This window comes from Pantherophis guttatus, chromosome 4 (assembly GCF_059756535.1).
Source record: "Pantherophis guttatus breed Tessera chromosome 4, ASM5975653v1, whole genome shotgun sequence".
Lineage (NCBI taxonomy): Eukaryota > Metazoa > Chordata > Lepidosauria > Squamata > Colubridae > Pantherophis > Pantherophis guttatus.
This window is the reverse complement of record NC_142066.1, coordinates 19,527,428-19,647,493: the sequence shown is the minus strand read 5'-3', so window position 1 is coordinate 19,647,493 and position 120,066 is coordinate 19,527,428. Positions and strand designations below refer to the sequence as shown.

Below are 120,066 nucleotides of genomic sequence, written 5' to 3'. Positions count from 1 at the left end.
GGCGTGGGACAACTCTGCTTCCTGCAGAGCAAGCCGGCAGCAGCAAACACGAAAATTGAATGAAACTAACTTTACCAACTAAAAGAAAACCTGAATCCTTAAACCAAGGAACTGCAAGTATTCTTTCTCTTTGTGATTTCCCGATTTTACTAAAAATAACACGTGCGGAAGCGGCTTGAAAAGATGGCGCCGCTCCAGCATTAACAAGTTAACAAGCTGAAAGGGAGAGTGATTTCCTAAAGCTATCCCAACAAGTTACATTGTTGCGCTGTTTGTAGCAAGCACAGGAGAAGAGGGGGGAAAAATCCCTTTTTAAACAAGTTGATCTTACAGTCTAATTCTACTTCTAATTTGCTTAAAAACTGGGGGATTTTTTTAGAGGACTTTGTGGAGTTGGAAAAGGAAAAAGGATTTCTCCTTTTAGAAAATCTAACCTATGTGGCAAAATGGCTTCTAAAAAACAGGAAAGCAAGGCAGCAGGGGGGGGGATCCCCCACACATAAGCCTGAAGAGCAGTTTGACTTTGAAAATTTTAAAAAAATTATTACTCAGGCTTTGGATGACAATTTCCAAAAATCTCAACAGGAAATGGATGATAAATTTCAAAAATCTCAACAGAAAATTGATGATAAATTTCAAAAATCTCAACAAGAAATTAAGCAGGAAATTAGTGAAGTGAAAAACTTGGTGAAAGAGAATTATGATAAGGTGACTGATAAATTATCAAATGTGGTTTCTGGCTTGTCAGAAATTATTATTAAAGTGGACTCTAAATTGGAAGATTTTAAATTAGAAGTTAATGTCAAAATAAAGGATACTGATTTTAAAATTGCTGATGTGGATAATAAAATGCAGAGAGTTGAAGACGATATTACGATGATGCAATTCCGATCTATGGAATTTGCTATAAGAATTAGAAGTATCAAGGAGAGTGACCGGCAAGATTTGAGACAGGTTTGTGCTGATGCCTTGGCTGTGCTGTTAAAAATTAATTCTGATGAGATTTTTTACAAAATAGACAAAATTTACAGAGTGAATTCATGGGTGGCCAGACAAAGACAATTACCAAGAGATGTGGTGATATATTTTACAGACAGAAGAATGAGAAATGATATTTTGCAAAAAATCTTTTCTTTCCTCTGTGCAAGTGGAGGGAACTCAAGTTGGAATTTATAAAGAATTACCCCCAAAGATGCTGAAAGATAGAAAAGACTTTGGTTTTTTAGTAAAGGAATTAAATAAATTAGAGATACCATTTCGGTGGGATGCCCCAATGGGTATAATTTTGAAGTATCATGGGGAAAGATATCGACTGAATACTGTTGAAAAGGCGGAACATTTTTACCATACTGTTTTTAAGGAGAGATCACCATCTCCACGTTCATCTACTGTATTGGAGATAAAGGAGAGTGATAAGGAGAAGCAACCCCAGCAAGAGTTGGAAGTGCAGCTTAAGCAGGCCGAATTAGATCCAATAGAAGTGCAGGGTGCTACAGGAGGTTTTCTGGAGGAGCCCCTGTTAGAATCATCTCCAATTTTGACTACAAGAGATGTGGCTTTGGATCTGGCTCGTATGGCTGAAGCTAAAGACCAGCGAATAACTCGTGCGGTTTCAAAACAACTCAAAGAAAAACAATTGCAAGAAAGAGCTAAGGCACAACAATATAAAAAAGGAGCTAAGAGTACTACAGAACACAGTGAAGCCATGGGAAGAGCAAAGTCGGTGGCCTCGGAAGACATCCGGCAATTCTGCTCGTCGCTTCAAAAAAGTATGCATGATGGTTAAGTTTTTGTCATGGAATGTGAATGGACTGAACTCACCACAGAAAAGGAAGAAAATATTTACATATTTGCAACAATTTAATAATGATATAATTTGTCTACAAGAAACTCATATTAGAACGCAAGATCAAAAATACTTGATAAACTCCAAATTAGGATCACACTTTATAGCTTCAAATTTGGAAAAAAAGAATGGTGTGGTTATTTATATAAACAAAAGATTATCAGCTAAAATTATAGAAGTGGATGAAGGTGGTAGGTTTGTAGCAATTGAACTGCATACTGCACATGGTCAAATTCTTGTGATTGGAATTTATGCTCCTAATCAACAACAGGATCACTTTTATAAAATTTTGCATACTAAAATATTGCAGTGGGATTATAGATCTATTTTGATCATGGGAGACTGGAATGGGATAATTGACTCTAAACTAGATAAAATAAGTCTGGCGAAGTCTAGGATTAGACTACCACAAACTTTTTTTGACATGAAAGAAGATCTGGAATTAAAAGATGTTTGGAGAATACACAATTCAAAAGACTTGGACTATACTTTTTTTTCTGATAGACACAGATCCTTTTCAAGGATTTATTTTATTTTATTATCAAATGATTTACTTGTTAAAACAAAAAGAACTAAAATCTTTCCAAGAACTTTATCTGACCATAGCTCAGTATGGATAGAAATTGAGATTGGGAAAATTGAGAGAAGATCATGGAGATTAAATGAAAATTTATTTAGATATGAAAAAAAATATAATAGAACTTAAGCAGATGAAAGAATTTTTTGAAATTAATATGAACAAGGGTACCCCTATTGAAATTGTCTGGGATGCAAGTAAAGCGTATATGAGAGGGGTACTCATTCATATGAATTCTAAACATAAACTGAATAGGCAAAAGAAAAGATTAGAAATTGAAGCAGAGATAAAGAAAAAAGAACAGTTACTTATTAAAAATCCAGCAGATGAAAGAATACGTGGAGCTATAAAACTTTTGAAAGATCAATTCCAAATGCTTATGGCGGACCAAGTTGCAACAAACTTACAATACGCAAAGCATAATACATTCTGTAATGCCAACAAGCCGGGCAGATGGCTGGCTTATACATTAAGGAAGAAACAGAGTATGCGGACTATCGACTGTATTGATACTGGAGGGAAAGAAATTCATCAACAAAAATTAATTAAAGAAGCTTTTGTAGATTATTATACTAAATTATATGCTAAAGATGATATACAGAATGGACTTATAGAAAAATATTTAGAAAACAAAAGAGTTACAAAAGTTACTAATCAACAAAAGGAAAGAATGAATCATCCTATAACAGTGGAGGAAATAATTGCAGCAATTAAACAACTGAAAACTGCCAAAGCTCCGGGAACAGATGGATTGACTGCAGTGTATTATAAAACTTTGCAAGCAGAAATGGTGGAACAACTTAGAGACTTATTTTGTAATATACAACAAGGGGGTAAAATACCCCCATCATGGAAAACAGCTTATATTTCTTTGATACCAAAAGAGCAAGCAGGTACTAAAAAACCGGAGAATTATAGACCAATATCTCTTCTGAATAATGATTATAAAATTTATGCAAAAGTACTAGCCAACAGGTTGATGCCAGTAATTCAAAAGGTGATTCATGATGATCAAGCGGGATTTATAGAGGGTAGATATATGAAGGACAATGTAAGGCAAGTTATAGATTTATTGGAATATCTTGAGAAGAATAAACAGATCCCTGCAGTGCTGGTTTTTTTGGATGCGGAGAAGGCCTTTGACAGAGTGGATTAGAATTTTCTATTAAAGACTTTGAAAAAGATGGACTTTGGGGATCAATTTATACAAGCGGTATCAGCAATCTACCAAGAGCAAAAGGCACAGATTATTATTAATGGAAATTTAACAACAGATTTTAATATTGAGAAAGGAACAAGACAAGGTTGTCCGTTATCCCCTTTGTTATTTATTTTAACACTAGAAGTCTTGTTGAATACAATACGGGATTCGAACAGCTTGAAAGGTATAGTGATAAGGCAAGAGGATTACAGACTAAGGGCATTTCCAGATGACCTGGTTGTTACCCTTTCACAGCCGATGGAATCAATAATCCAGATGAAAGACATTATAAAAGATTATGGTACAGTATCAGGATTTAGACTGAACCAGAAAAAAACTAAGATGATAGTTAAAAATATGACACAAGATCAAAAATATGAACTTGAAAGGATGGCAGGTTTTGAGATTGTACCAAAGGTTAAATATTTAGGAATTCAGGTGGCAGAATCAAATATGAAATTATTTCAAAACAATTATGAGGTGTTATGGCGAGATGTACGAAAAGATATGGAGACTTGGAAAAAGCTGCAGCTCTCGTTACTTGGAAGAATAGCAGCAGTTAAGATGAACATTTTGCCAAGATTTCTTTTTTTGTTTCAAATGATTCCGGTGCTTAAAAGTGATAAACAACTGAAAGAATGGCAAAGTGGAGTGAATAAGTTTGTTTGGAATGAGAAAAAACCGAGAGTGAAACTAAAAATTATGCAAGATGCTCCAGAGAGGGGAGGCCTTAAACTTCCAAACCTACAGATATATTATGAAGCAGCAGCTTTGACCCAAGCAAGCGATTGGTTTGGAAGGAAAAAGACTGGAATATTGAACATAGAAAGCTTTGACCTGGATTTTGGTTGGCATGCTTACTTATTTTATGAAAATAAAGTGGATAAAGTGCTCAAAAGTCATATACTTAGAGATTCGTTGATGAGAGTTTGGAAGAAGCACCGATTTAAATGGGATTACAAAATACCGTTATGGTTGGATCTTGGTCATATTATGTGGAATACAAATATAATGTCACTCGGGGGGTTTTTATATAAAGAAGTTCTTTTTACAGATGCGGGCAGATGGCAACTAAAGACATTAAAGACACTGTTGGATGAAGGGATTAATTTAACCTGGTTACAATATAATCAACTTCAACAGAGATGGAAAGAGGACCAAAAAACTGGTATTATGTTGCATGAGGAAGAATTGGTTAGACATATAAAAGAGAAAGGTCCAATGCATATTAAAAGGCTATACAATGTTTTGTTAGAAAGGGATTCAGAAACTGAATTGGTTAAAGATTGTATGATTAAATGGGCACAGAATTTTGCAGAACCAGTAATGTTGGAAACATGGGAGAAAATATGGGTTCAGAATGTTAAATTTACGCAATCGCAGAATTTGAGGGAAAACTTTTATAAAATGTTTTACAGATGGCATTTAGATCCCAAGAAATTATCCTGTATGTATCCTAATGTTCAGCCAAAATGTTGGAGATGTGATAGTCTAGATGCTACATATTATCATGTTTGGTGGAATTGCAAGAAAGTCAAGGCTTTTTGGATAAAAATATGGTGGGTTATGCAGAATGTTTTGAAGAAAAAAATTCAATTTTCTCCACAACTGTTTTTATTGGGTATAGTAAAGGGTTTTACATTGGATGAAACTAAGTTGATATTGTACATGATAACAGCAGCGAGATTACTGATAGGTAAATATTGGAAAAATGAAGCCTTACCCACTATTGAAGAATGGACTTTCAAGATGGCCAGTTTTGCGGAGATGGCGAAGATTTCAGCATATTTAAAAGATCGCTCACAAGAGACTTATGAATGGGAATGGAAAAAATGGATAGATTATGTGCAAAAAAAATACCAAGTTAGGAAGTATCAAATTGTTTTTCATTGAAAGTTATATAGAAATAGAAATGTATGAATTGTGAAGAGAGAAAAAATTATAGGGGGTTTGAGGGGTTCAAGTTTTTTATATAAAAAAGGGGGATTTAGATGGGATTATATTCTGTGGAAGTCAGAGGGGGTGGGTCAGGGGGGGTTTGGGGGGGTTAGGGTGGGGAGGGAGGGGTGGGTTGGGGGGGAAAAAGTGGGGTGAAAATGTAATTGTAAAACTTTTGCAATAAAAAAAAGAGAATGTGAGTAGGGAAATATTAAAATGTGCAGAAATGAATAGATTAATGCTTACTATAAAGGAGAATGAACAAACTGAAAATTATATGACATGGGAGTTATTTCATGAGTGGTTGGAAAACAAAAATAGAAGTTAGATATAAATGGAGATCAGTGAAATATTGAAAACATGTTAAGATAGAGAAGCAAACAATATGGTGATTCTTACTAATATGACAATTAAAATTTTATTATTATTATTATTATTATTATTATTATTATTATTATTATTATCTTATTAGAAGATATGTTAAGAGGGAGAAATGAATAGATCTACTATGCTCATTATTTTTATTGTAAATTTAGAGCAGTGGTCCCCAACCTTTTTATCGCCGCGGCCCGCTGAGCGCGCGCAGGGGTGGGGGCACAGCCCAGGAGCTTTTGCGCACGGCCCATTGCGCACGGCCCAGGAGCCTTTGCGCTGCAGCGTTCATGTCCCCCGGCCGCTGCGCGGCCCGGTGCCAGGTACTCCACGGCCCGGCACCAGTCCGCGGACCGGGGGTTGGGGACCACTGATTTAGACAATCAATATAAATGTAATGGATACCGTTGTAAATTTTGATTGTTATTGCACATGATATATTTATACCCAGATGACACACTGTTTAATGGAAGATGGAATGTTTAACAGAAGAATAGAATAGAATAGAATTTTTATTGGCCAAGTGTGATTGGACACACAAGGAATTTGTCTTGGTGCACATGCTCTCAGCTTATTTAAAAGAAAAGATACGATAGGAACAATGACATGATTAATAGTAGTGCAGACTTAGTAAATAGTTTGACAGTGTTGAGATAATTATTTGTTTAGCAGAGTGATGGCATTTGGGAAAAAAACTGCTTTTGTGTTTAGTTGTTCTGATGTGCAGTGCAGTTAAGTCAAGAAATTTTTTTAAAAAAAATAAACTAAAAAGTTTTGTTCTCCAGTATCTGCAGTTGGCTTCTAACTGAGAAAACAGCTGAATTCAAATGGTAATTTCAGTCATGATTAATTAAATTCCTCCTCCTCCACCACCTTTTCCTTGTCAACTATTAAAATAGGTTGTGTGAATATGAAAACAGTAACTGCAAGAATGACCTTAGAGTCCTAATGGATGATCTCTTAAATATGAGCTAGCAGTGTGCAGCAGCAGCCAAAGAAATTGCTTGTTGTTTAAAAAGCTAAATGTTTGTTGTATAAAGAAGCATAAAATTGGTTGCAGGACTTGGGTTTGGCTAATCTAGAGAAAAGGATTGGGGGGACATGGTAGCAGTATTCCAGTATTTGAGAGTTTGCTACAAAGGGTATGTGTGTGTGTGAACCTATTTTCCAATGCATTGGAAGGCAAGACAAGAAACAATGCATGGAAATTAATCAAGGAGAGAAGCAACCTGGAATTAAGGAGAAACTTCCTAACAGTGACAACAATTAACCAGTGGAATAGCTTGCCAACAGCAGTTGTGGATGTTTCATCACTGGAGTTTTTTAAGAAGACCCTGTATAGCTTCTTGTCTGGAATGGTGTAGGATCTCCTGTTTGAGCAGGGAGCTGTCTAGAAGGTCTCTTCCACCTCTGTTCTGATTGAGATTTAAATATTTATGCACACTTATGCTTATAAGTGTATACACACTTATGTATTTACTATTTATTATTCTTTAATAAGTTGCATCTGTTAAATGAAAATTATATTAGCAAGCAGGTGTTATTATGTAGATGTCAGTCTGCTACAATATTTAAATGCAATTCCTAACCCTACAAATACTTACATTTATTGAGCCACGCTGGTGCAGTGGTTAGAGTGCAGTACTGCAGGCTACTTATGGCGACTGCTGGCTGCCTGCAATTTGACAGTTCAAATCTCACTAGGCTCAAGGCTGACTCAGCCTTCCGTCCCTTCAAGATGGGTAAAATGAGGACCCAGATTGTTGTGCATTAGGCTGACTCTGTAAACCGCTTAGAGAGGGCTGGGAAGCACTGTGATATGAGTCTAAGTGCTATTACTATTGGTATTTATATCCTCTTTTCATTCCTCTGAGTTCACTTTTAGTTGTTAACCTATCACCAAAGTATTTCTGTGATCTACGTATTTCTCAAGCATTTCCTCTTTCATCCCCATTTTTGGGCTATCATTATTTTTTAAAGTAGAACAAAATGAGAAAAGAAGTTCAAACTTTATCACATTTCCTCCTCCTAACCTTCCCCCCTCCCTCCTTACCTTTATTTTTTTTTTCATTAGGATGTCACACCTCATGTTCCTATAGTCTCAGTTTTCTGTGACAGCCTTCAAAATCTCTTACTGCAGGTGTAATTCTCTATTTCTCACAAAAAGCCACATAGACTTACTTACTTGCTTACTTATTTACTTACTTATTTATTACATTTTTTTTGCCATCAATCTTTCTGTGGGCCTACTCTAGGTAGCATACAATCATGAAACAGAAGGAATATGAAAAAATTGTAAACAGAATAGAAATAAAATAATAAAACCATAAAATAATCAATGGCAAAGGAATACTGGGTAATAATTCATCGATATGAAAACCAAAAAGATGGATGGGTGGAGAGCAGAGACCAGCAGTGGGAAGGTGGAGTCTGCCATCAATCTATTTCCTGTGTGAAACTCTCCCATTTGTTCCCAAAGCCAATTGGCAGAGTCATGTCTTAAAACTTTTGTGAAAGGACAAGAGGGTGTGGGTGGATCTTACCTTACAGGGTAAGAAGTTCCAAAGGGTAGGTGCTGCAGCAGAGAAGGCTCTTCTTCTGGATCCTGATAATCAGAATTCTTTGAACAAGGGGATCCAAAGTAGGCCCTCTCTGCTGGCATTAGTAGGCCAGGCTTGTCCTAACAGGATGAGGCAGATCATCAGATAGCCTGGACCTATGCCATTATGGACTTTAATGGTCATAACCAACACCTTGAACTGCAACCAGAAGCACATTGGTAGCCAGTGAAATTTTTGGAACACAGATGGACCCAAAGGACCCTAGAGGACCCAAAGACTACTGCTGCTGCTCACTATGCACCAGCTAAAGCTTTTGAGCAGACCTCAAGGGTAGCTTCATGTGCATGCAGTAGTCCAGATGGGAGATAACCAGGGCTTGAGTAACTAAGCACAGGGAATCAAGATCTAGGAAAAGTCACAACTAGTGCACAAACTGGAGCTGTGCAAAAGCTCCCATGCTTACACATGCCATCTGCTCTTTGAACTGGAGTTGTGGTTTCAGGAGAACCCCCAGGTTGCAAACTGGGTTTGAACAGATAATTGAGAACTAAGGAAGACAAACTTTCAGATCCTGAAGCTCCCTATCCAAAGCCGCTCAGTTTTGCCAGGGTTATATAGGAAACATGCTATAAGAATTGCATTCAAAATATTATGTTTCACAACTGGATATTTTTGGTTTAAAAAAACAAAAGAACTAGTTTTCAATCTGTTCTTCAAGATGGTCAGTAGCTCTTTAATGAGTCAAATGAGGATTCTGTCACAATTTAGAGAACTTATATTGGACCAAATAAATCAGTTTCATTTCTTCATCAGCTGTTCCTTTCTGTTCAAATCAGGCCTCAGAATAATAATGTAACATTTGGGGAAAAATATGCAACCCAGTAATCCAGCTGCAGAAGCCAAAATGGAAAAGATCTCCACAGCTACCATGTATTTTCCCTTGGTGCTCAGATAGGTGGGAACAAAGGATATCCAGACACTACAAAAGACCAACATGCTGAAGGTGATAAATTTGGCTTCATTAAAGCTGTCAGGTAATTTCCTAGCTAGGAAGGCAACTGAAAAGCTGACAGCAGTCAAGAATCCCAAAAAACCAAGAACAGTATAAAACATAGTAGTTGAACCTTCTTTACATTCTAGGACAATTTCTTCAGCCATGGAGTGCATGTCAGAATCTGGGAATGGGGGCGTAATTGCCAACCACACTGCACAAATGGAGAATTGTGTCAAAGAGCATGAAAGAACTATAGCGTTGGCCAGCCTTTTCCCCACCCATTTCCTCATTTTGGATCCAGGCTTGGTGGCCATGAAAGCAAGGACCACTATGACTGTTTTCCCCAATATACAAGAAAGAGCTACAGAGAAGATGATGCCAAAAGAAGTTTGTTGCATGAGACATTTCACCTGATCTGGTTGCCCAATGAAGAGCAAAGTGCAGAGGAAGGAGAGGAGGAGAGCAATGAGAAGAATGTAGGTGAGGTTCCGGTTGTTGGCTTTGACAATGGGGGTGTCCTGATGCTTAATGAAGATTCCCAGGACCATAACTGAGACAAAAGAAAAGAAGGAAGCAATAGCTGTCAGGCTAATTCCCAGAGGCTCTTCATGAGACAAAAATGTGATGTGTTTTGGAATGCAAAGCTTGTGAGCTTTGCTTGGGTACTGATCTTCTGAACATGGGAAACAGTCATCTGCATCTGGAAAACAAATTATTGCAGTCATGTGTTTAATGTTATAGACAAAAACCCATTACCGAATTGGTCATCATTTCAGAGATATTTCCTTTCCTGACAGTGAGCATTTGAAAATTAACTTACTTCCTTCCTTCCTTCCTTCCTTCCTTCCTTCCTTCCTTCCTTCCTTCCTTCCTGCCTGCCTGCCTGCCTTCCTGCCTTCCTGCCTTCCTGCCTTCCTGCCTCCCTCCCTCCCTCCCTCCCTCCCTGATACATGAGGCCCTGGTGACCTTGAGATTTTTCTATGCTAACCCCTTTTGCAAGACATATTCAATTGATCCAGCTCCAGTGATTAATGGGCCCAGTGAGATTCCAAAGTGAGTTGGGGAGTTGTTGTATAGGATCTGCTGCATGGGCCTGCCAAATCCCTCACTGTTATTGGAATAGAGAGGTAGCAGAGGGCTTGGATAGAATTGAATAGGTCAGGCCCATCCAATTTTTTTCATATCATTGAACCAGGCATTCTCTGTGCTTTTTGGAGGATTTGAGAGAGTTGAAAAGAGTCAAGAGACATCTAGAGCATTGCTGGAGAAAGACGAGGAATGAATCTGAACAATGACAATGTAGAGTCACTATTAATAAGTGTGTATCATTTCTCAAAAAGTTATTACTGGACGCAAAGAGTTCAGAACTTTTGTTCAGTCTCCCACCTGCCCTTTTTATGGAAGGTGGTGGTTGAGAAAATGATTGTGCTGCAACCCCAGGAGATCCTTGATTAAATGAATTATCTGTACTGCTTTCAGTCAGGTTTCAGGCCTGGATAAGGGAAGGAAATTGTATTGGTCATTCTTTTGGATGATGTCTGGAGAGAATGGGATAAGGATAAGGATAGTACATCCATCATGGCTCTTCTTGATCATGGTATCCTTTTGAGATGGTTTTGGGAACCATCCCAGATGAAAGAACAGTTTTGGTCTGGTTCACCTCCTTCTTCTTTGACCAGTTCCAAACGGAGAAAGAGGTCCAGCCTGCAAGACCAACTATGGGGTGCCATATGAATCGGTGCTTTCTCTGTATCCTTTTATTATCTACAAAAGCCATTTTCAGAGTCAGCATATTTCCCCAACAATCTGAGTCCTCATTTTACCGACCTCAGAAGGATGGAGGGCTGAGTCAACCTTGAGCCAGTGAGAATTGAACTGCCAAACTGCTGGCAGTTGGCAGTCAGCAGAATTAGCCTGCAATACTACATTCTAACCACTGCACCATCATGGCTCTTATGTACTAGTTGTAGCCTTTTCAGCTCTACTCTGTATCATTCATATTTTGGTCATCTCCCATATGGATTATTGCAATGCAATCTATATGGGACTAATCTTGAAGAGGCTGTAGTTGATGTAGAATGCAGCATCACAAACAATATTGGGCACCTTTAGGGTTCCACATATAACACCTCTGCTATACAAACTTCATTTTTTCTCAGTTGCTTCTGGGAGTTCAATTCAAGGCATTTGCTATTACCTTGAAAGCCCTTTCTCAGATTATTTGGAGAACTGTCATCCCCATTACATGATCCTATCCCACCTAATTGGGCAGGGAGGGTATATTGCAGATTCTGTCATTTAAGGAATTTTGGCTGGCAGGTTGCAGGAAGACATACTTTTCTGCTGTTGCCCTTTCTCTGTGGAATACCTTACTCTCAGATGTGAGGCCGGTTCTTGGTCTTCATCATCATGGAAGTTGAAGACTGATATGCAACCCTGGGTGTCATAAGGGCATTCTTTTCACCTTAACATTTTAACTTTTAATGCTGCAACACTTCTTTTAAATTTTGTTTTTAACTTTATTCTTACTTATATCTCTATACTACGATTTGCTTTTATACATATAGTCTAGTGAAAAGAAGAACCACGGGTGTCATGATAACAGTGTTCCAATATTTGAGGGGATGCCACAAGGAAGAGGTGGTCAATCTATTCTCCAAAGCACCTGAAGTCAGGACAAGAAGCAATGGATGGAAACTAACACAGGAGAGAAGCAACCTAGAACTAAAGAGAAATTTTCTGACAGTGATAACAATTAATCCTGTAGGTGCTTCAACATTGGAGGTTTTTAAGAAGATATAAGATAACCACTTGTCTGAAAAGGTATAAAGTTTCCTGCTTGAGCAGGGAGTTGGACTGGAAGACCTCCAAGGTCCCTTTCAATCTCTGTTATTCTGGTATACTAAGATATTTATTTCTGTATATAATACATTAATATACATTAAAAATAATATAATAAAATAATCCCCACCACCTACCCCAGTGACAATATATCACACTAACAATTTAATGAGCTCCATCCCACTCTGGGTTCCCCAGACCTGCTGGCAGAACCAGATCTTCAGTGCCTTCCAGAAGAGTCTTAGAGTGGGGGCCATTCTAATCTCTGGGGGAATGATGTTCCAGAGAGAGAGGGAGCCACCATGGAGAAGGCCCTTCTTCTGGGTTCCACGAGGTGTATCTCCCTAGGGGATGGTACCCACAACATTCCTTGCCTCCCTACTCTGATGGGTTGGAAAGATGTGACCAGTAAGAGACGGTCGCTAAAATAACCTGGTCCCAAGCCATCAAGGGCTTTAAAGGTGACAACCAACACCTTGAAATTCACCCGGAAGCAAATTGGCAACCAATGCAGCTCCCGCAGGAGAGGTAATATATGTACACACTGAGGTCTGCACAAAAATATGCAGACCACTGCATTTAGCACCAACTGGAGCTTCCAGGTACTCTTCAAGGGCAGCCCCATTTAGAGCACATTGCAATAGTCAAAACAGGAAGTGACTAGGGCATGAGTGACAGTGAGTACAGATTGTTGGTCCAGGAAAGGGCATAACCGGTGCACAACCCGCAGTTGCGCAAAGGCCCTCCTGGCCACAACTGCCACCTGCTCTTCAAGCAAGAATTGCAAGTCCAAGAGAACCCTCAGATTATGCACAGGGTCTGTTTAGATTAGTGCCACCCCATCCAAGACCAAAGGTGGCAATTCTCCCTAGGCCAAAGAACCCCAAACCCAGAGCCACTCAGTCTTGCAAGGGTTTTGTTTCAACCCATTGCTTCCCATCCAGCCCCTAACAGCCTCCAGGCACTCTCAGAGGGAGGACACAGCATCAATTAACTCACCACGGGCTGAGTCATACAGCTAAGTATCATCAGCATATTGATGATACCTCAGTCCATGGTGATGGATGATCTTATTCAGTAGCTTCATATAAATGTTGAACAGGAGCGGAGAGAGTATATCTCTCCAGTGTAAGCGGTCCAGATTCACTTAATTCAGATGACGGTATAGAAATGTGATGAATACATAAAAACATAACCTAAATTTAAATTATTGTTTGTTTCCCAAAATGCACTGTCAAGAAATTGCTTAACTAACTGAGATCTCTCCTTTACCATTTATTTTAAATCTATCTGAACTGCAATTCCCAAAATTATAGTACGTTCATTCCAGTCAACCTTGAAATCTCTTTACTTTCATAGAAACCATAGATGAAAATATTTATTTTTATGGTCTCGTTTATCTTTCCCAAGTAAAAAAAGATGACATGATATTTGAATAGATGTCTAAGTAATCAACATCTCTCCAGATTTATGGACAAATGAATTAGGGACAAATTTGTACAGAGATGGTAAACTACTGTTTATAATTAAAGAGTAATATAAGGCACAAAATACATAGCAATGGAATCTCTGCTTTAGATCTCTTACCTGTCTTGTTTGAAATTTTTCCTTCTGGACATTTAAGGCAATCATAGCAGCAAAAGGGCTTTCCTTCTATTTTCATTTTGCTCCAACCTGATGAACATGGAGGATTGCACAAAGAAAAGGGCTGTACCTTTTGGACATTAAGAAAATTGAGAAATTATTACTTAATGTTTCAAGAATTCTTGCATCTGAAGAATTGGATTTGACTAGTATTTAAGGTATATACAGTGGTACCTTGGAATTCAGCTGCTTTGAAACTCACTGAATTCATCATTTGTTTGGTATTCAATGCACAAGCTAAAACTTGTTGATGTTGGCTACTTTGTGACTCACAACCTTATTCTTTATGAGAAAATTTTTTTGTTGTTTACTCATCATTTTTGGTACCTCCCGGTACCCTCCCTCCATAATAATGTCCTCTAATTTTCTCCCATACTAACAATAGTGCATTCCTTATGAAATGTCTTTGAAAGTAACCATGGGTCTTGCTTTTCTCATACCACAAGGCTTGCCAACCCAGTTTTAAATCATGGCCCTCCAGAGTCTGAGCACAAAACTTTTTACATTTCTCATTTAGTTCTTTCTGTCCCCTGTCACTATTATTTTGTCCTTAATTCCAAGTTACAATACCCTGTAACCCTTGTGATACCCTGTGATACTTTGTGTATCACGTTGGTTTGAGCATGTCTAAAAAAGATGTAACTCATAGAAATGATGGTAAATCTGTTGGCAGTAGGTAAACCTCTAAAACAGATTTGAGAAAATAAAAAAAGGATATATGTGTAAGTATTTCTAGGATTAGGGATTGAAATCTTTCAGCAGTTTTGACAATTCCATAATATTATCTACTTGTCAATGTAAATTTAATAAAACAAATAACTAACACAACATATAATACAAATGTTAAAAAATCATTAAAATACAATTAAATAATTTGGCCCAGAAAACAAAATTTAAAAACCCCAATTTTATAAGACAAATTTAAAATTTAAAAATTTAAAAACAATTTAAAAAGAGCTTAGGCCAGGCTGGCCTCCTGGAATAGGAATGTTTTAAGGGAGCAGCAGAAAGTGCACAGATCAGTGATCCTCCGTATCTCCCGGGGGAGCTCGTTCCAGATGGCAGGTGCTCCCACATAGAAGGCTCTCCCCCTGGGGGCCACCAGTCGACACTGTTTCACTGATGGCACCCTAAGAAGCCCCTCTCTATGGGAGCGTACTGGTCGGTGAGAGGCTACTGGTGGCAGAAGGCAGTCTCGTAGATACCCCGGTCTTAGGCCATGGAGCACTCTAAAGGTGATAACCAAAACCTTGAAGCACACCTGGAAGATCATTGGGATCCAGTGCAACTCGCGCAGGAGGGGGTCACATGGGAGCGCCACGTCGCTCCCATAACCACCCATGCAGCCACATTCTGGACCAGCTGGAACCTCCCGGTGCTCCTCAAGGGGAGCCTCATGTAGAGAGCATTGCAGTAGTCCAGGCGGGAAGTGAAGAGGGCATGAGTGACCATATTTAACGAGTCCCGATCCAGAAAGGGACGCAACTGGCGAATCAGGCGAACCTGATAAAATGCCCTCCCAGCCACAGCCGTCAGATGCCCTTATAAAGACAGCTGTGAGTCCAGGAGGATACCCAAGTTGCGAACCCGCTCTGTGGGGGCCAATGACTCACCCCCAATAGTCAGTGATGGCACCAACTGACTATATCGGGATGTCGGAAACCAAAGCCACTCAGTCTTGGATGGGTTGAGCCTGAGTCTGTTTCTCCCCATCCAGATCCATACAGCCTCCAGGCACTGGGACATCACTTCAAGGGCATCATTGGGGTGGTCTGGGGTGGAGATGTACAGCTGAGTGTCATCAGAGTACCGGTGGTACTTCACCCCTCAACCACGGGTGATCTCACCCAGCGGCTTCACATAAATGTTGAACAGAAGGGGCGAGAGGCCCGACCCTTGTGGCACCCCATATACAAGGGACCTCGGGATCAACCTCTGCCCCCCTGCCAACACAGACTGCGACCGGTCAGACAGAAAGGAGGAGAACGACCGCAACACGGTGCCCCCCACCCGTATTGGTCAATATTTTGTATTAACAAAATATTGTCCAACAGGCCAGAAACACACATTGGGAGAAGCAAGCAGCCTTAGTCATTTTACAAACAACACTTAAGATATGAGAAATGCAACTCTATTGCAAAAATATGATGTTGAGTAAATGTTAACCAATTAAATAAGTACACAGGCTGGATGCTGGGATGGCTATGTTGTACGAAGCATATATCCTTAAGTAACCAAGTGACAGAAAGTGGTATAATTTAGGAAATGCAGCCATATTGGTTATTTTTTAAGACTCTTTTGTTATTTGTATAATCAAGCAAGGTGTTGATTGTATCTTGCTTGATTAATAATCATCAAATAATAATCAATAGTCACCTGCAAAGTCATGGAATCAATCATCAATCAATCCATTACCCTCCACCTAGAAAAAAACAACCTACTCTCTAATAAACAATTTGGTTTCAGAAAAAAATATCCTGTAATCTACAACTTCTATACTGCAAAAACATATGGACTACAAATCTTGATCAGGGCAAAGCTATAGATGCAATTTACATAGGCTTCTGTAAAGCCTTTGATTCAGTGGTACATGACAAACTACTTCTAATACTAAAATCCTATGGCATCTCCGGACCCCTCCATAATTGGATAACTGTGTTTCTGTCAAATGGTCAAAATAGGGAGCGCCCTATCATATCCTGCTAATACCTGTTAATAGCAGAGTTCTAGGACCAAGATTCTTCATACTATACATAAATGACCTTTGTGATCTTATTATAAGTAACTGCATTCTCTTCGCCATTAATGTTAAACTATTTAACATTACCAACAATGCTGCTACCCTTCAAAAAGACCTTGACTTTGTGTCAGAATGGTCAAAAAATTGGCAACTCCAAATCTCAACCAACAAATGCTCTGTCTTTCACATTGGCAAAAAGAATCTGAACACTAAATACAAGCTAAGTGGACATGACCTTGTAGATGACCCTCATTCTGTCAAGGACCTTGGAGTACTCATATCAAATTATCTAAGTGCCAAAGCCCACTGTAACAACATCACCAAAAAGGCATTAAGGGTTGTAAAGCTAATCTTGCAAAGCTTCTACTCCGGTAATATTACACTACTAACCAGAGCATACAAAACATTTGCTAGACCAATTCCTGAATACAGCTCATCTGTCTGGAACCTACACTGCATATCAGACATTAATACAATTGAGCGCGTCCAGAAATATTTTACAAGAGGAGTCCTCCACTCTTCTGCTTGTAACAAAATATCCTACCAGACACCAGACTTGAAATTCTGGGTTTAGAAAATTTAGAACTACGCCACCTTTGGTATGACCTAAGCATAGCTTATAAAATCAACTGCTATAATGTCCTACCTGTCAATGACTACTTCAGCTTCAACCACAACAATACACGAGCACACAATAGATACAAACTTAAAGTAAACTGCTCCAGACTTGATTACAGAAAATATGACTTCAGTAACAGATTATTAATGCCTGGAATACACTACCAGACTCTGTGGTCTCATCCCCAAACCCCCAAAACCTTAATGTAAAACTGTCTACTGTTGACCTCACCCCATTCCTATCAGGTCTGTAAGCAGCGTGCATAAAAGCACCAGCGTGCCTATCGTCCTTGTCCTAATGTTCCCTTTAATTGTATTCATTTTATGTATTCAATTCATGATTATACTTATATATATTATCTAATATGTACTCGACAAAATTAAATAAATAAAAATAAATAAATGTCCTTTGCCACAATTGGTGAAATGACGAAGAGAATCCTCAGAAAGGATTCGTTTCTAAAATGAAATTATGTCTTAATGGCTCCAAGGATCATCTATATTGTCTACTTGAAAGGATGTTTAATTGCTTCTTTGGAAGAACTGTGGAAGACTTCCATAACCAGAAGAACCTTGTATTTAATAATTTGAAGTTCTAAGTGGAAATCATTCTTGCACTACAACATTATAAAAGAATGTATATCACAATGAAAAGTCCATTTTAAATTTGATGGAAAATTAGATTTCCAGTATTGGTTCCATGCACTGCATTTATAGCTTTACTTGGTGATTTATATTATGTTAACTAGTTTTTTCCAATGTAAAACTCCAAACAATTTTCAGACAGATATTTTACAATAACATGATTCATGGCATATTTATAAATAGTAGATATTTTACCCTTTGGCTACCAAGCAGTATCTTCTTACCTTTACTTTTTTATTTTACTTCTCTTACACTACTTTTGCTTATATATTTTTTTCTAAAAAGTGATATGGTATCTGGGTTAGTTATCCAATCATTACATCTTAATGAAATATTTTTAATGTGTTTGGAATGTTGTTTTCTCTGAGGCCCATGGTAATTTCTTTTAGTATCAAATCTGCATCTACTGACCAAGTCAAAGCAGAACCCTGAAAGATGTATCTAGTCTCCCCTTATGGAAATGCCTTAACCTTTGAGGCAGATTAAGTTGCAAACCATTCTATATTCAAATATGCTATGAAAATTCAACCATCGTGAGCCACCATTTCAGAATCATTTATTTCTTCAGTTTTAACATAAATGAACCACTCAGTGAATATTGTATGTTCAAAGACAAAACACTTGTAGAAATATGTGTAAATAATGAATTACCATTTGAATATTCGGGAGCCAAAGAGCCTTTTCTGCCATGACTCCCACCCTCTGGAACATTGTTTTCCTTGAGAGAAAATCCACTTGTACTCTTTTAGTCCTGTCAAGAGTATCAAAACCTCACTCTGTTGAGAGGCCTGGAGCCCCAATAGGGGTGTTCATATTGGAGGTGGTTAGTAGACTAGGGAGAAGATGCTGCCTCTGTCCCTTTGTATACTGATTATATAATTTTAGTTAATTTTTAATTTTTACTCATTTGTATATTTCTTTCTTTCTTTCTTTCTTTTATTAAATTTGTATACCGCCCTTCTTCCTGAGGACTCAGGGCGGTGAACAGCCAAGTAAAAACATAAACTACAAACATTAAAATACAATTAAAAAGATATATATAAATTTGGCCCCATGATTAAAAACAATAACAGACAATTAAAAACATTTCAAAAAGTGTTAGGCCAGCCCGGCTTGCTGGAAAAAGAAAGTTTTAAGGGCACGGCGGAAGGCACCGAGGTCTTGGATTCTCCATATCACTGGGGGCAGCTGATTCCAGAGGGTAGGTGCACCCACAGAGAAGGCCCTCCCCCTTGGGGTCACCAGCCTACATTGTTTGGTTGATGGCACCCCAAGGAGGCCCTCTCTGTGGGAGTCACAGGTCGATGGGAGGCCGTCGGTAGCAGCAGGCGGTCTCGAAGATAACTAGGTCCTATGCCATGGAGTGCTTTAAAGGTGATAATCAACACCTTGAAGCGCGCCCGGAAGACCACTGGGAGCCAGTGCAGCTCATGCAGGAGAGGTGTTGTATGGGAGCACTCCCATGCGCGGCTGCATTCTGGACCAGTTGGAGCCTCCGGGTGCTCTTCAAGGGGAGCCCCATGTAGAGAGCGTTGCAGTAGTCCAGGCGAGAGGTGACGAGGGCATGAGTGACTGTGCACAGGGAATCCCGATCAAGAAAGCAAAAGATATTTGCTTTTATGATGTTGTCAGTCACCCAGAGTAGTCTGACGATGAGATGAGTGGCATGTAAATTTAATTAATAAATAAATTTGATCAACACAGAAAAAAATAATAATGGAAATTACTGCAGGATATTGTTGAATATGGTGGGCCAGATAATATTCTCTGCAGAAATATATCAGTGCAATTTTAAAGGCTGATACAGATCCCCATATTTTGTAGAAGCTATGACCAATTAAGAGGTTAGATAACCATATTCTTTTCAGTATATGCTTTCTATATTGTAATAAAATACCTATAGTTTTTAATATAATATTAAACATTGAAGAATGTTTTTTTTTAAAAATGATATATTTTAATCTTTCCTGAAAATGTTTATATTTTTTCTTTTTTCTTAAGACTCAGAAAAATCTGGAGGATGAGGAAAAAGGCTGCATTCTCTTGTTATAGAATGACAATTATCTTATTCAAACAAACCCCAGGATGGAAACACAACTTTGGTTAATTTATGCTTTACTGCTACCTTTGTAGAGAAATACAGGCATTTCATCTATGTTCTGCATTTTTTTTAAATGATGCAAACATGTTCAGTAATTCTAGCTCTGGGGATAAATCATAACTTCCTCAATGGCTTTAGTGTCTCTTTTTCTCACATGGAGATTCAGTGAACACAAATCTTAGCATTGATGGAGTATTAGGGAGATGGTGGGGAAATGGAGAGCCTCTTCTTCCCAGCAGTCCTTATAACTGCATTTACTGCATCTTTGAACAACCCCTTAATCCCTTATGGGGTGGAGTCTGGGCAACTGAATGTTGTGTTAGCAGAGTATTTACTGGCCGGATGCCCTTCCTGATGCCAATGCGGAGAGTTCTTCAGCAGATATATTCTCATTGTGTCCAGAGAGAGAAATATCTGCCTCTACCTAGAATTGAACTCACAGCCTCCTGATTGTGAGGCGAGAGCTCCAACTCTAGGCCCACTGCACCACTCCTAACTGCATTTACTGCATGATGCTAATTAAATGAAGCTGACTTCATAATAGGGTGTTTGGTGTCTGGGTAGGAAAACTTATAATACTTGTATCTGTTACACAGGGAATGTCTCAGGTTGCAATTTTTAGGAAGCTGAGTGTTACTAAAATTTGCCACTTTACATAGTGTTGCTATTTGGGGTCCTGCTTCTAAAACTCCAATGTTCCCAGAAATAATATAAACTCTGGAATAGAGTTTTTCCTTATATTTTGTAAAACCCCCTTTATAGAAATCTCTCTTCTAATCAGTGCAAATGTTTTGCGTTGGTTTTTTATTTTAGGGTAATCATGTTCACAAGTCACTTTGAGAAAAGAGTCATTGTATGCCTGTAATTCCTGAAAGAACTTTCTGAAAAATTGAAGCAGTAGGTAAAAATAAAGTAAATTATTCACCATGGTTTGATATTGCTGCCAAAACTACCTGGTTAAACATGGGGGGCCAGATGATCTCCTCTGCAAAAATAGTAAGAAGATTTTCAGGGAGAGTCACTGGAGCTATGTTTCCAATTTTGATACGATGAAATGATTGGTTGGGGAAGGTGACCCAGTTGATAACATCAAATCCAGTAGGTAGCTCTCCTCTTTCATCAAAGTGAACCATTTCTCCAGCACTGTTGTTAAATGAAACAGCTTTCAGATGCCAATGGAACTAAATGAAAATCATTAAAAGAAATTTATAACAATTGGAAGAAATGAACAAGTATGAATGAAGGATCTTTCATAAATTAGATGTTATCCTTTTAAGGCAGACCAATCAGCAAATATAATAAGAGGAATTTTTATTGTTATAGGGTATGATAACAGAAACTTGAATACCTGTAGGAATTTGCTTCTAAGACAGAATTAGTCTCTAACTTCTTTCCTGGGACTAAATTGGCATTTACTTTCTCTTAACAGTCCTTCTAATGAATTTTGCATCCTTTCTAAAAAGCATTTAGGTATTTAGAATTCCTTTAGTATTCCCATGCATGTTGGAAGCAATATTATTATCTATGTCAGTTGGACCAATAATGTTCACCCTTAATGGCACCCTGGTTACTTGCTGTTGCTCACAAGCTCTGGTGTACTAAAATATTGTGAGCATTTGATCTATGAGGAGCCAACCAAAAAATTGTTATGGTATGTATATTGATCACTCTTCAATGCCATCCTTTCTTTTTTTCTTATGTATCTCATACTCTTCTCTTCACTGTAGAATCAAAATGTAGGACCCCAAGAAAATAATTAAGACTCACTGCAGCTCAATGCCCTTCCTTCCTTCCTTCCTTCCTTCCTTCCTTCCTTCCTTCATTCATTCATTCATTCATTCATTGAATGAAGGAAGATATCGTGCCTGATACGCACGATACCAGACCTCGTGACTTTTCGGTGGGCCCTGAAAACACACCTATTCCATCTAGCCGGGCTGGCTTGATCCCATCCTCAGTTTTAATTGAATTCGGTTTTAATTGGGTTGTTTTTAAATCTTGGGCTGAAATTATTTAATTGTTTTTTAAACTGTTTTTAAATTTTATATGCAATGTTTTATCTCGGCTGTGCACCACCCTGAGTCCCGCAGGAGAAGGGCGGTATAGAAATAAAAATAAATAAATAAATAAATAAATAAATAAATAAATAAATAAATAAATAAATTCACTCCTATCATAATCTTCTCCTCACTATGAAATCAAAACTCAGAACTCAAGCAAATAAGCAAAGATAATTACAGTATTTATTCTTAACATAGAACACTAAAAAAATTGCACCCAGAAACAAGTGGAGGGAACTTCTGCAGAGAGCTTATATTTCAAAAATGAAGGCAAAATGATGCATGCATACCTATTCATAAGTAACTACATAATAGATCTCAAGGTATTTCAAGCTCTCCTTTTATTTAGATTCAGAGCTTCCTAATGGAATATTTTGATAGAATTATCATAAACCACTGTGGAATACAAGGACACATTCCTTATATCCTATTAAACAGACACATTCATTTGGTAACTGATTTACCCCACACTCCTTCCAAAACTTCCTTGAATTAACATATGGCATTGCCTCCTTCTCACTGTGCATTGTTGCACCCCATGTTTAGTGTTATCTGGAATTATTATTTGAAGTTCTGACATATCACTTTTGAGTTAGTTTAGCTTCAGAATATTCTTATTAGCTGTACAATTCTAAAATACTAGCTGAATATTTATATGACTGGCCCTTATATAAATATATAATATATTTTCATTCATGTCATTTTCACCTGCCACGACTGTTGACTGAGTTCCCAACCATTTCCTCTTTTTCTGCTCTTAGATGAAAGCATGGCTTGCAGAGCATGGGCCACTGCATAGACAGCATTGTAAATGCTGTAACTTTGTCCAGTAATACTAGATTCAATCACAGATTCAGGAAGGGTCTCCAGTGACTCCTCACCAGTGCATTGATTGTCACTGTCCTCATCTAACCCAGCATTTGGGAAAGAACATTCAAATGCATTTTCCCAAAACACTCTTGTCAAACTGTCCTCTTCTTCTGAAGAAGGCTTTCTCGTCTGAATAAATTTCTTAAACCCTAATATTTCCTTTGAGGAAACTGCCAACGATAGTGCACCATGGATGAAATCCAGTCCCCTGTATCTTTGAAAGCGGAGTGATGTGAATTCCATCTGTGCTGGCATGACCCAAACTTTATCTTTTCTCTTTATTGGCATCTCTTCATATTCTGAACCAAATGGCAACATTCTAAGAAAGGTCATGTTGTCACTTTCACCATAAGTGATTACAACATTGGCAGTACTTCTCATAATAGCCTTATAGAGCAAAACATAAGAATTAAGTTGAATTTCAATATCGTTGATAACAGATTCCATTGGCATTTCTTCCATGAAATCAAAACAGATGCCTTTCTTAGAAAATTTCTCAAGCTTATTCTGGATGAAACTCTTCCCCTTTTCAGGGTTTTGGACAATGAGCCCAATCCATTTCCACTGGAAGTGAAACAACAATTGGACCAGCCCCATAATTTGAAGGTCTTCATTTGGAAATAATTGACGGAAGAAAGCAGCTTGTATGTTGTCATCTATCTCTGCAGTTGAACCATATATGAGCTAGGAAAAAAGAAGAAATTAGAGTATATATTTCCAAATCATTTATGTCTATTTTAAGGATCTTATTTAAATATTAATATTCTCCAGGCATGGGCAGAGTTTACTACCATTTGAATAATTTCTATGATAATTGTTTAGTTTTTTTAAAATAAACAGGAAACGGCAGAATTGATTACTATTTGCATATTCCCGTACAATTTCTATGATAATTGTTTCTTTTTGTTTTAATAAACAAAGCTCCAGAAATGTCAGAACTTCAAGAATGAATTGAAGTTGGATTATGCTATGTTTACACACGTTTCTATGACATGATTTACCCTGTAGATTATGTATACATAACATTCTAACATTTTGAATCATTCCTCTTTGTCCCACCCTGGATGAAATATATTTTGATGTTTAGGTTGATTGTGATTTTAACTATATGAGGTGATGTTATTCCTTTGTTTTGAATGTTTCTGACACTAATAGATTCATAAAGATAAAAGTTTGGAATAGAAATTAAACTAAATCAAGTTAGAAATACTGTATTTAGATTTGACTCCTTTCTTTATAGGATGGCTCTTACCTGTGGGATCTTATATATATTCAGAATGTTTGACATGAACTGACCAACGTAAGCATTATGTCCTGCAATCACAGATATTACATTGTCCTTGAGGTCACATTTGTAGTTTGGGATGAACCTTTCCTTCGTAGAGAGAAGCTCCATGGAAGCCAGATAGATCCATCTTCCTGTGAAATAGCTATTAGAGATATGGATACCGAGAGTGATGTTTGGCAAGATCCTGGAATTCTCATTGATTTCTTTGATTGCAAATTCCAAAGCCAAGATGTGCTGGTAGTTTTGCATATAATATCTGAAATGAATTTTACAACATCTGTTGCCAAATCTGGAATTGGCTGCATTCTAATTGTATCACACAAGTTTAGATTGTGCAGGCCATATGCACTGATACAGGTTGATGCACTAGCATCAAAGAAACCATTTGTTTAAAATATTCAGGAAAGAGGTCAAAGCAATATAACAATCCATATGCATTCAGGCAGCCCAATTGCAAAATGCAATAAACATCAATAATTAGTGGGGGGGTTCTTAATTGGGAAGACTATAATTAATTTTACTTTGTACCCTAATTTTCTACTTTACTTACTCAATACACTGGAAATTTCTGAGGAATATTTGATATAATATCTGCATGTAGGACTAACTGCAATCATGCACACCTTAACGTATTGCTGGTATGAAGCAATGCTCTGCAGGCATTTATTTCATGTGTACTTCATCAAGTCATAGAGATATGAAAAAAGTGTATTAAAATTTAACTGATACCTGCTAGAATGGTACCAAAGCCAAAAAAATAACAACACATTGGAAAATATCTTGTGTAACAGATGGAAACTGAAGCAATATTATTTAGAAATAATAGTGCAGGATAGGCAATATAACATTCATCCTCCATCCTAATTCAATCATGTCACAGGCTTTAACTATTTTCTGTATTTGCATTCCATACATTAAATCACCAAACAATTCAACTGATGGACTTCTTCTGAATGTTACTTCATCAGATATCATGCAAATTTGAGATGAAATGCCCGCAATGACTAAATCTTCTGAATGATATTGCTTGTGCTTAATAAAAGGCTGATCTCCTACAGAACATTTAGGAAGAATTGTATCAGCTTCTACAAAGAAGGACAATATTGCTACAGATGCAAAGAATAATATCATTTTGCAGACCAATTTATCTCTCTCCATGAATATTAAGCATTTGAAATAGGACAGCCTGAGATACAGTGTTCCACAAGGCTGCTATAAAGTAGAGGTTTCCTTTTTTAAAAAATCAGAATGACAGGACTTTGTCCTCTAGCTGTAGCTTTGGAGAAAAAAGAATATTGCATCTTTATTGTTGTGGAAATACATTACTTTTAGTATATTCTGTAACGCCTTAGAGATTGAAAATAAGAATGAATTATCATGATTGTAGAGAACTATACATGCTCAGGTGCACAAACCAACTTGTGATACACAGATTATTGTAACCTGCAATTAAGGACAAAATAATCACGAGGGGGTACAGAGAGAACTAAATGAGAAATGTAAAAAGTTTTGTTCTCCAGGATCTGCAGTTTGCTTCCAACTGAGAAAACAGCTGAATTCAAATGGAAATTTCAGTCATCAATTAAACAATAAAGTAAATCAAATCAAATTGCATTAAATGAAACTTGGATCTGACTGTTAAGAAGCATCTTTCTCTTCAGATATTCCTTCCTTCCTTCCTTCCTTCCTTCCTTCCTTCCTTCCTTCCTTCCTTCCTTCCTTCCTTCCTTCCTTCCTTCCTTCCTAGAGAGACCCATACTCTTTCTGTATATATATACATACACATAAATATAAATGTACTAAACATACATAGATCTTTTCCAGACTTTGTTGTTTCAGTAAAAGAGAATATATGTAGCTAAAGGTTGAACTGTCTGGACCTTAGTGCTCTCTGAGCTTGGTTGTTTTCTTGCAGATTTTTATTGGAATAGTAGATAACATCATCTGTACTCCAAAGGAGTAGGGTTTGCTCTCATTGTACATAGTGGCTTGCCCTGTCACTGAAACCTTTGTGGTTCCTTGATTAGGCTGTTGTTTACTGTTAGTTTGTTTGACTGCATTACTAGTTTCTTGATTGGACTTGATTACTTGGTTATTGGTCTAGCATTAATCTTTCTGTTGATTGCTGGTGAGGAGGCATATTGAACTTTTTGTTTTGTTTTTGGTTTTTGATTGTCTCTTTTGAATGATATATAGTTGTTATTGTTGTAACCTCTATATGCATTTTTGGACTTGCTTGGTCTCTGATTATCAGTTTAAACTAGGCATTTCCATCATGACATCTAATGACATTTACTGGTTGGTCTTCATGGATCTGCTCTCCTAACTTTCTGACTTTTGTCCTACACAGGGCCTGTTACAGTCCTTACACTATATGTTGTATACACTATATGGTGTATTTCTACTCTGGGACAGCTGTGTCTTTTGATTTACTTTGGATAAATTCATGTGGTTTGCACTTTGCTGTATATTATTTACTATAGTAAGTAATTGTAAGTTGTATTAGTTATTTGTGTTATGAAATTTACATTGATAAGCAGCTAATATTATGGAAATGTCAAGACTGCTGAAAGATTTCAATCCCTAATCCTAGAAATACTTACACATATATCCTCTTTTTATTTTCTCAATTCTGTTTTAGATGTTTATATATTGCCAAAGATTTACCATCATTTATACGAGTTACATCTTTTTTTTCTCTTTTCTTATGTCTTTGGGTTATTAATTTTTTTAATGGTAGTACAAAATGGCAAAAACCAGGTTCACACTTTATTTCTCACATTTCTCCTTTCCTTTCATTTTTTTCATTAGCTTTTACCTCCTGGTTTTCCTATGGGTCTCTCTTTTCTATGATAAACTTATATAATTCTTACAGCAGCTATTTTATATTTCTCTATTTCTCACAAAATAGCGCCCAATCTGATGTGTAAAGAAACCATTTTATAAGGACTACATTCCATATTTTATTCCTGCACACTTGTTTGCAATCAATTTTACAAAATGGACAGCAATTTCTTAAGGAGACAATTGAGATTTATATCACAATTTGGAAACTTTATAGCATGCTGGATCAAAAGAGTCAGTTTTGTTTCTTTACCAACTGTTCTTTTCTGTTCAGATCAGGCCTCAGAACAATAATGTAGCATTTTGGGGCAAAAATGCAGCCCAGCAAACCAGCTGCAGAAGCCAAAGTAGAAAAGATCTCTTCAGCCATCATGTACTTCCCCTTCGTGCTGAGATAGGTGGGAACAAATGATATCCAGTCACTGCAAAAGACTAACATGCTGAAGGTGATAAATTTGGCTTCATTGAAACTATCTTCTAGTAGCTTCCTAGCAAAGAAAGCCACTGTAAAACTGATAGCAGTCAAAAAACCCATAAAACCAAGGGTGCTATAAAACATGAAGGCTGAACCTTCATTACATTCCAGGACAATTTCTTCAGCCATAGAGTGCATTTCTGAATCTGGGAATGGGGGAGAAATTGCCAGCCATATACTACTGATGGTGACTTGCACTAGGGAGAAGAAAGAACGATAACATTGGCCAGCCTTTTCCCCCACCCATTTCCTCATTTTGGAGTCTGGCTTGGTGGCCATGAAAGCAAGGACCACTATGATTGTTTTGGCCAATACACAGGAAAGGGCTACAGAGAAGATAATGCCAAAAGTCGTTTGTCGCATGAGACACTTTACTTGGTCAGGTTCCCCAATGAAAAGCAAAGTGCAAAGAAAGGAGAGGAGGAGAGCAATGAGAAGAATGTAGGTGAGGTTTCTATTCTTGGCTTTGACAATGGGAGTATCTCAGTGTTTAATGAAGATATGCAGCACCAAAGCTGAGATGAAAGAAAAGAAGAAAGCAATAGTTGTCAGGCTAACGCCCAGAGTTTCTTCAGAAGACAAAAATATGATGTGTTTTGGAATGCAAAGATTGTGAGGTTCATTCGTATATTTATATTCTGAACACGGGAAACAGTCATCAGCATCTGAAAAAGAAATTATAGCACTCATATTTATAACTGTTTTGATCGAATGGGAGGAAAGATGACTAATGAAACTTTCTAAGCTAAGTGTTTTCAGTTTGCTCTGATAGAGTGTGATCAAGGAGATTTAACATGCCTGTCATCAACATTTGTATGATAAAAAAAAAGGTTGAGACTCTAGAAAGAATGCAGAGAAGAGCAACAAAGATTATTAGGGGACTCAATGCTTAAACATATAAAGAGCAGTTACTGGAACTGAGTATGTAAAGTTTGATGAAAAGAAGGACTAGGGGAGACTGTCAGGTTTCGATGCTATCTCAAAATAAATGAATTTCTAAACTGCCGATCTTTAAGGAAATTTTCTCTTTATTCAAGCACAGCAATCTGATCCTGACTCTTCCGTGGTCAGTACTGAACTTTGCCCCCCAATCCCTCCCTTTCCGATCCCCAATTCTCTGCTTCTCATTGGCTATCTTCCAAGTCACTTTCCTGATTCCTTCTTCGTCAGATCACATGAATGTCTCCCCCCTCCCCATCTCCGAGGAGACAGAATCTTCAAAGGGATTTAGCAGGCAAAAGTTCAGGCTTCTCCTCCCTTTATTTATATGTCAGTGCTGGGACGCTGACATCCGGCTCCTCTCCCTTCACTCTCCTAGTGAGGCCTGCACGAGACAAACAACAAGTTTAGTACCATTACCCTGTCCGAGGGTGTGTCCCACCCCGTCCCGGCTTGTCCGGGTGATCTGCATGGAATTTAGCTATAAGGCTAAATAAGGTCAGCTTGAATTTCTGTGCTCTTCACCCAGGAAACTTCTGACAAGGGGTAACCCTTCCACTTAATTAAGTATTGGAGGCGCCCTCTGTGCCACCTCGAATCAAGAATTCGCTGTACTTCATAGTGGGTATGGCCTCCAATAATCAAGGGTCCTGGGGGATCACGTGGCACCATCCTTAAAGTTGACCCTACCACAGTCTTCAGGAGGCTACTGTGAAAAACGGGGTGTATCCTCCCTCGTAACCGGGGCAACTGCAATTGTACTGTAACCGGGTTGATTATTTTTACTATTGGAAATGGTCCTATGAATTTTGGGCCCAGTTTCCTGGTCGGGAGTCTGAGTCTTAAATACTTGGTGGAGAGGTAGACCTTCTCCCTTACTCGGAACGGCCTTTGGGAGGCTCGGTGCTTATCTGCTTGTTTCTTATAAGACCATGCTGCCTTATCTAATGACCTCTTGACGTTCTCCCAGGTTTCTCTCAGCATTGCCATCCAGTCGGTCAAGCTAACTGAGGAAGGAGGTTCCCTTGGGTACTCTGGCATGGGGACGAAATCCATGCCACTCACTATCTTAAATGGGGTTAGTCCTGTAATACTGTGGACAGCATTGTTATATGCAACCTCCACAAACGATAAGAGGTCCGCCCAGTTCGATTGTTGGTAGTCAATGTAGCACCTCAGGTACTGCTTTATCATGACATTCAATCTCTCCGCCCCGCCCCCATTGGTGCTCGGGTGAAACGCTGAGCTGAGGCCTTGGGATGATCCTATGGATCGAAGGAATTCCCTCCAGAACTTCGCTGTAAACTGGACACCTTGATCAGAGATGATTCTTCTGGGTACTCCATGCAGGTGGTAGATGTGTTTCACGAACAGTTTGGCCAATTGGCGGGCTGAGGGTAGTCCGCTGCAGGGTATGAAATGTGCCTGTTTGGAGAATACGTCTATTACAGTCCAGATCACTGTGTTTCCGCCGCTCCTCGACAGTTCGACTATGAAGTCCATAGCAATCTCCTCCCATGGCCTTGACGGTTCAGCTACTGGCTGCAGCAGCCCCGGAGGTCTTCCTGGTCGGGTTTTCATTGTGGCACAGATGGTACAACTTTTTACATAGCTGTCTACGTCTTTTCTCATGTGGGGCCACCAAAACTGTCTCCGTGCTAAATGCAGAGTCTTTAGGAAACCGAAATGCCCCGCTGGTTTAACGTCATGACTCCTCTTGAGGACCAGGGTGCGTAGAGTCTCTGGGACATAAAGTTTTGTCCCTCTCCATGCTAGGCCATCTCTCTTTGTCAAGAGATGTTGATTGTCTCAGAACCAGAGGTCCGCCAACGTTTCTGCCTTGAGCCTTGTCATCAGGTCACTTGCTGGTTGCCCCTGCTGGTCGCGATGCTGCTGTCTGGTGGTTACCTGACCCACTCCTTGGGCAAAGGGGATGATGGCATTCACCACCTGCTCCCGATCACTGTTGTATTGGGGCATTTGGGAGAGGGCATCGGCCAGAAAGTTCTTCCCCCCTGGGATGTGCTTCAGCTCGAAGTTGAAATGATTGAAGTATTGGGCCCACCAGACTTGCCTGGGCGATAACTTCTGTGAGGTCTTGAGGGCCTCCAGGTTTTTATGGTCAGTCCAAACTTCGAATGGTGTTTGGCCTCCTTCTAGCAGATGTCACCAGGTTAACAGTGCCCACCTCACTGCAAATGCTTCTTTTTCCCACACCGCCCATCATCTCTCTGTGTCGGTGAGTTTGCGGGATGTGTAGGCACAAGGTTGTAGGTCCCCCTGGCTGTTCTTTTGGAGTAGGACTGCCTCCACTGCCACATCGCTGGCATCTGCTTGGATGACAAAGGGTTGTTCGGGGTCAGGATGCTTCATGACCGGTTCTTTTGCAAACATTTGTTTTAGTGTTTCAAATGCCTGTTGGCAGGCTGGGTCCCACTGTAGAGGTTGTCCTGGGCGGGGTTTTGTTGTCGGACTCCCTGTCTTTAGGAGGTCCATCAGAGGTTTGGCAATTCTTGCAAAGGAGGGGATGAATTGCCTGTAGAAATTTGTGAACCCCAGGAAGCTTTGCAGTTGTTTGCGGGTGTGCGGGGGCTGCCAGTCTAGGACTGATTGTACTTAAGCCGGGTCCATCTCTATCCCCTCATTTGACACTCGGTAACCTAAATAGCCTAACCGCGATTGGTGGAACTCATTTTGACAGTTTGACATAGAGGTTCGTTTTCAGCAGTTTTTCCAGCACTTTGCGGATGAGGGGTATGTGTTCGTCTATGGTCTCCATGTAAATGAGAATGTCATCTAGGTAGATGAGGACCCCCTTATAGAGGTGGTCATGTAGAACTTCATTTATCAATTGCATGAACACCACTAGGGCTCCCTGTAGCCCAAATGGCATCACCTTGAATTGGAAACTTCCCAGGGGGCAGTTGAATGCTGTCTTCCACTCGTCACCTTCCCTGTGGCGTATTCGGTAGTAGGCTTCACGGAGGTCTAGTTTGGTGAAAACCTTCCCCTTGGCCAGGTGGGCTAGCATGTCTTTCATGAGGGGGAGGGGATATAAGTTGTGTATGCAGACCACATTGATAATGCAAAAGTCAACTACCAGATGCATAGAGCCATCTTTCTTCTCTTTGAAAAGGACCGGTGCTGCGACTTGCAGTTTGGCTGGCTCAATGAAACCCCTTTGTAGGTTCTTGTCTATGTAGTTTCGCATTTCTTGCATTTCACGGGGCGTCATGGCATACAATTTAGGTAGTTTTGCCCAGGGATGATTTCGATGGTGCAGTCGGCATCGTGGGGTGGGGGGGTAGGATGTCACACTCGGTCTTGCTAAATACCTCTGCTAGGTCTTGGTACTCTTTTGGGATCTGTTCTGCTTCATGGGAGCTGTTGGATGTGGCCCCCAGCTGCTTTGCAATGCGCTTTGGGAGGGGCCTTTGTGTTGGCGCCATCTTCTTTTGTTCAGGCGGGAGAAGTTGGGGCTCGAGTATGGGGGGCATCTGTCCTGGTTGGAGCGGCAGAGGTTGGGGCCCCTTTGCTATCCTCAATATGTGGGTCCCCTCTTGCCACCAGATGATTGGACCCCACTTGTCTAGCCAGGAAAGTCCCAGTATGACTGGATCAGTCATCTTGGGGGCTATTATGAACTGAATTGTTTCCCAGTGATCCCCTAGTTCTAGCTTCACTGGCTCGGTCAGGTGTGTGGCATAAGCTCCGCCTACTAGGGTCCTATCAACTTGCTCAAATCGAATTGGGTGGTTGTGCTTCTTAGCTCGGATCCCCAATTTTAGGACTGTGGGTAGATTAATCAGGCACCTAGTGCAGCCCAAATATATCAGGGCTTGGAAAGTCTCTTGGGTCTCTGTTTTTGGGGCTGTTAGGTGTATGGGGAAAAGGAAAGGATGACCCATTGGGTCATATTCACCATCATCTTCGCTGTCATACGAGTCAGGGGATTGGTCTCCATCATCTTGGACTCTCCTTGTTTCGGTCAGGTGGGCGAAGACCTCTGTGCCTGGGGGGAGATTTCGTGGTGCATCGGTGGTGTGCTTGGGGCCCCGTTCCCATCGTGCCTTTGGCTGTGGGTTTGGCCTTGGGCCCGGGGTTCCACATGCTGCTGCTAGATGGCCCATTCCCCCACATCTGTAGCACCTCATTAGGCTCTGCAGAACGAAGGGCCTTTGGGTAGGCCGTAGTGCCGTGGTTCCTCGTCTGGTATGTGATCTTGGGTCTGATTGGTAGTCAGAGTTTTGATCGATCCCATTTTGGCTCTGGGATAATCTCACCATTAATTAGAGGATGGACCGTGGCTTTCTCCAAGTTGCAATATTCTGAAATAAAACCCGAAGAAGTATTCTCTAATAAAACTCTTTTATTTGTAAAAAGTAACAAAACATCTATCTATCTAATTAGCTACATCTTGGCAGCATTCCTCTTCCGGACCATTCCTGGCAGAGAGAACAAAGGAAAGAGTAGTAATGAAGGAATGAAATGTAGGACATGTGCAGTAATACTGATAAGGAACTTGGCAAACTACAGTAAGTCTATTAGTCCAAAAATATGAAGCTCAGCTGGGAAATACAAGAACGCAGTGACATGGTATCCCCTTCTTTGCCAGTTGAGCGAAACATCAGGTACATCATCAAATAAGGCACATCTTCTTATGCAGATACTCGTGTGGAGCTGCTGGGAGAGGTTTGTTGAGGATGTCAGCAATTTGATCATGTGTAGATACATACTGCATTTTAACAAAACCTTTTTTCACTAAATGTTTTATGTTTTGATAACAGATGTCAATGTGTCTGGACCTAGAACCTGTGAAATGTGATTCAGAAATATAAACCACCGATTCATTGTCTTCCATCACGGTGATTGGTCGAATCGGACGTGTCCAGATATCTGTGACCAAAGCATCAAACCAAGTTAGAGAATTTCATGCATCTGAAACACAAGGATATTCAGCTTCGGTAGATGAACAAGAAACAAAATTCTGTTTACGCACTTGCCAATAAACAGGACATCCATTTAAGGACATCATATAACCTGAAGTACTTTCACGTGATTTCTTATCACTCGCCCAATCAGAATCTGCATAACAACATAATTCTGCATAATCAGTATGTGTTGGTTCTAACAATAATTTCATGTGTTTAGTGTGCTTTAGGTATCTCAATAATTTCTTAACGCATGTCCAATGAAACTGTTTTGCCTTACCTACGTGTCAAGATAAGAGATTAACATTAAGTGCAATATCGGGTCTGGTCCAATTACTAATGTACAACAGTGACCCAATGACTGAACGATAAAGTGTTTGATCCTTGAACTCAGGACTTGCTTCTTGTGTCAAGTTGTGAAAATCTGTTTGCATGGGTGTCTTTGTTGTGTTAGCATCCTTCATGTTGCAATGATGCAAAATTTGTTCAATTTTATCCTCTTGTGAAAGACTAAACCCCTTCTGTGTTTTTTCAATCTGAACACCTAAATAAGTGCTAATGTGACCCAATGATTTCAATGTGAAGTATCTCTGCAAAGCTTTGGCAAAAATCTCACTCATTTGCTTATTTGGACCAATATAAACAATATCATCAACATAAACAAGAACTATCTCATATGCATTGTTAGATCTTTTTGTGAACACGCACTCATCAGTTTTGGACTTAATAAAGCCCATTGAATTTAGTTTGTCAGTAAGACATAAATACCACATTAAACCAGATTGTTTCAGACCATAAAGACTTTTGTTTAGAAACCAGGTATCCCCTTCTTGCTATCGGAACCCTGGAGGACCTTTTACGTAGATCTCTTCATCTAGGTCTGCATGTAGATAAGCTGTGTCAACATTAAACTGGAAAACTTCTAAACCAAGGATAGTTGCAGTTGCTAAAGCAATTTTTACACTCTCAGTTTGAACTGTCGGTGAGTAGGTATTTGTGTAGTCCTCAGGATAATGTTGAGCGAAACCCTGAGCTACAAGTCTGGCCTTGTACAATGACTCACCATTTGGCTTCTTTTTGATTCTGTAGACCCATCGAGTGCCAATGACCTTTTTGTTTGCTGGAGGTTTTGCAGAAACTTTGAGTTTCTTTAGACTGTCCATTTCAGCCTGCATTGCCTCATACCATTTGTCTTGCTCTGAATCAGGAAGCTGCTTGATTTGTGTGAACGTATCAGGTGGAAGTGTAACATTGCAAATCAAAGGCAAGGGTGCTTTTGTCAGTTGCCAAGAATATCGTTGTGGAGGGATTCCCTTTGTGGCCCTCTTGGAACATCTCGGGACAACAGTCCAGTCTGCTTCTGCTTCGTCCTCTTCCTCACATTTGTCGCTAGCGTCAGCATCCGTGGCTTGCGAAGACGGAACATCAGGTTGAGAAGAACAAGTGGAATCTTGATCATCAATCTGCGTAGCATCAGCAGTATCATCTCTAGGAAAATAAACTCCAGGATCATTGGAATGAATCCTGGACCAGTCAACATCTTCCTCAAAATTAGCAGATTGGGAAATCACAATTACATGTTTAGAGTCAATAAATTTGCTCCATTTTGAGTTATCATCAATGCCCATGAATCTCAGTCTCTTTGCTGCTGGACCTCCTTTTCTTCTTTGAGCTAAGGGAATGTTCACCATAGCATATGAACCAAAAATATGGATGTTTTTAAGATCGGGCTTGTAGCCATACAACATGAAGAAAGGAGTCTGATTTGTTACACTGCTCCAAGTACGGTTGACAATGTAATTTGCATATTTTATTGCATCACCCCAGTATATCTTATCAAGGTGGGCGTCTTCTAGGAGACAACGCATCATGGTTTGCAGTACCCCTTGTCTTCTTTCTATGACTCCGTTGTGGGTCGGTGTGTAAGGAGCCGACGTCTGATGAATAATTCCATTCTTACGCATCCCTTCTGGAAATGTTGAGACATGAATTCGGCACCATGATCAATCTGGATTCTGGTGATGCGAACTTGGTGTTGGGTAGAAACAAGGGCTGCAAAGTCTTTAAAGATCTGAAAAGTCTCAGATTTTTCTTTCATAGGATATACATATCCATATCTAGAGTAATTATCAACAATTGTTAGGAAATATTTTCTACCACCAAATGATGGCAGAAAAGGACCAACTATGTCAATGTGAACCAAATCAAAAATGCGTGTTGACAGGCGTGTAGCATGTTTGGGAATGGCTTCTGCTTTGGATTTGGCGTTTTTGCAGACAGCACAATCCAAAAACACCTTACACCCCTTTAGATCCAAACCTTTTGCGAACTCCGGCATCTTCCTAAGAACATAGAAACTGGCATGGCCCAATCTTCTATGCCATTTATGGATACACCTAGAATGCAAAGGTTTACCAGTTAGTGAATTCTCAACATTAACATTTTTATGCGGAACCTCAGGCTTGCTCTGAGCAACCTGTTTACTAATTCTCTTTTTCTTGGCTTTAGGACCCTTTGGAATAGCAACAGGATCTCTCTCTGGAGCATCTCTCTCTGGGCCTGTGCTCTCCCTTTTTGGAGTTTGTATACTTGCCTGTGTTTGTGGTTTAGGCTTTGGCTTTAAGTAATAAACACCACCAATTGTTATGGTTTCAGCAACAATATCTCCATCTTTAACTATGTAACTTGCATTTTCAAGGTGGTGAACCTGGAATTTTAATGCTCTAGACAAGTGACTCTGACTAAGCAAATTACTGGTTGCTGTTGGTATGTAATAAACATCAGGAATGAATGCATCAAGCTCTTCAACATAAACAGTTCCTTTTCCTTTGGCCTGACAAGGATGATTGGAAAAAGAATAAAGTTCACGTAGTTCAGGTTCAGGCTCGTGCATCTCTGTGAAAAGTTCCTTTCTGTAGGTAACATGCAATGCTGCACCACTGTCCAAAGTCCACAGGAGTCGTCTGTCGTACTCTGGTTGAAGTTGTGGATCATTGGTTAAAGCCAATGTGGTGAGTGGAGCTTGTGGATCACGCCGGGGACCACGACGACCTTGTCTTCCACCTCTGTCTCTGCCTCTGGAGTCTATTCCTTTGGGCTGGTATGAGACGGGAGCTGGAACTTGTTGGGGACAATCCCAGGTGGCATGTCCCACATGATTGCAGGTGTTGCACCTTGGCATCCTTGGAGCATAGGCTCTTCCTCAGAAGGGGTGCCTAGCTGGAGCTCTTGATGCGGGTGATCCTCTCAAATGTGGCGTGGCCAACATGAATGCCTCTTCTTCAATTAAAAGTCTACAGACATTGTCCACTATGCGTTGAGCAATTGGGACTTGGTTAATTTTTGTAACAGCATCTTTCCATTCATAATTCAATGAGTTAATGATGATGCTGATCATTTGAATATCATCAATATTATGGCCTCTTTCTCTCAATTCTGTTCTGATTCCTTTCAGTTTGGTCAAATGCCCTCCAATTTGTTCACCGGGTTTCAATCTCGAACCGTGGAGTTCAGACATGAGTAAACATGAAGATTCAATTGAGACAGGTCTGTAGCAATTTTCCAATTCAGCCCAAATTTGTCGGGCTGTTGTATTTGATGGAAAAGTGACCTGCAGTTCAGTATCCATGGACATCAATAATGTTGTGTGAGCTCTAATCTCTAAGTCTCTTATTGCAAAAGTCCATGACTGTGCAGGAGGATTAAAAATCATGCAGTGAGTGCCTTCTCTAAGAAGCAATAGTGTAATCTCACTGACCCAGGCTTTATAATTATGTCCTGACATTTTTAGTTTTGACTCACCAGTTAGTGGAGAGACAGAAAATGCCTGGTAAGGAGCATGCATTTGGTATGCTGGCTGTGCTGGCAGAAATGCCTGTGGTATTTGCTGTGCCTGTTGTGGACCTAAAAATGGTCTTGGTTGTGCCATTGGAGGTGGACCAGGAGCTGACCCTGTTTGCACTTGTGGCTGTGGCACATATGCAGGCATTTGTGGCTGCTGTTGCATTGGAATCTGCAGTATTCCAGCTGCCATTTGTGCTTGAGCTTGCCTTTTCTGCATTGAGCATGGTTGTGTTCCATCTAAAAAGACACCAGCACCACCAGGGGGTGTTGGAGATGGGGTCTGTGGAGACACTTGTGGCATATCAGCTTGAACATTTGAACGAGCGAAGGACACGTTTGCTAGCATCTGCTGCAACAATTCAAAGTGCTCATCTAAGCTCCGTTCTCTTTCAGCTTCCTGTAGTAAATTACTTTCGCCAGCAGATGGTGCTGCACCTTTAGCTTCGGGCAGCCCAGTTACAAGAAATGACTGTGTGGCAGGTTTAATGTAACTTGATCAGGGAGACTTTTATGTGACGTGTGCACTGCTCTCTGTTTTAATTGGCCTGACACAGAATCCACCAGGGGGTGTGTCTTTGGCTCTGAGGAAGAAGGCAAGATGGCGCTTATAGGGATTCTTAAGTCACAAGGCTCTGTCTTATCTTGCTCAAGCATAGACAAATACCTCTTAAACTGAGACAGTTCATTTTCATAATATTTTACGTGCTCACGATAGGATTTGATGGCCATCTCATGCCGAGTGAGTTCAGAGCTTTGAGGAGGATAGTAAATTACTTCTCTCTCTATGTGGGAGGAAGAATGCTCGGCAGTTTGTGAAAACTTTCTTGGCCTAGCACCAAGCACATCATAATCTGAGGGCTCCGGGAGGATAGATTTATAGCATGCAAATTGAGAAGAAAAAGCTACCGACCTCAGTCGCAATTCATTATCTTCAAAAGCAGCTGTTCTGTTATCTCTCCCTTGACGCATTTCCAAAAGCATTTTTTGATCTTTCTCACCCATGGCCCCTTCTTGTTCAAGTTGCGTGGCTGCAGAAGGGGCTGGAAATCTGAAAATCTTGTTTCTGCCTCCTCTTCAGCAAAATACATCTTGTATTTGTTTTTCTTCTTCTTTGGCATCTTAGCAGATAGATTAATTAACGTTCCTCAGTCGTAAAATCAATCATCTAGCTAATTAGCCTAGGCAGTCTTATCAGAAATAACAAGCAAGGAAAAAACCATAATTTCAACCGTCCGACTGCTACCAGATGTCAGGGTTTTGATCGATCCCATTTTGGCTCTGGGATAATCTCACCATTAATTAGAGGATGGACCGTGGCTTTCTCCAAGTTGCAATATTCTGAAATAAAACCCGAAGAAGTATTCTCTAATAAAACTCTTTTATTTGTAAAAAGTAACAAAACATCTATCTATCTAATTAGCTACATCTTGGCAGCATTCCTCTTCCGGACCATTCCTGGCAGAGAGAACAAAGGAAAGAGTAGTAATGAAGGAATGAAATGTAGGACATGTGCAGTAAAAATACTGATAAGGAACTTGGCAAACTACAGTAAGTCTATTAGTCCAAAAATATGAAGCTCAGCTGGGAAATACAAGAACGCAGTGACATGGTATCTTTCCCTGACCTCTGGTTGCTTTAGCATGTCGTTGGCGTGCAGCCCCCTTTCAACTTGCATCGCCACACGGAACCATTCGGAGAGTTGGTTCGGGATGTCCCAATAAGCGGTCACTTGGGCTATCCGCTTATCTAGGCTTGTTCTGAAGAAATACACTAGTAGTCGCTCTGGTAGGGGAGGTAAGATGCCAGCGACTCTTCTGAACTCACGAATGTGCTCCTTGATGGGCTTCCCTCTCTGCATTAGGTTTCTGAGTTCGTCTTCCACATAGGGGTCCTCCCCTGCCTCCTCGAACCTAGCCCATAGTAGTTGCAAGAAACCATCTGCATCTTGCAGTTGGGGGGCTCTATTCTTGTAGAGGGCTGCTGACCAACTCTTTGCTTCTCCCTCCAGCCCTTCTGAAATGGCACTGACTAGGGCTCTGGGGAATAGATAAAGGTGCCCATAGCGCTCGATATAGATCTCAGCTGCGTCGAGGAACTGAGCTACCTGGTCTGGATCCCCATCGAACTTCCCTCTGAACTGGGGTGGCTCTGCCCTCAGTGGCCCCTCCTCCCATAGTGGGGCTCTGTGAGCCTGTCAGGGTGCCATTGGACTTCTTCCTCATCTCTCATTCGGGGGGTGGGGGGGCGATGCCCTGCTTAGGCTGGTATGCTTGCTCGGCAGAGGAGGAACCCATGGATGTACACTGGGATTTTCTTTCTTTCTGGTGTGGGAGGGGGGAGGGCTGAGCTCCCGTCTATGGTGATTTAGTTCAACAGGATCGGCTGGCCTTCCCCTTTCTTTGGGCCTGCAGGATGGACCCTCTTCCACTCTGACGGCACGTTCAAAATCTTGCTTTAATTTCTCCATGGGGCTCTCGAGTGGCAGCTTTGAAGCTTTCTGCTATCTGGCTTGCTGCCAGTCCCATAACCAGTCCGCCCTTCCCAATTCACTCAGAGGCTTCCCCTTACCTTTAGCGTCTGGAAAGGGGAACTCAGCTTCTGCAGATTTTGACAAAGTCCACCAAGGTTCATCATTTTTTCTTCTCTTGGGCTGGAGCACGATCGTCTGACCTTGGTAATTCTGCGGCAGTGGTGGAGGAAGGGGAGGTTGCAGTTTTGCTGGGGGAGGGGGGGCGTTACATCCAAGCTGGCTGGAGTAGGGAGGGGGGCTGGTTCACAGCCACTTGAAGTAAGCTTTCAGTAGAGAGTTGGCTTTCTGCCATGGCTTCGGAACCTTGGCGCCACTCCATCCAAACATCTGGCAGGGAGCTGGAGGGCTAGAGGTTTGCCAGTTTGGCTTGGAAAGTTGTGAGTACTGACCGTCTGTCAGGTTTCGATGCTATCTCAAAATAAATGAATTTCCAAACTGCCGATCTTTAAGGAAATTTTCTCTTTATTCGAGCACAGCAATCTGATCCTGACTCTTCCGTGATCAGTACTGACCTTTGCCCCCCAATCCCTCCCTTTCCGATCCCCAATTCTCTGCTTCTCATTGGCTATCTTCCAAGTCACTTTCCTGATTCCTTCTTCGTCAGATCACAGGAATGTCTCCCCCCTCCCCATCTCCGAGGAGACAGAATCTTCAAAGGGATTTAGCAGGCAAAAGTTCAGGCTTCTCCTCCCTTTATTTATATTTCAGTGCTGAGACGCTGACATTGACATTATAGCAGTGTTCCAATATCTCAGGGGCTGCCACAAAGAAGAGGGAATCAAGCTTTTCTCCAAAAAACCTGAAGGCAGCACAAGAAGCATTGGATGGAAATTAATCAAGGAGAGATTAAGAACTAAGAAGGAATTTCTTGACAGTGATAACAAGAAGAATTTTTTTTTTTAAGAATATATTAGACATCCACTTGTCTGAAAAGGTATAAGGTTTCCTGCTTGAGCAGAGAGTTGAACTAGAAGGCCCCCAAGGTCCTTTCAAACTCTGTTAATCTGTTATGATGATGTACAGTATTATTTCTTACAACTGTGCTGCATAAAGCAAAAAGAAATTCTGATTGGTTTAATGTAGAAAATGTCTATTGTGCTGTATTCTACTAGGGAGTCCTGGAACAGAAAGAAAGACCCAAAGATTATCTTATTCAAGAAGCCCTCCTCCAGAAGCCATCCCTGGACCCAGCTGTATTAGCAAATTACCATCCGGTCTCCAACCTTCGCTTTGTGGCGAAGGTTGTCGAGAATGTGGTGGCACCACAGTTACCCCAGTACCTGGAGGACGCTGTCTATCTGGACCCGTACCAGTCAGGCTTCAGGTGGGGGTACAGCACAGAAATGGCATTGGTCGTGTTGGTTGATGATCTCTGGAGGGCTCGGGACAGGGGTTGCTCCTCTGTCCTGGTCCTATTAGTTCTCTCAGCAGCTTTTGATACCATTGACCATGGTATCATGCTGCAGCGGTTGAGGGGGTTAGGAATTGGAGGCACCATGTTATAGTAGTTCTCCTCCTACCTCTCTGAGCACTCGCAGTTTGTGTTGCCAGGGGGGCAAAGGTTGACCTCAAGGCGTCTCGCTTGGGGGGTGCCGCAAGGGTCGGTCCTCTTGCCCCTTCTGTTCAACATTTATGTGAAGCCGCTGGGTGAGATCATCCATGGTTTTGGGGTGAGAGTCCATCAGTACGCTGATGACACCCAGCTGCAGACTGGGGGTACAAATGGCCAAAGATCTTGGGGAGTGGGAGAGGTGGGGAGATGGTCGAGAAATGGCTGGGCTGTCTTGGGCCACACCATCCCCCCTTTCTGGCCTGTGTAGGCCTTATTATGGTCATTACTCCAGTCGCCTTCGGCCTCGTAAGCCATTTCTTTCGTCTTGCTGAATGTCATCAAACTTTGGCCCCCGGGCTTATATATTTACCTTCTGAACCGGCTTTATTTCAACTATTGCCCCTGACTAATGGACAAATGGACAGCTTGGTATGGGCCCTGAGGGAGTCCGGGTCACCACTGCCACTCCTACCAGAGGGGACAGTTTCCTGACTTTTTCTCTATAACATACTATATCTGCCCAAGCATTGTGAGAGAATGCCTGGAAGGAACACCCCCTGGATATGCAGTAATGGCATAAGACTCTCTCCACTGTCGTGGGAGGACAGTGGAGTCAAGTTTTCCACATCTTTAAGTTTGCTGCCTTCCGTCTGCAGGACTTTTAGACTCTATGAACCCTGCCAGAGGTCAACCTCACCTCTTCCGTTTGTGAATATACTTGACCGTTGAACTTCTTGCGCTGCAAGACTCCCCCCTCTCACAGGCCTGGTCCTCCACGTTATCGAGGGCCTACTTCAATGACGGGTTTTGGAACCCAGAGAGGTGGCATGCTGCAAAGAGGGGGTTGAGGGGCTTTTTATCTAAATTTTTAATCTTTTACAGGGTTCTGGGAGGGGGGAGGGTTGGATTAGAAATCGCGTTGTGGGTATGGGGGAAAATCCACTAAGGGGAGGGTCGGGTCTGGCTATGAAGTGCGGTGTGGGAGGTGGGGGGCCCGGGGGCAAGGGGGGTCAGAGCTTATCCAGATAGTGTTTCTAACATCAATCCAGTGAGTGGGAGGGGCAGATACGGCAGGAGCAGGGGGCCATATCGTGTTAGGGGAGTGCGCGCTCACTGTCTACGAATGGTAGCATGCTTTGGCCCCCCAAGGCTCCACCCATTCCCCAGGTTGCTCAGTTCCTCAGGGTCCAGGCCTTCGACTGATGCTGTGCAATGCCAGGTCTGTAGTAAATAAGGCCCCCCTCATCTGTGATCTTGTTCAGGAGGGGGGAGTGGACCTGGCAGGTATTACGGAGACCTGGTTGGGCCCAGAGGGGGGGTCCCCCTCATAGAAATGTGCCCACCAGGTTTCCATGCATTTCATCAGCCGAGGTCACAGGGGAGGGGCAGGGGGTAGCGATTATCATGAAAGAAGGTCTTAGACCAAGGGAGGCCACTGTCCCTCAGACTTCCAGCTGTGAGTCCTTCCTTGTGAAGTGGGGTCATGGGGTTCAGATGGGTGTGCTGATCACGTACCTGGCTCCCTGCCACATGGCAGCAGCCCTACCTGAGCTACTCAATGTCATTGCCGCGGTGGTGGTTGATACCCCTAGACTTATGGTCATGGGGGATTTCAACCTGCCGTCCGTGGGTGAGACGTCTGAGGTGGCTCGGGAATTCATGACTTCCATGACAGCTATGGACCAAACCCAGCTAATTCATGGGCCTACCCACATGGGGGGAAACACGCTGGACCTGGTTTTTGTCTCTGGACAGTGGCTGAATGATCTTGAGATAGGGGATATAGTCACTGAGCCCTTGTCATGGTCAGATCACTCTCTCCTTCGCCTTGACCTTTGAACTGCTGCACCCTGCCGCAGGGAGGTGGAGCCAGTAAGATGGTTCTGCCCCAGGTGCCTGATGGAAGCTTGGGCCATTTCCTGAGGCTCTGGCACACGCCTCGACTGGAGAACTAGTGGCCGCCTGGGATAGGAGCTCTGGATCGAGTTGTGCCTTTGCGGCCTGTGAGCCAGCGCTGATCTCACCTGGCTCCCTGGTTCACTGAGGAGCTGAGGGAGATGAAGCACCAGAAAAGACACCTAGAGAGCAGTTGGAGGGCCAGCCTTTCCAAATCCGACCGGACACTGGTAAGATCTCATATTACGAATTACCTAGTGGCGATAAAAGCAGCAAAATGTAATTATTTTGCTGGTCTTATTGCATCACCAGATAATTGCCCAGCTGCCCTGTTTAGGGTGACCCACTCCTTACTCCACCAGGGAGCGTAGGAGGACCCCTTGAAGGCTAGAGCCGAGGATTTTGTACAATATCTGCATGACAAAATCACTCAGATTCGGGAAGATCTGGACTCTGATTGGGTAGGTTCAGGGGGGATAACTGGGGCAGGTCTTGAGAATGTTATCTGGGATGAGTTTGATCCTGTGACTCCTGATGATGTGGACAGGATTCTGGGTAGACTGAATGCGACCACATGTTTGTTTGACCCGTGTCCCTCCTGGTTACTGCTGGCTTCCCGGGAGGTGACGCGAGGATGGCTCCAGGAGATTATAAATGCTTCATTGGGTGAGGTTGACTTCCCCGCCACCTTGAAAGAGGTGGTGGTGAGGCCTCTCCTTCAAGAAGCCTTCCCTGGACCCGACAGTGTTGTCTAATTATCGTCCGGTCTCCAACCTTCGCTTTGTGGCAAAGGTTGTTGAGAGTATGGTTGCCCGACAGCTCTCCCAGTACCTGGATGAAATGGCGTATCTGGATCCGTTCCAGTCCGGCTTCAGGCCTGGGTACAGCATGGAAACGGCATTGGTCGCATTGGTGGATGATCTCTGGAGGGCTCGGGACAGGGGTTGCTCCTCTGTCCTGGTCCTATTAGATCTCTCAGCGGCTTTTGATACCATCGACCATGGTATCATGCTACACCAGTTGGAAGAGTTGGGGGTGGGAGGCACCGTGTTGCAGTGGTTCTCCTCCTTTCTCTCCAACCGGTCGCAGTCTGTGTTGGCAGGGGGGCAGAGATCAACCCCGAGGTGCCTCATATGTGGGGTGCCACAAGGGTCGGTCCTCTCGCCCCTTCTGTTCAACATTTATGTAAAGCCGCTGGGTGAGATCATCCATGGTTTCAGGGTGAAGTACCACCAGTATGCTGACGATACTCAGCTGTACATCTCCACCCCAGACCACCCCAACGATGCCCTTGAAGTGATGTCCCGGTGCCTGGAGGCCGTGCGGATCTGGATGGGAAGGAACAGGCTCAGGCTCAACCCATCCAAGACTGAGTGGCTGTGGTTTCCGACATCCCGATATAGTCAGTTGACGCCATCGCTGACTATTGGGGGGGGGAATCGCTGGCCCCCAAGGAGAGAGCTTGCAACTTGGGCATCCTCCTGGATTCACGGCTGTCTTTAGAAGAGCACTTGAAGGCCGTGACCGGGAGGATTTTCCATCAGGTCCACCTGATTCGCCAGTTGCATCCCTTTCTGGATCGGGACTCCTTAAACATGGTCACTCATGCCCTTGTCACTTCCTGCCTGTACTACTGTAATGCTCTCTACATGGGGCTCCCCTTGAGGAGCACCCAGAGGCTCCAACTGGCACAGAGTGTGGCTGCTTGGGTGGTTATGGGAGTGACATGGAGCTCCCATGTAACACCTCTCCTGTGCGAGCTGCACTGGCTCCCGGTGGTCTTCCGGGTACGCTTCAAGATTTTGGTTACCACCTTTAGAGTGCTCCATGGTTTAGGACCTGGTTATTTACAGGACCACCTGCTGCCGCAAACGGCCTCCCACTGGCCGGTACGCTCTCACAGAGAGGGACTCCTCCAGGTGCTGGCGGCCAGACAATGTTGGCTGGCGGCCCCCAGGGGGAGAGCCTTCTCTGTGGGGGCATCTACTATCTGGAATGACCTCCCCTCGGAGATATGGCGGATCCCGGATCTACGCACCTTCCGACACGCTCTCAAGACCTTTTTATTTCACCAGGCTGGTCTGGCCTAACCTCTCCCATTCTCTTTTTAATGTAAATTTTAATGTAAATTTTAATTTGTTCTTAACCTGGGGTTTTAAATTTGTCTTGGGCTAAATTGATTTAATTCAATTTTACTTCTGCTCTTAAATTTTTGTATTCTATGTGTTTTATCTTGTGCCTGTCCACCGCCCTGAGTTCTTCAGGAGTAGGGCGGTATATAAATCAAATAAAATGAAAAAAATGAAAATGTACATCTTTACCCCAAACCACCCCAATGATGCCCTTGATGTGATGTCCTGATGCCTGGAGGCCGTGTGGGTCTGGATGGGGAGAAATAGGCTCAAGCGTCCCTTTCTGGACCGGGAAGCCTTGTGCACGATCACTCACGTCCTCGTCACCTCCTGTCTGGACTATTGTAATGCTCTGTACATGGGGCTCCCCTTGAAGAGCACTCGGAGGCTCGAAATGGTTCAGAATGCAGCCGCGCGGTTAGTTATGGGCGCACCTCACTACGCCCATGTAACACCTCTCCTGTGCGAGCTGCACTGGCTCCCAGTCATCTTCCGGCAATTCAAGGTGTTGGTCACCACCTTTAAAGCGCTCCATGGCATAGGACCAGGATATTTACGGGACCGCCTTCTGCCACCAAAAGCCTCCCACCGATCAGTCCGCTCCCACAGAGAGGGACTCCTCAGGGTACCATTGGCCAAGTTATGTCGGCTGGCGATACCCAGGAAGAGAGCCTTCTCTGTCGGAGCACCTGCCCTTTGGAATGAATTGCCCCTGGATATTCGTAATATCTCTGACCTCCGGGTCTTTCGCTATGCCCTCAAGACCCTGCTGTTCTGACAGGCGGGGCTGGCTAACTGAATGATTTTAAACCGGGTTTTAATATTGGATTTTAAAATTTGGCCAAAACTATTTAATAATTTTAATTAATTTTAACTATGAAATTGTATATTTATGTTTTTAATCTTGGCTGTACACTGCCCCGAGTCCTTCAGGAGAAGGGCAGTATATAAATAAAATGATGATGATGATGATGATGATTGTTGTTGTTGTTGTTGTTGTTGTTGTTGTTATTATTGTTTGTTGTTGTTGTTGTTGTTGTTGTTGTTGTTGTTGTTATTATTATTATTATTATTATTATTATTATTATTATTATTATTTGTACTAAAGTACATAAAAACCTGTAAAATGTCCAGATTCACTTAATTCAGATTACGGTATAAAGATGTGATGAATACATCAATAAATAATCTAAATTTAAATTCTGTTTTGTTTCCAAAAATACACTATTAAGAAATTATGCTTGCTGAACTAACTGATATCTCTCCTTTACCATTTATTTTAAATCTTTTTGAACTGCAAAGAAACCATTAATGAAAAGATTTATTTTTATCATCTGGTTTATATTTCCCAAAGTAAAAAAGATGACATGATATTTGTATAGACATCTAAGAAATCAACATTTCTCCAGAACTATGGACAAATGAATTCGGACAAATGAATTATGGACAAATTTGTAAAGAGATGGTAAACTGCTGTTTATAATTAAAGAGTAATATAAGGCATTGTACAAAATACATAGCAATGGAATCTCTGCTTTAGATCTCTTACCTGTCTTGTTTGAAATTTTTCTTTCTGGACATTTAAGGCAATCATAGGAGCAAAAGGGCTTTCCTTCTATTTTTATTTTGCTGCAACCTGATAAGCATGGAGGATTGCACATAGAAAAGGGCGGTACCTATTGGATATTAAAAAAGAAAATTGAGAAATTATTACTTAATCTTTCAGGAATTCTTGGATCTGAAGAATTGGATTTGACTAATATTTAAGAGGTACCTTGGAACTCAGCTTCTTTGAAACTCATTGAACTCATCATTTGCTTGATACTCAATGAAGAAGCTAGAACTTGTTGATATCAACTGCCTTGTGATTTACAACCTAATTCTTTATGAGAACAATTTGTTTGCTATTCATCATTTTTGGTACTTATCGTGCCTCCGGAACCAATTAAAAATGATTACCAAGGTACCACTGTATTAACAATGTATTGTCAAACAGGCCAGAAATAGACATTGGGAGAAAAAAGCAGCCTTAGTCATCTTACAAATAAAGCTTAAGATATGGGAAATGCAGCTCTATTGCAAAAATATGATATTGGGTAAATGTTTACCAATTAAATAAGTACACAGACTGGATGCTGGTTTGGCCATATTGTACGAAGCAAACATCCTTAAGTAACCATGTGACAGAAAGTGATATAATTTAGGAAGTGCAGCCATATTGGTTATTTTTAAGAGTCCTTTGTTATTCATATAATCAAGCACTATGTCCTTTGCCACAATTGGTGGGACTGCAAATAGAATCCCCAGAAAGGATTCATTTCTAAAATAAAATTATGCCTTAATGCCTCCAAGGATCTTTTATACTGTCTACTTGAAAGATTGTTTAATTGCTTCTTTGGAAGAATGGCTAGCTAAATTGTGAAAGTATTCTTCCATATCCAGAATAACTTTGTATTTAAAAATAACTGGAAATCATTCTTACACTATAACATTATAAAAGAATTTATATCACAACCAAAAGTCTGTCTTTGGATTTTATGGAAAATTAGATTTCCAGTATTGATTTCATGCATTGCATTTATAGCTTTACTTGGTGATTTATACTACGTTAACTAGGTATTTCCAATTTAAAGCTCCAAACAATTTTCAAGCAGATATTTTACAATAACATGACTCATGGCATATTTATAAATAGTAGATATTTTTTCTTTTTGGCTATCAAGCAGTATCTTGTTACCTTAACTTTTACTTATTTCTTTATTACCTTGAGGTCCTTCTTCTAAAACCTGAACATTCCCAGAAATCATATAAACTCTGGGACAGAGATTTTCCTTATATTTTGTAAATCCTCCTTTATAGAAATCTATCTTCTAATCACTGCAAATTTTTTACGTTTTTATTTTATTTTAGGGTAATCATATTCACGAGTCAGTTTGAGAAAAGAGTCATGCCTCTAAGAGTATGCCTCTAATTCTTGAAAGAACTTTCTGACCATTGAAGCAGTAAGTAAAAATAAAATAAATTGTTCATCATGGTTTGATATTGGTGCCAAAACTACCTGGTTAAACATGGGGGGCCAGATGATCTCCTTTGCAAAAAGAGTAAGAAGATTTTCAGGTGGAGTCACTGGAGCTATGTTTACAATTTTGATCTGATGAAATGATTGCTTGGGGAAGGTGACACAGTTGATAACATCAAATCCAGTTGCTAGGTCTCCTCTTTCATCAAACGAAACCATTTCTTGAGCACCGTTGTTAAATGAAACAGCTTTCAGATACCAATGGAACTAAATGGAAATTATTAAACAAAATTTATAACAATTGAGCAAGTGTGAATGAAGGCTCTTTCATAAATTAGATGTTATTCTTTTAAGGCAGACCAATCAGCAAATATAATATGAGGAATATTTAATGTTATGGAGTATAATAACAGAAACTTGAATGACTGAAGGAATTTCCTTTTAAGGCAGGATTAGTCTCTTTCTCACGCTCTCTTTTTTCCCGGGACAAAATTGATATTTACTTTCTCTTTACTTTACTTACTTTCTCCTTCTAATGACTTTTGCATCCTTTCTAAAACAGCATTTAGGTATTTAGAATTCCTTTAGTATTCCCATGCATGTTGGAAGCGATATTATCATTTATGTCAGCTGGACCAATAATGTTGACTCTTCATGGCACCCTGGTTACTTGCTGTTGCTCACAATCTCAAGTATAGTAAAATATTGTGAGCATTTGATCTATGAAGAACCAACAAAAAATTATTGTGGTCTGTTTATTGATCACTCTTCAATGCCATGCTTTCTTTTTTTCTTATTTATCTCATACTCTTCTCTTCACTGTGGAAAAAAAATGCAGGACCCCAAGCAACTAATCAAGACTCACTGCAGCTCAATGTCCTTCCTTCCTTCCTTCCTTCCTCTCATAATCTTCTCCTGACTGTGGAATCAAAACTCAGAACCCAAAGCAATTAATCAAAGATAATTACAGTATTCATTGTTAATTTAGGACACTGAAAAAATTCCATCCAGAAACTAATGGAAGGAACTTCTGCAGAGAACTTATATTTAAAAAAGGAGGGCAAAAATGATTCATAACTAATTACGTAATAGATCTCAAAGTTATTTCCTGTTCTTCTGTTATTTAAAGAGAACAATGGTCTTACTTACATTTGCATCAAGATTCAGAGGTTCCTAGTGGAATGTTTTGATAGAACGATCACAAACCACTATGGAACACAAGGACACATTCCTAATATCCTATTAAAAAGTCCCATTCATTTGGAAACTGATTTACCCCACACTCCTTCTAAAACTTCTCTTGAATTAACACTTGACATTGCCTCCTTCTAATTGTGCATTGGTGCACCGTGTGTTTAGTGTTATCTGAATTATTATTTGAAGTTCTGACATATCACTTATGTGTTAGTTCAGATGCAGAATACTCTTATTAACTATACAACTCCAAAATACTAGCTGAACATTTATATGACTGGTCCTTACATAAAGGGGTATTTTTATCCATGTCGTTTTTACCTGCCATGACTCTTGACTGAGTTCCCAAGCATTTCCTCTTTTTCTGCTCTTAGATGAAAGCATGGCTTGCAGAGCATGGGCCACTGCATAGACAGCATTGTAAATGCTATAACTTTGCCCAGTTATAGTAGATTCAATCACAGATTCAGGAACGGTCTCCAGTGACTCCTCACCAGTGCATTGATTGTCACTGTCCTCATCTAACCCAGCATTTCGGAAAGAACACTCAAATGCATATTCCCAAAACACTCTTGTCAAACTGTCCTCATCTTCTGAAGAAGGCTTTCTCATCTGAGTAAATTTCTGAAACCCTATCATTTCCTTTGAGGAAACTGCCAACGATAGTGCACCATGGATGAAATCCAGTCCCCTGTATCTTTGAAAGGGGACTGATGTGAATTCCATCTGTGCTGGCATGACCCAAACTTTATCATGTCTTCATATTCTGAAATAAATGGCAACATTCTAAAAACAGGCATGTCCTCATTTTCACAATATATGATTACAACATTGGCAGTACTTCTCATAATAGCCTTATACAGCAAAACATAACCATTCAGTTGAATTTCAACATCATTGGTAACATAAAATTTGGAATAGAAATTATACTAAATCAAGCAAGAAATACTGTATTTAGATTTGACTCCTTTCTTTATGGGATGGCTCTTACCTGTGGGATCTTATATATACTCAGAATGTTTGACATGAACTGAGCAATGAAAGCATTATGTCCTGCAATCACAGATATTACATTGTCCTTGAGGTCACATTTGTAGTTTGGGATGAACCTTCCCTTTATAGAGAGAAGCTCCAAGGTAGCCAGATAAATCCATCTTGCCAGGAAATAGCTATTGGAGATATGGATACCGAGGATGATGTTTGGCAAGATCCTGGAATTCTCATTGATTTCTTTGATTGCAAATTCCAAACCCAAAACGTGTTAGTAGTTTTGTGTATATAAGCTAAAATGAATTTTACCAAATCTGGAATTGGCTGCATTCTAATTGTATCACAGAGGTTTAGATTGTGCAGGCCACAAGCACTGATACAGGTGGAAGCACTAGCATCAGCGGGGAGTGCCCCAAGGGTCGGTCCTCTCACCTCTCCTGTTCAACATTTATGTGAAGCCGCTGGGTGAGATCATCCGTGGTTTTGGGGTGAAGTGTCATCTGTACGCTGACGATACTCAGCTGTACATCTCCACCCCAGACCACCCCAACGATGCCCTTGATGTGATGTCCCGCTGCCTGGAGGCTGTGCGGGCCTGGATGGGGAGGAACAGGCTCAGACTCAACCCCTCCAAGACCGAGTGGCTGTGGCTTCCGGCGCCCCGATATAGTCAGCAGGTGCCATCGCTGACTATTGGGGGTGAATCTTTGCCCCCCACAGAGAGGGCTCGCAATCTGGGTGTCCTCCTGGACGCACGGCTGTCTTTAGAAGAGCACATGGCGGCCGTGGCCAGGGGGGCCTTTTATCAGGTTCGCCTGATTCGCCAGTTGCAGCCCTTTCTGGATCGGGACACCTTGCGCACGGTCACTCACGCCCTTGTCACCTCCCGGTTGGACTATTGTAATGCTCTCTACATGGGGCTCCCCTTGAAGAGTACTCGGAGGCTCCAACTGGTCCAGAACGCGGCCGCGCGGGTGGTTATGGGTGCAACTTGTTGCGCCCACGTGACACCCCTCCTGCGCGAGCTGCACTGGCTCCCAGTGGTCTTCCGGGTGCGATTCAAGGTGTTGGTTACCACCTTTAAAGCGCTCCATGGCATAGGACCCAGGTACCTTCGAGACCGACTTCTGCCACCAATAGCCTCCCACCGACCAGTCCGCTCCCACAGAGAGGGTCTCCTCAGGGTGCCATCGGCCAAGTTATGTCGGCTGGCGACACCCAGGGGGAGAGCCTTCTCTGTGGGAGTCCCAGCCCTGTGGAACGAACTGCCCCCGGAAATACGTAAGATCTCTGACCTCCGGGTGTTTCGCTGCGCTCTGAAGACCCTGTTGTTCCGCCAGGCCGGGCTATTAACATAACGTTTTAAATTGGGGTATTTTAAATTTCTGAGATTTTAAATTGGAGCCTAATTATCTAATGATTTTAAATTTTAATTGTTGTTTTGTTTCTGTGTTTTTAAATTGGCTGTACACCGCCCTGAGTCCTTCGGGAGAAGGGCGGTATAGAAATAAAATTATTATTATTATTATTATTATCAAACGAACTATTTGTTTAAAATATTCAAGAAAGAGGTCAAAGCAATATAACAATCCATATGCATTCAGGCAGCCCAATTGCAAAATGCAATGAATATTAATAATTACTGGTTTTTTATTTTCTTAATTTGGAGGTCTATATTTAATTTTACTTTCTACCCTAATTTTCTATTTTGCTTATGCAATACCCTAGAAATTTCTGAGGAATATTTGATATAATATCTGCATGTAGAACTAACTGCAATGATGCACACCTTAACATATCACTGGTATGAAACAATTCTTTGTAGGCATTTATTTCATTTGTACTTCATCGAGTTATAGCCATATGAGAAAAGTGTCTTAAAATTATCTGATACTTGCTAGAATGGTACCAAAGCCATAGAAATAAAAACACATTGGAAAATAACTTATGTAAGTGATGGAAATTGAAGCAATATTATTGAGAAATAATAGTGCAGGATAGGCAATTTAACATTCACCCTCCATCCTAATTCAATCATGTCACAGGCTTTAACTATTTTCTGTATTTGCACTACTTAAAAACAAGAATTCCATACATGAAATCATCAACCAGTTCATCTGACAGACTTCTTCTGAATGTTACTTGATCAGACATCATGTAAATTTTAGACAAAATGCCCGCAATGTCCAAGTCTTCTGAATGATACCGCTTATGCTTAATAAAAGGCTGATTTCCAACAGAACATTTAGCAAGGGTTTTATCAGCTTATACATAGAAGGACAATATTGCTACAGATGCAAAGAATAATATCATTTTGTCAAGCAATTTATCTCTCAGCCATCTCTTCACTCCATTAGAATTAGGCATTTGAAATAGGACAACCTGAGATACAGTGTTCCATGAGGCTGCTTTAAAGTAGAGGTTTACTCTTTTAAAAAATCAGAAAGACAGGAGTTTGTCCTCTAGCTGTACCCTTGGGGAAAAAAGAACATTGCATTTTTTTTAAAAAAAATTAAACTTTTATTAATTTAAGAAACCACATAATACATTTATAAATGCAAGTAAAACAATTTACAACAAGCATCATCTTAATGACATCTACCTATAATATCTGAATTGTTACAATATCAATATCCTATATTCTTCAGTGTACATTATTTCTCTCACCTTATATAATAATATTATTTTATTGATATGTGGTGTCTCTTAAATTTTATTTGATGTAAAAATTTATTTTACTCTATTGATATCTTTTCTTTTATTTAATTTTTCTTTCTTTCTTCTTTTTTTTTCACTTCCCTCTAACCATTTATACCACTTTTGCCAGACCAGATAATATTCAGATTCTTCCTTTCCTTGGATCTCCTTGGTGAGTCTATCCATCTCAGCGCATTCCATAATTTTGGATATTAATTTCTCTTGAGTCGGGACCTCTTCTTGTTTTCAATTTTGTGCGTATATGATTCTTGCTGTAGTCAAAATGTGTGTTATTAAATATATTATTTCTTTTTCATATTTGCTTGTAGATATTCCTAATAAGTAAGTTTCTGGTTTTAATGGTACCTTTTGAGTTATTATTTGTTCCAGTTGCATTTTTATATTGTTTCAGAATTTTTTATCTTTGGGACATGACCACCATATATGATAGTATGTCCCTTTATGCACTTTACATTTCCAACAGAGTGGAGATGTACTGGGAAACATTTTAGAAATTTGCTCCGGTGGTAGATGCCATCTATAGAACAACACCTATAGGGAGTTTGAGTGGCATAGGAGGCTAATGCCTCCTACTAAGGCAGCATTTAACATCCAGCTGCCTGCAATTACTGCGAGTTCAATTCTCACCAGGTTCAAGGTCGACTCAGCCTTCCATCCTTTCTAAGGTGGGTAAAATGAGGACCCGGTTTGTGGGGGCAATAAGCTGACTTTGTATAAAATATATAAAAGTATGAAGGCTATTGCTTAACGCATTGTAAGCCGCCCTGAGTCTCCGGAGAAGGGTGGCATATAAAAATAAATAAAAATAAAAAAAATAAAATAAAAATTTATAAGCATTTTCTTTGTATGGTACAGATAATGTTAATTTATTAATACTTTTCCACAATTTTTCCCACTTATTTAATTCTATTGCATACCCAAAATTCATCGCCCATGTGATCATATTTTCTTTAACTATTTCCTCTGCTAGTTTATATTCCAATAGAAAATTATAAATTTTGGTTATTAATTTCTCATTGGGGCCTAATAAAATTTTATCCAACTGATTTGGTTCCATTTGAATTCCAGTTTTTTCCCTATCAGATTTATATCTGGATTTTAATTGCAAATATGACCACCACTCTATTTCCACATTTTGCATTCTCAATTCTTCTCTTGTTTTTAGTTTTCCTTCTTCATTTAAGATGCCCTGATATGTTTTTAATTTATTTGTATCTATTGTATTTGGATAAATATGTGCTTCCATTATGGAAGTCCACCTAGGAATCCTATCATAGTGATATTTTCTGATTTCATTCCATATTTTAAGCAAATTGTCTCTTATAATAGGTCTGCGAAATTGTTCTTGTTTTGTAATTTTCTCTCCCCAAAGATATGCATACCATCCCCTTGTCAAGTCAAAACCTTCCAATATTAATGTTCTTATGTTTTTGAATTTGAGCCAATCTTTTATCCATGTTAACGCTGAGGCTTTGTAATAACTCTGCCAATCAGGGAGTCCCATTCCTCCCTCTCTCTTTTGTCTTGTAGATGTTTTAATTTGATTTTTGCTTTTTTTCCCCTGCCAAATAAATTTTAATATCATTCTGTCTAAATCTTTAAAATATGTTCTTCCTGGGTTTACTGGTACCACCCTAAATAAATATAACACTCTTGGCAGAATATTCATCTTAATGGTAGCAATTTTGCCTAAAAGAGACAATTGGAGTTTTCCCATCTTTCCAAATCCTTTTCTATTTGTTTAGCCAATTTAATATAATTGTCTTCCTTCAACGTTGATATTTTGTTTGTAATCCATACTCCTAAGTATTTAACTTTCTTTTGCCATATCGAAAACCTCCGGCCCGCAGTGGCTCAGGTACAGGGCCCTCTTTCAGTTTCCGGGGAGGCCCTGCATGTCGCTGGCTTCCAGGGCACACTCGAACCGGATCATGTACGACCCCCACTTCTCTCTGGCTGGATCGAAAGGCTTTGGCGGTATGAACGCAGACATCGTAGTCCTGTTGTGTACGGCTTGTCAGCCTGGCTGAATCCGCTGTAGGTAGCTCTTTTTCGGCTTGCTTCTCAGTGCCTCGATCCCATCCTCATCGCCAATGTTGAGTTGGGCGATTGAGGAGGCAGAAGCAAGGTAGTGACAACAGCTCTTTAATGTAGAGTGAGACTTCAGCAAAAGTTACAAGCAAACAGCCCTCCTTATATACCCGTCCAGCCAGGTAGCTGACCAATCACAACCTAGCTGACCTATTGTTGTTTAAATCTCCCACCAAAACTATATACGTAACACCATACATACACAAATTTTTTCCAAACTTTGCTGTTTCAGTAAAAGATAATATTTGTAGCTAAGGGTTGAACTGTGTGGACCTTAGTGCTCTCTGAGCTTGGTTGTTTTCTTGCAGATGTTTCATTGGATTAGTAGATAACATTATCACTACTACAAAGGAGTGGGGTTTGCTCTCATTGTATATGGTGGCTTGCCTTGTCAGTAAGATCTTCCTGGTTCCTTGATTAGACTGTTGTTTACTGTTAGCTTGTTTGACTGCATTACTGGTTTCTTGATTGGATTTGTTTACTTGGTTGTTGGTGTAGCATTAATCTTTCTGTTGATTGCTGTTGATTGCTGGTGAGTATTTTAAACTTTTTGTTTTCTTTTTGGCTTTTTGATTGTCTCTTTTGAATGATATATAGTTGTTGTTACTTCTATATGCATTTTTGGACTTGCTTGGTCTCTGATTCTCAGTTTAACCTATGGTTTCCCAGTTGAAACTATGGTTAAGTCATTCCATGTGTTCTGACATGAAAATTAGCATGGAAATTAAGGAATTTTCATCATGTCTTCTAATGATGATTGCTAGTTGGTGTTCATGGATGCGCTCTAGTAGTCTTCTGACTTTTGTCCTACACAGGGCCTGCTACAGTCCTTACACTATATGTTGTATACACAATATATTGTATTTCTACTCTGGGACTGCTGGGTCTTTTGATTTACTTTGGTTGCTTTGGAGGACTTTAATTGTGTTATAAGATACAGTAAAGCCACCTGGTTTGCCCTTTGCTGTATATTACTCTTGTAAGTAATTATATGTTGTGTTAGTTATTTGTTTTATGAAATTTATATTGACAAGTAGATAATATTATGGAATTGTCAAAACTGCTGAAAGATTTCAATCCCTAATCCTAGAAATACTTACGCATATATCCTCTATTTATTTTTTCAATTCTGTTTTAGAGGTTTACCTACTGCCAACAGATTTACCATCATTTCTACGAGTTACATTTTTTTTAGACATGTTCAAACCAACTTGTGATACACAGGGTATTGTAACCTGGAATTAAGGACAAAATAATAACGACAGGGGACAGAAAGAACAAAATGAGAAATGTAAAAAATTTTGTTCTCACACTATTGACTCTGGAAGACCATGATTTACAACTGGATTGGTAAGCCTTGTGGTATGAGAAAAGCAAGACCCATGGTTACTTTCAAAGACATTTCATAAGGAATGCACTATTGTTAGTATGGGAGAAAATTAGAGAACATTATTTGAGGATACCAGTTTGACTTTCAACAGTGGAAGCACTGATCCACCCAAATGTCATTAACATGGGAAATGTTATTAGATATAAAGAAATTTTGAATGAAAAGGGGGAACTTAAAACTAAACAAGAGCTGAGTGGTCAAGCATTTGACATGGCATGGTATTCAAAAGTGCAGATATATTCTAGATATGAGCAAGATGCTAAATATGGTTTCTATAAACAACAGAACTAGATAAGACGTTAACAGGGACAGAAGAAAGATTGATAAAAAAAGCTGTATAATTACTTATTGGTCATTAAACTGGAAGATGAACAAATGAAGGAGACCATGATAGCATGGGCAAAAAACTTTGGTTACACAATAGAATTAGATAAATGGCAGAAATTGTGGGAAACCTAACAATGTCAACTGCATATAAAGAAAATCTGTATAAGATATTTCATAGATGGCAACTTGCATTGGTGAGCTTGGCAAAGATACGATAAAGATAAAAGACTGGTGCACAAACTGGAGTTGTGTAAAAGCTCCCATGCTTACACCTGCCATCTGGTCTTTGGGCTGGAGTTGTCACTTCAGAAGAACCCCCAGCTTGCAAACTGGGTTTGAATAGATAATGTGTTGAGGGTAAAACTGCCCTCTGCAAAGTGGTGCAATGGACCAGACAGCGAATAGATATGTTGCTTAGCAAAACACACAGATACTCACAGACTCTGAATGTTTAAAGAAAAAATAAACAGTCTTTACTTGTAGTAAAACAAACTTGGTTTCTCAAAACAAAGATAACACTTTTTCAAATAATCACGGTTCAACACATAAACATAGTTTGCTTACAATTCCAGTTCTCTTCAGTAACACAGACACAGTTCCTTTCAGCAGTTCAAACTTCTAATAACAGGAGCAGAAGTGAATGAACTTCCTGCCTTCTTTTATGTCTGCTTAGCACAGCCAATTAGTCATCTTTGTAGCAGTTAAAGTTACAGAACATAGTTTTCTATATATTATCTATCCAACCATAGGATAAGCATCCAACATTCTCTCCTTTGGGTAGACTAATATATTTACAATCATTTTTTTTAATTATTGAAAAAGTTTTTCAAATACAGATTTTTCCCCCTTTTCCCCCCCTCCTCCCTAACCCCCTCCCCCTCTCCTTCCCCCGTGGCTTCTCCAAAATAAAATCCAAATTGATATCAGATTATATAATACTTTACCATCCTTTTACACCACCCCCCATATGCTAACCATTTCTTTCTAACATTATTATTATATCCCCCCCATACTATACATTTCTAAGCAACATTCAGCTATAAAATTATATAATAAATCCTAATTTGGCATTTATTCAACTCATAATCTACCCATTTCCTCCACCCCCATACATATATCTCTTAATTCAAATCTTTTACGTATATTAATATCTGAACATAACATCCCTTTTCCTAAACTAAACAATCAGTAACCTAACCTATCTCCACCCATTTTCCTACAGGTCTACCATACATAATATTTTTAGTATCTTTGTTCTTCTGCCCACACCACAACCACTAAAAGATATTTCCATATATAAATAAAATCTTCATATGACTTTAAGTTTGTAATCCATATAGTATCTTCTGTAATGTCTTTCAACTGGATTATTAATTCCATTGCCCATGTTAGGGTAACATCAAGTTCTGCTTCCAACAGTATATTCAGTATCTTCAATTACCATCTGCCCCCATCAATAATAAGTGTTTTCGTATATAAAAAACCACCTGAGTGACTTTATATTTATATTCCATGTAGTATCTTCTGTAGTGTCTTTTATCTAGATTATTAATTCCAACCACCACGTTAGGGTAACAACCAGATCTTCTGCATGCCCCAATCCCATAGTTCTCTTGCCTTATAACTCAACATATACGTAATCCATTTTTTCAAAGAGTCCAAAATAGAAAGTTCCAATCTGCTCAATCAGAGGCCATCTTCCACATCCCAAAAGCACCAGCACTGCAGAGATCTGTTATTCTTCTCAAAATAGTATAAGTCAGTAATTTGCCTCAATTATATTTTCATGTATCAGCCTTCTATAAATCCGGCTTATTATATTTAATCGTCTTTTAAGTAACTGGCATTAGTCTGTTGGCTAATAAAAAAGAAAAAAAAAATTTTTGTTTAGTTTAAAATTTTTTAGTTTTGTAGAACCTGCTTCTTCTTTTCTTAACTTTTTGTGGTTTAGATCTCCATCCTGGTTGCCTTTCTAGGACTTGTATATCAGCTGATTGAATTCCATGCTGGTCTGTAACTTGATAAGACATCAAATCGAAATCCAAAGCCGCCTCTCTTATATTTATAGGTGATCCAGCTATAGCCTCTGAAGGAGATTCCAAAAGCGGCTCATCCAAAAAGGCCTCTGTAACTTGTTGTTTTTCCATTACCTCCATCTCCATCTGCTTAGCCTGAGTTTCAATCTCTTGTTCATTTTGCTTTTCTTTATCCCCCTCCTGTGTTCCTAACACTGATGGCATACGTGGAGATGTTGGATCCATTTTAAAAACCTTGTAGTAAAATTCTTCCGCTTTTTCAACAGTATTTAGTTGATATCTTTCTCCTTGATATCTCAGTATTATACCAACTGGAGCATCCCACCTAAATGGGATGTTTTGTTTCTTTAGCTCAGTCACCAAAAATCCAAAGTCCTTTCTATCTTTTAACATCTTGGACGGCAGCTCTTTATATATCCAAATCTTCCTTCCATTCATTTCTAGAGTGGAGTTAAAAGACTTTTGCACAATATCATTTCTTATTCCTTTATCAGTAAAGTAAATCACCACATCTCTAGGCAACTGCCTTTGCTTTGCCACCCAAGAATTTACTCTGTAGGCCTTATCAATCTTACAGGATACCTCTTCAGGACTAACCTTTAAAATCACAGCCAGGACTTCAGCAGACATCTTTCTCAAATCATCTCTGTTATTCTCCTGTTATTCTCCCTTATTCTGACTGCAAATTCCATGGATCTGTATTGCATCATTGTGACTTCATTTTCAATCCTTTGTTTTATATTATCTGCATTGTAAGTCTTGTGATCAGCTTCCTTTATTTTAGACTCTACTTCTCAGCTATTTTCTTGAATATTTATCAAATCATTTTCAATTCTTTGTATTTTATTATCCAGATTATGAATCTTATAATCAGCTTCCTTCATTTTAGACTCTATTTCTAAGTTGATATCTTTATCCATCTTTATAATTATTTCTGAAAAGCTTTTCAATGCTGTTACAATATATCGTTTCAGGTTATCATACTTTTGTTGTATCAACTCTTTAATTTCCTGTCTGAATTTTTCAAGATTCTGGTTCACAATCTCATCATGTCTTGCCATCTCCTCCAAAACAAATTCCTTTAGGTCTTTAAAGCCATTCTTCTGCATCTGCAAGCTCAAAACTTGTTCATATGATTTGTAAATGGGGGAGCCCTCCGCCCCAAGGCTTGATTGTCTGGCTTTGTCATTTTTAACGCCATCCTGCCACACAAACTCTTTTTAAAGAAAAAGACTTCTCTCCAAACAATATCAATATCAAGTCTCTAAGAAGGAAGAAGCATGAAATAGGAATTTTTCTCTTCACTTCTAGCCAGTGCTATTGTTTCAGATACTTTGTAACGTATTAAACTATTCAAATGGAAGGACTTTCGCTTTCAGCTTTCTTCTCAAGCATCAGCCAGTCGCCATTTTAAACTTTCTTTCTTCGCTTTTAAAATCACTCATAGGGTTGTTAGAAATACTTGCAATTTAGAGTCCCAGATCCGGATTTCATCCTGTTTGATCAGACAATCTGTTAGTTTTCATTGATTGGGTTGGTCCCATCACCTGGCTCTGCGAAACGCAGAGTTCCCCCGAAGCCCAGAGCAGCGGCGAGCTGGATAGGAAGCCACATTCTGCTTCCTCCCCAAGAGTAGAAAAAAAACTCTGGGGAGTTCGCAGAGGGCTCTACCTGTTCTCGCCGGCTCTCTCTCATGTCTCCTCAAGGAGACTGAGTTTTTTGAGCTGTCTCTCAGCTGTAGAGACGGCTCTTACGGGCGACAAGGCTGGCAGTCCCGAAAGACCGTCTGGCGGCGACGGAAGCCAAACCGGAAGCCTCAATATATTTACAATCTTAAACCATACTGTTCACATGTATCTATATGTTTCCTACCTCCCTGTGCTTTTGTGAAATGATCAGCCACATTGTCTTCTGATGCACAATATACAAGTTCTATCATCTTGTTCATTATACATTCTCTTACATTGAGATACCCAAGATCTGTATGTTTTGTTCTAGTCTTTACAGCTATATTTGTCACCATTTTTATCGCTGCCTGATTATCTTCTTATACTATTATAGGATCTTGTATATTTATTCCTAAATCTACCATCAGCTGCTTAATACTGATCAAATCCGTACATAACAAAGATAAACAAGAAAACTCTGCTTCCATTATAGACATACTTAAATGCTTCTGTCTTATTGAACGCCACCATATCAAAGATTTTCCCAGAAATACAGCGATTCCTGAGGTTGATTTTCTTGTATTCTCATCTGTTGCGAAACTAGCATCTGCATAAGCGGTTACATGCAATTCTTCTGATGGTTGTAGATATAATGCATGATGCATGGTATATTTCAGATATTTAAGAATACGTTTTGCTCCTTGCCAGTGTCCTTCTGTAGGTTCCGTGTTGAATCTAGCTAATTGGTTCACGCTATAAGAAATATCGGGTCTAGACCAATTGCTAATGTATGATAAACTGCCAATCAACGATTGGTATATCCCTCTATCAAACAACGGACTTTTCACATCAGTGTTGCAATAATCTTGAACCATAGGTGTCTTTGATGGTTTACACAATTCCATTCTGAACTGTTTTAATAGATTATTAATTTTATCAGTTTGGGATAATTTAAATCCTCCCCTAGTTTTTTTGATCCTTACACCTAGATATTGTTGTATCTCCCCTAGATTTTTAATCCTGACATGAGCTTTTAATTCATCAACAATCCTGTTGGCCTCTTGCTCATTCTTTGTAATCAGAGCTATATCGTCAGTAAAAAGAAGTAATAATGATAATATACCATCCTGTTCCATTTTAAATAAACATGGATCTGCTAATCCTGCTTTAAATCTGATATTCTTCAACATTTTTACAATGCACTGGTTCCATTCATAACCTGACTGTTTTAACCCATACAGACTTTTCTTTAATAACCAACAGTCAGCCTTCTCATTTTCCTCAAATCCTGAGGGTTTCTTTAAATAAATTTCATGCTGTAATGGTGCATGCAGATATGTGGTCTCTACATCTAAATGGTTAACAATATATTTGTGCAGATCTGGATGGGGAGACACAGGCTCAAGTTCAACCCTTCCAAGACTGAGTGGCTGTGGTTCCCGGCATCCCAATATAGTCAGTTGACTCCATCACTGACTATTGGGGGCGAGCCCCTCAGAGAGGGCTCGCAATCTGGGAGTCCTCCTGGATATGCAGCTGTCCTTGGAGGAACATCTGACAGCTGTTGCCAGGGGGACTTTTGGTCAGGTTGCTTGATCCGCCAGTTGCGGCCCTTTCTTGATCAGGATTCCCTGTGCACAGTCACTCATGCCCTCGTCACCTCTTGCCTGGACTACTGCAATGCTCTCTACATGGGGCTCCCCTTGAAGAGCACCTGGAGGCTCCAACTGGTCTAGAATGCAGCTGCGCGGGTAGTCACGGGAGCTGCATGGCACTTCCATACAACACCTCTCCTCTACAACACCTCTACAACACACTGGCTCCCAGTGGTCTTCCGGGTGCGCTTCAAGGTGTTGGTTATCACCTTTAAAGTGCTCCATGGCATAGGACCTAGTTATCTTCGAGACCGCCTGCTGCTACCGATGGCCTCCCATTGGCCTGTGCACTCCCACAGAGAGGGCCTCCTCGGGGTGCCATCAGCCAAACAATGTAGACTGGTGACCCCCAGGGGGAGGGCCTTCTCTGTGGGGGCACCTATCCTCTGGAATCAGCTGCCCCCAGAGATAAGGAGAATCCAAGACCTCGGTGCCTTCCGCCATGCCCTTAAAACCTTCTTTTTCCAGCAAGCTGGGCTGGCTTAACACTTTTTAAAATGTTTTTAATTGTTTGTTATTGTTTTTAATCATGGGGCCAAATTTATATATATCTTTTTAATTGTATTTTAATGTTTGTAGTTTATGCTTTTACTTGGCTGTTCACCGCCCTGAGTCCTCAGGGAGAAGGGTGGTATACAAATTTATAAATAAATAAATAAATAAATAAATAAATAAATAAATAAATAAATAAATAAATAAATAAATAAATATTTCTAGCTGCCCATACCAATGCTGCTCTCAATGTAATGGCTTTTAAGCTTGGAGCGAATACTTCATCGTAATCATTAGGAGACTGATTAAATCCTTGAGCTACTAGCCTAGCTTTATATATTTTGGTATCCCATCTATCCCAGTCTTTAATTTATATACCCACTTACTACCGAGTATAGTTTTCCCCTTTGGAATTGTTACAGACTCATACACTTTCAAATTCTGCAAAGATTGTAGTTCTTTAGTCATTGCACCTTTCCATACTTTCTGGTCTTCAGGTGGAAACGTGATCAACTCATTAAATGTAGTAGGGACTTTATTTACTTGATAGACTGTAGTTGCCTGATACCTATCAGGTGGTCTTGTTACTCTACTTGACATTCTTGGGAGTTCAGGGCTTACAGATTGCCTCTCCACCTTTACCTCTTCCTGTACTACGTCTTTCTCTACCTCTTCACTCTGGATCTCTGGCATTTCATTGGTAGCTTCAGTCTGAGTTTCAATAATAACCTCATTTTCAGTACCTAATCTATTCCACCCTACATGCTCCACAAAACTGGCATTTGCACTGTTAACTACCGTTGCTGTTCCTTTACCCAAAATCTGTAGGATCTGTGGTTTGAATTATAACCAACAAATATTAATTGTTGTGGCCTTCTCTGGCTCTTACTCCTTAACTGCACTGGAATACGTACCCATGCAGGTGCTCCAAATGTGTGTATGTAGCTCAAATCAGGCTTCCTTCCATGCCATACAGTATATGGAATTTTGTTAGTGGTTGTATTTATGGTGTTGTTTAAGAGTGTATTTGCACACATAATTGCTTCTCCCCATAAATTAGCCAGTAAACCTGCATCAGCTAACATTGATCTTATCACTGCTTGTAGGGTTTGTCCTCTCCTTTCAACATATGAGTTATGTTGTGTTCTATATGGAGCTGAACATTTGTGCTTTATACCAGCATTATCTAACATTGATTTAAACCTTGTGTTTACAAACTCAGTACCATTGTTAGTTACAATGGTAACTATTTTTTTATTTGTTTTTCTCTCCACAAACTTAATCCATTGAACAAAATACCGAAAAGTATCTACCTTAGTTTTCAATAGATAGCAAAAACCATACGTGGAATAATGGTCAACTATACTGAGAACATAGCAAGCACCCCCTAAACTAGCCTTCATTGGCCCTATTAAATCAGCAAATACCACTTCCAGTGGTCTCTTCATTTTAAACCCATCAAACCTATTAGCAGGGATTGTTCTACTTTTCTGCTGATTACAAATATTACAATTTAAATACTGGTTACATGGTTTCAGCTTCAACCCATCAACTAATTTTACAGTTTTCTGTAACATCTTAAAACTGATATGCCCCATACATCAGTGAAGCAAGTGAACACATTCATCATGTGGTTTGACATTTGAGTATACAACATTTGTAACATGGTTACTAAATAATACATATAAACCATTTTTCAGTTTTCCAATAATCTTGGATTCACCTTTTTCAATTAAACAATCATTGGTTCTAAACATTACTTCATATCCTATCTTAACCAATACTCTAACCGAAATTAAATTAAAGTTTAGATTTGGAACATATAACATATGCATTTTTTCTTTTACATATGGACATATTGCCGTTCCCTCACCACATGCCTTTAGCTTCCACCCATATGCTAAAGAAACCTTATTATTACTAGGCAACATTTTCACGAAATAGTTTTGTGTTCTGACAATGCATAGCAACGCTCCGCTATCAATAACCTATGAATCGTGGTTAACCAGTATCTTATCAGACATAGCTACATTACATTGCTTTTTATCTTTAACCATGGTTTTTTGTTTCAGCCTTCTGCAAAACCTGGCTATATGACCCTTCTTGCCACAATTAAAACAATGTTTTACAGCATATACATGGTTATTTGCCTTTACATTTACATTAATCGACTCAGGTTCTTCCCTTAGTTGTTTTCTTTCTTCTCTCCTTCTGGCCTCTTCTAGTAGTCGCGAGGTTACATTGGCCAAAGTTAGTTCCTGCTGTGTGAGAACTTCAAATGATGTTACTACATCATCGTAGCTCTCATCTAGCGATGATAACAGTATATAAACCTGTTGCTGCTTGGAAAAATCCACCTCCTTCTGATGTAGCTCTCAAAAAATGCTTTTTATGCAATTTAGATGTGTTAACATGTAACCACCCTTAAGGAGTCGTGTGCGAAACAACTTTCGTGTAATGTTAATTTGCGCCCCCACAGTGTCACGAACATAAAGACATTTCAAATTACCCCAGCATCTTGCAGCAGACTGTTCACCCTCGATGTGAACAACTGGGTATTGTCTAGAGACAAACCAATAATACACAATGCACTCTCATTCTTCCTCTGGAACTCGGCTATCTTCCTGGCATCCTCAGCATCGTCAACATTCCAGGAGGTCACATCTGGTGGATTCTGCACTACATCCCATAGCCCTTCTTTGCACAACAGGAGACTGCACTTGGTGGACCAGGATTTGTAGTTTGTGCCATCCAGCCGGGTAACCAGCAATAAGTTGGGAGCTTGACCTTGTGCCATCCTCACCAGGATATTAAATATGTATCAGAATGTCTGGAGCAATAATGTGTGTCACAACTCTCTTATTGCTGTAACTGGTACACACACTCTGGTACTGGGCCCATAACCAGTGTTGAGGGTAAAACTGCCCTCTGCAAAGTGGTGCAACGGACCAGACAGTGAATAGATACATTGCTTAGCAAAACACACAGATACTCACAGACTCTGAACGTTTTTAAAAAAATAAACAGTCTTTACTTGTAGTAAAACAAACTTGGTTTCTCAAAACAAAGATAACACTTTTTCAAATAATCACGGTTCAACACATAAACATAGTTTGCTTACAATTCTAGTTCTCTTCAGTAACACAGACACAGTTCCTTTCAGCAGTTCAAACTTCTAATAACAGGAGCAGAAGTGAATGAACTTCCTGCCTTCTTTTATGTCTGCTTAGCACAGCCAATTAGTCATCTTTGTAGCAGTTAAAGTTACAGAACATAGTTTTCTATATATTATCTATCCAACCGTAGGATAAGCATCCAACATTATGTAGAACTAAGGATGCCCAACTCTCAGATCCTGGAGCTCCCTGTACCCAAAGCCCATCAGTTTTGCCAGGGTTGTATAGGAAACATGCTATAAGGATTGCATTCAAAATGTTATGTTTCAGAACTGCATTTTTTTGTTTAAAAAACCAAAGAACTAGTTTTCAATAATTTCTTCAAGATGGTCAGTAACCCTTTAATGAGGCAAATGAGGATTCTGTCACAATTTATAGAACTTATAGTGGACCAAAGAAATCAGTTTCATTTCTTCGTCAGCTGTTCCTTTCTGTTCAAATCCGGCCTCAGAATAATAATGTAACATTTGGGGGAAAAGATGCAACCCAGTAATCCAGCTGCAGAAGCCAAAATGGAAAAGATCTCCACAGCTACCATGTATTTTCCCTTGGTGCTCAGATAGGTGGGAACAAAGGATATCCAGACACTACAAAAGACCAACATGCTGAAGGTGATAAATTTGGCTTCATTAAAGCTGTCAGGTAACTTCCTAGCTAGGAAGGCAACTGAAAAGCTGACAGCAGTCAAGAATCCCAGAAAAGCAAGAACAGTATAAAACATAGTGGTTGAACCTTCTTTACATTCTAGGACAATTTCTTCAGCCATGGAATGCATGTCAGAATCTGGGAATGGGGGGGAAATTGCCAACCACACTGCACAAATGGAGAATTGTGTTAAAGAGCATGAAAGAACTATAGCATTGGCCAGCCTTTTCCCCACCCATTTCCTCATTTTGGATCCAGGCTTGGTGGCCATGAAAGCAAGGACCACTATGATTGTTTTCCCCAATATGCAAGAAAGAGCTACAGAGAAGATGATGCCAAAAGAAGTTTGTCGCATGAGACATTTCACCTGATCTGGTTGCCCAATGAAGAGCAAAGTGCAGAGGAAGGAGAGGAGGAGAGCAATGAGAAGAATGTAGGTGAGGTTCCGGTTGTTGGCTTTGACAATGGGGGTGTCCTGATGCTTAATGAAGATTCCCAGGACCATAACTGAGATGAAAGAAAAGAAGGAAGCAGTAGCTGTCAGGCTAATTCCCAGAGGCTCTTCATGAGACAAAAATGTGATGTGTTTTGGAATGCAAAGGTTGTGAGCTTGGTTTGGGTACTGATCTTCTGAACATGGGAAACAGTCATCTGCATCTGGAAAAGAAATTATTGCAAGCACGTGTTTAATGTTATAGACAACAACCCATTACCGAATTGATCATCATTTCAGAGATATTTCCTTTCCTGACAGTGAATATTTGAAAACTTCCTTCTTTCCTTCTTCCTTTCCTCCCTTCCTCCCTTCCACCCTGCCCAAGCAACCTTGAGATTTGTTGTTTCATAGGATCTGCTTTATGGGCCTGCCAAATCCCTCACTGTTTTTGGAATAGAGAGATAGCAGAGGGCTTGGATAGAATTGAATAGGGTCAGGCCCATGCAACTTTTTTCATTCCATTGAACCAGCCATTCTCTGTGCTTTATGGAGGATTTGAGAGAGTTGAAAAAAGTCAAGAGACATCTAGAGCATTGCTGGATAAAGATGAGGGATGAATCTGAACAATAACAAGATAGAGACACTATGAAGTGTGTATCATTTCTCAAAAAGTTATTACTGGACACAAACAGTTCATAACTTTTGCTCAGTCTCCCACCTGCCCTTTTTAGGGAAGGTGGTTGAGAAGATGGTTGTGCTGCAGCTCCTGAAGATCCTTGATTAAATGAATTATCTGGACTGCTTTCAGTCAGGTTTCAGGGCTGGATATGGGATGAAAATGGCATTGGTCATTCTTTTGAATGATGTCTGGAAAGAATGGGATAGGGATAGTACATCCATCCTGGCTTGATTATGGTATCCTTTGGAGCTGGCTTTTGGAATTGTGAGAAGAAAACAAACACTTCTGGTCTGGTTCATCTCCTCCCTCTTTGACCAATTCCAAAGGGAGCAAGAGGTCCAGCCTGCAACACACCTATGGGGTGCTATATGACTCAGTGCTTTCTCTGTATCTTTTTAGTATCTACATGAAGGTGCTCAGTGACTTCATTTGTCATCACAAATAAAGTGTATCATCAGCATGTTGAGGATACTCAAGTGAATATCTTCCTCTTGGGCAAAGTAAGTGATGCTGTGCATGTTCTTTTGTAGCATTTGGATGATGTGGGGGATTAGATGAAGAAAAACAGGGGTCAACTGAACCCTGGGTATTTTGAGTGGATATGAAATTGAAGGCTTCTCTATATCCAGGGGTTGGCCATTTTTGTTCTGGATAGTATTGTACTGTCCCGGCAGACCTATTGTGTAATCTGGGGATTCTCCTGGACTCATGATTCCTGCTTGAGGAGCAGGTGTCAGTCATGTTTAGAAAAGCCTTCTCTGAACTTCATCTTCTAAGCAATAGCACTTAGACTTATATACCACTTCACAGTGCTTTGCAGCTCTCTCTAAGCAGTTTACAGGGTCAGCATATTGCATATCCTTATTTTACCAACCTCAAAAGGATGGAAGTCTGAGTCAACCTTGAGCTGGTGAGAATCAAACTACCAAACTGCTGGCAATCAGCAGTCAGAAAAATTAGCCTGAAATCCTGCATTCTAACTACTGTGCCACCACGGCTATTTAAAAAAATAAAAAAATAAAAATAGTTTTAAAAGTAAAACAATGGATATTGCTCAACATTTCTGGTTTCTAACATTTGCATTAAATTCAGGTTAATAAGTAATATATTCCTTAATCTATATACAAATTTACATATCTCCTATTTCATTATATATCAAGTATACAGTATTTTACTTCCTAAACAGCTATACATATATTTAGTAAACCTATATTACATTCACAAATTCAATATGCCTTGATATATTGATATACATTGATATATACATTTCCAGACATTCATTATCCCTTGTTTTTGGCATTCTTCCTCTTATCTACCAATTATAAAATTTATTCCAGACTTCATAGTATGTTGATTCATTTTTGTCTTTGAGTTCTAAAGTAAGTGTGTCCATCTCTGCACAGCTGTAAATTTTGTTTATTACTCCTTCTGAGGGAATTTCTTTACACTTCCATTTTTGAGCGAATGCTAGCCTTGCCGCGGTAAGTATATGCAATATTAAATAGATTACATTTTTGTCATAATTGCCATTTGTCATGCCCAGTAAGAAAAATTCTGGCTTGACTTCTATTTTGAACATTAACATCTCTTCTAACCAGCTCCTTATTTGCTGCCAAAAACTTCTTGCTTTTGAGCACTCCCACCACATATGGTAGTATGCACCAGTTGTGGCCTTTAAATCCCTACACTCTGTAACATGTATCTTGGTCATCTCTCATAGGCAGTGGTGGGATTCAACCAGCTTGGGATAGTTCTGGTGAACTGGTTGTTAAATTGCTGGCTGGCCCAGCCCCTTCCTGCTCTGCTCCTTTCAGGAGTCCCCATGGGCCCTGTTTTGGCTCCAAGGTAAGTGTATGGAAGCCTACTAGGCCCAAAATGGGACATGGGGGCATCCCCAGGCTGTTTTTGCTCCCTAAGGGGATGCAGGAGGCCAAGTCCTGCCTGTCACACCTCCTGACCATGCCCACCATGGCCTCACTAGTCAATCATTAGAATAGGGAACCGGTTGTTACATTATTTGAATCCCACCACTGCCCATATGGATTGTTGCAATGCAATCTATATGGGATTACTCTTGAAGAGGCTGTAGCTGATGTAGAATGTAATGTCACAAACAATATTGGACACCCTTAGGGTTCCACATATAACACCTCTGCTATACAAACTTCAATTTTTGTCAGTTGTTTCTGGATCCAATTCAAGGCATTTGCTATTACCTTTAAAGCCTTTTCTCAGATTACTTGAGGAACCATCATCCCCACTATATGATCCCATCCCACCTAATCGGGCAGGGAGGGTATATTGCAGATTCTGTCATTTAAGGAATTTTGGCTGGCAAGTCGCAGAAAGAAAGCCTTTTCTGCTGTTGCCCCTTCTCTGTGGAACACCTTACTCTGAGCTGTGGGGTCAGTCCTTGGACTTCATCAGCATTGGAATTGAAGACTGATATGCAACCCTGGGTGTCATGAGGGCATTCTTTTCACCTTCATATTTTAACTTTTAATGCCTACTTTTAAATTTTGTTTTTAACTTTATTCTTACTTATATTTTAATATGAAGATATGCTTTTATTTATATAGTCTTGTGAAAAGAAATCAGGGGTGTCATGATAACAGTGTTCCAATATTTGAGGGGATGACGCAAGGAAGAGGTGTTCAATCTATTCTCCAAAGCACCTGAAGGCAGGACAAGAAGCAATGGATGGAAACTAATAAAGGAGAGAAACAACCTAGAACTAAGGAGAAATTTCCTGACAGGGATAACAATTAATCCAGTAGGTGCTTCAACATTGGAGGTTTTAAAGAAGATATTAGATAACCACATGTCTGAAAATGTATAGGGTTTCCTGCTTGAGCAGAGAGTTGGACTAGAATACCTCCAAGGTCCCTTCAAACTTTGTTATTCTGTTATACTAACATATTTATTCATTTATTTAGGAAATTTTTATTGATGTCTATTCACACATGGTGACTCAAGGCAGCTTACAAGAATATAAAAACCATAAAACTAATAAAAGAGACAATTATATAATACATTAAAAATAATATAATAAAATAACCCCCACTCCCCAACTTGGTGACAATATATCATACAAACAGGCTCCATCCCGCTCTGGGTTCCCAGACCCACTGGCAGAACCTTCAAACCTTCTTCAGTGCCTTCTGGAAGAGTATTAGAGTGGAGGCCATTCTGATCTCTGGGGGAATGATGTTCCAGAGAGAGGGAGCCACCATGGAGAAGGCCCTTCTTCTAGGTTCCATCAGATGTATCTCCCTAGGGGATGGGACTCACAACATCCCTTTCCTTCCTGCTCTGGTGTGTCAGGTAGATGTGATCAGAAAGAGACAGTCCCTCTGATAACCTGGTCCCAAGCCATTAAAGGTTTTAAAGGTGACAAGCAGCATCTTGAATTGCACACAAAAGCAGATCAGCAACCAATGCAGCTCCTACAGTAGAGGTGATACATCTGCACATTGAGGTGTGCACAAAACCATGCAGGCCCCTGCATTTTACACCAACTGGAGCTTCCGGATGCTCTTCAAGGGCAGCCCCATGTAGAGCACATTGCAATAGTCAAGACAGGAAGTGACTAGGGCATGAGTGACAGTGAGTAGGGATTGTTGGTCCAGGAAAGGGCATAACTGGTGCACAAACCGTAGTTACGCAAAGGTCCCCCTGGCCATGACCACCAGTTGGTCTTCGAGCAGGAATCGCAAGTCCAAGAGAACCCCCAGATTATGCACAGGGTCTGTTTGGACTAGTGCCACCCCATCCAATTCTCCCTGGGCCAAAAAACCCCAAACTCAGAGCCACTTGGCCTTCCAAGGGTTTACTTTCAACCCGTTGCTCTCCATCCAGCCCCTAATAGCCTCCAGGCATTGTCAGAGGGAGGACACAGCATCACTTAATTTACCATGGGTTGAGACATACAGCTGAGTATCATCAAAATATTGATGATACCTCAGTCCATGGTGATGGGTGATCTCACTCAGTAGCTTCATATAAATGTTTAACAGGAGCAGAGAGAGACACCTGTAAGCTGTCCAGATTCACTTAATTCAGATGATGGTATAGAAATGTGATGAATACATAAAAACATAATCTAAATTTAAATTATTGTTTGTTTCCCAAAATACACTATCAAAAAATTATGCTTGCTGAACTAACTGAGATCTCTTCTTTACCATTTATTTTAAATCTTTCTGAATTGCAATTCCCAAAATGACAGTAGGTTCATTCCACCCAATCTTGAAATCTTTTTATTTTCATAGAAACCATAGATGAAAAGATTTATTTTTATAGTCTGGTTTATATTTCCCAAAGTAAAAAAGATGACATGAATAGACTCCTAAGTAATCAACATCTCTCCTGTATTATGGACAAATGAAAAAGGAGAAATGAATTATGGACAAATTTGTAAAAAGATGGTAAACTGCTGTTTATAATTAAAGAGTAATGTAAGGCATAGCACAAAATACATAGCAATGGAATCTCTGCTTTAGATCTCTTACCTGTCTTGTATGAAATTTTTCCTTCTGGACATTTAAGGCAATCATAGCAGCAAAAGGGCTTTCCTTCTTTTTTTATTTTGCTCCAACCTGATGAGCAAGGAGGATTACACATAGAAAAGGGCTGTACCTATTGGACATTAAGAAGGAAAATTGAGAAATTTTTACTTAACGTTTCAGGAATTCTTGCATCTGAAGAATTGGATTTGACTAGTATTTAAGGCATATACAGTGGTACCTTGGAACTCACTTGCTTTGAAACTCATTGAATTCATTGTTTGGTTGATACTCAATGAAGAAGCTAGAACTTGTTGATATCAGCTACCTTGTGACTCACAACCTTATTCCTTATGAGAACAATTTGTTTGGAAATCATCATTTTTGGTACTCATCGTGCCTCGGTAGTCATTAGGAATGACTACCGAGGTACCACTGTATTAACAAAGTATTGTCAAACAGGTCAGAAACACACGTTGGGAGAAGCAAGCAGCCTTACTTATCTTACAAACAAGACTTAAGATATGAGAAATGCAACTATATTGCAAAAATATGATGTTGGGAAAATGTTTACAAATTAAATAAGTACACAGGCTGTATACTGGGTTGGCCATGTTGTATGAAGCATACATCCTTAAGTAACCATGTGACAGAAAGTGGTATAATTTAGGAAGTACAGTCATATTGGTTATTTTTAAGAGTCTTTTGTTATTCATATAATCAAGCATTATGTCCTTTCCCACAATTGGTGGGACTGCAAATAGAATCCCCAGAAAGGATTCATTTCTAAAATAAAATTATGCCTTAATGGCTCCAAAAATCTTCTATACTGTCTACTTGAAAGAATATTTGATTGCTTCTTTGGAAGAATGGCTAGCTAAATTGTGAAAGTATTCTTCCATATCCAGAATAACTTTGTATTGAAAAAATTGAAGTTCATTCTAACTGCAAATCATTCTTGCACTATAACATTATAAAAGAATTTATATCACAACCAAAAGTCTATCTTTGAATTTAATGGAAAATTAGATTTCCAGTATTGATTTCATGTATTTCATTTATAGCTTTACTTGGTGATTTATACTATGTCAACTAGGTATTTCCAATTTAAAGCTCCAAACAATTTTCAGGCAGATATTTTACAATAACATGACTCATGGCATATTTATAAATAGTAGATATTCTACCCTTTGGCTATCAAGGAGTATCTTATTACCTTTACTTTTAACTTATTACTTTGAGGTCCTGCTTCTAAAACCTGAACATTCTCATAAATCATTTAAATCTGGGACAGAGTTTTACCTTATATTTTGTAAATCCCCCTTTATAAAAATCTCTCTTCGAATCAGTGCAAATGTTTTGCATTGGTTTTTTTATTTTAGGGTAATCATGTTCTCGAGTCACTTTGAGAAAAGAGTCATTGTATGCCTGTAATTCCTGAAAGAACTTTCTGAGCATTGAAGCAGTAAGTATAAATAAAATAAATTATTCACTGTGGTTTGATATTGGTGCCAAAACTACCTGGTTAAACATGGTGGGCCAGATTATTTCCTCTGCAGAAAGAGTAAGAAGATTTTCAGGGGGAGTCACTGGAGCTATGTTTCCAATTTTGATACGATGAAATGATAGGTTGGGGAAGGTGACCCAGTTGATAACATCAAATCCAGTTGCTAGTTCTCCTCTTTCATCAAAGGAAACCATTTCTCCAGCACCGTTGTTAAATGAAACAGCTTTCAGATACCAATGGAACTAAATGGAAATTATTAAAAGAAATTTATAACAATTGGAAGCAATGAGCAAGTATGAATGAAGGATCTTTCATAAATTAGGTGTTAACCTTTTAAGGCAGACAAATCAGCAAATATAATATGAGGAATATTTATTGTTATGAGGTATAATAACAGAATATTATAGAATAATAGAATAACAGAATAACTTGAATACCTGCAGGAATTTCCTTCTAAGGCAGAATTGGTCTCTCTTACACCCTCTTCTTTCCCGGGTCTAAATTGCCTTTACTTTCTCTTAACAGTCCTTCTAATGACTTTTGCATCGTTTCTAAAAAAAGCATTTAGGTATTTAAAATTCCTTTAGTATTCCCATGCATGTTGGAAGCAATATTATCATCTATGTCAGCTGAACCAATAATGTGGACTCTTAATGGCACGCTGGTTACTTGCTGTTGCTCAGAAGCTCTGATGTTCTAAAATATTGTGAGCATTTCATCTATGAAGAACCAACAAAAAATTGTTGTGGTCTCTCTATTGATCGCTCTTCAATGCCATCCTTTCTTTTTTTCTTATATATCTCATACTCTTCTCTTCACGTGGAATCAAAATGCAGGACCCCAAGGAAATAATCAAGACTCCCTTCCTTCCTTCCTTCCTTCCTTCCTTCCTTCCTTCCTTCCTTCCTTCCTTCCTTCCTTCCTTCCTCCCTCCCTCTCTCCCTCCCTCCCTCCCCCCCTCCCTCCCCCTCCCTCCCCCTCCCTCCCTCCCTCCCTCCTTCCTTCCTTCCTTCCTTCCTTCCTCACCTGACTGTGGAATCAAAACTCAGAACCCAAAGCAAATAATCAAAGACAATTACAGTATTTGTGGTTAATTTAGGACACTGAAAAAATTACATCCAGAAACTAGTGGAAGGAACTTCTGCAGAGAACTTATATTTCAAAAGGGAGGGCAAAAATGATTCATAAGCAATTACATAATAGATCTCAAGTTACTTCCAGCTCTTCTGTTATTTAAAAAGAACAATGGTCTTAGAAGAAGCATTTGCATCATAAGATTAAGAGGTTACTAGTGGAATGTTTTGATAGAACTATCACAAACCACTGTGGGATACAAGGATACATTCCTTATATCCTATTAAACAGTCCTATTCATTTGGAAACTGATTTACCCCACACTCCTTCCAAAACTTCTTTTGAATTAACATTTGACATTGCCTCCTTCTCTTTCTTTTTTTTTAAAAAATAGTTTTTATTAGGTATTTTATATTTTAAAATAAAAAACACAATAACAAAAGAAATACAAAAAGGGAAAAAAAGAACATACGTGTACATCAAACGCTAAAATACAAAACTAAGAACATTTATATACAATTTTACAACTTTCTGCATTGACATTTGTCTTTATGTTTAAATTCCATCTTCCTAATCCTTCTCTTATTTTTGTATGCCCATAATTAACATTTTTGTAAGCAGGATTGTTACATATATTTATATCCAGTGTATTAATACCAAATTTCAGTTTATATTCTTATTTCTTAATTTGATTTCTATCTTCTTGCCAGGTATAAAACCTGTTCCACACTTTATAATAATCCAAGTCATCTCTTTCTTTGATCTCCACTGTTAATTTATCCATTTTGGCGCAATCGAGGATCTTTTTAATTATTACTTCTTCAGATGGTGTATTCACATTGCCGCCTTCTCATTGTCCAAAGAGCCTTGGTAGTACAGGGGTTTAAGGCACCCTGTTATTAAGCTGGTTATTAAGACCAGCTGCCTGCAATTACTGCAGGATTCGAATCTCGCCAAGGCTCAAGGTTGACTCAGCCTTCCATCCTTTCTAAGGTAGGTAAATTGAGGACCCAGTTTGTGGGGGCAATAAGCTGACTTTGTATAAATATACAAAAGGATGAAGGCTATTGCTGAGCACATTGTAAGCCGCCCTGAGTCTTCGGAGAAGGGCGGCATATAAATCAAATTAAAAAAAAAAATTGTTGCACCCCATGTTTAGTGTTATCCGGAATTATCATTTGAAGTTCTGACATATCACTTATGAGTTAGTTCAGCTTCAGAATACTCTTATTAGCTCTGCAACTCCAAAATACTAGCTGAACATTTATATGATTGGCCCTTACATAAAGGGGTATTTTCATTCATGTCATTTTTACCTGCCACGACTGTTGACTGAGTTCCCAAGCATTTCCTCTTTTTCTGCTCTTAGATGAAAGCATGGCTTGCAGAGCATGGGCCACTGCATAGACAGCATTGTAAATGCTATAACTTTGCCCAGTTATACTAGATTCAATTACAGATTCAGGAAGGGTCTCCAGTGACTCCTCACCAGTGCATTGATTGTCACTGTCCTCATCTAACCTACCATTTGGGAAAGAACATTCAAATGCATATTCCCAAAATACTCTTGTCAAACTGTCCTCTTCTGAAGAAGAAGGTTTTCTCATCTGAGTAAATTTCTTAAACCCTAATATTTCCTTTGAGGAAACTGCCAATGATAGGGCACCATGGATGAAATCCATGCCTCTGTATCTTTGAAATGGGATTGATGTGAATTCCATCTGTGCTGGCATAACCCAAACTTTATCTTTTCTCTTCATTGGCATTTCTTCATATTCTGAAATAAATGGCAACATTCTAAAAACAGGCATGTCCTCATTTTCACAATATATGATTACAACATTGGAAGTACTTCTCATAATAGCTTTATACAGCAAAATATAACCATTCAGTTGAATTTCAACATCATTCGTAATGGATTCCTTTGGCATTTCTTCCATGAAGTCAAAGCAGATGCCTTTTTGAGAAAATATATCAAGCCTATTCTGTATCAACCTCTTCCCCTTTATAGGGCTCTGGTTAATGAGCCCAATCCATTTCCACTGGAAGTGAAGCAACAATTGGACCAGCCCCATAATTTGGAGGTCTTCATTTGGAAATAATTGATGGAAGAAAGCAGCTTGTATGTTGTCATCTATCTCTGCAGTAGAACCATATATGAGCTAAGAAAAAAGAAGAAATTAGAGTATATACTTCCAAGAGCCTTGGTAGTACAGTGGTTTAAAGCACCCTGTTATTAACACAGCTGCCTGCAATTACTGCAGGTTCGAATCTTACCAGGCTCAAGGTTGACTCAGCCTTCCATCCTTTCTAAGGTAGGTTAAATGAGGACCCAGTTTGTGGGGGCAATAAGCTGACTTTGTATAAAAATATACAAAAGTATGAAGGCTATTGCTTAACGCATTGTAAGCCGCCCTGAGTCTCTGGAGAAGGGCGGCATATAAATCAAATTTAAAAAAAAATCACTTATGTCTATTTTAAGAATCTTATTTAAATATTTATGTTCTCCAGGCAAGGGCAGAATTGATTACTATTTGCATATTCCAGTACAATTTCTATGATAGTTGTTTCTTTTTGTTTTAATAAACAGAGCTGCAGAAATATATGAATTGCAAGGATGAATACAAACTTCTGGATTTACTTAGTGACATAATTTACCCCGTAGATAAGATATACACAACTTTTTAGCATTTTGAATCATTCCTCTCTTTCCCACCCTGGTTGAAATATATTTTGATGTTTTGCTTGAATGTGAATTTAACTGTATGTTATCCGTTTGTTTTGAATTTTTCTGACACTAATAGCATTCATAAAGATAAAAGTTTGGAATAGAAATTATACTAAATCAAGCAAGAAATACTGCATTTAGATTTGACTCCTTTCTTTATGGGATGGCTCTTACCTGTGGGATCTTATATATACTCAGAATGTTTGACATGAACTGACCAATGTAAGCATTATGTCCTGCAATCATAGATATTACACTGTTCTTGAGGTCACATTTGTAGTTTGGGATGAATCTTCCCTTTGTAGAGAGAAGCTCCATGGAAGCCAGATAAATCCATCTAGGCAGAATATAGTTATTGGACATATGGATACCGAGGGTGATGTTTGGCAAGATCCTAGAATTCTCATTGATTTCTTTGATTGCAAATTCCAAAGCCAAGATGTGCTGGTAGTTTTGCATGTAAAACCTGAAATGAATTTACAACATCTATAGCCAAATCTGGAATTGGCTGCATTCTAATTGTATCACAGAAGTTTAGATTGTGTAGGCCACAAGCACTGATACAGGTGGATGCACTAGCATCAAACAAACACTTGTTTACAATATTCAAGAAAGAGGTCAAAGCAATATAACAATCCATATGCATTCAGGCTGCCCGATTGCAAAATGCAATAAAAATCAATAATTAATGGGGGGGGGGTTCTTAATTGGGAGGTCTATATTTAATTTTACTTCCTATCCTAATATTCTACTTATTCAATACACTGGAAATTTCTGAGGAATATTTGATATAATATCTGCATGTAGGACTAACTGCAACCATGCACACCTTAACATATTTTTGGTATGAAGCAGTCCTTTGCAGGCATTTATTTCATGTGTACTTCATCGAGTTATAGCCATATGAAAAAATGTATTAAAATTAAACTGATACCTGCTAAAATGGTATCAAAGAGGGCATTAGAAGCTGTAGAAATAAAAACACAATGAAAAATAACTTGTGTAACAGATGGAAATTGAAGCAATATTATATAGAGAGAAATAATAGTGCAGAAAAGGGCAATTTAACATTCATCCTCCATCCTAATTCAAGCATGACTTTAACTATTTTCTGTATTTGCATTACTTAAAAAAAGGAATTCCATACATGAAATCATCAACCAGTTCATCTGATGGACTTCTTCTGAATGTTACTTTTTCAGACATCATGTAAATTTGAGACGAAATGCCCGCAATGACCAAATCTTCTGAATGATATTGCTTGTGCTTAATAAAAGGCTGTTTTCCTACAGAACATTTAAAAAGGGTTGTATCACCTTCTACATAGAAGGACAATATTGCTACAGATGCAAAGAATAATATCATTTTTCAGAGCAATTTATCTCTCAGCCATCTATTCACTCCATGAGAATTAAGCATTTGAAATAGGACAGCCTAGAGATACAGTGTTCCATGAGGCTGCTTTAAAGTAGAGGTTTACTCTTTTAAAAAATCAGAAAGACAGGACTTTGTCCTCTAGCTGTACCCTTGGAGAAAAAAGAATGTTACATTTTTGTTGCTGCAGAAATACATTACTTTTAATGTTTTCTGTAACTCCGTAGACATTGAAAATAAGAATGTATAATTGATAATGATTGTACAGGTCTAGACATGCTCAAACCAACTTGTGATACACAGGGTATTGTAACCTGCAATTAAGGACAATATAATAGTGAGAAGGGACCAAAAGAACTAAATGAGAAATGTAAAAAGTTTTGTTCTCCAGGATCTGCAGCTGGCTTCCAACTGAGAAAACAGATGAATTCAAATGGAAATTTCAGTCATGGTTAATTAAACAACAAAGTAAATCAAATTAAATTGTATTAAATGAAATTTGGATCTCACTGTTAAGAAGCATCTTTCTGTTCAGATATTCTAAAAATAATAGAATTAATCAAAATACTGGTATTGTCTGAATTTTGTTTGATACGCCTGTTGGTCACCAATGTGCTTATTTGTGTCACACTTACAATATTAGCATTAGCACTGCATACATAATTCTTCAATGGAGGTTTTCCCCCTTGGGGAAATCAATAACAGAAATAGAATAACTTCTACTTCTTGGCATATTTGGGGCATTTCCTGCTCTTCTATATGGGTCCTTGATTGAAGCCCAATTTCAGAGAGAGACAGAGAGAGACAGAAAGGGAAAGGGAGGGAGAGGAGTGGAAGCGAAAGAGAGAGACAGTGGCAGAGGCAGAGAGAGAGAGAGAGAGATACTTTTTATGTGTATATACATACACATAAATATAAATGTTCTATACAGACATAGATCTTTTCCAGACTTTGCTGTTTTAGTAAAAGAGAATATTTGTAGCTAAGGGGTGAACTGTCTGGACCTTAGTACTCTCTGAGATTGGTTGTTTTCTTGCAGATTTTTCATAGGATTAGTAGATAACATCATCTCTCCTACAAAGGTGTGTATATAGTGGCTTGCCCTGTCACTGAGATCTTCATGGTTCCTTGATTAGGCTGTTGTTTACTGTTAGCTTGTTTGACTGTGTTACTAGTTTCTTGATTAGACTTGTTTACTTGATTATTGATCTTTCTGTTGATTGCTGGTGAGGAGGTATTTTGAACTTTTTGTTTTCTTTTTGGCTTTTTGATTATCTCTTTTGAATGATATATAGTTGTTGTTTTTTAAAAAAATATATTAAACATTTTTAAAAACAAAAAGAAAGCTATAACACTTTTTCCTTTTCAACAGTTTTGCATCAGTCAAGAATTTCTTACTTATACATTTTTCTCCCTTATTCTACTATATCTTTTGTACATATACTTCTAATATTAATTAATTTATTTACATATATACATATAAATACACATGTAGACAATTTCATTTCAACAATTTTTGTTTCCTCATATTTTCTATCATACTTCTTGTTGCAGATGCAGCCGCGTCACTGCCCGGCAATACAGAAGTGCCGCCCATTGGCTGAGACTTGGCAGCTTAGCCGGCGGGAGAAATAAGCAGGTGCTATTGGCTACCTGTTTGACAGCTGCTGTATAAATAGCAGCCGTGACTGAAAGTTGTTGTTATTGTTGCTGCTGTTGCTGTTCTAGTTGCCTGTTAGCTGCCTGTTCCTAATAAAGGAATTTCTTAAATGCCGTCTCATCTCAGTTCCTAGCCTCGTTCTCCCGAATAGAACACTGGTGACGAAGGTGGGATTTTGAGTGGACGGCAGAGAGCTAGTCACAGCTGCTATTTATACAGCAGCTGTCAAACAGGTAGTCTATAGTGCCTGCTTATTTCTCCCACTGGCTGAGCTGTCAAGTCTCAACCAATGGACGGCGCTTTATTATTTATTTATTTAATTAATTAATTAATTAATTAGTTAATTAATTAATTAATTAATTTAATTTATATGCCGCCCTTCTCCGGAGACTCAAGGCAGCTTACAATACATATATATATATATATATATATATATATATATATATATATATATATATATATATATATACACATTTAAAAATTAAAACATTAAAACCCATTCCCATATATATATACATTTAAAAATTAAAACATTAAAACCCATTCCCACCATTCATGGCTGGATCTCACAAGATTGCAAGCGAGATCAACGGCCCCAGGCCTGCCGGAAAAGCCAGGTTTTCACCGCTTTTTGGAAAGCCAATAGGGTGGGAGTGGTCCGGACCTCAGGAGCTAACTGGTTCCAGAGAGCTGGAGAAGCCATAGAGAAGGCTCTCCCCCATGGCCCCGTCAGGCGGCATTGTTTAGCTGACGGGACCCAGAGGAGACCAACTCTGCGGGATCTTACTGGTCGCTGGGAGCTATGTGGTAGAAGGCAGTCTCGAAGATAACGTGGCTCTGAGCCATGTAGGGCTTTAAAGGTAATAACCAACACCTTGAATTGTGCCTGGAGACCAATAGGGAGCCAGTGCAGCTCGTGGAGAATTGGTGTAATGTGGGTGTACCTAGGCTGCATTCTGGACCAAATGTAGTCTCCAAACACTTTTCAAGGGTAGCTCCATGCTTCCGTGTTGCCGGGCAGTGGCGTGGCTGCATCTGTAACACTTCTACTCCTATTTCAACCATTATTTAATTTCTTTCTTGACTTTTATCTCTCTTCTCCAGCCATTCATACCATTTCTCCCACACTAAGTAATATTCTGTTTTCTCTTTTTCTTGTATCTCCTTTGTTAATTTGTCCATCTCCGCACATTCCAAGACTTTTATGATCAAATTATCATCGGATGGTATATTATTATTTCTCCAATTCTGAGCATAGATAATTCTTGCTGCTGTGATAATATGGATAATTAAATATTGTATTTCTTTTTCATATGACCCTGGGAGTATTCCTAGTAAAAATGTTTCTGGCCTCACCTCTATCTGTTGTTTGGCTATTTTTTCTATTTTTTCTAATTGTGATCTGATTCTACTCCAATATTGTTTTGCTTTATGGCAGGACTACCACATGTGGTAATATGTTCCCTTTTGTTGTTTGCATTTCCAACATGTTGGTGAGGTATTGCGAAACATCTTTGCCAATCTGGCTGGTGGCAAGTGCCACCTGTAAAACATTTTATACCAATTTTCTTGATAGGATACAGACATTGTCAGTTTATAATTTTTGTTCCATAATTTCTTCTCTTCTCTTCAATATTATATCCGAATTTTTTTGCCCAAATTATCATATTTGCCTTAACTACCTCCTCTTCCAATTTGTATCTTAATAGATAATTGTACATTTTTTTGATCAATTTATCTTCTGTGCCTTGGAGGATTTTGTCTTCTCTTTGGAATCCATATTTTGTCAAATCTGTCTTATATATAGATTTTATTTGCATGTAAGGCCACCAATTAATATCTGTACCCTGTTCTTTTAATTCCTGCCTTGTTTTCAATTCCATTTGACTGTTTAATTGGAGACTTGAGCGCAATTATAGATGTGAAAAAAGATTATTGAAGCAATAAGAAAAATAAAACAAAGAAAAAGACATTACCTGACACATTTCATGAGATGACACACAAATTATGTCTTCAAGATACATGGAGGGAAATAAATAAAGAAAAACAACAATACACATTCTATTCTAGTCCACATCAATTGTGGTCTAGGATAGATATGGTATGGGTGATGACAGAACTTAGAAAGGAAATAGAAGAAGTGGAAATAATGACTAATACATGGGTGGATCATAATCCATTAAGAGTAATATGGAAAGGCCAGAAGAAAAGAAAAAGGTGAATGTTGAACAAAGAAATATTAAAAGATAAAGAATATATTCAAATGATTGAAAAAGAAATGAACATATTTTTTAGGATAAACACAAAAGAAGAAACATCCCTCCAAAATGTTTGGGACACCACAAAAACATATATAAGAGGCCTAACAATTACTTACACAGCGAAGAAAAACAAAAATAAAAAACAAGAATGAGATAATTTGTTAAAAGAACTTAAAAAATGGGAGCTAGATTTACAGAAGGAACCCCAGAAAAAAAGAATTAAGGAAAAAACAGATTTGATAAAACATAAGATTAATTTGACTACACAAGCAGAGATGGCACAGAAAATTAAATCAGCAAAGCAAAATTACTTTGAACATGCCAACAAAACGGGACATACAAATTAAAAAAAGAGAAAGAGAAAAGAAGATACACCAGTTACAGGATGAGAAAGGAGAGATACACTTCAGAAAAGAGGGGAAAAATATAGCAAAAAACTATTTCCAAAACCTATATACACAAGAGATATTAAACAATATTTAGAAAAGATGAATTTAGTCAAATTGGAGGAGACACAGAGGGAGATATTAAATGGGACAATTAATATGACAGAATTAATGGAGGCAAGAAAAAAACAAAGGAACAACAAAACACCAGGTCCAGACGGACTTCCGGCAGAATTTTATAAGACATGTCAACAACCATTAGATGAAATACTGCTACAAATTTTTAATGAAGCACTCTTGAAGGCCAGAATACCTAACTCATGGACGAAACCATAACACTTATCCCAAAAGATACAGACCAACAACAAATCAAAAACTATAGACCCATTTCATTGTTAAATGCAGACTGCAACCTATTTACATTGATAATTTTGGAAAGATTTAAAAAAGTAATAAATGAATACATCCACCCTGTTCAGAATGGCTTTATGCCAAAAAGGCAAATAAAAAACAATATGAGAATTATAATTGATGTATTAGAATATTATGAAACAAATCCAGACAAACAATTCGCATTAATATTTTTGGATGCACAAAAAGCTTTCAATAACTTAAATTGGGGATTCCTTATTTTACAATTAAAAAATATGAAATTCGGAGATAAATTTGTAAAGATGGTAGAAAAAATATACTCAACTCAAACGGCAAGGATAGCAATAAATGGAGACACTACCAAACACTTCAGAATAGCAAAAGGAGTGAGACAGGGTTGTCCTCTATTCCCCTTATTATTTATTTTAACACTAGAGATATTGTTAAAATTAGAAGTGAAAACAAAATAAAAGGATTGGGGAAAAAAAGGAATATAAAGTCCAAGCTTTTGCTGACAACCTGGTCTTCATCTTAGAACAACCAATACTGTTAGGGCTCAAATTAATAACGCAAATAGAGGAATATGGAAAAGTAATGGGACTTAAAATTAATAAACTCAAAACAAAGGCACTAACAAAAAACCTTACCAAGCAGCAGGAGAAAGAATGAGAAGAAAAAATGGGTTTCCAAATGACAAAAAAAAATGAATAAATAAATTAGGAATATGGTTAACAAATAAAGGTTCATCGATTGAAGAAGACAACTATAATAAATTAATACTACAGACAGGGCCGGATTTTCCTATAGGCTAACTAGGCTTCAGCCTAGGGCCTCAAGATCAAGAGGGGCCTACATTCAACTTGTTAGCAAAATTAAAATTACACTTTCACTATAGGTGAAAGGGCCTCATAAGTGGAATAGCCTAGGGCCTCTTTTCATCTAAATCTGGCCCTGGCTACAGATAAAGAAAGACTTGGAAATTTGGAGCAAGTTACAATCCAGGGAGCCTGGATAGCTCTGCAGACTATGCATTGTAATTTAACACCAGCTGTCTGCAATTAAAGTAAGTTCGAATCTTGCCAGGCTCAAGGTGACTCAGCCTTCTATCCTTTCTAAGGTAGGTAAATTGAGGACCCAGTTTGTGGGGGCAATAAGCTGACTTTGTATAAAATATACAAAAGTATGAAGGCTATTGCTTAATGCACTGTAAGCCGCCCTGAGTCTCCAGAGAAGGGCGGCATATAAATCAAATTTAAAATAATAATAATAATAATAATAATTTATCCTTTTTAGGAAAAATAGCATTGATTAAAATGAACGTGCTACCATGATAACTATTCTTATTCCAAGTAGTTCCCATAAAATTAGGAAAAAACTTTTTTAAAGATCTAAATAAATTAATAGCAAACTATATTTGGCAGGGAAAAAAAATCAAGAATCAAAATACAATCACTGCAAGATAGTAGAGAAAGACAAGGATTTGGACTCCCAGACTGGGAAATCTACTTTAAAGCAACATCAGTTATATGGATCAAAGACTGGATGGAATTACGAAATAAAAGAATTTTAACATTAGAGGGATATGATTTACAGAGGGTGGCACACCTTTTTATGGGAAGGAAAAAATAGACAGCATAACTATTTACAAACGACACTTAATCAGAGATGGACTACTACAAACATGGCAAGGGATAAAAAAAAGAATAATTATCACAAAATTCCAGAATGGTTATCCACAATGGAGGAACAAATCTACCCAAATGCATTAGACATTAACAAAATGAAAAGATATAAAGATATATAGTTGTTGTTACCTCTATATACTTGCTTGGTCTCTGATTCTCAGTTGAAACTATGGTTTCCCAGTTGAAACTATACTTAAGTCATTCCATGTGTTCTGATATGGAAATTGTCAGAGTTTGTTGCAAAAATCAAATCCAGAAAGCACACACAGGCAGACTGATGCAGCAGGATTTATTAACTTCTTTATATACATAATAACACATGAAATAAATTTACAATACCCACAGCAGATTTCTTCCAACGTGGTAGAGAGGAGAGATTGTAAGTAAGTTCTTAGTTTCAGTTCGGCAGATAAACAACACCAGACTTGTTTCCTAGACTCAGAGCTGAGCACAGAGCTAAGCCATGCCCAGACTCCTTCCTTAAGTTTCTGTTTCCCAAACAGCCCTCAGTGGCTGACCCAGTTGCCATGCCTATTCAATGGCTGACCTTATTACCATGTCTATTCATTGGCTAACTTTGTTACCATGTCTTCCAGTTATGAATATTCTGACATAAATTAGCATGGAAATTAAGGCACTTCCATCATATCTTCTGATGATGATTGCTAGTTTGTGTTCATGGATGCGCTTTACTAGTCTTCTGACTTTTGTTCTACACAGGGCCTGTTACAATCCTTACACTATATGTTGTATACACTATATGTTGTATTTCTACTCTGGGGCTGCTAGGTCTTTTGGTTTACTTTGGATGCTTTGGAGGGCTTTAATTGACAACAGTAATTACAGTAAATACATGTTGTTTATACTTTGCTGAATATTATTTACTCTTGTAAGTAATTGTAAGTTGTGTAAGTTGTTTTGTGAAATTTTCATTGACAAGCAAATATTATGGAAATGTCAAGACTGCTGAAAGATTTTGATAACTAATCCTAGAAATACTTAAACATATATCCTCTTTCTATTTTCTCAGTTCTGTTTTAGAAGTTTACCTATTGCCATCATTTATACGAGTTATATCTTTTTCCTCTTTTCTTCTTACTTTGGGTTATTAATTTTTTTTTAAATGGTAGTAGATAATGAAGATGTTCAAATTTTATTTCTCACATTTCTCCATCTTCTTTCCCTTCATTTTTTCATTAGCTTTTACCTTCTGGCTTTCCTATGGGTTTCCCTTTTCTATGACAAACTTAAGTAATTCTTACAGCAGCTACATTACATTTCTCTATGTCCCACAAAAAGCACCCAATCCGTTGTGTAAAGAAACCATTCTATAAGGACTACATTCCATATTTTATTCCTGCACACAAGAGGGACAGCAATTTCTTAAGGAGAAAATTGAGATTTATATCACAATTTGGAAACTTTATAGCATGCTGGATCAAAAGAGTCAGTTTTGTTTCTTTACCAACTGTTCCTTTCTGTTCAGATCAGGCCTCAGAACAATAATGTAGCATTTTGGGGCAAAAATGCAGCCCAGCAAACCAGCTGCAGAAGCCAAAATAGAAAAGATCTCCACAGCCACCATGTATTTCCCCTTCATGCTGAGATAGGTGGGAACAAATGATATCCAGACACTGCAAAAGACCAACATGCTGAAGGTGATAAATTTGGCTTCATTGAAACTATCAGGTAGCTTCCTAGCAAAGAAAGCCTCTGTAAAACTGATAGCAGTCAAAAAACCCATAAAACCAAGGACACTATAAAACATGAAGGCTGAACCTTCATTACATTCTAGGACAATTTCTTCAGCCATAGAGTGCATATCTGAATCTGGGAATGGGGGAAAAATTGCCAGCCATATACTACTGATGGTGGCTTGCACTAGGGAGGAAGAAAGTACGATAACATTGGCCAGCCTTTTCCCCACCCATTTCCTCATTTTGGAGCCTGGCTTGGTGGCCATGAAAGCAAGAACCACTATGATTGTTTTGGCCAATATACAAGAAAGGGCTACAGAAAAGATAATGCCAAAAGTCGTTTGTCGCATGAGACACTTTACTTGGTCAGGTTCCCCAATGAAAAGCAAAGTGCAAAGGAAGGAGAGGAGGAGAGCAATGAGAAGAATGTAAGTGAGGTTTCTATTGTTGGCTTTGACAATGGGAGTGTCTCGGTATTTAATGAAGATATGCAGCACCAAAGCTGAGATGAAAGAGAAGAAGAAAGCAGTAGTTGTCAGGCTAACTCCCAGAGTTTCTTCATAAGACAAAAATATGATGCGTTTTGGAATGCAAAGATTGTGAGGTTCGTTTGTATATTCATATTCTGAACATGGGAAACAGTCATCAGCATCTGAAAAAGAAATTATAGCACTCATATTTATAACTGTTTTCATCAAACGGGAGGAAAGATGACTAATGAAACTTTCTAAGCTAAGTGTTTTCAGTTTGCTCTGATAGAGTGTGATCAAGGAGATTTAACATGCCTGTCATCAACATTTGTATGATAAAAAAGATGTTGAGACTCTAGAAAGAATGCAGAGAAGAGCAATAAAGATTATTATGGGACTCAATGCTAAAAGATATAAAGAGCAGTTACTGGAACTGAGTATGTTAAGTTTGATGAAAAGAAGGACTAGGGGAGACTTTTTAGCAGTGTTACAATATCTCAGGGGCTGTCACAAAGAAGAGGGAATCAAGCTATTCTCCAAACCACCTGAAGATAGCACAAGAAGCAATGGATGGAAATTAATCAAGGAGAGAAGCAACCTAGAACTAAGAAGGAATTTCTTGACAATGATAACAATTAATCCAGTAGGTGCTTAGACATTGGAGGTTTTTAAGAAGATTTATTTTATTTTATTTTATTTTATTTTATTTTATTTTATTTTATTTATTTTATTTTATTTTATTTTATTTTATTTTATTTTATTTTATTTTATTTTATTTTATTTTATTTTATTTTATTTTATTTTATTTTATTTTATTTTATTTTATTTTATTATTTTATTTTATTTTATTTTATTTTATTTTATATACCGCCCTTCTCCCTGAGGACTCAGGACGGTGTACAGCCAGAATTAAGAACATGAAATACAAATATTAAAAAACAATTAAAAAATATATAAATTTGGCCCCAAAATTAAAAATCACAAACCAATTTAAAACTTTTAAAAATTTCTTCTTAAGCCAGCCCGGCTTGCTGGAAAAAGTGGGTTTTAAGGGCACGGCGGAAGGCACTGAGGTCTTGGATTCTCCTTATATCTGGGGGCAACTGATTCCAGAGGGTAGGGGCCCCCACAGAGAAGGCCCTCCCCTGGGGGTCACCAGCCTACATTTTTTGGCTGATGGCACCCTGAGGAGGCCCTCTCTGTGGGAGCGCACGGGTCGATGGGAGGTCATCGATAGCAGCAGGCAGTCTCGAAGATAGCTAGGCCCTATGCCATGGAGTGCTTTAAAGGTGATGACCAACACCTTGAAGCGTACCCGGAAGACCACCGGGAGCCAGTGCAGCTCGCACAGGAGCGGTGTTACATGGGAGCGCCATTCTGCTCCCGTCACTACCTGCGCTGCTGCATTCTGGACCAGTTGGAGCCTCCAGGTACTCTTCAAGGGGAGCCCCATGTAGAGAGCATTGCAGTAGTCAAGGCAAGAGGTGATGAGGGCGTGAGTGACTGTGCACAGGGAATCCAGATCAAGAAAGGGCCGCAACTGGCGAATCAGGCGAACCTGACAAAAGGTCCCCCTGGTTACAGCCATCAGATGTTCCTCCAAGGACAGCTGCGTATCCAGGAGGACTCCCAGATTGCGAGCCCTTTCTGTGGGGGCCAAAGACTCGCCCCCAATAGTCAGTGATGGAGTCAACTGACTATATTGGGATGCCGGGAGCCACAGCCACTCAGTCTTGGAAGGGTTGAGCTTGAGCCTGTTTCTCCCCATCCAGATCCGCACAGCCTCCAGGCACTGGGACATCACTTCAAGGGCATTGTTGGGGTGGCCTGGGGTGGAGATGTATAGCTGGGTGTCATCAGCATACTGGTGGTATCTCACCCCGAAGCCACGGATGATCTCGCCCAGCGGCTTCATATAAACGTTGAACAGAAGGGGCGAGAGGACCGATCCCTGCACCATTTCACAAATGAGAGGCCTCGAGGTCGACCTCTGCCCCCCTGCCAACACAAACTGCGACCGGTCGGAGAGAAAGGAGGAGAACCACCGCAACACAGTGCCTCCCACCCCCAACTCTTCCAGCCAGTGCAGCATGATACCATGGTCGATGGTATCAAAAGCCGCTGAGAGATCTAACAGGACCAGAACAGAAGAGCAACCCCTGTCCCGAGCCCTCCAGAGATCATCAACCAACATGACCAATGCCATTTCTGTGCTGTGCCCTGACCTGAAACACGACTGGAATGGATTTAGATAAGATGTTTCCTCCAGGAATTGTGGAAACTGTCGCGCGACCACACTCTCAACAACCTTCGCCATGAAGCGAAGGTTGGAGAGAGGATGGTAGTTGGCCAATATTGCCGGATCCAGGGACGGCTTCTTGAGGAGAGGCCTCACCACCGCCTCTTTCAAAGCAGCGGGGAAGTGACCCTCACTCAACGAAGCGTTGATAACACCCTGGAGCCAGCCTCGTGTAACCTCCCGGGAAGCCAGTACCAACCAGGAGAGACACGGGTCCAGTAAACATGTGGCCACACTAAGTCTCCCCAAAATCCTGTCCAGATCATCGGGAGTCACAGCATCAAACTCCTCCCAGGTAACATTCTCAAAACTATTCCTCGTCACCCTGCCCTGATCTACCCAGTCAGAGTCCAAATCCCCCCGGATATTAGACATCCACTTGTCTTAAAAGGTATAGGTTTTCCTGCTTCAGCAGAAAGTTGAACTAGAAAGCCTCCAAGGTCCCATCAAACTCTGTTAATCTGTTATGATGATGTACAGTATTATTTCTTACAGCTATGCTGCATAAAGCAAAAAGAAATTCTGATTGGTTTAATGTAGAAAATGTCTATTGTACTATATGCTACTAGGGAGTTCTGAAACAGAAAGAAAGGCCCAAAAGTTATGGTATTCTGTTATACTAAGGTACGTAAAAACCTGTAAACTGGCCAGATTCACTTAATTCAGATTACGGTATAGAGATGTGATAATCTAAATTTAAATTCTGTTTTGTTTCCAAAAATACAATATCAAGAAATTATGCTTGCTGAACTAACTAATATCTCTCCTTTACCATTTATTTTAAATCTTTCTGAACTGCAAAGAAACCATAAATGAAAAGATTTATTTTTATCATCTGGTTTATATTTCCCAAAGTAAAAAAGATGACATGATATTCGAATAGACGTCTAAGTAATCAACATCTGTCCAGAACTATGGACAAATGAATTAGGACAAATGAATTATGGACAAATTTGTAAAGAAAAGGAAAACTGCTGTTTATAATTAAAGAGTAATATAAGGCATTGCACAAAATACATAGCAATGGAATCTCTGCTTTAGATCTCTTACCTGTCTTGTTTGAAATTTTCCCTTCTGGGCATTTAAGGCAATCATAGCAGCAAAAGGGCTTTCCTTCTATTTTTATTTTGCTGCAACCTGATGAGCATGGAGGATTGCACATAGAAAAGGGTTGTACCTATTGGACATTAAGAAGGAAAATTGAGAAATTATTACTTAACCTTTCAGGAATTCTTGGATCTGAAGAATTGGATTTGATTAATATTTAAGTGGTACCTTGGAACATCCGCTGCTTTGAAACTCATTGAATTCATCATTTGCTTGATACTCAATGAAGAAACTATAACTTGTTGATATCAGCTATCTTGTGACTCACAACCTTATTCCTTGTGAGAAAAATTTGTTTGGTAATCATCATTTTTGGTACTCATCGTGCCTCCCGGAACCAATTAACAATGACTACCAAGGTACCACTGTATTAACAAAGTATTGTCAAACAGGCCAGAAAGACACATTGGGAGAAGCAAGCAGCCTTAGTCAACTTACAAGCAACACTTAAGATATGAGAAATGCAACTCTATTGTAAAAATATGATGTTGGTTAAATGTTTACCAATTAAATAAATTCACTGGCTGTATACTGGATTGGCCGTGTTGTACGAAGCATACATCCTTAAGTAACCATGTGGCAGGAAGTGGTATAATTTAGGAAGTGCAGCCATATTGGTTATATTTAAGAGTCTTGTTATTCATATAATCAAGCACTATGTCCTTTGCCACAATTGGTGGGACTGCAAATAGAATCCCCAGAAAGGATTCATTTCTAAAATAAAATTATGTCTTAATGGCTCCAAGGATCTTCTATATTGTCTACTTGAAAGAAAGTTTAATTGCTTCTTTGGAAGAATAGCTAACTAAATTATGAAAGTATACATCCATATCCAGAATAACATTGTATTTAAAAATTTGAAGTTCATTCTAACTGGAAACAATTCTTGCACTATAACAGTATAAAAGAATTTATATCACAACCAAAAGTCTATCTTTGAATTTGATAGAAAATTAGATTTCCAGGATTGCTTTCATTTACAGCTTTACTTGGTGATTTATCCTATGTTAACTAGGTATTTCCAATTTAGAGCTCCAAACGATTTTCAGGCAGATATTTTACAATAACATGTTTCATAGCATATTTATAAACAGTAGATATTTTACCTTTTGGCTATCAAGCAATATCTTATTACCTTTACTTTTACCTTATTATTTATTAATTTGAGGTTCTGCTTCTAAAACCCCAGCATTCCCAGAAATCATGTAAACTCTGGTACAGAGCTTTTCCTTATATTTTGTAAATCCCCCTTTACAGAAATCTCTCTTTTAATCACTGTAAATTTTTTATGTTGGTTTTTTATTTTAGGGTAATCATGTTCACGAATCACTTTGAGAAAAGAGTTGTTGCATGCCTGTAATCCCTGAAAGAACTTTCTGAGCATTGAAGCAGTAAGTATAAATAAAATAAATTATTAACTTTGGTTTGATATTGGTGCCAAAACTACCTGGTTAAACATGGTGGGCCAGATTATTTCCTCTGCAGAAAGAGTAAGGAGATTTTCAGGGGTAGTCACTGTAGCTATGTTTCCAATTTTGATTCGATGAAATGATTGGTTAGGGAAGGTGACCCAGTTGATAACATCAAATCCAGTTGCTAGTTCTCCTCTTTCATCAAAGGAAACCATTTCTCCAGCACTGTTGTTAAATGAAACAGCTTTCAGATACCAATGGAACTAAATGGAAATCATTAAAAGAAATTTATAAAAATTGGAAGCAAAGAGCAAGTGTGAATGAAGGATCTTTCATAAATTAGGTATTGTCCTTTTAAGGCAGACCAGTCAGCAAATATAATATGAGGAATATTTATTGTTATGGGGTATAATAATAGAAACTTGAATACCTTCAGGAATTTCCTTCTAAGGCAGAATTAGTCTCTGTCACACACTATCTTCTTTCCCGGGACTAAATTGCTATTTACTTTCTCTTAACAGTCCTTCTAATGACTTTTGCATCCTTTCTAAAAAGCATTTAGGTATTTAGAATTCCTTTAGTATTCCCATGCATGTTGGAAGCAATATTATCATCTATGTCAGTTGGACCCCTAATGTTGACTCTTAATGGCACCCTGGTTACGTGCTGTTGCTCAGAAGCTCAGATGTACTAAAATATTGTGAGCATTTGATCTATGAACAACCAATTAGAAATTGTTGTGGTGCTTTCTATTGGTAACTCTTTAATGCCATCCTTTCTTTTTTTCTTATGTATCTCATACTCTTCTCTTCACTGTGGAATCAAAATGCAGGACTCCAAGCAAATAATCAAGCCTCACTGCAGCTCAAATGCCCTTCCTTCCTTCCTTCCTTCCTTTCTTCCTTCCTTCCGTCCTTCCTTCCTTCCTCCCTCCCTCCCACCCTCCCTCCCTCCCTCCCTCCCTCCCTTCCTTCCTTCCTTCCTTCCTTCCTTCCTTCCTTCCTCTCATAATCTTTTCCTCACTGTGGAATCAAAACTCAGAATCCAAGCAAATAATCAAAGATAATCAAAGAATTCTTTGTTAACTTAGGACACTGAAAATATTCCATCCAGAAACTAGTGGAGGGAACTTCTGCAGAGAACTTCTATTTCAAAAAGGAGGGCAAAAATGATTCATAAGCAATTACATAATAGATCTCAAATTACTTCTAGCTCTTCTGTTGTTTAAAGAGAACAATGGTCTTACTTAGATGAAGCATTTGCATCATAAGATTCAGAGGTTCCTGGTGAAATGTTTTGATAGAACTATCACAAACCACTGTGGGATACAAGGACACATTCCTTATATCCTATTAAACAGCCACTTTGTGTCTTCGGAGAAAGGCGGCATAGAACTTGAACAAATAAATAAATAAACAAATAAATAAACAGTCCCATTCATTTGGAAACTGATTTACCCCACACTCCTTCTAAAACTTCTCCTTAATTAACATTTGACATTGCCTCCTTTTCATTGTGCATTGTTTCACCCCATGTTTAGTGATATCTGGAATTATTATTTGAAGTTCTGACATCATTTATGAGTTAGTTGAGCTTCAGAGTACTCTTATTAGCTATACAGGTGAAACTCGAAAAATTAGAATATCGTGCAAAAGTTCATTTATTTCAGTAATGCAACTTAAAAGGTGAAACTAATATATATGAGATAGACTCATTATATGAAAAGCGAGATAGTTCAAGCCTTGATTTGTCATACTTTTGATGATTATGGTTTACAGCTCATGAAAACCCCAAATTCACAATCTCAGAAAATTAGACTATTGTGAAAAGGTTCAATATTCTAGGCTCAAAGTGTCCCACTCTAATCAGCTAATTAAGCCATAACACCTGTAAAGGGTTCCTGAGCCTTTAAATGGTCTCTCAGTCTGGTTCAGTAGGAATCAAAATCATGGGAAAGACTGCTGACCTGACAGTTGTGCAGAAAACCATCATTGACACTCTCCATAAGGTGGGAAAGTCTCAAAAGGTAATTGCAAAAGAAGTTGGATGTTCCCAAAGTGCTGTATCAAAGCACATTAATAGGAAGTTATGTCGAAGGGAAAAGTGTGGAAGAAAAAGGTGCACAAGCAGCAGGGATGACCACAACCTTGTCAGGAAAAGGCCATTCAAACGTGTTGGGGATTTTCACAAGGAGTGGACTGAGGCTGGAGTCAGTGCATCAAGAGCCACCACACACAGAGGGATCCTGGACATGGGCTTCAAATGTCATATTCCTGAACAACAAACAATGTCAGAAGCGTCTTACTGGGCTAAAGAAAAAAAAGAACTGGTCTGTTGCTCAGTGGTCCAAAGTCCTCTTTTCTGATGAGAGCAACTTTTGCATCTCATTTGGAAACCAAGGACCCAGAGTCTGGAGGAAGAATGAAAGATGCTTGAAGTCCAGTGTGAAGTTTCCACAGTCTGTGTTGATTTGGGGAGCCATGTCACCTGCTGGTGTTGGTCTACTGTGCTTCATTAAGTCCAGGGTCAATGCAGCCATCTACCAGGAGATTTTGGAGCACTTCAGGCTTCCTTCCGCAGATAAGCTTTATGGGGATGCTGACTTCATTTTCCAGCAGGACTTGGCACCTGCTCACACTGCCAAAAATACCAAAACCTAGTTCAATGACCATGGGATTACTGTGCTTGATTGGCCAGCAAACACGCCTGACCTGAACCCCATAGAGAAGCTATGGGGCATTGCCAAGAGAAAGATGAGAGACATGAGACCGAACAATGCAGAAGAGCTGAAGGCCACTATTGAAGCATCCTGGTCTTCCATAACACCGCAGCAGTGCCACAGGCTGATATCATTCATGCCACACCGCATTGAGGCAGTAATTGATGCAAACAGGGCCCAAGCCAAGTACTGAGTACATATGCATGCTTATACTTTTCAGAGGTCCAATATTGTTCTATGTACAATACTTGTTTTATTGGTTTCATGTAATATTCTAATTTTCTGAGATCGTGAATTTGGGGTTTTCATGAGCTGTAAGCCATAATCATCAAAATTATGACAAATCAAGGCTTGAGCTATCTTGCTTTGCATGTAATGAGTCTATCTCATATATTAGTTTCACCTTTTAAGTTGCATTACTGAAATAAATGAAGTTTTGCATGATATTCTAATTTTTCGAGTATCAACTGTACAACTCCAAAATACTAGCTGAACATTTATATGACTGGCCCTTACATAAAGGGGTATTTTCATTCATGTTGTTTTTACCTGCCATGACTGTTGACTGAGTTCCCAAGCATTTCGTCTTTTTCTGCTCTTAGATGAAAGCATGGCTTGCAGAGCGTGGGCCACTGCATAGACAGCATTGTAAATGCTATAACTTTGCCCAGTAATACTAGATTCAATCACAGATTCAGGAAGGGTCTCCAGTGACTCCTCACCAGTGCATTGATTGTCACTGTCCTCATCTAACCCAGCATTTGGGAAAGAACATTCAAATGCATATTCCCAAAATACTCTTGTCAAACTGTCCTCTTCTTCTGAAGAAGGCTTTCTCATCTGAGTAAATTTCTTAAACCCTAATATTTCCTTTGAGGAAATTGCCAACGATAGGGCACCATGGATGAAATCCATGCCCCTGTATCTTTGAAAGGGGATTGATGTGAATTCCATCTGTGCTGGCATGACCCAAACTTTATCTTTTCTCTTCATTGGCATCTCTTCATATTCTGAAATATATGGAAACATTCTAAAAACAGGCATGTCCTCATTTTCACAATATATGATTACAACATTGGCAGTACTTCTCATAATAGCTTTATACAGCAAAATATAACCATTCAGTTGAATTTCAACATCATTCGTAATTGATTCCTTTGGCATTTCTTCCATGAAGTCAAAACAGATGCCTTTTTGAGAAAATATATCAAGTCTATTCTGTATCAACCTCTTCCCCTTTACAGTGTTCTGGACAATGAGCCCAATCCATTTCCACTGGAAGTGAAGCAACAATTGGATCAGCCCCATAATTTGGAGGTCTTCATTTGGAAATAATTGATGGAAGAAAGCAGCTTGTATGTTGTCATCTATCTCTGCAGTAGAACCATATATGAGCTAAGAAAAAAGAAGAAATTAGAGTATATACTTTCAAATCACTTATGTCTATTTTAAGAATCTTATTTAAATATTTATGTTCTCCAGACAAGGGCAGAATTGATTACTATTTGCATATTCCAGTACAATTTCTATGATAGTTGTTTCTTTTTGTTTTAATAAACAGAGCTGCAGAAATATATGAATTGCAAGGATGAATACAAACTTCTGGATTTACTTAGTGACATAATTTATCCCGTAGATAAGATATACGCAACTTTTTAGCATTTTGAATCATTCCTCTCTTTCCCACCCTGGATGAAATATATTTTGATGTTTTGCTTGATTGTGAATTTAACTGTATGTTATCCGTTTGTTTTGAATTTTTCTGACACTAATAGCATTCATAAAGATAAAAGTTTGGAATAGAAATTATACTAAATCAAGCAAGAAATACTGCATTTAGATTTGACTCCTTTCTTTATGGGATGGCTCTTACCTGTGGGATCTTATATATACTCAGAATGTTTGACATGAACTGACCAATGTAAGCATTATGTCCTGCAATCACAGATATTACACTGTCCTTGAGGTCACATTTGTAGTTTGGGATGAATCTTCCCTTTGTAGAGAGAAGCTCCATGGAAGCCAGATAAATCCATCTAGGCAGAATATAGTTATTGGACATATGGATACCCAGGGTGATGTTTGGCAAGATCCTAGAATTCTCATTGATTTCTTTGATTGCAAATTCCAAAGCCAAGATGTGCTGGTAGTTTTGCATGTGAAACCTGAAATGAATTTACAACATCTATAGCCAAATCTGGAATTGGCTGCATTCTAATTGTATCACAGAAGTTTAGATTGTGTAGGCCACAAGCACTGATACAGGCGGATGCACTAGCATCAAACAAACACTTGTTTAAAATATTCAGGAGGTCAAAGCAATATAACAATCCATATGCATTCAGGCAGCCCGATAGCAAAATGCAATAAAAATCAATAATTAATGGGGGGTTCTTAATTGGGAGATCTATATTTAATTTTACTTCCTATCCTAATATTCTACTTAACTACTTGGAGCCTTGATAGTACAGTGGTTTAGTGCACCCTGTTATTAACACAGCTGCCTGCAATTTCTGCTGGTTCGAATCTCTCCAAGGCTTAAGGTTGACTCAGCCTTCCATCCTTTCTAAGGTAGGTGAAATGAGGACCCAGTTTGTGGGGGCAATAAGCTGACTTTGTATAAAAAATATACAAAAGAATGAAGGCTATTGCTTAACGCATTGTAAGCCACCCTGAGTCTCCGGAGAAGGGCGGCATATAAATCAAATTTTTTTAAAAAAATTCCTCATTCAATACACTGGAAATTTCTGAGGAATATTTGATATAATATCTGCATGTAGGACTAACTGCAACCATGCACACCTTAACATATCTCTGATATGAAGCAATCCTTTGCAGGCATTTATTTCACGTGTACTTCATCGAGTTATAGCCATATGAAAAAAGTGTATTAAAATTAAACTGATACCTGCTAAAATGGTATCGAAGAGGGCATTAGAAGCCGTAGAAATAAAAACACAATGGAAAATAACTTGTGTAACAGATGGAAATTGAAGCAATATTATAGAGAGAGAAATAATAATGCAGCAAAGGGCAATTTAACATTCATCCTCCATCCTAATTCAAGCATGACTTTAACTATTTTCTGTATTTGCATTACTTAAAAAAAGGAATTCCATACATGAAATCATCAACCAGTTCATCTGATGGACTTCTTCTGAATGTTACTTTTTCAGACATCATGTAAATTTGAGACGAAATGCCCGCAATGACCAAATCTTCTGAATGATATTGCTTGTGCTTAATAAAAGGCTGTTTTCCTACAGAACATTTAAAAAGGGTTGTATCACCTTCTACATAGAAGGACAATATTGCTACAGATGCAAAGAATAATATCAATTTATCTCTCAGCCATCTATTCACTCCATGAGAATTAGGCATTTGAAATAGGACAGCCTAGAGATACAGTGTTCCACGAGGCTGCTTTAAAGTACAGGTTTACCTTTTAAAAAATCAGAATGACAGGACCTTGTTCTCTAGCTATACCCTTGGAGAAAAAAGAATGTTACATTTTTGTTGCTGCAGAAATACATTACTTTTAATGTTTTCTGTAACTCCGTAGACATTGAAAATAAGAATGTATAATTGATAATGATTGTACAGGTCTAGACATGCTCAAACCAACTTGTAAAACACAGGGTATTGTAACCTGCAATTAAGGACAATATAATAGTGAGAAGGGACCAAAAGAACTAAATGAGAAATGTAAAAAGTTTTGTTCTCCAGGATCTGCAGCTGGCTTCCAACTGAGAAAACAGATGAATTCAAATGGAAATTTCAGTCATGGTTAATTAAACAACAAAGTAAATCAAATTAAATTGTATTAAATGAAATTTGGATCTCACTGTTAAGAAGCATCTTTCTGTTCAGATATTCTAAAAATAATAGAATTAATCAAAATACTGGTATTGTCTGAATTTTGTTTGATACGCCTGTTGGTCACCAATGTGCTTATTTGTGTCACACTTACAATATTAGCATTAGCACTGCATACATAATTCTTCAATGGAGGTTTTCCCCCTTGGGGAAATCAATAACAGAAATAGAATAACTTCTACTTCTTGGCATATTTGGGGCATTTCCTGCTCTTCTATATGGGTCCTTGATTGAAGCCCAATTTCAGAGAGAGACAGAGAGAGACAGAAAGGGAAAGGGAGGGAGAGGAGTGGAAGCGAAAGAGAGAGACAGTGGCAGAGGCAGAGAGAGAGAGAGAGAGATACTTTTTATGTGTATATACATACACATAAATATAAATGTTCTATACAGACATAGATCTTTTCCAGACTTTAAGGAATCGGGTGCGATTCAAGGTGTTGGTTACCACCTTTAAAGCGCTCCATGGCATAGGACCCGGGTACCTTCGAGACCGTCTTCTGCCACCAATAGCCTCCCACCGAGCAGTCCGCTCCCACAGAGAGGGTCTCCTCCGGGTGCCATCAGCCAAGTTATGTCGGCTGGCGACACCCGGGGGGAGGGCCTTCTCTGTGGGAGCTCCAGCCCTGTGGAATGAACTGCCCCCCGAAATACGAAAGATTTCCGACCTCCGGGTGTTTCGCTGCGCTCTGAAGACCCTGTTGTTCCGCCAGGCAGGGTTACTAACATAACGTTTTAAATTGGGGTATTTTAAATTTCTGGGATTTTAATTGGAGCCTAATTATTTAATGATTTTAAATTTTAAATTGTTGTCGTGTTTTTTGTGTTTTTAAATAGGCTGTACACCGCCCTGAGTCCTTCGGGAGAAGGGCGGTATAGAAATAAAATTATTATTATTATTATTATTATTATACACATAAATATAAATGTTCTATACAGACATAGATCTTTTCCAGACTTTGCTGTTTTAGTAAAAGAGAATATTTGTAGCTAAGGGGTGAACTGTCTGGACCTTAGTACTCTCTGAGATTGGTTGTTTTCTTGCAGATTTTTCATAGGATTAGTAGATAACATCATCTGTCCTACAAAGGTGTATATATAGTGGCTTGCCCTGTCACTGAGATCTTCATGGTTCCTTGATTAGGCTGTTGTTTACTGTTAGCTTGTTTGAGTGCGTTACTAGTTTCTTGATTGGACTTGTTTACTTGATTATTGATCTTTCTGTTGATTGCTGGTGAGGAGGTATTTTGAACTTTTTGTTTTCTTTTTGGCTTTTTGATTATCTCTTTTGAATGATATATAGTTGTTGTTTTTTAAAAAAATAAATTAAACATTTTTAAAAACAAAAAGAAAGCTATAACACTTTTTCCTTTTCAACAGTTTTGCATCAGTCAAGAATTTCTTACTTATACATTTTTCTCCCTTATTCTACTATATCTTTTGTACATATACTTCTAATATTAATTAATTTATTTACATATATACATATAAATACACATGTAGACAATTTCATTTCAACAATTTTTGTTTCCTCATATTTTCTATCATACTTCTTGTTGCAGATGCAGCTGCGTCACTGCCCGGCAATACAGAAGTGCCGCCCATTGGCTGAGACTTGGCAGCTTAGCCGGTGGGAGAAATAATAAATAAATATTTATACAGCAGCTGTCAAACAGGTAGTCTATAGTGCCTGCTTATTTCTCCCACTGGCTGAGCTGTCAAGTCTCAACCAATGGACGGCGCTTTATTATTTATTTATTTAATTAATTAATTAATTAGTTAATTAATTAATTAATTAATTTAATTTATATGCCGCCCTTCTCCGGAGACTCAAGGCAGCTTACAATACATACATATATATATATATATATATATATATATATATATATATATATATATATATATATATATATATATATACACATTTAAAAATTAAAACATTAAAACCCATTCCCATATATATATACATTTAAAAATTAAAACATTAAAACCCATTCCCACCATTCATGGCTGGATCTCACAAGATTGCAAGCGAGATCAACGGCCCCAGGCCTGCCGGAAAAGCCAGGTTTTCACCGCTTTTTGGAAAGCCAATAGGGTGGGAGTGGTCCGGACCTCAGGAGCTAACTGGTTCCAGAGAGCTGGAGAAGCCATAGAGAAGGCTCTCCCCCATGGCCCCGTCAGGCGGCATTGTTTAGCTGACGGGACCCAGAGGAGACCAACTCTGCGGGATCTTACTGGTCGCTGGGAGCTATGTGGTAGAAGGCAGTCTCGAAGATAACGTGGCTCTGAGCCATGTAGGGCTTTAAAGGTAATAACCAACACCTTGAATTGTGCCTGGAGACCAATAGGGAGCCAGTGCAGCTCGTGGAGAATTGGTGTAATGTGGGTGTACCTAGGCTGCATTCTGGACCAAATGTAGTCTCCAAACACTTTTCAAGGGTAGCTCCATGCTTCCGTGTTGCTGGGCAGTGGCGTGGCTGCATCTGTAACACTTCTACTCCTATTTCAACCATTATTTAATTTCTTTCTTGACTTTTATCTCTCTTCTCCAGCCATTCATACCATTTCTCCCACACTAAGTAATATTCTGTTTTCTCTTTTTCTTGTATCTCCTTTGTTAATTTGTCCATCTCCGCACATTCCAAGACTTTTATGATCAAATTATCATCGGATGGTATATTATTATTTCTCCAATTCTGAGCATAGATAATTCTTGCTGCTGTGATAATATGGATAATTAAATATTGTATTTCTTTTTCATATGACCCTGGGAGTATTCCTAGTAAAAATGTTTCTGGCCTCACCTCTATCTGTTGTTTGGCTATTTTTTCTAATTGTGATCTGATTCTACTCCAATATTGTTTTGCTTTATGGCAGGACTACCACATGTGGTAATATGTTCCCTTTTGTTGTTTGCATTTCCAACATGTTGGTGAGGTATTGCGAAACATCTTTGCCAATCTGGCTGGTGGCAAGTGCCACCTGTAAAACATTTTATACCAATTTTCTTGATAGGATACAGACATTGTCAGTTTATAATTTTTGTTCCATAATTTCTCCCATTTATCTAATTCAATATTATATCCGAATTTTTTTGCCCAAATTATCATATTTGCCTTAACTACCTCCTCTTCCAATTTGTATCTTAATAGATAATTGTACATTTTTTTGATCAATTTATCTTCTGTGCCTTGGAGGATTTTGTCTTCTCTTTGGAATCCATATTTTGTCAAATCTGTCTTATATATAGATTTTATTTGCATGTAAGGCCACCAATTAATATCTGTACCCTGTTCTTTTAATTCCTGCCTTGTTTTCAATTCCATTTGACTGTTTAATTGGAGACTTGAGCGCAATTATAGATGTGAAAAAAGATTATTGAAGCAATAAGAAAAATAAAACAAAGAAAAAGACATTACCTGACACATTTCATGAGATGACACACAAATTATGTCTTCAAGATACATGGAGGGAAATAAATAAAGAAAAACAACAATACACATTCTATTCTAGTCCACATCAATTGTGGTCTAGGATAGATATGGTATGGGTGATGACAGAACTTAGAAAGGAAATAGAAGAAGTGGAAATAATGACTAATACATGGGTGGATCATAATCCATTAAGAGTAATATGGAAAGGCCAGAAGAAAAGAAAAAGGTGAATGTTGAACAAAGAAATATTAAAAGATAAAGAATATATTCAAATGATTGAAAAAGAAATGAACATATTTTTTAGGATAAACACAAAAGAAGAAACATCCCTCCAAAATGTTTGGGACACCACAAAAACATATATAAGAGGCCTAACAATTGCTTACACAGCAAAGAAAAACAAAAATAAAAAACAAGAATGAGATAATTTTTTAAAAGAACTTAAAAAATGGGAGCTAAATTTACAGAAGGAACCCCAGAAAAAAAGAATTAAGGAAAAAACAGATTTGATAAAACATAAGATTAATTTGACTACACAAGCAGAGATGGCATGGAAAATTAAATCAGCAAAGCAAAATTACTTTGAACATGCCAACAAAACGGGACAATGGCTTGCATACAAATTGAAAAAAGAGAAAGAGAAAAGAAGATACACCAGTTACAGGATGAGAAAGGAGAGATACACTTCAGAAAAGAGGGGAAAAATATAGCAAAAAACTATTTCCAAAACCTATATTCACAAGAGATATTAAACAATATTTAGAAAAGATGAATTTAGTCAAATTGGAGGAGACACAGAGGGAGATATTAAATGGGACAATTAGTATGACAGAATTAATGGAGGCAAGAAAAAAAACAAAGGAACAACAAAACACCAGGTCCAGACGGACTTCCGTCTAATAACACTTATCCCAAAAGAAGATACAGAAGATACAGACCAACAACAAATCAAAAACTATAGACCCATTTCATTGTTAAATGCAGACTGCAACCTATTTACATTGATAATTTTGGAAAGATTTAAAAAAGTAATAAATGAATACATCCACCCTGTTCAGAATGGCTTTATGCCAAAAAGGCAAATAAAAAACAATATGAGAATTATAATTGATGTATTAGAATATTATGAAACAAATCCAGACAAACAATTCGCATTAATATTTTTGGATGCACAAAAAGCTTTCAATAACTTAAATTGGGGATTCCTTATTTTACAATTAAAAAATATGAAATTCGGAGATAAATTTGTAAAGATGGTAGAAAAAATATACTCAACTCAAACGGCAAGGATAGCAATAAATGGAGACACTACCAAACACTTCAGAATAGCAAAAGGAGTGAGACAGGGTTGTCCTCTATTCCCCTTATTATTTATTTTAACACTAGAGATATTGTTAAAATTAGAAGTGAAAATTAGAAGTGAAAACAAAATAAAAGGATTGGGGAAAAAAAGGAATATAAAGTCCAAGCTTTTGCTGACAACCTGGTCTTCATCTTAGAACAACCAATACTGTTAGGGCTCAAATTAATAACGCAAATAGAGGAATATGGAAAAGTAATGGGACTTAAAATTAATAAACTCAAAACAAAGGCACTAACAAAAAACCTTACCAAGCAGCAGGAGAAAGAATGAGAAGAAAAAATGGGTTTCCAAATGACAAAAAAAAATGAATAAATAAATTAGGAATATGGTTAACAAATAAAGGTTCATCGATTGAAGAAGACAACTATAATAAATTAATACTACAGACAGGGCCGGATTTTCCTATAGGCTAACTAGGCTTCAGCCTAGGGCCTCAAGATCAAGAGGGGCCTACATTCAACTTGTTAGCAAAATTAAAATTACACTTTCACTATAGGTGAAAGGGCCTCATAAGTGGAATAGCCTAGGGCCTCTTTTCATCTAAATCTGGCCCTGGCTACAGATAAAGAAAGACTTGGAAATTTGGAGCAAGTTACAATCCAGGGAGCCTGGATAGCTCTGCAGACTATGCATTGTAATTTAACACCAGCTGTCTGCAATTAAAGTAAGTTCGAATCTTGCCAGGCTCAAGGTGACTCAGCCTTCTATCCTTTCTAAGGTAGGTAAATTGAGGACCCAGTTTGTGGGGGCAATAAGCTGACTTTGTATAAAATATACAAAAGTATGAAGGCTATTGCTTAATGCACTGTAAGCCGCCCTGAGTCTCCAGAGAAGGGCGGCATATAAATCAAATTTAAAATAATAATAATAATAATAATAATTTATCCTTTTTAGGAAAAATAGCATTGATTAAAATGAACGTGCTACCATGATAACTATTCTTATTCCAAGTAGTTCCCATAAAATTAGGAAAAAACTTTTTTAAAGATCTAAATAAATTAATAGCAAACTATATTTGGCAGGGAAAAAAAATCAAGAATCAAAATACAATCACTGCAAGATAGTAGAGAAAGACAAGGATTTGGACTCCCAGACTGGGAAATCTACTTTAAAGCAACATCAGTTATATGGATCAAAGACTGGATGGAATTACGAAATAAAAGAATTTTAACATTAGAGGGATATGATTTACAGAGGGTGGCACACCTTTTTATGGGAAGGAAAAAATAGACAGCATAACTATTTACAAACGACACTTAATCAGAGATGGACTACTACAAACATGGCAAGGGATAAAAAAAAGAATAATTATCACAAAATTCCAGAATGGTTATCCACAATGGAGGAACAAATCTACCCAAATGCATTAGACATTAACAAAATGAAAAGATATAAAGATATATAGTTGTTGTTACCTCTATATACTTGCTTGGTCTCTGATTCTCAGTTGAAACTATGGTTTCCCAGTTGAAACTATACTTAAGTCATTCCATGTGTTCTGATATGGAAATTGTCAGAGTTTGTTGCAAAAATCAAATCCAGAAAGCACACACAGGCAGACTGATGCAGCAGGATTTATTAACTTCTTTATATACATAATAACACATGAAATAAATTTACAATACCCACAGCAGATTTCTTCCAACGTGGTAGAGAGGAGAGATTGTAAGTAAGTTCTTAGTTTCAGTTCGGCAGATAAACAACACCAGACTTGTTTCCTAGACTCAGAGCTGAGCACAGAGCTAAGCCATGCCCAGACTCCTTCCTTAAGTTTCTGTTTCCCAAACAGCCCTCAGTGGCTGACCCAGTTGCCATGCCTATTCAATGGCTGACCTTATTACCATATCTATTCATTGGCTAACTTTGTTACCATGTCTTCCAGTTATGAATATTCTGACATAAATTAGCATGGAAATTAAGGCACTTCCATCATATCTTCTGATGATGATTGCTAGTTTGTGTTCATGGATGCGCTTTACTAGTCTTCTGACTTTTGTTCTACACAGGGCCTGTTACAATCCTTACACTATATGTTGTATACACTATATGTTGTATTTCTACTCTGGGGCTGCTAGGTCTTTTGGTTTACTTTGGATGCTTTGGAGGGCTTTAATTGACAACAGTAATTACAGTAAATACATGTTGTTTATACTTTGCTGAATATTATTTACTCTTGTAAGTAATTGTAAGTTGTGTAAGTTGTTTTGTGAAATTTTCATTGACAAGCAAATATTATGGAAATGTCAAGACTGCTGAAAGATTTTGATAACTAATCCTAGAAATACTTAAACATATATCCTCTTTTTATTTTCTCAGTTCTGTTTTAGAAGTTTACCTAGTGCCATCATTTATACGAGTTATATCTTTTTCCTCTTTTCTTCTTACTTTGGGTTATTAATTTTTTTTTAAATGGTAGTAGATAATGAACATGTTCAAATTTTATTTCTCACATTTCTCCATCTTCTTTCCCTTCATTTTTTCATTAGCTTTTACCTTCTGGCTTTCCTATGGGTTTCCCTTTTCTATGACAAACTTAAGTAATTCTTACAGCAGCTACATTACATTTTTCTATGTCTCACAAAAAGCCCCCAATCCGTTGTGTAAAGAAACCATTCTATAAGGACTACATTCCATATTTTATTCCTGCACACAAGATGGACAGCAATTTCTTAAGGAGACAATTGAGATTTATATCACAATTTGGAAACTTTATAGCATGCTGGATCAAAAGAGTCTGTTTTGTTTCTTTACCAACTGTTCCTTTCTGTTCAGATCAGGCCTCAGAACAATAATGTAGCATTTTGGGGCAAAAATGCAGCCCAGCAAACCAGCTGCAGAAGCTAAAATAGAAAAGATCTCCACAGCCACCATGTATTTCCCCTTCGTGCTGAGATAGGTGGGAACAAATGATATCCAGACACTGCAAAAGACCAACATGCTGAAGGTGATAAATTTGGCTTCATTGAAACTATCAGGTAGCTTCCTAGCAAAGAAAGCCACTGTAAAACTGATAGCAGTCAAAAAACCCATAAAACCAAGGACACTATAAAACATGAAGGCTGAACCTTCATTACATTCTAGGACAATTTCTTCAGCCATAGAGTGCATATCTGAATCTGGGAATGGGGGAAAAATTGCCAGCCATATACTACTGATGGTGACTTGCACTAGGGAGCAAGAAAGTACGATAACATTGGCCAGCCTTTTCCCCACCCATTTCCTCATTTTGGAGCCTGGCTTGGTGGCCATGAAAGCAAGAACCACTATGATTGTTTTGGCCAATATACAAGAAAGGGCTACAGAAAAGATAATGCCAAAAGTCGTTTGTCGCATGAGACACTTTACTTGGTCAGGATCCCCAATGAAAAGCAAAGTGCAAAGAAAGGAGAGGAGGAGAGCAATGAGAAGAATGTAAGTGAGGTTTCTATTGTTGGCTTTGACAATGGGAGTGTCTCGGTATTTAATGAAGATATGCAGCACCAAAGCTGAGATGAAAGAGAAGAAGAAAGCAGTAGTTGTCAGGCTAACTCCCAGAGTTTCTTCATAAGACAAAAATATGATGCGTTTTGGAATGCAAAGATTGTGAGGTTCGTTTGTATATTCATATTCTGAACATGGGAAACAGTCATCAGCATCTGAAAAAGAAATTATAGCACTCATATTTATAACTGTTTTCATCAAACGGGAGGAAAGATGACTAATGAAACTTTCTAAGCTAAGTGTTTTCAGTTTGCTCTGATAGAGTGTGATCAAGGAGATTTAACATGCCTGTCATCAACATTTGTATGATAAAAAAGATGTTGAGACTCTAGAAAGAATGCAGAGAAGAGCAATAAAGATTATTATGGGACTCAATGCTAAAAGATATAAAGAGCAGTTACTGGAACTGAGTATGTTAAGTTTGATGAAAAGAAGGACTAGGGGAGACTTTTTAGCAGTGTTACAATATCTCAGGGGCTGTCACAAAGAAGAGGGAATCAAGCTATTCTCCAAACCACCTGAAGATAGCACAAGAAGCAATGGATGGAAATTAATCAAGGAGAGAAGCAACCTAGAACTAAGAAGGAATTTCTTGACAGTGATAACAATTAATCCAGTAGGTGCTTAGACATTGGAGGTTTTTAAGAAGATTTATTTTATTTTATTTTATTTTATTTTATTTTATTTTATTTTATTTTATTTTATTTTATTATTTTATATTATTTTATTTTATTTTATTTTATTTTATTTTATTTCCAATTTATATACCGCCCTTCTCCCTAAGGACTCAGGGTGGTGTACAGCCAGAATTAAGAACATGAAATACAAATATTAAAAAACAATTAAAAAATATATAAATTTGGCCCCAAAATTAAAAATCACAAACCAATTTAAAACTTTTAAAAATTTCTTCTTAAGCCACCCGGCTTGCTGGAAAAAGTGGGTTTTAAGGGCACGGCGGAAGGCACTGAGGTCTTGGATTCTCCTGATATCTGGGGGCAACTGATTCCAGAGGGTAGGTGCCCCCACAGAAAAGGCCCTCCCCTGGGGGTCACCAGCCTACATTGTTTGCCTGATGGCACCCTGAGGAGGCCCTCTCTGTGGGAGCGCACGGGTCTATGGGAGGTCGTCGATAGCAGCAGGCGGTCTTGAAGATAGCTAGGCCCTATGCCATGGAGTGCTTTAAAGGTGATGACCAACACCTTGAAGCGTACCCGGAAGACCACCGGGAGCCAGTGCCGCTCGAGCAGGAGCAGTGTTACATGGGAGCGCCATTCTGCTCCCGTCACTACCTGCGCTGCTGCATTCTGGACCAGTTGGAGCCTCCAGGTACTCTTCAAGGGGAGCCCCATGTAGAGAGCATTGCAGTAGTCAAGGCAAGAGGTGATGAGGGCGTGAGTGACTGTGCACAGGGAATCCAGATCAAGAAAGGGCCGCAACTGGCGAATCAGGCGAACCTGACAAAAGGTCCCCCTGGTTACAGCCATCAGATGTTCCTCCAAGGACAGCTGCATATCCAGGAGGACTCCCAGATTGCGAGCCCTTTCTGTGGGGGCCAAAGACTCGCCCCCAATAGTCAGTGATGGAGTCAACTGACTATATCGGGATGCCGGGAACCACAGCCACTCAGTCTTGGAAGGGTTGAGCTTGAGCCTGTTTCTCCCCATCCAGATCTGCACAGCCTCCAGGCACTGGGACATCACTTCAAGGGCATTGTTGGGGTGGCCTGGGGTGGAGATGTACAGCTGGGTGTCATCAGCATACTGGTGGTATCTCACCCCGAAGCCACGGATGATCTCGCCCAGCGGCTTCACATAAATGTTGAACAGAAGGGGCGAGAGGACCGATCCCTGCGCCATTTCACAGATGAGAGGCCTCGAGGTCGACTTCTGCCCCCCTGCCAACACAAACTGCGACCGGTCGGAGAGAAAGGAGGAGAACCACCGCAACACAGTGCCTCCCACCCCCAACTCTTCCAGCCAGTGCAGCATGATACCATGGTCGATGGTATCAAAAGCCGCTGAGAGATCTAACAGGACCAGAACAGAGGAGCAACCCCTGTCCCGAGCCCTCCAGAGATCATCAACCAATGTGACCAATGCCGTTTCTGTGCTGTGTCCAGACCTGAAACACGACTGGAACGGATCTAGATAAGATGTTTCCTCCAGGAATTGTGGAAACTGTCACGCGACCACACTCTCAACAACCTTCGCCATGAAGCAAAGGTTGGAGACAGGACGGTAGTTGGCCAATATTGCCAGATCCAGGGAGGGCTTCTTGAGGAGAGGCCTCACCACCGCCTCTTTCAAGGCAGCGGGGAAGTGACCCTCACTCAACGAAGCGTTGATAACACCCTGGAGCCAGCCTCGTGTAACCTCCCGGGAAGCCAGTACCAACCAGGAGAGACACGGGTCCAGTAAACATGTGGCCACACTAAGTCTCCCCAAAATCCTGTCCACATCATCGGGAGTCACAGCATCAAACTCCTCCCAGATAACATTCTCAAAACTATTCCTCGTGATCTACCCAGTCAGAGTCCAAATCCCCCCGGATATTAGACATCCACTTGTCTTAAAAGGTATAGGTTTTCCTGCTTCAGCAGAAAGTTGAACTAGAAAGCCTCCAAGGTCCCATCAAACTCTGTTAATCTGTTATGATGATGTACAGTATTATTTCTTACAGCTATGCTGCATAAAGCAAAAAGAAATTCTGATTGGTTTAATGTAGAAAATGTCTATTGAACTATATGCTACTAGGGAGTTCTGAAACAGAAAGAAAGGCCCAAAGGTTATGGTATTCTGTTATACTAAGGTACGTAAAAACCTGTAAACTGTCCAGATTCACTTAATTCAGATTACGGTATAGAGATTTGATAATCTAAATTTAAATTCTGTTTTGTTTCCAAAAATACAATATCAAGAAATTATGCTTGCTGAACTAACTAATATCTCTCCTTTACCATTTATTTTAAATCTTTCTGAACTGCAAAGAAACCATGAATGAAAAGATTTATTTTTATCATCTGGTTTATATTTCCCAAAATAAAAAAGATGACATGATATTTGAATAGACGTCTAAGTAATCAACATCTGTCCAGAACTATGGACAAATGAATTAGGACAAATGAATTATGGACAAATTTGTAAAGAAAAGGAAAACTGCTGTTTATAATTAAAGAGTAAAATAAGGCATTGCACAAAATACATAGCAATGGAATCTCTGCTTTAGATCTCTTACCTGTCTTGTTTGAAATTTTCCCTTCTGGGCATTTAAGGCAATCATAGCAGCAAAAGGGCTTTCCTTCTATTTTTATTTTGCTGCAACCTGATGAGCATGGAGGATTGCACATAGAAAAGGGTTGTACCTATTGGACATTAAGAAGGAAAATTGAGAAATTATTACTTAACCTTTCAGGAATTCTTGGATCTGAAGAATTGGATTTGATTAATATTTAAGTGGTACCTTGGAACTCAGCTGCTTTGAAACTCATTGAATTCATCATTTGCTTGATACTCAATGAAGAAACTAAAACTTGTTGATATCAGCTACCTTGTGACTCACAACCTTATTCCTTATGAGAAAAATTTGTTTGGTAATCATCATTTTTGGTACTCATCGTGCCTCCCGGAACCAATTAACAATGACTACCAAGGTACCACTGTATTAACAAAGTATTGTCAAACAGGCCAGAAAGACACATTGGGAGAAGCAAGCAGCCTTAGTCAACTTACAAGCAACACTTAAGATATGAGAAATGCAACTCTATTGTAAAAATATGATGTTGGTTAAATGTTTACCAATTAAATAAATTCACTGGCTGTATACTGGATTGGCCATGTTGTACGAAGCAAACATCCTTAAGTAACCATGTGGCAGGAAGTGGTATAATTTAGGAAGTGCAGCCATATTGGTTATATTTAAGAGTCTTTTGTTATTCATATAATCAAGCACTATGTCCTTTGCCACAATTGGTGGGACTGCAAATAGAAACCTCAGAAAGAATTCATTTCTAAAATAAAATTATGTCTTAATGGCTCCAAGGATCTTCTATATTGTCTACTTGAAAGAAAGTTTAATTGCTTCTTTGGAAGAATAGCTAACTAAATTATGAAAGTATACATCCATATCCAGAATAACGTTGTATTTAAAAATTTGAAGTTCATTCTAACTGGAAACAATTCTTGCACTATAACAGTATAAAAGAATTTATATCACAACCAAAAGTCTATCTTTGAATTTGATAGAAAATTAGATTTCTAGGATTGCTTTCATTTACAGCTTTACTTGGTGATTTATCCTATGTTAACTAGGTATTTCCAATTTAGAGCTCCAAACAATTTTCAGGCAGATATTTTACAATAACATGTTTCATAGCATATTTATAAACAGTAGATATTTTACCTTTTGGCTATCAAGCAATATCTTCTCACCTTTACTTTTACCTTATTATTTATTAATTTGAGGTTCTGCTTCTAAAACCCCAGCATTCCCAGAAATCATGTAAACTCTGGTACAGAGCTTTTCCTTATATTTTGTAAATCCCCCTTTACAGAAATCTCTCTTTTAATCACTGTAAATTTTTTATGTTGGTTTTTTATTTTAGGTTAATCATGTTCACGAATCACTTTGAGAAAAGAGTTGTTGCATGCCTGTAATCCCTGAAAGAACTTTCTGAGCATTGAAGCAGTAAGTATAAATAAAATAAATTATTAACTTTGGTTTGATATTGGTGCCAAAACTACCTGGTTAAACATGGTGGGCCAGATTATTTCCTCTGCAGAAAGAGTAAGGAGATTTTCAGGGGTAGTCACTGTAGCTATGTTTCCAATTTTGATTCGATGAAATGATTGGTTAGGGAAGGTGACCCAGTTGATAACATCAAATCCAGTTGCTAGTTCTCCTCTTTCATCAAAGGAAACCATTTCTCCAGCACTGTTGTTAAATGAAACAGCTTTCAGATACCAATGGAACTAAATGGAAATCATTAAAAGAAATTTATAAAAATTGGAAGCAAAGAGCAAGTGTGAATGAAGGATCTTTCATAAATTAGGTATTGTCCTTTTAAGGCAGACCAATCAGCAAATATAATATGAGGAATATTTATTGTTATGGGGTATAATAATAGAAACTTGAATACCTTCAGGAATTTCCTTCTAAGGCAGAATTAGTCTCTGTCACACACTATCTTCTTTCCCGGGACTAAATTGCTATTTACTTTCTCTTAACAGTCCTTCTAATGACTTTTGCATCCTTTCTAAAAAGCATTTAGGTATTTAGAATTCCTTTAGTATTCCCATGCATGTTGGAAGCAATATTATCATCTATGTCAGTTGGACCCCTAATGTTGACTCTTAATGGCACCCTGGTTACTTGCTGTTGCTCAGAAGCTCAGATGTACTAAAATATTGTGAGCATTTGATCTATGAACAACCAATTAGAAATTGTTGTGGTGCTTTCTATTGGTAACTCTTCAATGCCATCCTTTCTTTTTTTCTTATGCATCTCATACTCTTCTCTTCACTGTGGAATCAAAATGCAGGACTCCAAGCAAATAATCAAGCCTCACTGCAGCTCAAATGCCCTTCCTTCCTTCCTTCCTTCCTTCCTTCCTTCCTTCCTTCCTTCCTTCCTTCCTTCCTTCCTTCCTTCCTCCCTCCCTCCCTCCCTCCCTCCCTCCCTCCCTTCCTTCCTTCCTTCCTTCCTTCCTTCCTTCCTCTCATAATCTTTTCCTCACTGTGGAATCAAAACTCAGAATCCAAGCAAATAATCAAAGATAATCAAAGAATTCTTTGTTAACTTAGGACACTGAAAATATTCCATCCAGAAACTAGTGGAGGGAACTTCTGCAGAGAACTTCTATTTCAAAAAGGAGGGCAAAAATGATTCATAAGCAATTACATAATAGATCTCAAATTACTTCTAGCTCTTCTGTTGTTTAAAGAGAACAATGGTCTTACTTAGATGAAGCATTTGCATCATAAGATTCAGAGGTTCCTGGTGAAATGTTTTGATAGAACTATCACAAACCACTGTGGGATACAAGGACACATTCCTTATATCCTATTAAACAGCCACTTTGAGTCTTCGGAGAAAGGCGGCATAGAACTTGAACAAATAAATAAATAAACAAATAAATAAACAGTCCCATTCATTTGGAAACTGATTTACCCCACACTCCTTCTAAAACTTCTCCTTAATTAACATTTGACATTGCCTCCTTTTCATTGTGCATTGTTTCACCCCATGTTTAGTGATATCTGGAATTATTATTTGAAGTTCTGACATCATTTATGAGTTAGTTGAGCTTCAGAGTACTCTTATTAGCTATACAGGTGAAACTCGAAAAATTAGAATATCGTGCAAAAGTTCATTTATTTCAGTAATGCAACTTAAAAGGTGAAACTAATATATATGAGATAGACTCATTATATGAAAAGCGAGATAGTTCAAGCCTTGATTTGTCATACTTTTGATGATTATGGTTTACAGCTCATGAAAATCCCAAATTCACAATCTCAGAAAATTAGACTATTGTGAAAAGGTTCAATATTCTAGGCTCAAAGGGTCCTATTCTAATCAGCTAATTAAGCCATAACACCTGTAAAGGGTTCCTGAGCCTTTAAATGGTCTCTCAGTCTGGTTCAGTAGGAATCAAAATCATGGGAAAGACTGCTGACCTGACAGTTGTGCAGAAAACCATCATTGACACTCTCCATAAGGTGGGAAAGTCTCAAAAGGTAATTGCAAAAGAAGTTGGATGTTCCCAAAGTGCTGTATCAAAGCACATTAATAGGAAGTTATGTCGAAGGGAAAAGTGTGGAAGAAAAAGGTGCACAAGCAGCAGGGATGACCACAACCTTGTCAGGAAAAGGCCATTCAAACGTGTTGGGGATTTTCACAAGGAGTGGACTGAGGCTGGAGTCAGTGCATCAAGAGCCACCACACACAGAGGGATCCTGGACATGGGCTTCAAATGTCATATTCCTGAACAACAAACAATGTCAGAAGCGTCTTACTGGGCTAAAGAAAAAAAAGAACTGGTCTGTTGCTCAGTGGTCCAAAGTCCTCTTTTCTGATGAGAGCAACTTTTGCATCTCATTTGGAAACCAAGGACCCAGAATCTGGAGGAAGAATGAAAGATGCTTGAAGTCCAGTGTGAAGTTTCCACAGTCTGTGTTGATTTGGGGAGCCATGTCACCTGCTGGTGTTGGTCTACTGTGCTTCATTAAGTCTAGGGTCAATGCAGCCATCTACCAGGAGATTTTGGAGCACTTCAGGCTTCCTTCCGCAGATAAGCTTTATGGGGATGCTGACTTCATTTTCCAGCAGGACTTGGCACCTGCTCACACTGCCAAAAATACCAAAACCTAGTTCAATGACCATGGGATTACTGTGCTTGATTGGCCAGCAAACACGCCTGACCTGAACCCCATAGAGAAGCTATGGGGCATTGCCAAGAGAAAGATGAGAGACATGAGACCGAACAATGCAGAAGAGCTGAAGGCCACTATTGAAGCATCCTGCTCTTCCATAACACCTCAGCAGTGCCACAGGCTGATATCATCCATGCCACACCGCATTGAGGCAGTAATTGATGCAAACAGGGCCCAAGCCAAGTACTGAGTACATATGCATGCTTATACTTTTCAGAAGTCCAATATTGTTCTATGTACAATACTTGTTTTATTGGTTTCATGTAATATTCTAATTTTCTGAGATCGTGAATTTGGGGTTTTCATGAGCTGTAAGCCATAATCATCAAAATTATGACAAATCAAGGCTTGAGCTATCTTGCTTTGCATGTAATGAGTCTATCTCATATATTAGTTTCACCTTTTAAGTTGCATTACTGAAATAAATGAAGTTTTGCATGATATTCTAATTTTTCGAGTATCACCTGTACAACTCCAAAATACTAGCTGAACATTTATATGACTGGCCCTTACATAAAGGGGTATTTTCATTCATGTTGTTTTTACCTGCCACGACTGTTGACTGAGTTCCCAACCATTTCCTCTTTTTCTGCTCTTAGATGAAAGCATGGCTTGCAAAGCATGGGCCACTGCATAGACAGTATTGTAAATGCTATAACTTTGCCCAGTAATACTAGATTCAATCACAGATTCAGGAAGGGTCTCCAGTGACTCCTCACCAGTGCATTGATTGTCACTGTCCTCATCTAACCCAGCATTTGGGAAAGAACATTCAAATGCATATTCCCAAAACACTCTTGTCAAACTGTCCTCTTCTTCTGAAGAAGGCTTTCTCATCTGAGTAAATTTCTTAAACCCTATCATTTCCTTTGAGGAAACTGCCAACGATAGTGCACCATGGATGATATCCAGGCTCCTGTATCTTTGAAAGGGGACTGATGTGAATTCCATCTGTGCTGGCATGACCCAAACTTTATCTTTTCTCTTCATTGGCATCTCTTCATATTCTGAAATAAATGGCAACATTCTAAGAACAGCCATGTCCTCATTTTCACAATATATGATTACAACATTGGCAGTACTTCTCATAATAGCCTTATACAGCAAAACATAACCATTCAGTTGAATTTCAATATCATTGGTAACAGATTCCTTCGGCATTTCTTCCATGAAATCAAAACAGATGCCTTTCTTAGAAAATATATCAAGCCTATTCTGTATAAACCTGTTTCCATTTTCAGGGTTTGGAACAATGAGCCCAATCCATTTCCACTGGAAGTGAAGCAACAATTGGATCAGCCCCATAATTTGGAGGTCTTCATTTGGAAATAATTGATGGAAGAAAGCAGCTTGTATATTGTCATCTATCTCTGCAGTAGAACCATATATGAGCTAAGAAAAAGGAAGAAGTTAGAGTATATACTTCCAAACCATTTATGTCTATTTTAAGGATCTTGTTTAAATATTAATGTTCTCCAGGCAAGAGCAGAGTTGATTACCATTAGCATGTTCCAGTACAATTTTTATGATAGTTGTTTCTTTTTGTTTTAATAAAGGAAGCTCCAGAAATATATGAACTGCAAGGATGGATATGAACCTCGGGATTATGCTATCTTGAAACATGTTTCAATGACATAATTTACCCTGTAGATTGCACAACTTTCAAGCGTTTTGAATCATTCTTCTCTTTCCCACCCTGGATGAAATGTATTTTGATGTTGATTGTGAGTTTAACTATATGAGGCGATGTTTGTTATCCCTTTGTTTTGAACGTTTCTGACACTAATAGATTCATAAAGATCAAATTTGGAATAGAAATTAAACTAAATCAGGCAAGAAATACTGTATTTAGATTTGACTCCTTTCTTTATGGGATGGCTCTTACCTGTGGGATCTTATATATATTTAGAATGTTTGACATGAACTGACCAATGAAAGCATTATGTCCTGCAATCACAGATATTACATTGTCCTTGAGGTCACATTTGTAGTTTGGGATGAACCTTCCCTTTGTAGAGAGAAGCTCCAAGGTAGCCAGATAAATCCATCTTGCCAGAATATAGCTATTGGACATATGGATACCTAGGGTGATGTTAGGCAAGATCCTTGAATTCTCATTGATTTCTTTGATTGCAAATTCCAAAGCCAAGATGTGCTGGTAGTTTTGCATATTAAACCTGAAATGAGTTTTAGGACAACTGTAGCCATATCTGGAATTGGCTGCATTCTAATTGTATAACACAAGTTTAGATTGTGCAGGCCACAAGCACTGATACAGGTGGATGTACTAGGATCAAAGAAAACATCTGTTTAAAATATTCAAAAAAGAGGTCAAAGCAATATAACAATCTGTATGCATTCAGGCAGCCTGATTGCAAAATGCAATAAACATCAATAATTAGTGGGGGTTTTTTCTTCGTTTGGAGGACTATATTTAATTTTACTTCCTACTCTAATTTTCTACTTTACTTATTCAATGCACTGGAAATTTCTCAGGAATATTGGATATAATATCTGCATAAGGACTAACTGCAATCATTCACACCTTAACATATCACTGGTATGAAGCAATGCTCTTCAGGCATTTATTTCATTTGAACTTCATCGAGTTATACCTATATGAAAAAAATGTATTAAAATTACACTGACACCTGCTAAAATGGTACTGAAGAGGGCATTACAACCCATAGAAATAAAAACACATTGGAAAATAACTTGTGTAACAGATGGAAATTGAAGCAATAGTATATAGAGAGAAATAATAGTGCAGCAAAGGGCAATTTAAGATTAATCCTCCATCCTAATTCAACCATGACACAGACTTTAACTATTTTCTGAATTTGCATTACTTAAAAAAAGGAATTCCATACATGAAATCATCAACCAGTTCATCTGACGGACTTCTTATGAATGTTACTTGATCAGAAATCATGTAAATTTGAGACGAAATGCCTGCAATGACCAAATCTTCTGAATGATATCGCTTATGCTTAATAAAAGGCTGATTTCCTACAGAACATTTAGCAAGGGTTGTATCAGCTTCAACATAGAAGGATGATATTGCTACAGATACAAAGAATAATATCATTTTGCAGACCAATTTATCTCTCAGCTGTAGCTTTGGAGAAAAAAGAATATTGCATCTTTATTGCTGTGGAAATACATTACTTTTAGTATTTTCTCTAACTCCTTAGCGACTGAAAATAAGAATGTATAATTGATAATGATTGTACAGATCTAGACATGCTTAGGTGAACAAATCAACTTGTGATTCACAGGTATTGTAACCTGCAATTAAGGACAAAATAATAGTGACGGGGGACAGAAAGAACTAAATGAGAAATGTAAAAAGTTTTGTTCTTCAGGATCTGCAGTTGGTTTCCAACTGAGAAAACAGCTGAATTCAAATAGAAATTTCAGTCATGGTTAATTAAAAAACATATTAAATTGCATTAAATGAAATTTGGATCTCACTGTTAAGAAGCCTCTTTCTCTTCAGATATTCTAAAAATAACACAATTAATCAAAATACTGGTATTGTCTGAATTTTGTTTGATATGCCTGTTGGTCAGCAATGTGCTTATTTTGTCACACTTATAATATTAGCATTAGCACTGCATACATAATTCTTCAATGGATGTTTTCCCCTTTGGGGAAATCAGTAACAGAAGTAGAATAACTTCTACTTCTTGGCACATCTGGGGCATTTCCTGCTCTTCTATATGGATCCTTGGTTGAAGCACAATTTCAGAGAGAGAGAGAGACACACACAGAGAGAGAAACAGAGAGAGAGGGAGAGAGAGAGAGACAGAGAGAGAGACAGAGACAGAGACAGAGACAGAGAGAGATGTGGAGACGGAGACTGAGAGGGAGAGGAAGAAGGAGAGGGAGGGAGAGGAGAGGAGAGGAAGAGAAAGAGAGAGAGACCTATACATTTTATGTGTGTATACATACACATAAATATAAATGTACTATACATACATAGTTTTTTTTTTCAGACTTTGCTTTTTCTTTAAAAGAGAATATTTGTAATTAAGGGTTGAACTGTCTGGACCTTAGTGCTCTCTGAGTTTGGTTGTTTTCTTGCAGATTTTTTATTGGATTAGTAGATAACATCATCTGTACTACAAAGAAGTAGGGTTTGCTCTCATTGTATATGGTGGCTTGATCTGTCAGTGAGACCTTCATGGCTCCTTGATTAGGCTGTTGTTTACTTTTAGCTGGTTTGACTGCATTACTAGTTTCTTGATTGGACTTGTTTACTTGATTGTTGGCCTAACATTAATCATTCAGTTGATTGCTGATAAGGAGGTATTTTGAACTTTTTGTTTCCTTTTTGGCTTTTTGATTGTCTCTTTTGAATGATATATAGTTGTTGTTACCTCTATTTGCATTTTTGGACTTGGTCTCAGATTCTCAGTTGAAAGTATGGTTTCCCAACTGAAACTATGGTTAAGTCATTCCATGTATTCTGACATGGAAATTGTCAGAGTTTGTTGCAAAAATCAAATCTAGAAAGCACACACAGGCAGACTGATGCAGCAGGCTTCATTAACTTCTTTATATACATAATAACACAGGAAGTAAATTTACAATACCAACAGCAGATTTCTTCCAAGATGGTAGACAGGAGAGATTGTATGAAAGTTCTTAGTTTCAGTTCAGTGGACAAACAAGACCAAACATGTTTGCTAGACCCAGGGCCTGAGGCTCTGTGCAACCCAGGACCCGAGTTGCGCATTGGGGGCCGGAGTGTGCAATCACTCGTAAACAGCATATGCGCACCCCCGGAACATGATGTGGTCCCCTGTGCCCGTCATATCTGCCCCTCCCACTCACTATTTCAATTATACTGCCCTCCCCGACACCTTGTTGTTCCCCAGACCAATTTTCTTCCGTGATCCCTCTGCTGCGCCCAAATGACACATCATCCCGCCCAGTGGCTATATGAACCTCCCCAGGTCCATTTCTACAACCCCCTCCCCTTCTCCCGGGTCCCCTTAAAATTTTCCTTAAAAAACCCAATAAAAACCCCCTCAACCCCCTCTTCGCTGCATGCCATTTCTCGGGGTTCCAAAGCCCATCATCAAGATAGGTCCTTGATAATGTGGAGGGCCAGGCCTGCAAGAGGGGGGAGTCTCGCAGCGCAAGACGGTCGGCTTTTTGGAGCCTCAACCGAACCAAAGATGGGAAAGGAAGGCCGGAGTCACCATCCCCCTCCAGCCTCTCATCTTTGATGGAAAAGGACCACAGCCAGATGATTCCCTACGG

General features: G+C 38.9%; 5 protein-coding genes across 5 annotated transcripts; all 5 read right to left on the bottom strand.

Moving 5' to 3' along the window:
* Nucleotides 1–9,293: 9,293 nt before the first annotated feature.
* Nucleotides 9,294–65,814, bottom strand: LOC148113860 (vomeronasal type-2 receptor 26-like). The gene is made up of 12 exons (XM_087893472.1): nucleotides 65,527–65,814; nucleotides 63,404–63,848; nucleotides 49,973–50,304; nucleotides 48,497–48,724; nucleotides 46,988–47,114; nucleotides 27,471–27,761; nucleotides 25,210–25,348; nucleotides 24,261–24,438; nucleotides 22,847–23,692; nucleotides 21,032–21,259; nucleotides 13,918–14,044; nucleotides 9,294–10,189 (listed from the first exon to the last, which is right to left on the bottom strand). The coding sequence occupies exons 1-12, from the start codon at nucleotides 65,812–65,814 to the stop codon at nucleotides 9,294–9,296; spliced, it is 4,125 nt and encodes a 1,374-aa protein (XP_087749598.1).
* A 695-nt stretch (nucleotides 65,815–66,509) lies between these two features.
* On the bottom strand, nucleotides 66,510–80,738 carry LOC148113859 (vomeronasal type-2 receptor 26-like). Its single transcript, XM_087893471.1, has 7 exons — nucleotides 80,684–80,738; nucleotides 78,915–79,053; nucleotides 77,942–78,233; nucleotides 76,356–77,201; nucleotides 73,980–74,207; nucleotides 72,465–72,591; nucleotides 66,510–67,495 (listed from the first exon to the last, which is right to left on the bottom strand). Exons 1-7 carry the CDS (start codon nucleotides 80,736–80,738, stop codon nucleotides 66,600–66,602), a joined length of 2,583 nt encoding a protein of 860 aa, XP_087749597.1. The 3' UTR covers nucleotides 66,510–66,599.
* A 5,039-nt stretch (nucleotides 80,739–85,777) lies between these two features.
* On the bottom strand, nucleotides 85,778–87,879 carry LOC148113858 (vomeronasal type-2 receptor 26-like). The gene has a single exon (XM_087893470.1). The coding sequence runs from the start codon at nucleotides 87,877–87,879 to the stop codon at nucleotides 86,953–86,955; it is 927 nt and encodes a 308-aa protein (XP_087749596.1). The 3' UTR covers nucleotides 85,778–86,952.
* Nucleotides 87,880–95,743: 7,864 nt separating this feature from the next.
* Nucleotides 95,744–100,687, bottom strand: LOC148113857 (vomeronasal type-2 receptor 26-like). The gene is made up of 4 exons (XM_087893469.1): nucleotides 100,633–100,687; nucleotides 98,331–98,469; nucleotides 97,083–97,374; nucleotides 95,744–96,604 (listed from the first exon to the last, which is right to left on the bottom strand). Exons 1-4 carry the CDS (start codon nucleotides 100,685–100,687, stop codon nucleotides 95,744–95,746), a joined length of 1,347 nt encoding a protein of 448 aa, XP_087749595.1.
* Nucleotides 100,688–105,440: 4,753 nt separating this feature from the next.
* Nucleotides 105,441–107,542, bottom strand: LOC148113856 (vomeronasal type-2 receptor 26-like). Its single transcript, XM_087893468.1, has one exon. The coding sequence runs from the start codon at nucleotides 107,540–107,542 to the stop codon at nucleotides 106,607–106,609; it is 936 nt and encodes a 311-aa protein (XP_087749594.1). The 3' UTR covers nucleotides 105,441–106,606.
* Between the last annotated feature and the right edge of the window lie 12,524 nt (nucleotides 107,543–120,066).

Coding starts and splice junctions, on each gene's coding strand:
- LOC148113860 (XM_087893472.1), bottom strand. CDS start 65,814: ATGGCACAAGGTCAAGCTCCCAACTTATTGCTGGTTACCCGGCTGGAT. Junction 50,305..63,403: donor GGGGAAAACTATACTCGGTA/GTAAGTGGGTAT, acceptor TATCGTTGGCAG/TTTCCTCAAAGGAAATGATA. Junction 47,115..48,496: donor GGCCCCCCATGTTTAACCAG/GTAGTTTTGGCA, acceptor AATATCCAATAG/GTACCGCCCTTTTCTATGTG.
- LOC148113859 (XM_087893471.1), bottom strand. CDS start 80,738: ATGGGCGGCACTTCTGTATTGCCGGGCAGTGACGCGGCTGCATCTGCA. Junction 72,592..73,979: donor GGCCCACCATGTTTAACCAG/GTAGTTTTGGCA, acceptor AATGTCCAATAG/GTACAGCCCTTTTCTATGTG. Junction 67,496..72,464: donor AAAAATTTCATACAAGACAG/GTAAGAGATCTA, acceptor TTTCTTTTCCAG/ATGCAGATGACTGTTTCCCA.
- LOC148113858 (XM_087893470.1), bottom strand. CDS start 87,879: ATGAGTGCTATAATTTCTTTTTCAGATGCTGATGACTGTTTCCCATGT.
- LOC148113857 (XM_087893469.1), bottom strand. CDS start 100,687: ATGGGCGGCACTTCTGTATTGCCGGGCAGTGACGCAGCTGCATCTGCA. Junction 98,470..100,632: donor AGCTGCATCTGCAACAAGAA/GTATGATAGAAA, acceptor AATGTTCTGTAG/GAAAACAGCCTTTTATTAAG. Junction 96,605..97,082: donor GTATATATAAGATCCCACAG/GTAAGAGCCATC, acceptor CTTTTTTCTTAG/CTCATATATGGTTCTACTGC.
- LOC148113856 (XM_087893468.1), bottom strand. CDS start 107,542: ATGAGTGCTATAATTTCTTTTTCAGATGCTGATGACTGTTTCCCATGT.